The 134,602-nt window shown below is 38.7% G+C and overlaps 2 protein-coding genes, 1 long non-coding RNA gene and 1 other non-coding gene across 7 annotated transcripts; 1 reads left to right on the forward strand and 3 right to left on the reverse strand.

Moving 5' to 3' along the window:
- Positions 1-13,616: 13,616 nt before the first annotated feature.
- LPGAT1 (lysophosphatidylglycerol acyltransferase 1) lies at positions 13,617-101,639 on the reverse strand. 4 transcript variants are annotated; one of them, XM_032289162.1, is made up of 9 exons: positions 101,440-101,630; positions 101,052-101,199; positions 99,917-100,181; positions 64,331-64,449; positions 59,255-59,350; positions 54,586-54,859; positions 50,518-50,644; positions 21,101-21,207; positions 13,617-20,178 (listed from the first exon to the last, which is right to left on the reverse strand). In XM_032289162.1, exons 2-9 carry the CDS (start codon positions 101,121-101,123, stop codon positions 20,027-20,029), a joined length of 1,212 nt encoding a protein of 403 aa, XP_032145053.1. In that variant the 5' UTR covers positions 101,124-101,199; positions 101,440-101,630; the 3' UTR covers positions 13,617-20,026. The 4 variants fall into 4 exon arrangements, with proteins under 4 accessions (XP_032145053.1, XP_032145055.1, XP_032145056.1 ...); XM_032289164.1 differs by lacking the exon at positions 101,052-101,199 and having other exon boundaries at positions 101,440-101,639; XM_032289165.1 differs by lacking the exon at positions 101,440-101,630 and having other exon boundaries at positions 100,309-101,199.
- Positions 39,884-45,616, reverse strand: LOC116558901. Its single transcript, XR_004272228.1, has 2 exons — positions 44,768-45,616; positions 39,884-40,320 (listed from the first exon to the last, which is right to left on the reverse strand). It is a non-coding gene; the product is annotated as an uncharacterized LOC116558901 (long non-coding RNA).
- Positions 101,456-108,298, forward strand: LOC116558895 (cuticle collagen 8-like). The gene is made up of 2 exons (XM_032289167.1): positions 101,456-101,817; positions 107,664-108,298. Exons 1-2 carry the CDS (start codon positions 101,493-101,495, stop codon positions 107,699-107,701), a joined length of 363 nt encoding a protein of 120 aa, XP_032145058.1. The 5' UTR covers positions 101,456-101,492; the 3' UTR covers positions 107,702-108,298.
- Positions 108,299-111,760: 3,462 nt separating this feature from the next.
- LOC116559124 lies at positions 111,761-111,866 on the reverse strand. Its single transcript, XR_004272321.1, has one exon. It is a non-coding gene; the product is annotated as a U6 spliceosomal RNA (small nuclear RNA).
- Positions 111,867-134,602: the final 22,736 nt, after the last annotated feature.

Raw genomic sequence — 134,602 nt, forward strand, 5'->3', positions numbered from 1 at the left:
CCTCCCCTCATCCTGAAAAGGGAATTACACAGGATAAGAGTATTGAGATATGCGGGTCACTGGGAACCATTTTATAAGTCTGTCTACTACAAGATGAAGCCATTAAAAAATGAGACTATGGTCGAATGCAGTGGCTCACGCAGGTAATCCCAGCACTTTGGGAGGCCAAGGTGGGCAGATCACGGAGTCTGGAGTTCAAGACCAGCCTGGCCAACATGGTGAAACTCCATCTCTACTAAAAATACAAAAAATTAGCCAGCCATGATGATGAGCACCTGTGGTCCCAGATACTCAGGAGGCTGAGGCAGAAGAATCACTTGAACCTGAGAGGCGGAGGTTGCAGTGAGTAGAGATCAGGCCACTGCACTCCAGCCTGGGCAACAGAGCGAGACTCCGTCTAAAAAAAAAAAAGAGAGAGAGACTATTTAAACATGTAACCTTTGCTCTTTTATATTGAATAAACAATACTTTTTTGTTAACCCCCTGATTAAAACACACTAATTTACTTAAATATTTTATTCTCAAGTATTAAATTGAAAACCAAACATGATTTCCTTGTTTTTAATTTTTTTAGAGATAGGTCTCTTGCTCTGTCATCCAGGCTGGAGTGCAGTGGCGCAACCGTAGCTCACTGCAACCCTGACCTACTGGGTTCAAGCAATCTTCCTGCCTCAGCCTCTTGAGTAGCTGGGGTTACAGGTGTGTGCCACCATGCTCAGTTTGATTTCTAACATTGCCCAGCTTGATTTCTTTCTTTCTTTTTTTACTGACCTCTTTATTACCAATATGAGCTAACATTTATTTTTGCACTGAGATGATAATTCAGACTGCTATGGTTGTCAGTGACAGAAAACAAATGAGAACCTGTTTAGGCAAAAGGGGGAAAAAGGGAAATATGTTGGCTCAAGTAACCAAGGCATGGGAAAGGCCTTGGGGACAGCTGCAACTAACATCTCCAGGTCCACCAGGCTTCCCTCTGTACGCCCTGTGTCTGCTCTTCTCTCTGCGGGCCTTCTCTCTGTGTCCTCAGGGCCACGAGCAGCTTGATCTCCCAGCTTTGCCATTAGGACAAGACTGAGACTTACCCAGTCAGGCCCTGAGGTCTAAAACAGAGCTAATTGGCTCTGTTTTCCTCAGCTTGAATCACACACCCATCTCAGGATCAGTCGAATATAGTCAAGGGTGTCAAGTGTTGGGCCCCAGGGAGCTCCTGTGCCAGGAAGAAGGCCCTCCCAGAGCTTGGTTGCCTCCATGGAACCACGTGATTGGAAAAGGCCAAAGCTGATTTGCCAGAAGACGAGAGAGGAGAGCTGGACAGACATGACCAGCAGCTCTTTCCTGCCTCATTGTCTGCCTGTCTTCCTTGCACATAAAATACATACAAGGTGTATGTATGTGTGTAAAACTTGGGTGGGGACTGCGAACCATGGTTCACAACTATAGTCACAGCTACTTGGGAGGCTGAGGCGGGAGGATCACTTGAGCCCAGGAGGATCACTTGAGCCCAGGAGGATCACGTGAGCCCAGGAGGTCGAGGCTGCAGTAGGCTGTGATAGTGCCACTGTACTCCAGCCCAGGCGACAGAGAGAAACTTCATCTCACAAAAAATCAAAAAACAAACAAAAACTTGGGTGGGGAAACATTCCTGGAGGAGGAATTTAAATCTGGGATCTATTCCCACCAACTAACTATATAACCATAAGCCAGTTAACTTCTCATCTCTCGACCCTGGCTTTCCAGCTTATACATAGGCAGAAATAGTACTTGTCTTTCTTGCTCCAGTGGGCCACGGCAAACATAAAGTGGGTTGAATAGTGTCCCCCTAAAATTCATGCTTACACCTCAAAATGTGACCTTATTTGGATTATTCGCAGATATAATTAATTTCAGATCCTAAGAGGGAATCATCCTGGTTTTAGGGTGGGCCCAGAATCGAATGACTGGTGTTCTTAGAAGAAAAAGAGAGGGCACAGAAAGACTCAGAGAAAAGGGCGATGGGCAGATAAAGGCAGAGATTGAAGTGATGTGTCACCAGCTGGGGAAAGCCAAGGATTGTTGGCAGGCACCAGAAGCCAGGAGAGGCTGGATGCTTTCTCCTCAGCAGCCCTCAGAAGAGTCCAATCTTGCTGCTACCTTGATTTTGGACTTTGGGTCTCCTGACCTGTGGGGAAAAAAAAATATTATTGTTTGAAGCCACCAGGTTTGTGGTCATTCATAAACCCTGCACTCCTTATCATGGCAGACCTAGGAGAGAGCTTAGTACATAAGACAGAATGAAAAGTGTGAAAAATGCACAGTGTCATGGGATCAAGGATGTCATTATAGCAAGCATAGTGATTACACAGGCTCTATGAAACTCACGGTTGTTGTGCCTGATTCAGAACTCAGGTGTGTGCCTATCACATTGTTGCCACACCTTAATCCAGTCACCAGCCACCTTTCATTTGTGCAGGAGTGACCTGCAGCTTGGAAGTCATTGTTGAACTCAGAGACAGATGTGAAATGGACTCAGTACCAGCTCAAGATTATGTTTACTGAGTGTTTGCTATGTGCCATTGTTCTAGGCACTCCATGAGCACACTATGTGCTTGGCGCTCTTCTGCAGGCACAACAATTAGTAAATGGTTGAACTAAGAGTTGAATCTAAGTGGTCGGGTTCCAGAACTTGTGCACTGACCACCTTGCCATGCTGCCTCATGGCAGTGAATCATTCCTTCCCAATTCATTGGGCACAACACAGCTACTGCCAGAGCCCTGGGCTGCCAGCTAGTCCTTCCTCCTCCCTCTGTCTCTTTCCCCATTACCTAAGGGTAATTACTCCATTCCTCTCACTGGATGTCTAGCCCAGTAGCAAAAAACCTTTTACATAGGGAAATGAGCTGGTTAGAAATACGAGCCAGCTATAATCCAGCTCAGGTGCTTAGTGTCAGGTGAGACAGAATGAGGGCCTAGAGGAGCTGTGGATGGGCCCCAGGCTCGGTGGTAGATCCTGTTACTCACGGGAAGGCTGTGTTCCTGCCAGCCTCTGCAGAGCAGGGCCGCAGGGGGTGCCTCCTCAGTTTCTAAGCCCTGAGATTCCACATTTCTCAGATCCCGTTTTACCACCTCCACAGCCAGAAACATCAGCTGCCTCTCAGCCTGTACTCCCACCTCTGTGGACCCTGTCTGCACACCCAGCTCTCTTGCCACAACCCACTTCTGTCTGAGTCCTGCAGGGGCTCCCAACTGCCCACCAACCTTCAGTGACCTCACCCAGTTTCATTGCTTCTGAATTTCTCTCTCCAATTCTGACACACCCCTGAGCTTGATTCATGTATTCAATCACTCACATGTCCTTAGATATTTAGCAAGTGTCTGAAACTTAACATGTTCATAATTGTCCTGCCCTAGTCATCCCCATCTCAGCAAATGGCCACACAATCCATCGTTGTTTCAGCTTAAAACCCAGCAGTCATCTTCATTCCTCCTCTCTCTTCACTTTCTACATTTAATTCATCAGTAAATCAAGCTTAACTCTTCATCCAGAATAGACCTGAATCTGTCTCCAGTGCCACGACCTTGATGGAGGCTATGCCATCTCAAGCCTGGATGCTGCAGTCACCTCCCAATCGGACCCCCACTTCCAGCCTGGTCTCTTTGGCTTGTTCCCCACACAGCAGCTGGACATCTGTGAACACCACAGATCAGTTCCATTGTTCCACTGAAAACCTTCCAGTGGCTTTCGTGGGACTAAGAATCAAAGCTACAGTCCTTGTGGGGCCCTGAGGGGCCTTCTCTCTACCTCCTCTTTTATTTTTATTTATTTTTTATTCTTTTGAGATGGACTCTTACTCTGTTCCCCAGGCTGAAGTCCAGTGGTGCAATCTCAGCTTACTACAACCTCCACCTCCTGGGTTCAAGTGATTCTCCTGCCTCCCTCCCAAGTAGCTGGGATTATAGACATGCACCACCACGTCTGGCTAATTTTTTATTTTTATTTTTTAGTAGAGATGGGGGTTTCACCATGTTGACCAGGTTGGTCTCAAACTCCTGACCTCAGGTGATCCACCCACCTCGGCCTTCCAAAGTGCTAGGCTCTCTGCTTCCTCTTGTGTCATGCTTTCCTCTCCCGGTTGCTCCACTGTCCAGCCAGGCTTTCAGTCTGCCCTGGCAATGCCCACCACAGCTTTCCCACCCTAGGGCTGATGCCCCTGCTGTCCTCATCCCCTGGAATTTTCTGCAAAGGTCCTCATGTGGCTGCCTGCTTTTTGTCATCCCAGTCTTGGCTCAATTGTCACCTCCCTGAGAGCCTCCTGGATTACTAGCCCCCTTCCAATCATACTCTAATCTATCCCCATTTGGTCTTCTTTATGACACTTATAAATAAAATTACTGTCCTTCCTCATTATTTGGGGTCAATATGCTCTGTAAAGTCACCATGAACACTGAGCTAGTGAATACTGAACTACTGAGGAAATGCAGGGTTAGGTTTTTGCAAGCCTTTGGCTACATTTCCATCCATCCTTCAATATATAACCCTTTTTTATGTGTGTTTCTGCTTAAAGACACCTTAATTAATACAGTTGACCCATGAATAATGAGGGAGTTTTGGGTACTAACCCCCGCTGTTTAGTTCAAAATCCATATAGAATTTTTGACTCCCCAAAACTTAAATTACTAATAGCCCACTGTTAGTTGGAAGCCTTACTGATAACATAAACAGTTGATTAACACGTTTTTGTATGTGAATTATATATACTGTATTCTTATTACAATAAAATAAGTTAGAGGAAAGAAAATACTATATTAAGAATATCATAAAACACATTTACTATTTGTAAAGTAGAAGTGATCATCATAACAGCCTTCATCCTTGTCTTCACCTTGAGTAGGCTGAGGAGGAGGAGGAAGAGGAGGGATTGGTCTTGCTGCCTCAGTGGTGGTGGAGGTGGAAGAGGTGGAGGTGGTGGAAGGGGTGGCAGGCGAGGCAGGCACACTTGGTGTAACTTTTATTGAAAACAGTTTGCATATAAATGTGCCTATGCTGTTCAAGCTCATGTTGTTCAAGAGCCAACTGTGTATACCACTGATTCATTAGCAGTGAACTCACAGCCAACAGCACTAACTCACACCTGAACAAAGCTTATCTAATGTACGTATTTTCTCCATCAGGCCTGTCACTGCTTCCTTGCATTCAGAAACACGAGGCAACACTTCAGCACTATGCTTGGGGGCCTTTTTAAAGAGCACACTCACCAAATAAAAACACAACAATGCAAAAAAAAACCTGCAGCATTAAACAGATTGTGAAAAGTATGCTTGTTTATGAGAGCAGAAACAAGAAGAAGGTTTGAACTTATCTTATGAGATCAGGCGCATCAGGCGACTCAAAACTGCCGCTGCTCTGCACTTCTGCGAATGAATCTGAAGGTCTGTGACTATTGATTTTTGTGTCCCAGGTAAGTTTCATTGGGTAGGCATATTTGCAAATATGGAATCTGCGAAGAAGGGGGATCAACTGTATTTTATTCAGTTGTTTTCCATCTCTCCTGAGTAGACTACATGCTCTAGGAGACCTTGTCTGTTTTGCTCCCTGGCGTATGCCCAGCGCCTGGCACAGTGCCAGTATAAGCACTTAGTACATATTGACTGAGAGGAAGGAGGGAAGGAAGAACAAAAGAATGAAGTCCAGGCTTCCTTTGACTGCCGATTGTTGGCGATGCCTGTGCAGGAAGCTCCTGCTCCCAGAGAGACCACAGGGTCACTGCCCTCCTTGTCCCTTCACGCAGTTATATTCCCTTCCAAACCACCACCATGCTTCTTTAGCTCCTTCCAGGAAACCTATGTCTTCCCTCCTTCCTTTGTCTCTCTACTGCCCATCCACATGTGCCTGCATGTGCCAGGGGTCAGTGGCCCCATGCTTGGGAAAAACTGCCCACCTTAGCTTTCTGCTTTCTTAGCTTTCCCTCCTTCCCTCTAGGAGCTTCCTGGGTGGTACAGGTATATACATGCCATCTCCTTCATCTGGCCACCTCCCCACTCCCCTGCTGTCTGGTCCCCTGCTGTCTGGCTCCTCCCTTTGGGTTCCTGCCAGGTCTCCCAAGACTTCTTGTCATTTTCTTCTTCCTTTCCTGGGACTCAAATTCCACTCTATCCCCTTCCCTTTTCTTTGTTCTGACCCATAATACCTTAATACAACCACCACCACCATAATGGTAAGGACTAACATACCCCTGCCTAGGAAGAAGGTGAGTATTTGTTTTTGTGCACTGACTCTCAGATGTTTCTGAAAATGTTTTAGGATCTTGTCTCTGCCTCCCCGTCCACATTAGGCCTGATGGGAGGATGTATGCTGTGGCATCAAGGTAGAAAGCTTCTCCCCCCCCCAATTATCACCTCCTGCACCTCTGCAGCGCTTGACCATCTAGCATGCCCCTGTGAGGAAACATTCACATCTAGTGTGACCCTCATGGGAACCCGGGAGGCAGACAGGGCAGGCATAATAACCTCCTTTGTCAGATGAGTCACGAGATGAGTCATGAGAGGCGATAGAAAATCAAGGAGTTTGCCCAAGGCCACGGAACTCTGAAGAGCTGGATCTGCGCATTCCTGGCTCGGAACCAGGATCAAGTGCCCCTGCAGGCCTGAGACAACCCATGATCAGCCTGTTTGAGTGTCCAACTCCAAACTCCAAACCAATGGGAGTTTGCCAATCTAACAAGTTCCACATAACAAAGCCCACTGTGTGTGCTGTGGGAGAGAGCACAGGAAGAAGGCACAACAGCAGCAAACAGTAGTTATTAAAGGCCATGTTTACATAAAACTCCATTAGTTAGAAAACTCCATTCTCAGGTGCAATTTCATTAGATCTCATGGCAGCTGATTATTGTCTCAAGATGTAGAAACTGTGGAAATGTAACCTATCTGGCAAGAAAGGAGCGAAGCTGGGGTCATTCCCTAAGATTCCAGTTTCCTATGCCTGGATCCTTCCATCTTAAAGATTGACTAATAACAATGATCAACTTGCTTCTCTGCTTGAAGGTCAGGGCTTCTGGCTTGGGCAATTTACCAACCCATTTCTCAGAACAATGCGGGAGGCAACAAGGGCCTAGAAAGTGGTTTTGAGGAAATGTGGCCAAGAAAGAGGGCCTTGGGGAGGGAAGGACTTGGCAAAGAGATCCAAGCTGGCCTGCTGGACCCAGGGCAGTGTAAGGCATGCAGCCAGGGGGAGCCTGGAGGTGAGCTGCTGCCTGGGCGACTGAGGATGGAGGCAGCACGTGTCTCCAGTGTCCTCCTGCCAGCAGCGAAATGTGCTCTGAACCCTTTCCTGCGCTTTGCACCTCCCTCTCTAGGCAGGGCTTCAGCACCGCCACAGCTAATCTCTGTGATGCCATCTGCGCATGTCAACATGTGACTGTAATGGCGGCAGAGCTTGTATACTGTCCCCAGCCTCCTTTCCAGTCCACTCGTAGACACACTCCGTAAACACTAGCTGACTGATCCCACCCCGTTGTCCCACTCTCCTGTGCAACCTGGTGTTGGTTCTTGGTGTGACTGCACAGTGGGTAGGAAAAGAGGCAGCTCAAATAATGGAGAACTGCGATCAGTGAGGAGAGGAAGGGCACATCAATTCACAGAGCAACGTAAATGTTACTTTGTCCACAGACCTTGCAGACCCCACCCCATTCTGCACTGGGAAGCTGGTTCCTAGAGAAGTCTGGTGGCCCCTGTGCAGATGTCTTAGGTGCCCCTGGCCATGTTCCCTTGGCTCAGTGTTTAGCTGCCCTGTGGTGGGTGGCTCCTCCTCCATAGGACACATGCTCACCCTGGCAGCATCTTTCACATTAAGCCTTTCAACTTTGGCCTTGAGGCTTCTCCGGTGCCATGGAAGCCTTTTCCACCCACTGCAGAGGCAGCCCTTAACCACTGGGGGATGGTCGGTGGATGCCTGGTCTCCTGGCCTTCAGGGCACAGTTCTGGGAGGCCTTGGTGGGCTAAGCTTCCACAGCCTACAGTTTGCTACTCTCATCTCCTAAGAGCATCTTGTGCAGTGCCGTGGTAGGTGGGACAGTGAGGGAACATGGATGACCCCCAGAGGCCTGGCTCCTTCCCATTCCTCATTTCCTCCTTTGTGGTCCTCATGACAGGGCAGACTTCATGAGCTGCCTGTGTTTTACTGCTCTTCTGTTGCTGACTTGAAATTCATAATGTTTTTTGAACAGGGAGTCGAATTTTCATTTTGTACTGGGTCAGGTCACACAGATGATGTAGCTGGTCCTGCCTGGTGGTTTGCTGCTTGGGGAGAGGCCTCTGCAAGTGACAACGGCAAAATGAGTCCTGTCCTCTGGCCAAGCTGAGCTCATTGTTTCTTCCCTCCTCTGAGCACAACAGAAAACCCAGGCACAGTGGGAGCTTTTATCAGGGTCTCTATGACAAGGGCGCATGGAAGTTGGGGGCTGGGAAGAGAGAGACCTTAGGGGCCAGCTGGTCCACCCTCCACCCAGAGTGGGTTCTCCCACCCAGCACCCTGGCACAGGCTCACCCAGCCTCTTTGTGAATTCTTCTAGTGACAAGAAAGGGCCTTTTTCATCATGGACTCAAATGGTCATAGCCCCTCACTCTGGTGAAGTGTTCTAAGGTTCTCCAAACCCTTCCACAAGGATTATCTCACTGGATTCTCACCACCCTCTCCTTGCAAGGCAGGCATTTTCTAAAGAGTGGAAATTGCATTAATTTTCAGATTAGCAGCCCTTGCACCTCCCACTCAGCCTTCTCCCTTCCTTCAACCAGCAATGGAAATCTCTTCTCACCTAGGAAGCCTTTCAGCCTGTCAAAAGAGAAGAAATGCCTCCTAATTCCTTGTACTATTATTCCCCACCCCCTGGGCTATAGGTAATGTATTTTTTCAGATGTCCTTCACTTTGAAAAACAGTCAGAAAATGGCATGAGATTGGCAGCCTTTTCATAGGCTTGTTTTAAATGTATTAGAGCCCTGTAGAAAGATGGGAGAATAAAGGAGGGTCACAGAGCCTCCCTTCCCTACTGATGAGGGTAGAGCACACACCTTTTAAAGTGCTAGTCAAGGAAAGAAACAGAGGCTTCTCAAAGTCTGTGGCTTTTATGCCACCCTCACCTGGAGGAAATACACCCACCAGGAACATCCTGAGCACTCCACCAGTACCCCTCAGTTAGGAAAATGGCTCCCAGAAGGGATGAGCAGGGAAGATAACCAGAGTGGACGTCCTCACCAGTTTTGGCTCGTGTTTTCCCAGTGGTGTGCAGGGATGAGGGGAAAAGCTGGAACCCACTCCAGGAGTAGCCCAGATGGAGGAAGTCTCACCATGCGCCCCCACTGGGGTGCACTGGCAGACAGTCAGACACACTGAACCTCAAGATGTCTGGGGCTGAGGCTGTGGCAGGAGCCCCTGGAAGGAGACACGTGTGTTTTCTCCCCCAGGCCCAGTGCTCCTCCTGCTAAAGAACCTTACAGCAAACCCTCAGGTCTTTCACTTCCTTCTTGTCTGTGGTTTGCAGGTTCCTAGTACCTATGCTCTGCTCACCCGTGCCTGCCTCTCCTCTCCTCCCACTCTCCCGTAACAGTAAATACCTTTCAAATGAGAAACCCTTTGGGCACTCCTGCTTGCCGGCCCCCTCGGTGTTAGAATCTCCCCCTGCGGTCAGACAAGTACCTGGTGGGTGGGGGCGGGAGCTGGTGAGGTAACCCTGCTGTCCTTCCTCTCCTTCCTCTTCAAGTCCTAATAAAGAGGAAGACAGAGTCTGAGGCAATGCTCCCCGTGACACCAGGTTTCCACATCCCTCAGACATCACTCCAATGACTATTTCAATTATTATTCCTGATCTGACATGGCACAGATTCTGAAGGCTGGTTTTCAGCAGTCAACTATTCCATTTCTCTGCCTCCAGGAAAAAATGCTTTTTAAATTCGACATTCATTAACTCATTCATTCCCTTGCTTTTTTCAGCCATCCTTTGGGAAAAAAAGGATGAGTCTTCTTTATAATAAGCCAGCCAAGGACCACTCTGAATATCGTAGTGCCTCAGCAGCCATCTCCATATCCACGAGTTGTTGTTTATGCCAAGCTTCCCTGCAGCCTCTCTCTCCTGGAATTCCCACTTTATGATGTTGCTCTGAAGTTCTGTGAATGGTGGGGTGGAAAGCCCGTTGGATGTTTGGCTGGAGAGTCAAAGGTTCTTAGGGCCAGATGAGGCTTTGACTCCTGCTTCTCATCTCCTCACCCCCACCCGCAGCAAGGCAGGGCTTCAAACACACATCTGCTGACCCGGCTCTGCCTTGTTTCTTTGTGCTCTACCATGATCACCTCAATAGCCACAAGCAATACTTGATTCTAATCTCTACACTTCCTTCTGGTACCCACTAAGAACTGAGCACCCAGAACTTACCACTGGAAGGTAAAGTGACAGCTCTCAAGATAAAAACTTCTGAGACTTCTGCAACTAGAAAGGAAAAAGGTTTTCAAAATTACTTTCGATTTCCTGATGCATTAAGCTACTTTCAATGTAGTTTTATATTTAGAATCATATGAATTATACAGAGAACCATGGCTGGTGGACAGCTTCCAAATACTAGAAATTATAGTTCCCTCCCTTTTGATAATTAGTTCAAGGTCTTCACCACAAGTGACATCATGTCTCAGAAACAAAAATAGGTCCCTATTAAGCCTATGTAATGTCTTGTCTAGCAGATCTGATTTCCTCTTTATGCCCCAGTCTCCTCACCTTCCTATTTGGCTCTCCAACCTCAAAGCTTTTTCTCGCTGCTAACTGGAGCCTTAGATATATTAGTCTGACTGTGTGGGGTTAGGGATTTAGCTATGCTGATTGCATTTCTCTAACTTAGAAGCCCAAGGAACCTGGGGCATGATAACAGCTCTTGCAGCCTCAATTCCCCCAGGTTCAAGTGATGCTCCTACTTCACTCCTTGAGTAGCCGAGACCACAGGTATGTACCACCATGCCTGGCTAATTTTATTTTTTTAAGTAGAGGCGGGGTTTCACCACGTTGGCCAGGCTGATCTCCTGTCAGTCTGGTGTCAAACTCCTGGGCTCAACTGATCCTCTCACCTTGGCCTCCCAAAGTGCTGGGGTTATAGGCGTGAGCCACTGTATTGGGTCAGTAATACCACTTTTATGCATGGAACACATCAATCACTCAGAGTTTAGGTACATCTCAATACAAGAATAATGTACATCCTCTATTAGACCCAGTTGGGGTGGGATAAAAACAGCCTCCTTACTGCGCATTTGGTAATATGTGCCATTCAACATCTCATGTGCTTCCTGTATATAATCTCACTTAATACTGAAAAGAAGTCTTTCAGCATTTCTCTTTTAACATGTAATAGCATGAGGTTGAGAGGATAAGAAACTTGCCAAACGCCAAGGTCGAACTCAGGTCCCTGGTTCTGCTGCTCTTGGGCTCCTGACAAGTCCTTAAAACTTGATGGCGGCATGACAAAGGGATATTTGGGCACTAGTGGCAATCGTGGCCTAGAATTTATTACCCCTCTAGTTTCACACCTAGAATTCAGAAAAGAAAGGAACTATTGAGATTGAAATCTGTATTCCCTTCAGTCTAACATAAAAATGCTCTCTTTATCTTCTACTGTGTAGGGCAAATTTTTTAAATGTGGAAGTGCACTTCACTTCCACATCCAAAAAAATAAAAATCATGAATTTCAGGCCCTTTTTCTACTTAATTCTATCTCTGCAGCAGCTGAGAGGAACATTAATCAAAAAATTATCTTCTGGGGTTTTGGGATTATTAAAATCAAGGATAAGGATGTTATGGAAGCTTTAGCTTCTAGATCCATCACCCTTTAAATAAGTATACTTGTTCCTTTAGATTTAACTCTTATTTACTAAATACATAAATCTGAACCAAAGCAATCTGCTGTTTTGGGGAAACTATATAAATGCAAATAAAAGAAAGCTGGTTCTTGTCCCCACAATTCTACCAAGCAGCCATTTGATGCTACCAGCAATGCACCAAAATTGTACCAGAATGAAATCTGTCATCCCCAAACAAGGTGATTACTTGCTCTGAAATTCTAAGGGCCAATGCGTCATGCATCAATCGGCGCCAAAATTAATATGAAGATTATGTCCAAATAAAACCTCTATTCTTTTAGCTAGGTGTCCATTTGACTAATGTGACTTATATGAATGAGATGAGGGATGGATCAACAAATCTAATCCTCTTAAAGTATTTGGGAACTCGAAATATTTCTAACTAATGGAAATTATGGGCAAGTCTTCCAAAGTGCAAGAACTCTTTTAGACCCATTTTGTGTTCTTTATTCAAATAGCTTAGGAATTTTTTTTTAAACTGTGGTAGCGATCTTGAAAGACAGCTCTCAATGAAGCATGCCTCTCAGTATTCAACATTGTATCCATTTACAGACCTTTCCACATTGAATCTGGACCAGCTCTGTAATATGCTAATTAAAGGAATGCAGCAGCAAAAGTTACTCTGTGCCAGTCTTGAACCTATGCCATAAGAAGTCTTGATACCTTCTACTTTCATGAGCCCTGAGCTGCCATTGCTCAGTCCCCACACTAAATGTATCAGAATTCAATATAGCCAATACAGACCCAAATGCGCCATTTCTAATGCCATCCTTTCTCCTTACTGAAATGTGCATAAATCAGAGAAAGACAAAAAGCCTGATTGTGGGCTAAGAGGCTTGATTGAAAGAAGCTTGTGTCACCAATATTTTGAATTGTCCCTTTGTTTGTCACCCTGGAGGGGCATCCCTACTGGCTGAGGTATGCCTTTCCTCAGTAAAGTGGGCAGTTATATGAAATGGGAGTTGGGATCCTTTACAGGTGAGCCCCAGGGAAGGAACTCTTAGGTCAGAGTTCTCATGGAAGTTGATTTCCTTCCTTGGAAGTCTTCGTGTATCAGGGACGTGTGTACGTGTTTGTGGACAGCAGCCTCTGGTCTTCCTTTTGCCTTCCAACACTCGTGGCTTCCTCTTCCTAGCACTCCAAGGTCTTCTGATCTCTCCACTTCTAGGTACCTATTTGCTTTTCCCTCAATTGTCCATCAGCTTGTCCTGATGCAGTGTCCACTGGTAAGAAACTGAAGGTAAGATCCCTTTCAGGGAGTTTTTCCCATCAAAAATGAAACAAAGGAATAAAGATGCAACCAACGATATTTTATGGGAAGTATACCAGCGACAGGTTTTTTTTCAGTGACACCATACGGCAGCTGCTGCAATCAAAGAATGGCTGACTGTTCTCTCACCTCAGGTAAGTGAACAGTGAGAACTTTACCATATCCATCTCCAGTGCTCCCACACCCAAAAGGCACAAAGTATTCCAAATGGGGGGCACTAAAATCTTTCCAGAGGAAAACTCAGAAATGAGCTCTGTGATATGCTCCCTGCTCACTAGTAGAAAACATTGTTCCAGTTTCTTCCTTTGTACTTACTAGAGAGTGCTTTTCTTATTATGAAAGGGGCCCATCTCATTTCCAGTGGTTAGCCAACTCTCTTCCCACGTTCCATTTATGTGTCTGTTTCTATGTGATCTGAGCTGCTGAGACTTGGTTTATGTTTCTCAAGCCTCTAACAGTTAAGAACAAGGTTACCCGGATCCTGAGAGGTAAAAATTTATTGATTTCTAACATATCAGCATGTTATGATATGGTCACGCCTGCTCATACAGCTGACTTCTTAAGAGCCAAAAGAGGATTTTTTTTTTCCTTTTAAAAATACATTTGTTCAGCAGGAAAACACATTTTAAAAACAAGCATTTTCATATTAAGTGAAAATTTAAAACAATGGCTTTCCCCCCCACCAACTCATGAGGAATAGGGCTGGTCAGCAATAGATCTCTGAGTGCTTCCAATTTGTTTTCAGGCCTCTGTCCTCAGTCTGTTCCTTGTCTTCCACAGAAAGTACTTACAGGGGAAAAAGAAATTAGAATCTCACCAAAACAGCAGCCTAAATACAGATAGAAAAATAAGAGGTAGACACAACTGTAACAATTTAACTCATTTGGCTGACTGTGCAAAATATTTTAAATGTTTCAATGGGATCAACACGTTGGACAAATACCTAACTGATGTTTTAAATGCTAAGATGTTTTAAATGCTAACATCTTACAGACGCCTATACCACAGTTTACTTAGCTTTGAGAAATGAAAGTATAAAGCCAACTTTAGAAATATGCAAGCTTCCCATTTATTTCAATAAAAGTTTTCTTTCTGTCACATTCTTCAAAATCAAAAGCTCGCTGTGTAGGACTGACATTAATGTTTTTCCAACCCTTTAAAGCCCTTGCCACGCTCAATGATAGGAATTTCCTGAGTTCAGCGAGTAGATTAACTATGAGAAGTTTATTTAATACTAATAGTTAAGAAAAAAACGATGGGGCAGTGGTGTGCTGGATACAGCTCCTATTGGCTCCCAAGAGCCAATGGTTACATTTTAGAAGTTTGCCTGCAGTTGTTAAGCATTCATTATTAAAATTGAATCATATAAATTTACAATTAATGTTAAAGCTAAAAGTGATTTCAGCTTAACGAGTCTAATATGTACCATGGTAAGAAACAGTTTTAACAGTAAATCACATATCAGATTGAATGACAATAAATTTATTGGGAAATGATTTAGATTAGGATGATCTGCCGTTTTTTCAAATCATGATTGAAATACAATCATAGGCTGACTGTAAGAGCTCAGCAAAAAGCAATTAAGCATCCTTTTAAAAAAGCATTTTAGTTTTTTTCTGAGCAACTAGGTATCCTGTGAGAATCCACTAGCTATATGGGATTTATAATAAACTATTTATATCTTATTTGTTAATTGTGTTATATGTTCTTGCTATCAGCAAAATTTATAACAAACATGTATAGTTGAATACATGAATACATTATTTTATCCCAGGAGAATGGAATGCTAAACATTTACCAGCACACCACTGGATTGGGAGAATGGGGAGAAAGAGGGAAATATTTTTATACCAAAGAAGGAAGTCCGATGGTTTTTCATTTGGTTTTTCAGTTTGCTTTCAGCATCCAACTGCCACAGTGTGCTTTAAGTACATGCCTGCAGATGTTAATGCCCAAATAGCGCTGGTAAAACACACATGTCCCATCCCCACTACTAATAATTAAAAGCACTTTACTTGAAAAAAATCAACTTTATTTTTTCTATGTTAAAAAAAATAGAACCAGCTATTAATTTCTGTTGAGAAAATGCTTCTTTTGGTGTTCACATCTAAATTTCTGAAAAGGTGATCTGGTTACTAAAATCATCCCAAATGTATTCATAAACCAGATCCACATGTGACCAGCCCTTTACAAAAATTATAGTTGCCACAGCCTTTACATTCATTCTTATCACGTGTTACAACATGCAGATAACACAAAGGTCAAAAAGCTGAAGTAAACATTATAGCATCAGGAAAATGAAAACCCATCTGTATAAAATAAATATAATTTTGTAATAACTGTAAAGAAAATGAAAGCACTTAATAAAACTAATGGCAGTTGAATGTATAACTGTCTCAATACCCAATCATAAAATAAGTTACTGTAAAATGCATAGACTCCTTACATGTAAAGAATTTGTGCATCACAGTCAAGTGTTCAACAGTTTTACACAATAAAAATAAAGCCATTCAAGATATGTGTGCATACTTTGCAACTAGAATACATTTAAAAAAATTTTTGCTCTTTAAACTGTCTTAAAAATATATTAAACGTAAAAACCCTCAGATGGAAATTTTGCAGAAAAACCCATATTTTATCTTCCATATGGCTACAGTCACCCTCCCCCAACAGTTCAGCACCCTCAGCTTATTCCCAGGGTCCAGTTCCTAATTGTTGGGGATTGGTGCAAAATGATTACAATATAGCACCGACCAATGACTGCTCCAGAGAATACCCAGCCCCTCTGTGATCTGGAAATCTCTAACTTAGATGGTTTTGGTCCCAAGCGTATTAGTCTCTGCCCCTCCTGCTGCCCACTGCTGCTTTTGACTTTGTCCTTCATGTTAACAGAAAGCTCATAGCATTGCAGAGCAAAAAATATAACAAACCATTTTTTATCCATCCTCTGTGGACCAGAGCTGAACACAATTATAATGGTAACTCTGGAGTGAAGTCCTGTATAATGACTTCAAAAAAAGAACAAAGAAAACAATTAACTCTTCGTATTCAGTAGTGCAAATAAAACATTTTTCTTTTCAAATATAAAAATAATCCAAGAAGACTACCTATGATTAAAGACTACTCTCTATGATCATAACCAGGTCCAACTAGTTCAGAAGAGTCTTTAGGGAAGTGATTGTCAAAAAAACATTACTCAGACAAATCCACAAGAAGTGGGTAATATGAGCAAAAAATAAAGAGAAATTCTTAACATGAATCCAAAACAGTAACACTAGAATGTTTCCAGGTTTACATTTGGTGATTTCAGATTTCATTTTCATAAAAAGGCTTGAGAAAAATGCCAATACTGCCAACTCTTGATTATTCAGGGATGCTTTTTCTAACCCATAGATTATTCAGGCTTCTGTATTTCCTCTTCCTGATAGCTGTCTTTCCATATCACTTCACTACTCATTAACACAGTCATAAATATATAGGCAAAAAACCCCTAAGAAACAACTGAAATCATTTAATTAGTAAGCATCCCTAGAAGAAAAATAAGTCTGATGAGAATAAGAATTCAAACTCCTAAATAAAAGCAATTTTTGATTTACCCATCATTTATTACCAGATTAACTATCCAGAAATTAATTAATCTAGTAATACTTCCTTTACAGTGGAGAGTTAAGGATTGCTTGTAATATTAAAAACTAATATAACAGATATGAACTCACAGCTATCTTCTTTTTAAATATACTTTTGGAATTCTCAATGAATTTGTTTGCTTACCCAAAACATTATTTTCTGTTCTGTGATATTTCTTTACCTTCCATTGCTTATAGGTTTCTCTGCAATTTATGTATAGTTCAACACCAATAATTGCTACTGAAGTCAAGGGTGACCTGTTGGCTTGGTCACTTTTGTAGTGACTGGACCTGCCTGTGGCCAAGCAGATGCTCCATCACTGTAACTCATCAATACCAGGATTTCAGCAATGGATTCTCAACCTTGTCTGCTGTGGGAATCTAGGCAATCTAGCCAAGACCAAGAAGAGCTGAGCTTCTACAAGGTACTGGTATAAAACTGGCACAGTTTTATTTTCTTTCCTCTTGACAAAATATGCATAGTTTAAATGTTATTTCATCTCCGTTCACAAAGTACAAATTATAAATTTTCTTCAGTTTTGTACAGTGGCATATTGCTGCTTCCTCAGATTGCCGTATAAGAACACTGATTCTCTCTTTACCTTCTCTAGTGCAAGCAGGAGAACTCCAGTTACTGATAAAGAAACCACTACCAATGCTTTCAAATAAACAGATTTTGCAAACAGAAGAGAGAACATGTTAATACAGAATCAAAGAGGGATAGGGCAGATCAAATACACATCTATTTACAACTCACAGAAATATTTCAAAAATTAACTCACGTATCTATTGGTATTTGTCACCCTGGAGACTGTGAAAATGACACTGCACTTGAAAAGTAAAGCATCTTACAGGATAGTTTAATGTGTACAGAATATTTAACAATATCATGTTCCTTTGGAGCACAGTGATGGCAAAAGTGGCCCTCAGCCACATTTATGTATGCATGTATGCATTTATTTTTGGAGAGGAGAACTGGTCACTCTACCCTGTGGCTTGCTGTAGCAATGAAGAAAAGGTCTATCAGCTAGGACTGTGCATGCTGTATTTGACAGTGAGTAACTTCTCCCCCCGATGGCTGACTGATCTCTCAGGTGAGCAATTTTATTTCACCCAGTAATTTAGTGGTGCTTGCTGGGCCTCAAAGAGAAGCATCATTATGCTTCTATTTGGCTTTCTGTCATCATCCCTACCTCTAAACTGAGATTGGTTTCACTTATTCACTGTCACTGTAGAACACACAATGAAATGCTTAGATTTCAAAAACATTGCATGTTATAACAACCAGTCCCCAAACCAAACACATTAACACTGTCTTCTGCATTTTACCAGTAGTATAATAATATTCAATGAGGTATTTCAGTTAATGCATCTTTCTCCTTCACATATGCACTGAGTTATCCTAAAGATGAAGCTGCTGTGGGCTTTTATTTGGTGTTGCTTTACCTTTCCCACATACCTGGGGAAAATTCACATCTTTTCTGTTGTTTTTTTTTTTTTTTTGGTTTATTTAAAAATAGAAAACATTAACCTTTATTTTTGTTTTATAGCCTACTTCTCAAAATTGTCATTTGTGTGATTAGTGACAACAGGGGAATCTACAATGCTCATATCACAGTAAACTACCACTGACTTACTAGGAGCCTAATAGTCTTACAATCCCAAACAAAAAACCCACTCACCTCACTGATATAGTACCAGCACTTTTGGAGAAGGGTATGGTTCTCTTATGAGGTAAACTGCATAAACATAGCGACACATTTCTTTAAAAATATTTTCTAGAAATAGAAACTTGACTTTACCTTCTTCAAAAGCAACTGGAGGATGGGCGCAGTGGCCCACGCCTGTAATCCCTGCACTTTGGGAGGGAGAGGCAGGTGGATCACCTGAGGTCAGGAGTTCGAGGCCAGCCTGGCCAACATGGTGAAACCCCGTCTCTACTAGAAATACAAAAATTAGCAGGGGATGGTGGTGGGCACCTGTAGTCCCAGCTCCTTCGGAGGCTGAGGCAGGAGAATTGCTTGAACCCAGGAAGCAGAGACTGCAGTGAGCCGAGATCATGGCACTGCACTCCAGCCTGGGCAACAGAGTAAGGCTCTGTCTCAAAAAAAAAAAAAGCAACTGGAAAAGATTGGGGAGCCTTTTGTGCTGGTCTCTTTCCTAATTCCACTAACCCTGACAGGGGCAGCTGTGATGTGATGATTCAACACACTACAAGTCCTAGGGATGCCACATGAGAACTTGTTACCATTACAGGCCACTAGCTTTTATTTTTCTTATTTCCCCTTAAATTAATCATTTAAATGTCCTATATTAATTTGTTTCAACTATCCCCAAATGCATTTAGTGCCAATGCCAAAATGGAAAAAATAAAGCCTCTGAGCTACAATAGAGGCATCACATCAGGGTGGTGCCTAATGTAGGATGGCACTGGAGAGCCCTGGCAGGCAAATAAACACACACAGACAAGACAGCTCTTGAGAACCTCACACACTGCTATGCTCCCATTTGTTTTCAGGCTATATTATTAATCCTTTGCTATATTTGCATCTGATAAAAGTGCATTTTATAAAATTATCAATTTATGATATGCCTTCAATACAAAATGAGAAATGATATAAGGAAAAGCACGAGTGCATGTAAACACAGTGTTGGACTGAGCTAGCCTTTGTAAAGAACGCATCCAGTACCAGAAGGGGTCCAGTGGACACTGCTTTTCCCACACAGAGAATGCCAATAATGTACCTCAGTTAGCTGTTGAAGACTAGAGTTTGTTACTGCAAACGACAGGGAAAGAGTTCTTCACAAGGTGCCAACCAGCTCCCCTCAAGGTTACTGAGTTGGTGGAAATGTGGGCGTTCTAGAGTGCTGCCCTAATAGAGACTAAAGCTAAGAGGGATGAATATAACTTTCTGAGCTTGAACTAAATTGTCAAGTATAACTGGTGGCAACAGAATTTCTTTCAGATAGTCTTCTAGGATGATTTTATAATTTCACCTTCTCCAAATGTGATGTTTGCTTAAATATGTGATAGAGTGTATCTTCTTAAAACATGTTCTTAAAATATATTAGCAGGTCATTATATTACTAATCCTCATTTTAGTAGAGTTCTAAAATATCCCAAAGGGGGATAAATATTAATCCATCCATTGAATTTCTTTTGCTTTTTTTAAATATATTCTGATTTGTACATGTAAAATAATGCACACTTAGGAAAGAAAGTCTGAATTCCTATGGTGACCTTGACAAGTCCAAGTCAATTCCTAAAATAGGCAATGGTAAAAATACTGAATGATGTTGTACCACATATAGCCTGACAAAAATGCAAAAGACTGTATGAGAAATATCCACATGTTGCTGAGGGTCATCTCCCTGGAAACAGCTTCCTTATGGCCTTTGGAAGGTGGAAAAGCTCCTAAAAGACAAGATAGAAATATTAGTTTGCTTTACTGTAGTGGTAAGTGTCCAGGAATAAAAGTTGAATATTAGCTTAACCAGAGTTGTACCTGTGTATGTTAAAGGATCTTCGGTGACTTTCCAGTGCCCCAGGAGAGATTTCATTTGAAATACAATTTCCATACTACTTAACCCCTTCTTGCCTCTTTGCCTTTGCCTTTTCTCTGCCTGCAATGCTCTCCTCCTCTACTTAGTGAATAGCTGGCCCATGTGCATCCTTTCCATATCAGAAAAAATACTCCCCCTCCCATCTCTGTTTATTTCCTTCCTGGAACCTTTCCCAATTGGTCATAATCCTGATTCTCTTTCTTTCTGCATACTTGTTTGCCATGTCTCCCACTGGAATATAATCTGTCTGAGAGCAGGCACTCTAGCTACCTTGTCTCTGCTGAATCTTTATAGATTCCCACAGTAGTCAGGACCCAGGATGTGTAAGACTGACATGAAATAATTTCTGAAATAGCATACTTTATGCTAATTCCCTCGATTTACAAATTGTTTTTCATCAAATAAGTAGTTGTATAACACTGACATTATTTTCAAAAGGCAATATGCTTTATGAAATATATCTTAATAATAAAAATAAATACAAAGTCAACAGATGTCTTTAAATTCATTCATTTCTGGAAAGGAGTGCTAGATCACTTCAGAGAGCAATATTACCTAAGGTCATCTTGATAACACTCTTCAGCATTTCAAATAGTCTTTGTCCTTGCTGATAATCTCCTGGGTAAGCTGATTCATAAGGGGATTTGCTTCTCACAAGCAATTTACAGAGTGCATTTTCAAGTTTCAAGATCTCATATGCAAACAGTTTTATTTAAAAGAGGTTTCCACTATTGCTGCTATAATTTAGCAACTATTTAAAGGATACTGTGTACCTGTTTCATAAAAATGTGATAAGAGGTCCTCTTTTTCAATAAACCGTTGATAGAGCCAATTGTTAAGGTCATCAGTCTCCAGGGGTACATCTTTAATTGGAAAGATTCTATTAAGGGTTAGAAGAAAAGGACAAAAACTACTTTAATTCAGAAATCAAAATCATTCAGAACCACAACTTATGATGAAAAGCTGAATAAAATTGTGTTTTTACCTTCTGCTTTAACAAGGGTTGGTTTCTTCAGCTTTTCAGTTATCATGGTTATTAAAAATTATTAATTACACAACAGAGTTCATTTATGGATTCATTCAAACATTTACCAGCCTACCATGTTAGGTCCAGTGTTAGATGCTAAAAACATACTATTAAATTACCTTATATCTATGAATAACTACAGAGAATAACTGTATCTTCCCATGTTTGTGGGTTTAAGTAGAAATGGTATTTAGAACAGGTGAAGTTTTAAAATGCAGCTAAATCAGGATGTTTAATTAGTTAAATGTCAGGCAATGTTCTTTTGGTGGTAAAGTCTGAGAACCACAGAATATCTGCCCAAATTGGTAATATCAGTAGTATCAGAGATATTTCTTTCATGAATAAGGGTTAATTTTACTGGTTGGGAGTGGCTACTGGAACACTATTCTCAAGATCTGAGACCATGTCCTGACTCACCAGGAAATATGACTGTGATTAGTGATACCCGTGAATTGAGAGGAGACATGCGGCATGAGGACTATGTATTTGCTGACCTTGAAAAAGAGTTTTCTGTTTTGTTTTCCAATTTAGTGGGGGATTTTATTTTGTTCCCTTTATCAACGATATAAAGGCACATAATTTAAAAAGTCAGCAAAAATGTATTTGTATGAAAAGTGGGAGTCCTGTCCCTCTCCCCTTCATTTCTGCCCTCCCTAGAAGAATTGATTTTCACCCTTTTAATTGATTTTCTTGGTATTTATCATCATGTTTTTTCAGTTTTAGTTCTTCTCTACTGACTTCCCACAATGGAAGATGAGAACGAAATTCTTTCCTTGTCCTAGTCCCACAGCATACGCACATTCTTTCCACCTTCCCAATACAGTTGTATAGTAATTTTGGTTAGCTCAATATTAGATATTTATATTACTATAATCATGTAAATATATTCATTGCTAAGTCACGAAGTAAATCATGGCTACTTTTCCTTTCTTGCCCAATTTTTATTTTCCCGGGATTGAGTAATTAGTTACCATTTTTCATTTGCTTAAATTTCCATGTAGTACGTGTAATGAATTCAACCACAAGCTCTCAGTCAATTGTCTATAATCAATGCTCTAAATCAGGTCTGCAAGCTTTTTCTTAAAGGGCCAGACAGAAAATATTCTACACTTTGCAGGTGTGAAAATAAAATTTAAAAGCTATTGAAATCCCAAAAACACTTTAAATCTTGAGAGAGATGTGACTTTGATCTGAGTCACATAGCATGTAGTTGCAACTTCTGCTTCTTATAGATTAATTCTCCTTATTGCTCTTGTTCTGTAAATGACTAGGAGACACCAGAGACCAGACCTCCTCCCCTTCTAATCTCCAACCTTTGTTAGAGATTAACTGCCTCCTTTATTGTCCTGTACCTAACTGAGACCAGTTGGTGCAAAAGAACCCACAACTATTACATCTTCAGTGTGGAATGCTAAATATAACTTTCTGGAAAGAAAAAGACCACCTTGCCCGATCAGATCATTGTAACTATGCATTAAGCCTTATGTAGAAAGGTACTGAAATTTTGTTAACCTTCCCTAAACTGTGTCTATATAAATGACCCCAAGCTTCTATACTTTGGAATACTGACTTCTAATCTTTGAAATCTGTGCTTCCTGGGTGGCTGTCCTCCAGTTTTGTGCTTTAATAATCTCTACATTTGACATATTTCCCGAATCCTGTTATTTAAAGTTGACACAGGCTATACGATCTCTGTCACAACTACTTAATTCTGCCTTTGTAGTACAAAAGCAGCCAGAGACAATGTATGAATAATACACAATAGCTGTGTATCAGACATTCTTCCAATTTCACCTTCCTATTTTCACCCAGATGCTGCCCGTAGTCTCACATTAGCAGGTCCCTTCACCGTTATCCTGGTGATTCCCTCCCTGTACTCCTAAATCAAATAGAATGTTACCTCTATACTTCACATCTTTTTCCTTCACTGATTACTTTTGATGAGGACATCCTTTAGCAGTTTCTTGAGAAAGAGTACTTGAAATCTTGGATGTCCGCCAAAGTCTTTTTTCTGTCCTCAAACTTGGTTGATAGTTTGGCTAGATATAGGATTCAAAGTTAAAAACAATTTTCTTCCATCTCTTATCTTTCTGACCTCCTTTCTGGGAGATTTCTTACTTCTAAATATTTTATGGAGTTTTTATTTCCTTTATTGTATTTTTTTCTTTTTATAAATGAATAAATTGCTCATACTCAGGTATTTTTAATTTTGAAGAGCTGATTGTTCTGTTTCTTTTTTATGTTATGCTATTGTTTATTGCTACAGTATTTTATGTTTATAATAAGTTTTTAAAATTATAATGGAAGTTTTTAAACATTCACATGAGGAGAGAAAAAAGTTAATGAACTTCCATGTACTATTAGGAATCCTAGAAGCAATGCTTGCCTTGTATAGTCTGGTCCTCTATGTCACCTTCTTATGTTTGCTTTAGTCTTTACCTTTCAGAGTTCAGGTCCATTAGATTACTTAGTTATCTGACACTCTTTGTTGTTCCATCACATTTACAGATGTGGGACCGAATGGCTGATTGAAAGCTCTCGGCTTACGAGTGGAGTCTGTTGCCTGTTACCCTCACTGAGGATTATCTTGGCTCAGTCATTTAAATTGGTCTCTTCTCTTAAACTCACTGCCTTTCCCAGAGAAAGATACTCTGATTTCCTGCTTACAGAGTGAATGCCCAATTGCTAGCTTTCTGGTAGCCTGTGATGTAAGAGGGCTGGGAATCTTAGCACTCAGCAAACTGACATCACTTCACCATGCTGTTTTCATTACGGGACCTATGCCTCAGTTGTATCTGTTGTTCCTCAGCCCACAGATCCCCTATTTTCCTCTCCAGAGTAAGCCTCCAGTGTTTGCCAGGGTATGGAAAAAAACAATTACCCAGCTGTGGGATATAGGGTAATCTGTGTTGGGGGATCTGTGCTCTTCTTAAACAGATTTCAACCAGCCTTCCCAAGTTTGGTAATGCTTTCAACCTCATTTCCACAGGTACTGATGCTGCCAGACTTTTGGAAGTTCTGTCGTATACAGTTGGCTCCTGACTTCCCCATAGCTGGCTTGGGGTTCTGTTATTTACGCTCCTTCTTTTTTCCAACTTCCCAACTTTTATTGCCATTGTCTTTCAGGCTGTTCTCCTCATCCTTGTGGGTATACACCTTTTGAAAACCCATTTAGTGTTATTTTATGAGGGTTTTAGGAGAGCAGGAAGTAGACATTAGTCCAATCTACTATGTCTTTTGAAAAGTTCATCTGTTATTTATGAAAGGTCTAAGACGATTTGCTATCTTTGGCCACAGCCTATCACTTGTCATTCTTAAAGGGGCCGCTGTTGCTATTTTGGGTTTAAGCAAAGTGAGTGTTGGTTACTTACTAGGGATTTGAAAATTAGAATGATATGTATCATTATAAAAATATTTTAGGGCCGGGCGCGGTGGCTCACGCCTGTAATCCCAGCACTTTGGGAGGCCGAGGCGGGTGGATCACAAGGTCAGGACTTCAAGACCAGCCTGGCTAAGATAGTGAAACCCCATCTCTACTAAAAATACAAAAATTGGCCAGGCATGGTGGTGGGTCCCTGTAATCCCAGGGAGGCTGAGGCAGAGAACTGCTTGAACCCAGGAGGTGGAGGTTGTAGTGGGCCGAGATCGTGCCACTGCACTCCAGCCTGGGCGACAGAGCAAGATTCCTTCTCAAAAAAAGAAAAAAAATTTAAAAAATTCTTTAGTATAGTCAGTAGAACATAATATTTAGACCAGAAAATACTGAAAAAAAAAATCAGAAAAGAATGTTACTTATAAATTACATCGTAATACCTCTTCCTCTCGTTAATTTTAAACATTTAAATATCAAATTGGAGGATATTTTAAAACCCAAATTTAAGTGTGAGTAGAAAGAAAAATGAACAGAGGAAAGAAGAAAGGAATGTGGTACGAAAAATCTATTAAAAATTAATTTCAAAAACATACACAGGGCTGGGTGGTGGCTCATACCTGTAATCTCAAGTACTATGGGAGGCTAAGGTGCAAGACCCCATCTCAAGAAAGCCAAAAAAGAAAAAAAAGAACTCACAGTTTTGATTAAAATTTTCCTTTCAAAAATTGGAAAGGATGAAAGATAACCAAAATAGTTTTATTTACACAGAAAATAACTCTCCCATTCTTAATAATCTTCTGTCTCCCCAAATACAAGACTATCTTACTCTACAGCAGTAATATAAAAGCATTTTGGTTGATGAAATATCTTAATGGAGTAGGAGATCCTGAGGTCCAGAAACTTCAATTTTCAGCTTGCTGCTATAAAATCCCCTATCATCTGGCTCAAGCCTGTAATCCCAGCACTTTGGGAGGCCAAGGCAGGCAGATCATGGGGTCAGGAGTTCAAGACCAGCTTGGCCAATATGGTGAAACCCTATCTCTACTAAAAATACAAAAACTAGCCAGGTGGTGTGGTGTGCGCCTGTAGTCCCAGTTACTCAGGAGGCTGAGGCAGGAGAATCGCTTGAACCTGGGAGTCAGAGGTTGCAGTGAGCCGAGATAGCGCCACTGCACTCTAGGCCTGGGCAATAGAGGGCAACTCCCTCTCAAAACAAAAAAAATCCCCTATCATCCCTTATTATCACAACTTGAATTTCCCATTGAGCTGAATAAGCTAACAGAAAGATGAATTAAAGAGTGTTTTTCACTCAGGCTGGAGTATAGCGGCATGATCACAGCTCACTGCAGCCTTGACTTCCTAGGCTCAGGTGATTCTCCTATCTCAGCAATGAGTAGCTGGGACCACAGGTGTGCACCATCATGCCCAGCTAATTTTTCTGTGTTTTTTGTAGAGACAGGGTTTCCCCATATTGCCCAGACTGGTTTCAAACTCCTAGGCTTGAGATCACCCTCTTCAGCCTCCCAAAGTGAAATTACAGGCACAAGCCACTGTGCCGTCAATTTTTAAAAAGAGAAAAAAATATTAAAAATGTTTATAGTACATAAAATAATCCTACAGGTTAGTATTTATAGCCCTTTTAAGACCTTTACTCCTAACTGAAAGATCTCTTTCAAATGAAACATTTTTCCTCTGCATTGTCCAGCTCAGGTTCTTATATGCCTGAGTGAGTGAGTAGGACTCCCTTGCTGAAATTCCCTTCTACAAATAGTGTTTGCTTTGGTTTTTTTTTGTCTTTTTTTTTTACACATGGAGAGTCTTTGCTTTTTAGGCACAATTAAAATAATTCCAGAAGACAGTGTGGGCTAGTGATTGAGAATATAAACTATCAGGCCAGGCACCGTGGCTCACACCTGTAATCCCAATACTTTGGGAGGCCGAGGCAGGCAGATCCCGAGGTCAGGAGTTCGAGACCCGCCTGGCCAACATAGTGAAACCCGTCTCTACTAAAAATACAAAAGTTAGTCGAGTGTGGTGGTGGGCACCTGTAATCCCAACTATTCGGGAGGCTGAGGCAGGAGAATCGCTTGAAACTGTAAGGTGGAGGTTGCAGTGAGCCAGATTGTGCCACCGCACTCCAGTCTGAGCAACAAGAGCAAAACTCCATTTTCAGGAAAAAAAAAAGAATACAAGCTATTGGGCAGACTGCCTGGGGCTGAATCCTGACTCCATCATTTGCCACCTGTGTGGCTTTGGGAAAATTGTTTAACCTCTGTATGACTTAGTTCCTTTGTCATAAGATGGGGCTAATCATATTACTTACCTTACAAAGTTGGTATATATGTAAAGTGCTCACATAAATACATATACTTGGCATATGGTAAGCACTCATACAAATGCTAGTATTGGTTCTGATGATTAAGTGCCAGATCATTTAAGGCCAGCATTACTGTGCTTCCAGGTTCTTTGGGTTCAGCAACAGCTGTAGTGACTACATAGGTGTCATGGGTTTGCCATTCCATGACTATTTTCATATAGTCAGATAATAAAGTCAATATCAATAATTTAAAAGATGAATTCATGTCAGAGATTCTAAAGACACTTTTAATATCAATATTGATATAATCAGAGTAACAGCGACCAGAAGATAAAATTTCAAATGAAGAGTCTCTGCCTAATTAAGCAGGTTTATCTTTCCATCTCTTCAAAGGGTAACTTCCATCTTTTGAATTGTAAGAAATGCTCATGTTAGAAAAGATGTCCCAAGAACTTTATTGTCTCTTCTTTGTCCCCCCTACATTTGAACTAAAAATTCCTATGGGGGGGGAAGTTATATAGGATACACAAAATCTTAAGTTTGCTTTAATAGGCTACTTTGCTTGCAGTGTATATGAAATTCTACAGAGTTCAGTCACCAGGCAAACATGTTTCCATTGAAAAATGTTCTGTGTTCACCATGCTAGGTTCACATCTCCTCACCCTGCTATATCTTGGTTCCTTGGTTGCAAAAGGCCAAACTCCTGTCTCAAGCCATCATCTCCATTTGAAGTGGATTTGAAAAGATGATTAAAAATAGTCACTTTCATTAAGTGCCTTTCCTAACTTCTTCTCTAAGAAGTTTCTAGATATCTGGATATACTAAATAGCCATTTACATATAAGGGTTAGGCTCAATTTGAGTCAGTGAATGATTAAATGTTTGTACCTACCAAGGAACCTTACAATTTCAATTTGCAGGTAAAAGACAAATTAATGCAAATAATGACAATTTTGTTTTTACCTTTCCTATGCTTACACTTTTGTTTTCCTTGTCATATTGCTCTGGTTAGAGCCTCTAGCACAATGTGAAATAGAAGTAGTGATAATAAGCATCCTTCTCTTTCATTCTTAATCTTTCAGGGATAAATATTTAACACAATTAAGTATATTACTTGCTGTATTTTTTTTAAATAGATACTGTTAATCAGATTAACCTTAAAGAAATTCTATTTCCAATTTGCTAAGAATGTTTTCTTTTTTTTTTTTTTAAATCATGAATGAGAGGTGCATTTTACCAAAATTTTTTTCACCTATTGAAATGCTTATATAATTTTTCCCTATATTCTGTTAATGTCATGAACTACTTTGATTGATTTGAATTTTAAACCAAACTTTCAATCCTGGGATGTGTGCTCTCACTATATAACATTACCTATTTTAATATATATTGGTGGGTTTATCTTGCATCTATAACCATGTAAGAGGTTTGCCTGTAAATTTTCCTTTCTTATAATATCTTTAGTTCAGGTTTTGGTATCAATGTTATGCTAGCCCAATAAAATAAGCTTAGCTTAACCATTCTTCTTCTATGCTCTGAAAGAGTTGTGTTTTATGTCCTTTTACTGTTTTGTTTTGTTTTTTTTTTAAGAGATGGGGTCTTGCTATGTTGCCCAGGCCGGCTTCAAAGGATTCTTCTGCCACGGCCTACTGAATAGCTGGGAATACAGGTGCACACAAACCATACCCAGCTCCTCTTTTTAATAACTATAAGATTTGTAGCTATATCCCCCTTTTCATTATTGATATTGGTAATGTAGTTTATAGTGTTTTCAAAGAGACAATTTTTTGGCGTTGTTATTTCTACCGTGTTTCCTATTTCAATAAATTATCCTTTGTTTTTCCTGCTTTCTACTGTCATGGGATTTAATTTGCTTTTCTTTTTCTTACTTATTGTAATAAATATTTAGATTACTGATTTTTAGTTACTTTCTATAATAATATTAGCTTCTAAGGCTATAAATCCTTCCTATACATAGATTACTGTATCTCACAACTTTAGATAGATAATATTTTCATTGTCATTCTGTTAACACTATTTTTGAACTTCATTGTAATCTCTTAATATATAGTAAACATTAAATTCCTCTTATTCTCTACTGATAAGGAGTTTCTCATCTTTTGTTAGTAGAAACAATGTGGCAACAAACAGCATTATACAAATGTCCATTCATATGTAAATTTATAGGATATATTTCCGGAACTGAGATTGCTATGTCAAAAGTTAGATGCAGTAGTAATTTTGAAAGATATTGCTACATTATCTTAATGAACATTACACCAATTTATATTTCCATTATCAATTTCTGAGACTGACTCTTATGGAAAGATTTTTAAATTGGAGAACTACAAAGTCAGAAGGCTCTCACTTAGGTATAGAGGATAGCTAGTAGTGTTTCTCAACTGGGCTATGCCTGACTGGGGACATACTCTTGGAAATCCATCCATGAAGTCGCTTTAAGAATACAGATATCTTGTGTTTTAATTTCAACATTAATCTTCATTAATAAAAACATTCTGAATCATAAAGATAAGTATCTGTAATTAAGTACTACCATGGGATTTTGGTGCCCGTAGTTATAATAATTTTGGTATAAAGCAGTACTACTTTAAAAAGTAAGTTCCAGAAAAGTAAACAGGTACATACTTAAAAGCAAACTCTATTTTCTTGCCTCTTAAAATTGATGACCTCTGAACTATGTATGCATGGGGCAGACTCCGAGCAGAGTAAAGCTCCAGAGTTCTTAGCTAACACATTACGGTTCTAGAGACAAGGGTGCTCAGAGCTATGCAGGAAATGTTAACTATTCAGGAAATCTAATTGTTTCTTTCTCTTTCCTCCAATTTAAATGTCCTTAAATGTCTGGATGTTTAGGAAGGTCAGTTCACTTCACCTTGATATTAGAGACATGTCTTAAAATTTAAAAATCAGATTTTTTTAAAGTGAAAGATATTATAAATTACCGAGTTTTCACTTTTAGATAATATGGTCTTAACACATTTTGCAGCCTATGTTGTACTTTTTAACTACTCACCTCTACCATCCTGAGTAGCAGCCAAATATTTGCCTTACTTTTTGACTCCTAAAACTATTCTATTTCTGCCTTGACACTTATTGCTTAAAAGGCTTATGCATGCCACCACTTGCAGGAATCCTCACATCAAGGGAAAGGATTCTCTGGCTCTTCATTAAAAAACAAAATAAATTATCCAAAGCAAATGCCTGCCAATCTGTTATCACTCAGCCAATTCTGGTAGTCTTGGCACCCTTCTCATTAAGAACTCATGTCACACTTGTCATCATATATCATTCTCTTCATGACAAGTATTGGGGTTTAGGAATGGGCTCATAACCAATTAGGGCCAATGAGATGATAATGAAAGTTCTGTAGGGGCTTTAGGGAAAAGTTTAAGAGAGATTGCAAGAAAAATAAAATCTATTTTTTCTCTTGTCTTCATCTTCATGGAAGTGTGAGGTCTTACATTTCCTCACAGCTACTAGCTGAGGATGAAACCAACTCAGAGAGGAAAGCAGAACTGGGAGAAACAGCTTGAGTCACATTGAGATTAAGATTAAGTACATCATCCTGTCCTATTTTCGATGTCCAGTTATGTGAACTAATAAATTCTATTATTTTTAAAGTCTGTTTGAATTGGAGCTACGTAGAGATACAAATAGCTAGCTTGGCTTTTAAAGTATACCAAAATCTGAACTCAACTTTCCAATCGTATTTCCTACAACTTTGATTTATGCATGCATATTACAGACTACTTATTGTTTCCTACACATGTGCTATACTTCCATAGTTCTGTGTGTTTGTTCATAGTTACTACTGCACAAAATGCCCACCCATCTACCCTTCCCATCTCTACCTAACCTAGATTCTATCCACCATCTTCCAAAGCCTAATATAAATAAACCCTCCATAAAGTTTTCTCTGGTCTAAGAAGGCATAAGCTCAGTGGTTAGCACAGAATAGGTACTCTTTGTAAGACAGATAAAAACTTGTTGAATCACATCAGATAATACTTGCAGTATGTAATTACTTTATAAGATTAATTTAGCTTCTGTTAACATAAAATCAGATCTAAGCAACTTAAGGATAACTTAGCAAGGGCCACAGGGCTAAAAGAGATCTTGAAATAATACCTAAAATGTATTTATAAGGAGAAAATTGACATTAAAAAGAAGCTGAATTAAACAAAGGAACATTAAAAATAAGGCTGAATTAAATAGAGGAAGTTTGGGTTTACTAATTGAATTCATGAAGGAATGCTGGTGAAGTATCCATTGCTTCAACAGGGGTGAACATAGGAGCAGGGATATGTGCTGACAGAGAATCTACTCTACCATCTGCCCAGAATAGCTAGGATATTCTCTTCCCTTAGGAGACAGTCAAGAGGGCAGACCAAATGCTCCCTCAAGAGCAATCTACTATTACTCTGATTGGTCACCACAGGATTAAAATATTAAAACGACTAATCCCCTAATATGGCAAAGGATTAAATACATTGAATACCAGTCCTCTTGAAATCAAATAACAGGAGTGCTTGTGGGATTTAAATAAGTAAAAATGTACACAACAGAAATAAACCTTTATAATACAAATAGCTACCCAAATGAAAAACCAGGTCCTAATTTTCAAGAAATGAACATTCTTATTATCAACAATTCAGAATGTACTCTTAAATAGAGAATATACTACCAAAATCCACAGTCAGATTTAAAAGCACTAGATGAAATTACACTTTCAAAAAAAAAGTAAAATAATACTTAGCAGCTGGTACCCCTATATTAGAATTGAAGCGTTTGAATTTTTATGCCAAGACTCCAAAACGTGAGCTAACAAACAACATGGCTAAACCCTCAATTCAATTATGTCAAGATTGTATAAGGTACTAAGCACTGAAGATTCTGAAATAAATAGTTCCTGCTTTCAAACAGCTAATCATCTAGCAGGGGGGAAAGAAAAGTAACAACCAGAATATGATAAATGTTGTGTGAGGATTTTAGAGAACTACTGTGTGAGTTTAAATGAGGCGATGTGTGTATTTACTTATGGCACAGGACATATAAAAGAGGTATCACTCGATGTGGCCTAAAAGAGTACGAAGAATGCTATGGTTTGAATGTGTTTGTCTCTGAAACTCATGTTCGAACTTAGTCCCCAATGTCAGTATTAAAACATGGGGCCTTTAAGAGGTGATTTGGTCATGAGGGTTCTGCTTTCATGAACAGATCAATCCATTCATGGATTAATGGATTGTCACAGGAGTAGGTTAGTTCTCACAAGAGTGAGTCTATTCTAAAAGCCACTTTGAGGAGGCTGAGGCAGGAGAATTGCCTGAACCCAGGAGGCAGAGGTTGTGGTGAGCCGAGATCGCACCATTGCACTCCAGCCTGGGTAACAAGAGCAAAACTCCACCTCAAAAAAAAAAAAAAAAAAAAAAAAAGCCACTTTGGTGCTCAGTGCACTCCTCTCACTCTGTGATACCTTCTGCCATGTAATGAAGCAGCATAAGGGTCTCACCAGAAGCCAACCAGATGCAGTCATCTGATCTTGGACTTCCCAGCCTCCAGAACTATGAGAAAGAAACTTATATTCTTTATAAATTACACAGTCTCAGATACCTTATTACAGCAACAGAAAATGAACTTAAAGATTTTTTTTTTTACTTTGTTAAGTAACATATGCATATAATTTCTAAAAGTCAAAGCATATCACATGGTAGACAACAAAAAATAATGGCCCTATACTTTCCTTCCTCAGACGCCTATTTCTCAGATACAACCCCTTCTGTTTCTTTTGCTATTTACTTCCACATAGATTATAAATGTTTTAATAGCACCATTTCTAGATTATCCTATAAAATTTATTTGTTGGCTTCTTATTATAGCAGGTAAGGATTTGACTATCTTAAACCATTGTCCTCTTCTCCTTCAGCTTCCTCCTTCTCCTCTCCTAGATAATTAAAAATTCCTTCTCAGGCCAGGTGCCCTGGCTCACGCCTGTAATCCCAGCACTTTGGGAGGCCAAGGCAGGCTGATCACCTGAGGTCAGAAGTTTTGAGACCAGCCTGACCAACATGGTGAAACCCCATCTCTACTAAAAATACAAAAATTAGCTGGGTGAGGTGGCATGTGCCTGTAATTCCAGCTACTCTGCAGGCTAGGCAGGAGAATCGCTTGAACCCAGGAGGCAGAGGTTGCAGTGAGCCGAGATTGTGACACTGGACTGCAGCCTAGGCAACTAGAGATAGATTCTGTCGCCAAAAAAAAAAAAAAAAAAAAAATTCCTTCTCAGTGTCAATTCTGTCTTTGTAACTATGTCTATGATTATACCTATTAGTTTGTGTTTTATTTCTTATGTGCCTGTTTCATCTAACAGACTGTGCTATTTTCAGCTTTGCATACCCAGTGTATAAATCAATGCCTAAGCCCAGGTGCAGTGGCTCACGCCTGTAATCCCAGCACTTCAGGAGGCTGAGGTGGGTGGACCACGAGGTCAGGAGTTCGAGATCGGCCTGGCCAAATGGTGAAACCCCTCCTCTACTAAAAATATAAAACAATTGGCCTGGTGTGGTGGCGCGTGCCTGTAGTCCCAGCTACTTGGGAAGCTGAGGCAGAACTGCTTGAACCCTGGAGGCGGAGGTTGCAGTGAGCCAGGATCACACTACTGCACTCCAGCCTGGGTGACGGAGTGAGACGGTGTCTCAAAAACAATTAAAAAATAAAATAAAATAAATCAGTGCCTAGTCCTTAGTAGGAACTCAGGTTTGCTGAACAGAATTACATTACAGTAATTTGTGAGCACAAAACTTTATGTGGTATCATCTGTAGACAATCATAAATGTTCACTGACACTACCAGGGTTAGTGTGGCAAGAATAACTCAGAAATCCAGAAACTACTTATTACAAAAAACAGATTTATAGACAAGAACAGAAACTGTCAAATTTAACATATCAGAATATCTCCCAGCATTCAATTCCCAGAAGTTTTACTTTGAGCCATTATCCTGAACTAAGCTTCTTAGGCCTAACAACACACTAAAATGTAATATTTATAGCTTCCCCCTGGAACTATTAGAACAGTTTAAAAAAGAATCCACTCAGTTATCTGAAAATCAATTTCAGAAATTCAGATATAAACTTTTACCTACTTTAATACAGGAGATAAACCAAGGCAGATATTTCCAAAGACTCTACAGTATAGCTAACCTAGGGATATACCAGCAGATACTTTTGAGTGACTTCAAAGTTTGTTTAGATAGGAAGATGGCAAGTACCACCTAGGCCACTGCTTCCCCTTCTTAGTCAAGGATAACTGAGCCCTACTCTTGAGCCTTATTCCTTGCAACAATTAAAAGCATTCAAAATACCACTTGGAGATATAAACAATGAGATGGCATTTTTAGAAATGGAATTTATTATATCTTTATTCATTTTATATCCTTTGAGATACACAGTAAGATGCTTAACAAATGCTTGCTGAGTGAGCAGAAGTGAACTCTCCAGTAAGCAAAATATGACATTGGTTTATCTGCTTAAGAGAATCACTATTATACTTTCTATGTGTCTAATGACGTTTGTAAACTTATTATTGTGAAATAATTTCAGACTCAAAAGTTGTAAAAATAGTATAAAAATTCTCATATGCTTCACCCAGATTCCCCAAATGTAAATATTTCTCACATTTGCTTTATCATTCTCTCTATCCATATCTATTTTTTTCTGTCATTTTTTTTCCCTCAAATTTTGAGAATAAGTTAAATGAAAAGGCTAAACCAAAAGATCTAGGTAGTCCTTCCATTTCTCAGATTCAATGACTAAGTAAAAGATAAACAGCAATTATCAGTGAGAATTATGTTTAAACATTATTCAATTAAAATTAAATGCCTAGGAATTTTTGTGTTTGGGGGCATAATATTTCCAACAAAACTAAATTAGAAAGTAAGAGGTATTTTTGGAATAACAATGGCACTTTGCTAGGTCTTAAGGAGAACTGAAAGTGAAAAAGACATGGTCAACCCCCAAAGAGTCAAGGAGGTGGGGAGAGAATTCTTTATTTCCAATACTTATTTCCAGTTACTTACCAAATTATAACATTTTCAAAATCATATTATGTCCACATTCATCTATTGATAATATCCCAGTAAATTAGCTTTATCTGTTACTATTTTAGTTCTGTGTGTATAGGTTAATTTTTGACATCTGGGTTAAGTCTTGACTGGGCTAAGCGATGCTCACATAGCTGGTAAAATGTTATTTCTGAGTGTGTCTGTGTGGGTGTTTCTGCAAAAGATTAGCATTTGAACTGATGAACTGAATAAAGTGCATGCTGCCTACCCCCCATGTGGCAAGGCATCATTTAATCCATTGAGGGCCCAAAGAGAACAAAAAGGTGGAGGAAGGGCAAATTTACTCTTTCTACTTGAGCTGGGCCATCCATCTTCTCCTCGCCTTCAATATCAGCACTCCTGGTTGGTGGGCTTTCAGACTGAGACTGGGACTTACACAGTACCCCAATTCTCCTTTTGACTTGGACCAGGACTTACACCATCAGCTCCCCAGTTCTTGGGCTTTCAGACTCAGACTAGAACTGACAACATTGGCTCCCTTGGTTTTCAGACCTTCAAGGCTTGGACTAGAATGACATCACTGGCTTTTCCAGGCCTCCAGCTTACAGAGAGCAGACTGTGGGACTTCTCAGCATCCATAATCACATGACCCAATTTCTCATGATAAATCTCTTTCTATATATCTTTATACAGATGATCCTTGACTTACAATGGGGTTACAGTGTGATAAACCCATTATAAGTTGAAAATGCATTTAATACACCTAACCTACTGAACATCAAAGCTTAGCCTAGCATATCTTAAATGTGCTGAGACCATTTACATTAGCCTACAGTTGAGCAATTATCTAACACAAAGCCTATTCTATAATAAAGTGTTTAACACTGCACACAGATGGGCATTTTGTAGAGATGATGGGATGTGAAAACACATAACACAATATCCAAAAAGCACTGGTACACTGTGGAGTATTGGTTGTTTACCCTCACGAACATGTGGCTGACTGGGAGCTGCAGCTTACTGCTACTGCCCAGTGTCTCAAGAGAGCATTGTACCACATATCACTAGCCTGGGAAAAGATCAAAATTCAAGATTCAAATTGTGGTATCTACTGAATGTCTATTGCTTTCATACCATCATAAAATAAAAAAAATCATAAAGTTGAATGATTGTAAGTCAGGGACCATCTATATATTCTATTAATTTGATTTATCTGGAGAATCCTGACTTCTTATGGTAACATAAAAAATTCAAATTTCTTTCATGTATAGTTTTGATAAATATCTTAAATTAGCCATATCTTTTAATTAGAGAATGAAATTTTTACCTTATTTATAATGATGATTCACCTGATTCTTCAACATCATTACAGAGATACAGAATTTGATTCACAATATAGCCAAACCTCATTACGACCACTTATATTTTATGTCTCCATCCTGAATGGCATCCAACTTTTTTTTTTTTTGAGATAGAGTATCACTCTGTCACCCAGGTTGGAGTGCAGTGGCACGATCTTGGCTCACTGAAACTCTGCAACCTCTGCCTCATGGGTTCAAGCGATCCTCTTGCTGACCTCCCAAGCAGCTGGGATTAGAGGCACACACCACCATGTTTAGCTAATTTTTTTTTTTCAGTAGAGATGGGGTTTCACCATGTTGGCCAGACTGATCTCGAACCCCTGACCTAAAGTGATCCTCTCACCTTGGCCTCCCAAGGTGATGGGATTACAGGCATGAGTCACCATACCCAGCCTGAAAAGTTTTATTAATTTTTTTTTAAAGGAAAGGGAGGAAACCTGCTGGTATAGAAAATACAAACTTTTAGGTGGTGAACATTAATAACAACAGCAAAGCAGAACTAAAAAGTTGATTAAATTTAATATGTAATTTTCCATTTTTCCAACTGGAAGCTCTGAACAGTGACTGATGGCAAAAAACATAGACTTTTCTATGGAAAAGCAGGATATGGATGCAAAGCAATAGAAGACAAGCAATGGTAAGAAAAGCAGACAAGAAGAAAAAAATTATTAGTGAAGGATGAAATTATTAATAATTATAAGAAACGAGAAAGAAAAGTCCTAGCATAAGAAAAACTAAAGATAGGATTCTGTTTCCTTCTGCTAGAGGAAAAAATGCAACTATTAGCTCAAAAATCCCTAAAGGCAATATTATCATTAGATGAGTAATTTTGGGGCTGGGCTAAGGGTGACAAAGCCCTGAACGTATATCATTATTGTACCCAAGGATGTATACCTTAGAGTTACTCACAGTTATTACAAAAAGTTGACCTAAAACTTGGTTCCCAATATGCTGATTAACTGATTTTTACTATATTAATTTTATTTTACTTTGTTCTAACTTTTATGTCAAAAAAGAATTATGTAAATTAAAATGTCTTAAAGCTCAGTTTTAAATTATGGATAAAACACTAGAATATGAAAATCTAGACTATGTAATTTGAGTATTTCAAAATCCTTGATTTAAAAGGGAAAAATCTATTTAGTATCTTATTAAATAGTATGCATTTTAAATGTGAGCTTATCAAATTTTTATACCTACCAGATGAAAATGCTTTTGTTGCAATTATTCAAATAGTCATTAAACCAAAATCCTAAATTCTGTGGGCAATTTCTTTTTTCAATTAATTATTTTTAATTGAAGAATACATGTACATTGTAAAAAAAACACTCAAATGGTACAATGCAAAGTACGAGTCCCACCCTAGAGGCACCCACTGTCAACAGTTGAACTCTAACCACATGGCAGCCACTACGTTGCCTGGCTTTTTTTGTGGGGCAGGGAAAGGAACAGCATTCATTGTTTAGACTTGTTTGTTTGAAGTGCTGCCTGTCAAATGCCCACTTAAATTATAACCAATGCATTATTACACTGATTTTAAGATATCTCCCAATTTCAGAGATGTTAATATGCAACAAAATACACAGCTCTACTATGTGGTTTTCAGAGCTTAATTCTGGTATCTACAGTGTGACATTATCTCTGTGGAATGGGCTTTGAATACCATTTTTGTAACTCTCAACTACAAGAAATATCATTAGAAAATCATCCCAAATCCACTTATGCATATTAGACTGAGAGGAACAGGGTAGAAGGGAGACATCTGAGCAGGCCTGAAGGGAGAGTGAGGGTGATCTCACACAGATTTTCAAGGGAAGACTCTTCGTGGAAGAGGAAACATTCAGTAGGAACATGAGGTAGAAATACGTTTGGGATGTTCAGTAACAGCAGGAAAGCCAGTATAGACACAGGGGAATGACTAAGAAGTAGAAGGAAGAGGTCAAATAGGGCCTTACATACCATTGTAAGACTTCTGGGGCTTTTAGATGGGAAACCATGATGGAATTCTGAGCCTAGCACTGACACGACTTGACTTTTAAAAGGAGCACCCAGCTGGGCGTGGTGGCTCATGCCTGTAAACCTAGCACTGTGGGAGGCCGAGGTGGGTGGATCACAAAGTCAGGAGTTCAAGACCAGCCTGACCAACATGGTGAAACCCCATCTCTACTTAAAATACAAAAATTAGCTGGGGACAGAGGCGTGTGCCTGTAATCCCAGCTACTCTGGAGGCTGAGGCAGAAGAAGCACTTGAACTGGGACCCAGGAGGTGGAGGTTGCAGTGAGCCGAGATCATGCAACTACACTCCATTCTGGGCTACAGAGTCTATGTCTGAAGAAAAAAAAAAAAAAAAAAAAAGAAGCACTCTGGATACTATGTTGGAATTCTCCAAGGGACAAAGGTAAAAATAGATGACACATTAGGAGGTTATGTAGTAACCCAGGAGTAGGGTTGAGGTGATAGTGGCTAGGACCAGGGTAAAAAGAAGTAGTCAGGGGATATGTATTTAAATTTAGACACAAAAGATTTCCTGACTGAGTGGGTGCGGAATATGAGAGAAAAAGAAGAGCCACGGACGACCCCAAGGCTTCTGATCTGAGTGATGGGAAGGATGGAGGCTGCTATCAATAATGAGATGGTAAAGGCTATGAAGAAGTATTTATTTTTAGGAAAATCCACAGTTCAGTTTGAGAGTGTTACAGAAAAGGGGTCCCGATCCAGCCCCCAAGAGAGGGTTTTTGGATCTCGCACCAAGAAAGATTTCAGGGTAAGTCCATAGACTAAAGTGAAAGCAAACCTATTAAGAAAGTAGAGGAATAAGGCCGGGCTTGGTGGCTCATGCCTGTAATCCGAGCACTTTGGGAGGCTGAGGCGGGTGGATCACAAGGTCAGAGGTTTAAGACCAGCCTGACCAACACAGTGAAACCCCATCTCTGCTAAAAATACAAAAATTAGCTGGGCATGGTGGTGCGCGCCTGTAATCCCAGCTACTCAAGAGGCTTGAACCCGGGAGGCAGAGGTTGCAGTGAGCTGAGATCATGCCACTGCACTCCAGCCTGGGCGGCAGAGCAAAAAATAAAAAAATAAAGGAAAAGAAAATAGAGGAATAAGGCCAGGCGTGGTGGCTCACATCTGTAATCCCAGCACTTTGGGAGGCCAAGGTGGGTGGATCACGAGGTCAGGAGATCAAGACGATTCTGCCCAACGTGGTGAAACCCCATCTCTACTAAAAATACAAAAATTAGCTGGGTGTGGTGGTTCATGCCTGTAATCCCACCTACCCGGGAGGCTGAGGCAGGAGAATCGCTTGAACCAGGGAGTCGGAGGTTGCAGTGAGCTGAGATCATGTCACAGCATTCCAGCCTGGTGATAGAGTGAGACTCAGTCTCAAAAAAAATAAAAAAGAAAGTAGAGGAATAAAATAATGGCTACTCTATAGACAGAGCAGCCTTGACAGCTGCTGGTTGCCCATTTTTATGTTTATTTCTTGATTATATGCTAAACAAGGGGTCGATAATTCATGTCTCCCCTTTTAGACCATATAAGGTAACTTTCTGACGTTGCCATGAAATTTGTAAACTGTCATGGCACTGGTGAAAGTGTAGCAGTTGAGGACAAGAGGTCACTCTTGTTGCCATCTTGATTTCGGTGTGTTTTAGCCATCTTCTTTACTGCAACCTGTTTGTATCAGGAAGGTCTTTATAACTTGTATCTTGTGCCGACTTCGTATCTCAATCTGTGACTTAGAATGCTTTAATCATTTGGGAATGCAGCCCAGTAGGTCTCAGCCTTATTTTACACAGCCCCTACTCAAGATGGAGTTGCTCTGGTTCAAACACCTCTGACAAGAGGACTATTAGACATACTAGTGGCAGAGTCAAGCACTCAGAAATAAAAATCTGTTTAGTATATTCCTTTGAAGAATACATGATATTTTAATGCTCTCTGCTTTCACATTCACTCATCACTCAAAACTCAGCAACTTCCAACAAAAAATAATACATAATATTTTATTTAGCCATCCCTCTAATAATGGACATTTAGATTATTTAATTTGTTACTCTTACAAAATACCTTGCGGTAACACCCCTGTCCTTCTCTAGGATACACAGCCCCAAGTAAAATTGATTTTTCATAGATAATTTAAAATATTGCTAAACTGCTCTTCAGATTGACTGCATCGATTTGTGTGTGTTCATTTCCCTAAAAGCTCACCAATATTTGATATTGATGAGTAAAAATAGTATTTTCCCTTGTTTTGCATTTTCCTGATGTTTTCATATATGTTTATTTCTATAAATAATGAAACGTCTTTGTTTCTTTTGTACATTTTTCTTCTGGGTTTTAAATATTATTATTATTTGTAAAAATTGTTAAACTGTTTACATATACAGTCACGCACCACATGAAATTTCAGTCAATGATAGTCTGCATATATGACAATGGTTTCCATAGGTTATAATGGAGCTGAAAAATTCCTGTTGCCTAGTGATGTCATAGTCATTGTAATACCATAGCACAATTACTTTATTTTTACAATAAATTTAGTGTAGCCTATGTGTACAGTGTTTATAAAGTCTACAGTAGTATACAGTAATATCCTAGGCCTTCTCATTCACTCATCACTCACTGAGTAACTCAGAGCAACTTTCAGTCCTGCTAACTCCATATATGATAAGTGTATAATTTTTAAAATCCTTTATACTAGCCAGGCATGGTGGCTCACATCTGTAACTCTAGCACTTTGGGAAGCCAAGGTGGGTGGACCACTTGAGCCCAGGAGTTCAAGACCAGCCTGGACAACATGGTGAAGCCCCATCTCTACAAAAAAATACAAAAATTAGCTGGGCACGGTAATGCATGCCTATAATTCCAGCCACCTCAGGAGGCTGAGGTGGGAGAATTGCTTGAGCCTGGGAGGTGGAGGTTGCAGTGACCTGAGATCGTGCCACTGTACCCCCGCCTGGGTGACACAGACAGACACTGTCCCAAAAAAAAAAAAAAAACAAACAAACTTGTATACTCTATTTTTACTGTACCTTTTCTATGTTTAGATACACAAATACTTACTATTGTATTCCAATTGCCTACAGTCTTCACTACAGTAATATGCTGTACAGGTCTACAGCCTAGGAGCAATAGGCTTTATCATATAGCCTAGGTGTGTAATAGGTTACACCATCTAGGTTTGTCTAAGTACACTCTATGATGTTTGTACAATGATGAAATCACCTAATTTCGCATTTCTCAGAAAGCATCCCTGTTGCTAAGTGACACGACTGTATATGCAATACTTATTTTTGTTATGTGCATTTCAAACACTAACTTTATTGTGCCTCTTGAACACTCTAGTTTTTAGTTTTAATTGGACATTTTATTTTTATTTACTTATTTATTTTTATTATTATTATTTTGTGACAGAGTCTCACTCTGTCACCCAGGCTGGAGTGCAATGGCGCTATTTCAGCTCACTGCAACTTCCACTGCCTGGTTGCAAGTGATTCTCATGCTTCAGCCTCTCGAATAGCTGGGATTACAGGCGCCCACCACCACACCAGCTAATTGTTTGTATTTTCAGTACAGATGGGGTCACCACATTGGCCAGGCTGGTTTCAAACTCTTGACCTCAAGGGATCCACCTGCCTCAGACCTCCCAAAGTGCTGGGATTACAAGCATAAGCTACCGTGCCCAGCCTAGTTTTTCATTTTGATGTACTCATATTTGTTTTTTCCTTAATGATTTATGACTTCCGATTTTTGTGTCTTGTAAGGAAGGGCTACCTCACTTGAAGACATAAAGTCTCCTATTTTTTTTTCAAATACTTTTTAATTTTTTTTAGAGACACCCTATTTCACTATGTTGCCGAGGCTGGCCTCAAACACCTGGGCTCAAGCGATCCTTCTGAGTAGCTGGGAATACAGGCACAGGCCCTTGCACCCACCCAAATACTTTAGGGTCTCATTACTGTTGCTGAGATTAAAATCCGCCCGGAATTTATTTTGGTATATAGCATGGAGTAAAATTCTAACTTTTTCTCCCATATTGTGAATCAACAGTCCCAAAGCCATTTATTGGATAGTTTGTCCTTTCTCCATTGATAGGAGAGGGCTACTTAATCATACGTGAGTTCACAAATAAATCTAGACCCGAACTTTTTAATCTCTCTGTTGATCTAGACTTCCTCCTATAACTACACTGTTTTAATTACATTAGTTTAACTAAACTTGACATATGTTAGGAAGAATGCTTTTGTTTTGTTCATCTTCAAAACTATCTTAGCTATTCATTTATATTTACTCTCTCAAATGAATTTTAGAGCCAATATTTTGTCAAGTGTCTTGAAAAACCATCCTGAATTCTGTTTGGAATTATATTAAATTTATAGGTTACTTTGGAAGAAGTGTCATCTTTATAATATTGAGTATTGAGTCTTTCCCTCTATGAACACATGTATTCTCTTTCTATATACTCTGGTCTTTCATGTTTTTACATTTTAGAGATACATAATGAAATGAAATATTTACAAATGATATTATGTGATATCTGAGACTTGCTTCAAAATAATCCACTGGGATCTGAAAATAATGTAGAGGAAATAACATTGACCCTAAGTTGGTAATTGTTGAAGGAGTATGATGGGTACATGAGATTTCATTTACAGGTCTGAAAGTTTCCATAATAAAAATATTTTGAGGGAATAACTATTTCTGAAATTATGGCCCCTAAAACTTATGAAAACTCATGAAGTTTTTGTTTTGTTGTCTTAGGGAGTAAGGGTAAAACAGAAGGAAAGATCAAAATGATATGTAATCAAAAATACATAAAGGTTTAGGCGTAAAATTACTAAATGTTATTCTCTGTTTTTAAGTGTTGGTAATTTTTCTCACAAATAACCTTTCCCTTATCTCTTTGACAATAATTCTCACTGTGCGGATGTAATTAATAATACTTTCCAAACTAATGTAGGCTATGTATGTGCCCAGCCACAGAAATTGTTAGATCACAGAATATGTGTATTTTCATCTTAATAAGTATAGTCAAGTAGTTCTCAAAGTGGTCACAGTACATTATAATCTCATTAGCAGTATATAGGAGGTCACCTTTTCCCATATCAGTGTCAAAGTCACTACCTTTGATTTTTCCATATCTGACTGGCTTGAGTGGTGTATCATTTCTTTTATCAACTACAAATACCCTAAAGCAAATATGTCAAAATGTTAATGTTTGTCTACTCTTGCTAGAGAGCATATGTATCTTTAAAAACTATTAAATATTTTTTCTAAATTAATTCCCCCCTCCCCAAATTGAAAATAAGTTATTTCCCAAAGTTCATGGTTGAATACCTTCTCCCAAGTAACCAAAGTCCTAATCAATTTCGACATGAAAACAATACCTCTGCTTTTAGTAATCTATCTATGCCACTACACTTATGGTTATATCATTTCTCAAGATTTTGAACATGAAAAGATAAGCTACTTCTGCACAAGGATCATTTTCTCCAACTCATTGTCCTAATTGAAGTGAAACAGACATTTATATTAAAGGACAGATGTTACTTTTGCCTTTATCCCTATAAATACTCTCCCTGTAATTAAATCAAATCATGTTTAATTTTCCTATTAACCACTGAATGGCAGTGCACTGTGCCTACTACTTGCTTAGTAGGAACAAGTTGTCTTCCAGTTTGATAGAAATATAAAGAGGAGAGGAGGAGGAGAAAGTTCTTTACTTTCAGATATTTCCATTAGGTAAGTCTTAGTTCCTTTAAAACAAGCATTACTTTTGAAAAAGTTCAATAATGTAGCTGCATGCATACTAATAAAAAATATTTCTCTAAACCATCAATAATATTGGTAAGAAATGAATTTTTTAAAAAGCATCTTTTCTCTTAAAGATGATATTCTCCATATATTGGCTGAGATCCAATATATGGAGAATGGTGGTTTATAAATACCGGTTTTATCAATAATCTATCATTCTTTCTGTATCTTAATAATGGTGCTTTATATTTACAAGGTGTTTTGGGTTTTTTTTTAAGTCTTTTTTTTTTTTTTGAGTCAGAGTCTTGCTCTGTTGCTGAGGCTGGAGTGCAGTGGTGCGATCTCAGCTCACTGCAATCTCCATCTCCTAGGTTCAAGTGACTCTCCTGCCTCAGCCTCCTGAGTAGCTGGGACTACAGGCACATGCTACTATGCCTGGCTAATTTTTGTATTTTTGGTAGAGACGGGGTTTTACCATGTTGGCCAGGCTGATCTCGAACTCCTAGCCTCAAGTGATCTGCCCACCTCGGCCTCCCAAAGCGCTGGGATTACTAGTACGAGCCACCATGCACAGCCTAAAAGACTCTTTTACCTGTATATTATTTGCAATTCATAACAATGCATCTGCCGAAGACAGGGCAACTTCTGGCCATCAGAGTCCCAGCATTAGCAAAGTTGCCTGGGCACTTAATCATCATTTGCCAGAAGTTTTCTGAGAAATATGCTCTAAACACATGCCCTAAAAGCTCAACTTCTGAAACACAGCAATACTACCTATTTGTGAGATAGGCTTTAGTATATAACTCTGCCACAAATGTTCACTTTCTTATGTATGTGGTATTTTAAGTAGTTAAGTAGTATTTTATATAAAAATAACGTGTATTTTATGGTGTTTTATATATAACATGTCATCTCTTCTAGAAATCCCAAAAACCAACATAAGCCTGAGTAGTAAATTAATCTGGAAAACTGCTATTATTGGAAGAAATAAATAGTTTATTTCAGAGTATTTAAAATAAATTATTACATTCTTATGCTTTTTCCTAAGTGTCAGTACAGAAATTTCAAATCAAGAAAAACATTCTGCTGCACGTTCTGGCAATTTAGATATTCTTTTTCTATTTAAATAAAGAACTTTTCTTTTTAAAGAACTTATTAACACAGTACGAAGGGAGTTACTCTGTGGGAAAATGCCATTTTTGTTCAGTGATCTCTATACACTTGCTTGTCATATTATGTTTCAATGAGGTACAGAACAGGTAGTGGAATTTATTTGGCATACTGGACTATAATTTATAAGAAGTGAAAATAAATGTATTATGGAAATATGTAATCTAGCCAGGTGTGGTGGCAGGTGCCTGTAAACCCAGCTACTCGGGAGACTGAGGCAGGAGAATCGCTTGAACCCAGGAGGCAGAGGTTGCAGTGAGCTGAGATTGCACCACTGCATTCCAGTCTCGGTGTTGTAGCGAGATTGTCTCAAAATAAATAAATATATAAAATAGACAAACTACTGATTAATGTTAAATAAATTATGCTAACTATATTGTTTCCCAAGTGAATTCCGATGGTAAGGAATGCTATTGCATAACAATATAATAACCCAGCCACCCAGAGCCACATTTTGTGGCTCTCAGCAGTCACCAAGATGTACTGCATGTGAGAGCACAGTTATTGCCCTCTATGAAATCTACCTAAAATATGATAAAAGTATCTCAAATATATAGAAACTTATTATAGATTTAGTATTTATGAATTATTAAACTTTCTCTTAATCCGAACTTTCAACTTGGAGTTTGTCTTAGAATTGTGTTTCATTTAATTAGTACTACCTATGAATTTGTTTTGATTTGATCCATAATAACTGCCTTTTAAGTGGTACTAGTGTTCTAAGATTTATCTATGTTAGCTCTTTTTTTTAAATTACAGAACTCTCTAGGCTTCTGATGCTTGTTTGTCAGCTCTATTGATAACATTTTACCAACTAAACTATTTCTTTTAAAATGGAGAAATTAAAATACATGAAATAACTTAAGTGGGATCTAATAAATGCTGAGCAGGATGGGATAATTACTTTCTGACTGTCATATGTCATATTCCTCAAAATTACACTAAAAAACTAGCAACAGGCCAGGCTCGGTGGCTCAAGCACTTTGAAAGGCTGAGGCAGGCAGATCACTGGAGCTCAGGAGTTTGACACCAGCCTGGCCAACATGGTGAAACCCCATCTCTACTAATAATACAAAAATTAGCCAGGCACAGTGGCAGGCACCTGTAATCCCAGATACTTGGGAGGGTGAGGCAGGAGAACTGCTTGAACCCAGTAGGTAGAGGATGCAGTAAGCCGAGATTGTGCTACTACACTCTAGCCTGGGCAACAGAATGAAACTGTGTCTCAAAAAAAAAAAAAAAAAAAAAAAAAAAACCAACAATAAAAAACAAAAACAAAAACAAACAAAAAAACTAGCAATAGTACTGACTTGCCCAGCTATATACCATACTCACTAAGTGATCACTTCAATTAATTCTCAAGAAACAGGGCTGCTTTATTTATTTATCTTTTTAAGTCTGCTAAGACAAAAACAAATCCTTTCTACATCACGGGAAACAAAATTGGCTGGCACCATATGGATTAATAGTTCTAGAGTTCTGGAGAAATTATGCTTAACTGCAGGGAAAAAAAAAAAAAACCTTCATTAATAGTTTTTCAAATCTGCCTATAGGTGAAGATAAGCAAGCCAACACTAAACAAAACTACTGTTTTTTAGTGAGCTTTATAGTTTCCAGACAACCTTTTCTTATGTTTTGGGTACCCATTCCCCACTTTAAGCAGTTGATACTATCCAGTTTTTCTTGCCAATCTCCTCACATTAAAAAAGGAAGGGATCTAACCTCATTTATATTATTCACATTTTTATATATAATGTGATTTCTAATGCTGTATTTAAAAACTTTTATTCTAATTGGAAACATCTTTTCCTTGTTTAAAAATTTTAAAATATAACCCAATGAATGAAGAGTCTGAATTAAAACCACTCTTTCTTTCCCTATGCTCCATGGTGTCCTGATGGCCAAGAACAGTACATGAGAAGTCACTCTATGGTTGATAGAGACTATTCCTGGAAGCTGCTAAAGACATGGCCCACATCCTCTCTCACAAGCTTCTTGCAAAACCACAGTACTATCCTGACACCAAGACACCTCTGTTCTTTCTTGCCCTTTTCATTTGTTCTCCATTTCTGAACACAGGTCCTTCCTCTCCCCTAACATTGGTTAGACAAGAATATCAGTTCCTGGGAAGAAAAGTATTCTCCTCACCTGTCTCAAGACTCGTAGGGCTTGTATGTATGTGTATATTCATAAATAATCAGGCATAATTTGTACTTTACTATCATGGAGTATGATTATCGTATGATTTAATCTGTAGTAGTCTAACACATTGATTTTCTTTATTAGAAAGTATTTTTCTGTATCAAACTGACCATTCCTCATCTTCTATCTATTATGGGGTTTTCATCTCTAAGTCAGGGGTCCTTAATTTATGAGGTCATATATAATTTTGAGAATAGAGTGAAAGCTATGAACTTTCTCTGTAGAAAAGTATAAACATTCTCAAAATTTCACATATTCAGTTAAAAAATTATCTGAGGTCTATCCATGAGCCCCAGCATAAGAACCTCTGTTTCAAGTAAATTTTTTTTTTTTTTTTTTTGAGACAGAGTCTCACTCTGTCACCCACGATGGAGTACAATGGCACAGTCATGGCTCACAGCAACCTCCACCTCCCAGGTTCAAGCGATTCTCCTGTCTCAGCCTCCCAAGTAGCTGGGACTATGGGCGTGTGCCACCACACCCGGCTAATATTTGTATTTTTAGTAGAGACGGAGTTTCACTATGTTGGCCAGGCTGGTCTTGAACTCCTGACCTTGTGATCTGCCTGCCTCGGACTCCCAAAGTGCTGGGATTATATGCGTGAGCCACCGCGCCCAACCTCAAGTGAATTTAAGAGGCTGTTAAAGTAATCTTGCTATAAGTGGGCCATTTCTTCCATTTCCATGATCCTTTATGATTCATTTTTTCCTGATTATCTATAAACTAAAATTTCCTCTAGTTATTGACTAAAAGAGAAAAGCAGGGTTACCTATACTAGACTGCCTATACAACAGAATGTTTTCTTCCTCATCTGTTCTTTTTTGGGTATGATTTGCTAGGAAGATCTACATACATCCAATGCACGTGTATCAAGTGCACATACAGTCAGTCATACATCCAACAGCCAGATTCCTAGCTTGGGCATTAACATTGTCCTTTATTTAAAGATTATAATTTAAAAACTTACTGAAGGTTTGCTATGTTTCACACATGTGGAAATAAAACTGTTCCTAGAGCAATTTCTTCCAGAGCCTAGCACATTGCCTTATACATAATAAGTCCTCAATAACTTAAGTAAAAGGGACAACCTGTGGAAAGGAGTCAGAAAACAGACATGAAGAATTACACTCCTACCTTACTCAATGTAAGCCACACACCAGAATCAACTGTAATTTTATAGTCATCCCTCACACATCAAAAACCCCAACTATGACTATGTAATTTTAAATATCAGAATTTAAGTTTCATTCAAATTCTTCCAACTCTGTACTTATATTTGTATTAACAAAACTCTGATGGTTTACACATATAAAAATATGCTACCTATATACTATCAATGGGTATATAATTTGAGTTGTTTTCCTCTAGAATTGAGGGATTTTGTAGCAATTGTGATCTTGCTTAGGACCAATTCCTCATCTTTGTAAGGTAGTCGCCATGGGTTGAGGTCTTTCACATGGAAACACAGTAAGGCTAAAAGGCCTATAAAGTCATCAAAACCAAACAGGCCTTATCAGCCTGTGCTTCATATAAATACCTATCTTATTTATATAAATTCCTTAAAAAAATTACATTTGAAAAAAGCTAGCACAGATTTCAATAAATGTTTTTGCTACTGTTTATGCAAATGACAGACATATTAAAATATTAACAATTTAAAAGTGTAAGTCATAGCTAAATTACCAATTTAATCATTCAGAAAATCTTATGTGGATTAACGATTTAAAAACAAATTTAATTTCTGTCAGAGGTGTCTGAAACAGAGCAACTCTTTTTTTTTTTTTTTTTTTTTTTGAGACGGAGTCTCACTCATGTTACCCAGGCTGGAGTGCAATGGCGCGATCTCAGCTCACCGCAACCTCCGCCTCCTGGGTTCAGGCAATTCTCCTGCCTCAGCCTCCTGAGTAGCTGGGATTACAGGCACACACCACCATGCCCAGCTAATTTTTTGTATTTTTGGTAGAGATGGGGTTTCACCACGTTGACCAGGATGGTCTCGATCTCTTGACCTCGTGATCCACCCGCCTCGGCCTCCCAAAGTGCTGGGATTACAGGCTTGAGCCACCGCGCCCGGCTGCAACTCTTATCTTGAATAGGAGCTGGGTAAAATGAGGCTGAGACCTACTAGGCTGCATTCTCAGACAGTTAAGGCATTCTAAGTCACATCATGAGACAGGAGGCCAGCACAAAATACAGGTCATAAAGATCTTGCTAATAATACAGGTTGCAGTAAAGAAGCCACTAAAACCCACCAAAACCAAGATGGCCACCAAGAGTGACCTTTGGTCATCCTCACTGCTATGCTCCCACCAGCGCCATCACAGTTTACAAATGCCATGGCAATGTCAGGAAGTTACCCTATATGGTCTAAAAAGGAAGGCATGAATAATCCACCCCTTATTTAGCATATCATCAAGAAATAACCATAAAAATGGGCAACCCCTGAGGGCTGCTCTATCTATGGAGTGGCCATTCTTTTATTCCTTTACTTTCCTAATAAACTTGCTTCCACTTTATGGACTCACCCTGAATTATTTCTTGCGCAAGATCCAAGAACTTCTCGTGGGGTCTGGATCAGATGCCCTTTTCCGTAGCATCTCTATTAATACATACCTTCTTAACCAAGTGAGTATATATTTATTCTTGATGTTTGCCCTTTAAGTTAACTTTTACTGAAAAGTGTCAGGCAACCAAGTAATCACAGTGCCTTTAGAATACAATTTTTAGAGGTCTCTATCACCGAGTGAAATAGCTACTTCAAATGAGATTTTAATATTAAAAATGCGGCATAAAAATGAACTTGAGCCAACTATTTCTACTGGGTAAGATTAAAAACTAAATATTCCCACTGTCGTAAAATAGTATTGTTGAATATATTCTGAGTACTAATATAGAATTCTTACCTGTAATGTACATGTGTGACTGTTGGTTTCCTGTATCCAAGGATCCAGGTTTGAATATCTATAGGTTCAGCTTTGGGATAAGCTATCGTTGTATCTATTATCCACTGGAGGCCTTTTGATTTGCTGTCTGAGACCAAAGAAAAAAAGACTTAAAATTAAATCAACTTTAATATCATCTGCAGCAAATGACATAGTACTTGACCAATGTAAGGTATGTCAATATACCTTTTGCTTTAAGAAAAATTCTAAGGATGAACTTTGGTGCTGTTGTTCTATAATGCTCTTCAGAAGAAACTAAGCATTGCCTAATATGTTATAAAGTGGATGAACCTCAAAACAAAGAACACTATTATCTACTGAACATGAACCATTCAAGTATCTGATACAATTATGCACTATGAAGGTCTAATTTATATTTAACACTCCTATAAAAAAACTGACCTATGAAAAGGTCAGAAACTATACTCACATCATAAAAACAAAAACCAGACTTTAAAATAAAACAAAATCATTCACTTAATATAATATAATATAATATAATATAATATAATATAATACAAACACCAAGATTTGTGATACTAGGACAGACATTAATAAATATTGGAACATGGCCACAAAATTAAGCATTCTTTATGGATACAGTTTGTCTGTTGCTGCTCTTATTCAAAACAAAGCAGTCCGGGTGCAGTGGCTTATGCCTGTAATCCCAGCACTTTGGGAGGCCGAGGTTGGCGGATTACCTCAGGTCAGGAATTCAAGACTGGCCCGGCTAACATGGTGAAACCCCATCTCTACTAAAAATACAAAAAATCAGCCAGATACGGTAGCGCGTGCCTGTAGTCCCAGCTGTTTGGGAGGCTGAGGCAGGAAAATCGCTTGAACCCAGAAGGTGAAGGTTGCAGTGAGCCAAGATTGCACCACTGCACTGTCTGGGTGACAGAGAGAGGGTCTGTCTCAAAAAATAATAATAAATAAATGAATAAGTAAGTAAGTAAGTAAGTAAATAAAGTAAAATATCTCCCCCAATTTTAGCAAGAGTTATTTATATATAAAGCAATAAAGCTTCCTGTCCTTTGGAAGGTACAACTGATGACTACTGTTGTAAAGAGGGGATGGTAAGTTCTGCTAAGTTTGATCCTTTGCACACTGTTTTTATCCCAGCATGGGGTACAAAGGTGAGCGAGAACTGAAAAGGGAATCCTCACAGAGGATACTGATGGCCAGAGTTAGAGTATAATGGTCCATTATTTATTTGATGTATGTAAGAGATCCCTAAAAAAAGAAAGCTCATTTTCAAGTGTAAGTCCAAATGTGCATAAGGAATCAATGACATACTACTTTTGTATGTCAAATAATTTAAAACCTGGCCTTAAATTCTGTAAAGATTTTAGAACAACATTGTGCAGGAGAAAAATATACTTGTAAAACAAGTAAAAAAATTAATTTTTAAATAACATATTGCTACATGAACAGGGTTTATGTAAAACATCACATTTTAACAAGCTACCAATGATATACCTGCTGAAATGTTTAGGAGTAAAGTATACTGTTGAAGCTTATTTTGAGATGCATTAAAAAATGAAACAACCAAGATGGATTAATGGATGGACAGAAGGATGAAGATATTTTTAATATATTTGTTTGAAATATATATATATATAAATAAGTAAATATATATGTATTTCAGACAAATATATTAAAATGTTAAGTATAGAATCTAGTTAGCTCACAGATATCCACTGTAAAATTCTTTCAACTCTTATGTATGTTTGAAAATTTTTATCATGAAATGATAAGAAAGAAACACCAAAATTCAGTTTAGTATCTATTAAATTATGTGATAACAAAAATACTAATCCTTTTAAAGTTAATCAGACAGAACTTAATTTTGGTATGTATGTATGGATCACATATTAAAAACAAACACAAAGGCATAGTTTGTGTATACATGGAATAAAATGCTAGTGAATATGTACACAAAAGAAAATAAAATGCAAAATACCAAAATATAGAAAATATAAAATATAGGTAAAACTAGTTTTCAGATATACTTATGATTTTTTCCTAAACAGGAAGAATGAAAAATTTTAAGGTAGGATTAAAAAATAGATTACTTTGCTTTAGTTACAAACATAAACTAGTTCTCTCTAAAAGAACAAACCATTTTTTTTCATTATTATGCAATCAGTATAACAATTGCCCCTACCTTTGAGATCTAGAACACCACAGGGTATTGACTGGGGGAAACTATTTTAAAACAGAAGTCTTTATTAGTGCAACTAATCCTGTTTGGAAGGCATTTGCCTTCAAGCTTTGGCTTGGCTGCCATTGCCAGTGTCTCTACAGTAGTGAAGCTATTCTCAACTTTCCTTTTCTATTAAAAGACTCTTTCAATTTGTCTTTTTAATAGATGATGAAAGATTAAAAGAGCTGACTGCCAAGCAGCTGCTTGGGAAAAACAAAAGGAAAGCTCAGTTAAATCTCACAGGCATTATTTCTACGTCTGGTCCTTATTGCCATTTAAAAACACACTATTTCTGAAGGCCAATCATTTCAATTCTCATCTAAAGAATTTGAAAAGAAACAGCAAAACACTACAAAGGAAACAGGCCTAATGATTGCCTTTCAGCTTTTTAGTTTATAACCAAACTTTCACGGTAGTATCTTAAACTTGTTCTAAACAGTCTTCATGCTATGGACATAAATATCTTCTGCAAAACTTGTAATTTACCAGGCTATCTCCAAGGTAATTGCATCTTTGACTATGATTTGCTTTTTCCTGGTAAGAAGGTAATACATACACATTATTTTTAAAAACAGAAAATTCAGAAAAGCATTAATAAATAGAGCAAAATAATCCATAATGTTACAACTCAGAAAAGCAATCACTGCTAACATTTTGGTGTCTTTCCTTTCACGCATTTCCTACTGCCTTGTTGTTTCCGTATTTGAATTCAAATTGTTTTCACCAGAGTTGTATGTTTCCCCACCCTATTAACATTAGAACATAAACATTTTCCCAAGACAATATAAATATACTCCATAAACATCATTTGTAACAGCTGTGTTGTATTCCATTGTATGGATATTTGATAATCACTAATCCATTATTGCTTCTGGCTAATTCCAGTTTTTTGGCTATTATCTGTAATAAACTTCTTTGCCTGCATTTCAGATTATTTCCTTTTGATAAATATTATTTGCAGTGTAATAACAGAGTCATTTATTAACACTTAATGCTCTTACTACTGTCAAATTGCATTAAATTAGTTCTCTGTATTTAAAACAAACAAGGCTGGATATGGTGGCTTACACCTGTACTCCCAGCACTGTGGGAGGCCGAGGCAGGAGTATCACTTCAGGTTAGGGGTTTGACACTAGTCTGGTCAACATAGCGAGATCCTATCTCTACACAAAAACTAAAATATTAGCCAGGCATGGTGGCATGTGCCTATAACCCCAACTACTCAGGAGGTTGAGGTGGGAAGATCACTTGAGCCCAGGAATTCAAGGCTACAGGGAGCTATGATCATACCACTACACTCCAGCCTGGATAATATAGCAAGACTGCTTCCCAAGAAATCCCAGAAAAAAAGCAAACAAACAAACAAAAAAACAGAAAACCAAAAAGCTTTCTCAATTTAATAAATGAAAATACGTATTATTTAATAAATGAAAAGATTAGTTTTTCAAACATGTCATTTTTATAGCTATATCTTTTAACCTAGCAATTCCACTTCTAGGAATCTGTACTACAGAAATAGTTTCACCAATATGTAAAGATATTTATAAGAATGTTTACTGCAGCCATGGGAATGGCTCCATACAAGCAGGACAGGAGAAAGACATCTTTGACTTTATGCATTTCTGTATTATTTGAGAAGATTATTATAAGCATGGACTACTTTTGTAAATAGAAACTTTTAAATTACAGTTTCATCTTCTCCTTGAGTATTATTTTTATTTAACAAAAATTACAAATACAAAAAAACAATGACCATCTTCTCTAACTCCAGAAAATCCTTTAATTCCAACAAGGTAAAAAAAAAAAGCTAAAAACCATCATACCTAATTCTTTAGCATCTCCTCCTGCTGGACTTCCATTTTCCTGTTGTGCTACAAGTGCATTCAAAATAATTTTTGTTGCCCCAGACCTTGGCAGAGTAACGTGTGTAAGAAATGGCAAGTTATTTTTCTTGGCAAATGCCTGACTTGTTTCTCGCCTCTTCCTGAGGAAGCCCCCTTCTGGAAACAAAACAATCCATTTTCGATCTCTGCTCCTGTAATTATTTTCTAAGTGCTTCTTGAGAAGCAGCAGCTGTTGGTCACGGTAAGATCTTCCCTAGAAAGTACACACACATATAATAAGTACAGGTACATCCAAAATTAAAATGCCATAGAATTAAATAGAAATTACAGCTTCTAAATTAACATCCAATCATGTAATAGAATGGTGACTCTCACCCCCCTTACTTCCCTTTTTGACCACAGTGGTAAAAATAAGTTATTAGCACTTACGTAAATAAACCATTCTTTCTGAAGGAAAAGCAAATTGTTCTGATTGCTCTTGAAAGTTCAGTCATTCATCAATTCATTGACTGCTTACTGAGTGCCTGATATGTACCATGCACTGTCCTAGGCACTAGACATAGAGGAGGAAATAAGAGAACTTCATGGAGCTTACACTCTAGTTTGGGAAGCTGGTAAATGTGGGATGCAAATTCAACTAGTAATATGTGTTAGAAAAGAGTAAACGGATAGAAAAGGTCAAGAGGGTCAGAGAAAGCTCCTATGAGGTGACATTTGAGCAGAGTTGATAATGTGAGGGAATAAGTCATGTGAAGATGCAAGGCAGAATATTTCAGGTGACAAGAATGAAAAGGACAAAGGTCATTTGGTGGGAACGAGTTTGGCATGTTCAAAGAAGAGCACTAAGGCTAGAGTGGCTGAAGTGTGATAAACAAGAAAGTCAGTGGTAAGAGATGAAACTGTAGAGCGAGGTGGAGACAAAATGAGAAGAGCTTTATGCATGGTAAGTCATTTTGGAAGAGACATCTTTGGATAGTTTTGCACAAGAAAGTGTTATAATCTTATTCATGTTTAAAAAATCTGACCAGCCTGGGCAAATGGTGAAACCCCATCTATAGAAAAAATACAAAAATTAGCCAGGTACAGTGGTACATGTCGGTGGTTCCAGCTACTCAGGAGGCTGAGGTGGGAGGATCACCTTTGCCCACATGAGGCTGCAGTGAGCCCTGATGGCACCACTGCACTCCAGCCTGGGTGACAGAGTGAGACCCTGTCTCAAAAAAAAAGAAAAAAGAAAATCTGCTGGCTGGCTCCTGTGACCAAAAGACTACAGGAGCTAAGTCAGAAGACTTGCAGTATTCCACACAAGGGAATTTGATGAGATTCAATTATATCATATTGACGATAAGTAGTTACATTTGGGAAAAAATGTGAAAGTAAGGCTAAAAAGACATTCTAACGGACTGTATCTTAGTTGAGAGGAAAATAGAGAAAAGAAAATGATCTGAAGTCTAAAAAGAAGAATCCAGAAAAACTTGCAGGAAGGCCCAAAGATTACAACTAAATATTACAAAGATTCTTTCTTTCAGTGTGATCAGTTTGCCAACAATCTTCCAGCCAATAAAACTACAGAAGCTCCTCAAAATAATTAGTATGCTTTCAGTCTTTACATTCCAAATGTATCCCAAATGGAAAACAACTAAGACATTTTCTTAGTCAGTTTACTGAGATGAATTGATTATGATTAAAATAGTTATTAAGTTCTCAAGATGATATGTAAAATATTTTTGCTATTCTTGGAAAAGCTTGTCAAAATGGTCTAGTAGCAAAGTCTTAAGATAATTTTTCTTTTTTTTTTTTTTTTTTAAGACGGAGTTTTTCTCTTGTTTCCCCGGCTGGAGTGCAATGGCGCGATCTCGACTCACCGCAACCTCCGCCTCCTGGGTTCAGGCAATTCTCCTGCCTCAGCCTCCTGAGTAGCTGGGATTACAGGCACGCACCACCATGCCCAGCTAATTTTTTGTATTTTTGGTAGAGACGGGGTTTCACCATGTTGACCAGGATGGTCTCGATCTCTTGACCTCGTGATCCACCCGCCTCGGCCTCCCAAAGTGCTGGGATTACAGGCTTGAGCCACCGCGCCCCGCTGATAATTTTTCTTTTAAATATTAATACTTTTTCCCTTTCTTCCCCTCATGTTTTAGATTTTTATTACTAATCTATCAGGGGAAAAAAATGTTGCTCTTTAAACATAAATTTGCAAACTTTCCAGATATTTTGAAATGTAATCTTTATGTAAACAAAACTTCACATAGTAATCACAAGAAAATATTTTGGAGTACCTAATTTTCGACTTTTATCTAAAAGCCCACTGATAATTTAGTATAATTTAGCCTTTTTTTCTTTCTTTCTTTTTTTTTTTTTTTTTTTTTTTGAGATGGAATCTCACTGTGTCGCCCAGGCTGGAGTGCAGTGACGCAATCTTGGCTCACTGCAATCTCCACCTCCCAGGTTCAAGTGATACTCCTGTCTCAGCTTCCCAAGTAGGTGGGAATACAGGTGTGTGCCACCATGCCCTGCTAATTTTTTTTTTTTGAGACAGAGTTTCGCTCTTGTTACCCAGGCTGGAGTGCAATGGCGCAATCTCGGCTCACCGCAACCTCCGCCTCCTGGGTTCAGGCAATTCTCCTGCCTCAGCCTCCTGAGTAGCTGGGATTACAGGCATGCGCCACCATGCCCAGCTAATTTTTTGTAGTTTTAGTAGAGACGGGGTTTCACCGCGTTGACCAGGATGGTCTCGATCTTTTGACCTCGTGATCCACCCGCCTCGGCCTCCCAAAGTGCTGGGATTACAGGCTTGAGCCACCGCGCCCGGCCTAATTTTTGTATTTTTAGTAGAGATGGGGTTTCACCATGTTGGCCAGACTGGTCTTGAACTCCTGGCCTCAAGTGATCTGCCCATCTCGGCCTCCCAATGTGCTGAGATTACAGACATGAGCCACCATGCCCAGCCTCTTTTCTTGATGCCTGAGGATCATCATTAGAGTCAACTGTTACGCTATACTGTACATTCAACCATTTCCTAAGGGTGGAAATGAGGTAAGGTGCTGAACTAGCTTTTCCACTGGATCCCTGAGACTGCTAAGCTTTCTAATTGTTGGCTTTGCTGCCTTCTCTGAAATATTAGGCTAGGAGGATCTTTGTTAGGTTGTCCTGATCAGTTTATTTTGTCTTGACCTTGTGTCTCATCCCCATTGCCACTTCTTGTGGTTCCAGGCTATGCTTGTATTTGTTTCTCTGCTCAGAAGAATAAAGGGTGTTTCCAATAAGAAATGATATAATGTCCAGTACATAAAACTGTCTGGAGTCAAGTATATGTGTTCTGTGACACCTATTTTCATTGAACTTAGAAGTTTTTCTGCTCACTTCCAGTTTATTTCTGAATTTGTGGTTCTTGGAAAAGGCTTAATTAGATTCACCAGTTATTCAGAAGTAATCATTATGTGCAAAGCACCATACAATCCAGGTTGTTAAATATGTAAACACCAAATGAGTGTGGTATTATCATACACAAAAGCTCTTACATACCATGTTTCAGTTATCCATTTTGGTGAAAATAAAGCATGTAATACTAGTAACAAATCAAGAAAATAATGTAGTGCTGATAAAAGACTATGATTCTTCTTTCTACACTAGTTTTAATGCTTGGGACTTCCCAATTCACTTTCCTCCATCAAATTCGTACCTATTTGTTAAAACTTGTGCCAAATATCATCTTCTCTAAAGTTTTTCTGGATTCACATAAATCTGATATACTTACTTTTCCCACTATGAACTCCCAAAACATCTCCTATTATTATTATATTATTTGTTAATTTATTTAATAATATGCCTACCAGTAATTTAGATATCTTCTACATTATACAACAGTGCCTTGTAAATAAAAATAATAGTGATACAACAGCAGTAATCAATATAAAAATGATGATGAAGGTAGCCGACGCTATTTTGAGTACTTTATAGGTATTACTTCACTTAATCCCCACAACAACCATTGAGGGGGATACTACATATTATTCAAATTTGGAAAATGAAGAAACTTGAGTGTTTAAATAATTTGCCCAATTCACATAGCTAAGAAACTGAATAGTGGGGAATGCTTACTCAACTAAATTATACCTTCTAAATGGGAGAAGAGATTGGAATATTTGCATGTTAAGCATTTTAATACTTATGCATGCTTAAATTTAGATTTAAAAAAGTGGTTAGGGAACAAAGATTCAGAGAAAGAGCTCCCTGAGGTGGGCACAGTGGCTCACACTTGTAATCCGAGCACTTTGGGAGGCCATGGCAGGTGGATCACTTGAGGCCAGGAGTTCGAGACCAGCCTAGCCAACATGGTGAAACCTCATCTCTACTAAAAATACAAAAATTAGTTGGGCGCAGTGGCATACCTATAGTCCCAGTTACTCCAAAGGCTGTGGCATGAGAACCACTTGAACCCAGGAAGTGGAGGTTACAGTGAGTCAAGATGGTGCTACTGCACTCTAGCCTGGGCAACAGAGTGACACTCGGTCTCAAAAAGAGCTCCCTGAGATCAGTTAGAACTAGCCCTACCTATTATAATTGATTTTGTTATACCCCTTTTTATAATAAAGAATCAAACTGACCAGGCTATCACTGTGGGGAAAAAATGCTCATTGCTTACCTGTCTTATAAAGAAGTCTCCATGAACTAGAGAAACAATTCCAAAGTTTGTGTACTTAAAAATATGATCCATCAACCACATCATTTGAGCGACAACCTAAAATATTTAAAAGCAAGAAATAATATTGGATAGAAGAAACCTGACTTATAGTCTAGCCAAGTCTCCAAGCTTTAAGTATAATCATCCAAGCATACTTTTAATTAACCAAAATATCTTAAATCTAACTCTATTTCTACAAACAAAGCACAGTTACTAATAGAATCTACATGAAAAATTACAGGTCTTGATTCCAAGTCTTCAAATCCTAAGTCACAGGTACATAAATCACTGTATAAAAAATGAAACTGAATCAACTTCTTAAATTTGGACATAATGATTTCAAATGTGTTCTACTCTAAACAAAGTCTCTGGTAATTCTTACATAACTTATAAAATTATTTTGAAACAATACAAAAGTGGTTAACAAGACTATACATGTAATGAACATTCACTTGTGGCTTTTTAAAATCTGAGTGTAGCTTCATAGCTAAAATATAAAAACTTAAGTGTACAAAATAAAACATTTAAAAATTAATATATTAATTTTTAATTAATAAATCATTTAATTAATAAAAATTCTAAAATATAGAATGATTTACATATTCTATTATGAAGAATATTTGTTGGTTTATGCAAAGTCATGCTCTTTGCCAGGATTAAAATATCTGTAGTGCCTCAGTCCTTAAACCCAAAAATATTATCCACTACTGATAAGATTTAATACCTATATCGACAGCAGAAGACTTTCACGCAAATTTAAAAATTAAAAGTACAGGCCGGGCACAGTGGCTCACACCTGTAATCCCCACACTTTGGGAGGCCAAGGCAGGTGGATCATTTGAGGTCAGGAGTTTGAGACTAGCTTGGTCAACATGTGAAACCCCATCTCTACTAAAATGCAAAAATTAGCCAGGCATGGTGGTGCATGTCTGTAATCTCAGCTACTCAGTAGGCTGAGGCAGGAGAATTGTTCTTTCTTGTTGAGGAAATAGCATTTCTTGTTATAAGCCTTAACTAAAGTGAAAGCTATAAACTCAATCAAGTATGCAACGAGTTCTACTTTGGTTTCCCATGGGAACAATAGATGTAAACATCATCCCTAAGAACCAAATTATGTGAACTTGCACGTATGGAAAAAACTAAAACACTGATATCCATATGCTGCTTTTATAAAAGCATTGTAAAAGCCCACAGATGATATAATATTACAGCTTCTGCCTTAGTTTTCCAGCTACACAACTCCTACTCCATCAGCTTTACTATATTAAATCACTTTTTTAAAAAATGAAGGTATGTGCCTAGTAAAGAAAGAACTGATTCCTCAGGCAACTAATACAGAGTAAGATAATCACCAGCATCCCATCTTGTTTTGCTTTGCAATGATGATTACAGTACTTCGTTTAAATAAACTGAGATTTGGACTAAATAAAATTTGTTGAAAAGTGTCCCCAAACAAACAAAAGGCAGTGGATTCAACCTATAAAGCCTTTTAGCTTTAGATACATTATGTAGTTGTAATTTACCGACTTCTGGGTTTTAAATGCCAAATAAGTAGCTTTTATATTTAACCTTCCATTCATGGTGGATTTATCTCTTCAGTTAGAAGGGTCACTTAAAACACATAAATTCAGTAAAGATAGCCACGCTATCTTCTGGATTTGTATGAATAGCTCTGTTCCAACTTATTTTAGGGAAAATGTTATAAGTTAATAAATGTTTATAAAACATTTAATAAAGTTCTTTTGACAGAAATAAAAATGCTTAGCTTTGTCATGGGCCAAGACAATTCACAGACACTTATTAAAAAGGTACTAACACTTTCAGAAAATACAATTAATGCTTTGTTTCATATTTTTCAAAAAAAGGATCAGTAAACATAAGCTGCCTAAATCAACTCTGTCAATGTTTGATAGGTCTGTCACTCAGAGCTTTTCCATTATTTCTAAGAGACAAAATCAATCTATATCAATTATTCTTTATCTGGATGCACAGATTTTCTACATATCAAAACATCGTCTAGAGAGGTAAATAAATGACTGCACTCTCTTTGTCCTTTTGAAATTATAATATGGTCAATGCTTTTCCATTGGGTGAGTATGGAAACTGCAGGATAATTTTGGTTGTCACAATGACCAAGGAGTGCTACTAGAATTTAGTATGCAGCAGTTGGGTACACAAAATATCTGGCAATGCCCAGGGACAGTTCTGAACAACAGTGTTTGTTGTCCTAATAAAATGCCAACAGTACTCCCACTGAGAAACTGATGGGGGCTTCAAGAAGTCTCTCAAATTCAAAAGCTATGTTACAATTACATTACTATCAAAGTAGTATTTTTTAACTGGCCCACAACAGCCTTCCTTCTTTGAATGTATCCATAACATATAAAATAAATCAAGTAAACACTCCTACTAGTAAATACAAATTAATATTGCTCTGTAATTATTAGGCAGCAGGGAAAAATTATAATGCTTCCACTCCTATATTTCTCAGTTACTCCTTTATGAAAAAAATTAAAAATCCTTCTAGATTTCAAATTATTCAATATTATCAGAGCAATAATATTTATAAATATATTTATAAATATAAATAATATTCAATATTATTTAGAATGCTCAGTATTAACTAATCTGAAAATGGAAAATTACTTGGGACAGAAAAATGAACCTAGCAAACTAACTCAAATATTTTTATAAAAGTAAACAAACCAACCAAACTTTCTTTTGTCCACATGACTGGGGAGTTTCAAATTACCTAATACTCTGGTTAATACAGTTATCATCCATGCCAAACTGGTGTTAGAATACAGTTAGACCTATTTATATTGACCATTTTAATCATCCTTTTAGATTAAAAAAATGCTTAAGGACATTGTAGGCCCTAAGGATAATCACTATAAATGTAATGATCCCATCTGTAAGAATAATAATGTTAACTAATTGAAGCTTCTCTTTCATACAAAGCCAAATCAACTAGTTGTGCAAAATTTTAACATTATGAACTTAGATGAGAGGCAATAAATCTCATAAGTGCAAATATAACTATACAGTGATTTTTTTTAACAATTCAAGATCCATAATATAAGAAAAGACTTAATTTATTCCACATTTCAGCAAGATTATGCCACTGCTTTTCAGATAAATAAGAAAAACAGATACTACAATAATCAAACATATTTTTCTTAAATCTCCTCTCATTTTCTGACCCTACCCAGTCAATCAAAGTGACCCTACCTAGTCAATCAAAATCTCTGGAACCTAAACACACCAGAGTTTGTTATCACTTAAATGTTTTTGTCAAGATTGTTTCATTAACAAAGAAGTCCTTGCTTTACCACTCTACCTAACTAAATTCTACTTGTCCTTAAAGGACAAGTTTATGTTCTCTCTCCTTCATAAAGTTTTCTGTGTCCATCAGGTACACAGTAAACTTATCCTCCACTGAAGCCATCTCACTTTGCAATTAAGTATTGTTTATGGCTCATGCCTGTAATCCCAGCACTATGAGAGGCTGAGGTGGGCAGATCACCTGAGGTCAGGAGTTTGAGATAATCAGCCTGGCCAACATGGCAAAACCCCATCTCTACTAAAAATACAAAAATTATCCGGGCATGGTACCTATGCCCCTAGTCCGAGCTGCTTGGGAGGCTTAGGCATGAGAATTGCTTGAACCGGGGAGGCGGAGGTTGCAGCAAGCCAAGATTGCACCACTGCACTCTAGCCTGGGCAACAGCGCAAGACTGTGTCCAAAAAACAAACAAAAAAAAGCATTGTTTGTGATACCCTTTTCCACCTGCCACTAAGGTATTGGCACCTTGATGAGAAGAAGGGTACCTTATAGGATGGTGTTTATATGTTTTATAGTCACTGATCATAATAATTAAGCCCTTAATGAACTTTCATCGATTTAATTATTTACTATTAGGTCACACATTAACTCCATTAATTTCTATATTTTCCATTTATTTAGTTTTCTATGAACATAACCTCTTTAACTTCTAAGGTGAAAATTCTCTTAAGGCTAAAAGCTGAATTTATTTTTTAAATCCACTCGGTTTATAAATATTTATTCCATCATAAGCATTCTCCCCACCTTTTGTTTTAGAGATCAGGTCTTGCTGTGTTGCCCAGGCTGGAGTGCAGTGGATCACAGGCATGATCCCACTACTGATCAGCACAGGAGTTTTGGCCTGCTTCATTTCCAGCCTGAGCTGGTTCACCCTCCTTGGGCAAGCTAGTTGTTCCCTGTTCCCAGGAAGTCACCATATTTATCCTCAACTTAGTGCAGACACCCTATCACTATAGAGAACTACAGCCCAAACTCCTGGGCTCAAGCGATCCTCCCGCCTCAGCCTCCCAAGTAGCTGAGACGACCAGTGGCACCACTTTGTAGGCCAAAGCTGCTTTTTGTGTTTGTAGTTTTCAAATTGTTAATTCACTTCTTCCCCTCCAGATAGCCCTCAACTTGAACTATATTAACCTGCTTTCATCCCAGTTACTATTTTTAAAAAGTCTTATTGAAACATAATTCACATTGTCCCAGTTTTTTTTTAAAGTCTCTAAATCCCCCTTCTGGGTGACTTAGAATGATATATTTTTCCTTTTAATATTTTCTAAATTTTTAAAGTATACATATTAAAGTCTATGTCTATATTCCAAAGAATAGTAAGATATTTGAACAGATTCCTTTTTTTTTTTTTTTTTTTTTTTTTTGAGACAGAGTCTTGCTCTGTTGCCAGACTGGAATGCAGTGGCCCAATCTTGGCTCATTGCAACCTCCACCCCTCCAGGTTCAAGTGATTCTCCTGCCTCAGCCTCCCGAGTAGCTGCGACTACAGGTGCACGCCACCATGCCCAGCTAATTTTTGTATTTTTAGTAGAGACAGAGTTTCAACATGTTGGCCAGGAGGGTCTTTATCTCTTGACCTTGTGATTAGCCTCCCAAAGTGCTGGGATTACAGGTGTGAGCCACCACGGCTGAATGAATTACTTTTTACCTTCCTTTCTGGATTTCTACCTACTGCCTTCAGGGTAGCTTACCAGTCCTTTGTCCTGGAGGCACATCATCAGTGTGCACACATCTCCTGTTGCCTGATGATTCACCAACATCACTGCTTCATCTTTTGAAACTGCTTTAATATCTTCTCCCCATTCCATCACTGTAAGAATAAAAAGTTTCAAAGCTGTCATTTTAAAGATTTTTATATTATCAGAAACCTTATATTAGAAAAAACTGATGTACATTAATGATGATACATATTAATGATGATACATCACCTAGCTAAAATGTCTGAAAGTTTAGAACTAAGTGTATTTCCTATACACTTAAATCAGAATGTTAATACAATTTTTATAGAGTCCCCGAATAGATATTAAAATATAAAATAGTCATACTTTTTATTTTGAGACAGAGTCTAACTCTGTCACCCAGGCTGGAGTGTAGTGGTGCAATCTCAGCTCACTGTAACCTCCACCTCCCGGGTTCAAGCAATTCTCCTGCCTCAGCCTTCCAAGTAGCTGGGATTACAGGTGCACACCACCACACCCAGCTAATTTTTGTATTTTTGGTAGAGACGGGGTTTCACCGTGTTGGCCAGGCTGGTCTTGAACTCCTGACCTCAAGTGATCCAACTGCCTCAGCCTTCCAAAGTCCTAGGATTACAGGCATGAGCCACCATGCCCAGCCATGGTCCTACCTTTGATCTACAAGTTTTATTTCCTAGAATTTATCCTATAGGAACTTTTGTTCAAATAAGCAAAGATATACGTATAAAGAATGTTTATCACAACTTAAATGTTCACCAACAAGGGAATGGACTAGAAAATTATGATGTAATAGGAGAGTATAAATCCACTAAAAGAATACAGGAAATCTCTATTGACTAACTCAAAAAAGACATATTATGAACTAAACAAAGCAAATCACAGAACAGTAAATATAGCATGATCCCATCTTTTTAAAGCAGGAATACAATTTATGTGTTGTTCAATGCACTGAAAAAAGTCTAGAAAAATAAATTTCAAACTGTTAATATTAATCATTGATGAGAGGTGGTTCCCAACCCTCCAAATTCTACTTTAATAAGAAAATATTCAGACATAATAATATATACTTTCATTTCAAAATAAGAAAACTAATAAAAATGACAATTTATTTGAAGTTATCAGATGAAAAGTCACTGCACCAAAACCTATACTCTAAGGTAAACAGTGCTATTTCTATGTAGTTATGCCAAATTTCATTTATTTATTTTTAATTTTTTTTCAGACAGGATCTTGCTCTATTACCTTGGCTGGAGTGCAATGGTGCAATCATGGCTCACTGCAGCTTCAAGCTCCCTGGGCTCAGTGATCCTCCCACCTCAGCCTCCCAAGCAGCCAGGACTACAGGTATGTGTCACCATGCCCAGCTAATTTCTTTTTTTTTTTTTTTTGAGACAAAATTTTGCTCTGGTTGCCCAGCCTGGAGTGCAATGACACAATCTCAGCTCACCACAACCTCCCACCTCCCGGGTTCAAGTGATTTTCCTGCCTTGGCCTCCCCAGTAACTCGAATCACAGGGGTGCACCACCACACCCGACCAATTTTGTATTTTTAGTAGAGATGGGGTTTCACCGTGTTGCCCAGGCTAGTCTCAAACTCTTGATCTCAGGTGATCTGCCCTCTTTGGCTTCCCAAAGTGCTGGGATTACAGGTGTGCCCACAGCACCTGGCCATAATTTTTGTTTTTTGTTTTTTGTTTTGTAGAGACAGTGTTTTGCCATGTTGCCCAAGCTGGTCTCAAACTCCTGGGCTCAAGCAATCCACTAGCCTCAGCGTCTCAAGGTATTGAGATTATTGGCATGAGTCACTGCACTCGGCCACCTCATTTTATACTAAATTTACTTCAAGCATCACTTTTCAAACATCAGCATTCCACAAAGAAGCTTCTAGCATTTTTTGATATGAATTACCAAAGGCTGATTCTACGTCAGTATTCTCTTTTACCCTATCCTTATCTTACTCACTGCTACAAGGAAAGAAGTCAAGCCACCTCTATGAAAAAGCTCTGGATGAAATAGAGATGGGGAGACCTATTTGGAAGTCAATTTTGCATTATATTTCAAAATTAATAAATTTAATTTTGCACAAACTTTTTAACCTAGCAATTCTACTTCTAGAAATTTACCCTACAGATATACTCATTTATGTGCAAAATGACATGTACACAAGGCTACTTATCACAGCTTTGATTATAAAAGCAAAGGTGAAAACAACTAGAAAGGGAGACTAGCTCAAATTCATAGAAACAGTAGAATGGTGGTTGCTGGGGGAGGGGGAAATTATTGTTTAATGAGTACAGTGTTTCAGTTTTACAAGATGGAAAAGTTTTAGATATTGGTTTCACAACAATGTGCATATACTTAACAAAACTGAACTGTACACTTAAAAAATTAAGATGGTGAATTTTATGTTAGTGTATTTTACCACAATTAAAAATATTTTAAGGGGCACCAGCTAAATAAATTATGATATATGTATGCAATGAAATATTATGTAAACATAGCACTTAGGTACTAATATGGAATGATATACTTTAAGTAATAAAAGCAAAGTTTAGAATAGAAGAGAGATGCCACTAGTTGTGTTTTTAAAAAGGACAGAGAATATACTAACCAAATGAAAACTCCCCATATGCCCCTGTTGACAACCCTCCAATGGAGACACACAGACATACAAACACACAAACACACACATATACATATTTCATTAATTCATTCTTCATTCAATAAATCAGCATCAGGCACGGTTAGATGTTGTGGATATAAAATAAATAAGAACATTTCAAGTATTATTCTGAGGTGAACAGCAGTTAAAACTCAAGAAAAGTCTAGCTTGGTTCTATAAATAGTGGGCTATTAAGAGGTAATGTGGAAAGTTTTCTGGCTCTCCATCTGTACTAATAGATGTTTCACAACCAAATAGTCCTTTAATGCAATCTGTGCTACATGAATGGAAAAAACTAGATACCTAGGCCCATGCAGTGGGAAAGCAGATATGTCAATATAACTGCAAATAAAAATAAATTTTTTACATAAAATGTATCTTACCTGTTTGCTTTATATAAATCAGATAAATCTAGTAAGTATGACTGGTTTAAATATGAAAATATGAACTGAATTTGGATCCCTCTGTAACGTGTTGAACAGTATACTCCAAAAATTCATGTCCACCCAGAATCTGTGAATCAAGATGAGGTTATGCTGAATTAGGGCGGGCCCTAAACCTAAATTCAATATGATTGGAGTCCTTATAAGATGAGGAAAATATGGTCAGAGAGACACACAGAGAGATCATCATGTGATGACAGAGGCAGAGACTGAAGTGACAAGCCAAGGGACACCAAGGATGGTGGACAGCCACCAGAAGCTGAAGAGGCAAAGGAAGAGTCCCCCGAGAGTCTTTTGAGGGAGCAAGGCCCTGCTGACACCTTGATTTCAAGACTTCTAACATCTAGAACTGTGAAACAATAAATAGCTGCTGTAAACCACCCAGTTTGTGGTAACTTGTTATAGCAGCCCTAAGGAATTAATATAATCCCTCCCTCAATTTTCCCCATCCTCTCTCTCCCCTTTCCATTCTATTTCCCCCAAAATTATAGTCTTTCTTTTCTTATCAAGTATAGAAAAAGAATTGCATTACACTTTTAATATTCAGATTATACATAATCTAATATTATATATTATAAATGGTTTTTAATGTTCACTTCTAAATACTTTCAGAAATCATACTTTAAAGTATAATTATTAAGAGTTAATCCACTACATGTTTTATCTGTCAACCAGAACTTAGCCAAAATTTATTTTCAGACTAAATGTCAATTTACGAAGACTCACATATCATGTTAAATCAAAAAGTGAAGACGGTTGGGTATGGTGGCTCACACCTGTAATCTCAGAACTTTGGGAGGCCGAGGCAGGCAGATCACATGTTGACCAGCGTGGCCAACGTGGTGAAACCCCATCTCTACTAAAAATACAAAAATTAGCAGGTGTGGTGGCATACATCTGTAATCTCAGCTACATGAGAGGCTAAGGCACAAAAATCACTTGAACCTAGGAAGCAAAGGTTGCAGTGAGCCGAGATTGTGCTACTGCACTCCAGCCTGGGCAACAGAGCGAGACACTGTCTCAAAAAAAAAAAAAAAAAGAAAGAAAAGAAAAAAAGGGAAGCTACCTGGATCAACTTGTCTTTTCTTTTCTTTTTTTGAGTCAGGGTCTCACTATGTTGCCCAATCTGGTCTTGGACACCTGGGCTCAAGCGATCCTCCTGTCTCGGCCTCCTAAAGTGCTGGGATGATAGGCATGAGCCACCATACTCAGTTTGGATCAACTTTTTACCAAGAAATTATCCTGAGGTAGCAATAAGGTCATGTTGAATTTTATAATAATCCTAATTTTATTCAACAACAAATATTTCTAATATATATGGTATTCTTCTTTTAGAATATAATTTAAGGACCACTGTTAGAAAATTAAATGACTAACAAAAGCAAGATTAAAATGTTTGCAGCAAAAAGGCAATTTATTACACAGATGAAGTAGCTATGCTCCTCAGATTATGCCCTACAATCCTAGGACCTGTAAATACAGTAATAAAGCTAATATCCTAACCAAGGGATAGAAAAGAAGCTATGGACGCCTGCCAGTTCTTACACTGCACTTGATTAGAAGAACAAAAATATTCTAACACATTGCTCTATGAAGTGAATTCTCAAAAAAGAATTGGGTCAGGTCCACTATTTCCAAAGGAAGAAAGGACAACTGAATAAAAACTGGAAGAAAAATTTTCCAATTTTAATATGTTTTAAAATTCTTATTGAAAAACCAAAGCTAAAGGTTATCATCTACTACATACACATAACACACACACACACACACACACACACACACACACACACACTCTCTCTCTCTCTCTCTCTCTCTCTCTCTCTCTCTCTAACATGTATATCAATACACTTTCCCCAAAAGTTATAGATTAGAATTAATTTGGACAGTTCACATCTCAAAAAGAAAATAGAAACAACAACCCATCAAAAACTCCTTAAAGACAGTGACACTAAAGCCATTATACTGACCTACGAAACAGAATTAATGTAGAGAAGAAAGGTTGCTTATTACGCCTGCAAGCCGATGCAACAAATTATTTTATCATTCTGTGCCTTCATTTGCTCATTTATAAAACAATAATAAAATTAATGCCACTTAAACATGTTGCAAAAATGAAGGAGATATAATTGATAGTATCATAGAGATCCTGGGTAATGGGATTATATGATAGTAAAGTCACTTTGGGAATCACTAGTAACTAAAAGAGCCCTATGCCTTCTGTGTCATGAAAATCAGTCTAATAGTAAAAAGTAAAGAGCCAGCTAGGCACGGTGCCTCACACCTATAATCCCAGCACTCTGGGAGGCTGAGGCAGGGAGACCCCTTGAGGCCAGGAGCTCAAGACCAGTCTGGGCAACAAAGCTGAGAATCTGTCTCTATAAAACTTTTTAAAATTAGCAGGGTGTGGTGGCACATACCTGTAGTCCTAGCTACTCTAGAGACGGAGGCAGAGGATCTCTTGTGCTCAGAAGCTCAAGGCTGTTGTGAACTGTGATCATGCCACTATACTCCAGTCTGGGTGACACATATAGATACTCTCTCAAAAAAAAAATTAGGGAGCCAAAATAATCCATAAGTGAATTTCACATAGCTGAAGAACTATGGTTTTAAGCAGTCTAGGTTTGAGGCAGACAGGATTGGATTCATCTGAGGGAGGGTTTTATAAAGAGTTAAGGTGTTAAGCCATGTGAAAGTGGCTCAAGGTACTGATTAATGGAGGGGAGACTGGTGAGGAAAAGAAGCCTTGCAACAAATGGCAGACTACCTAGAAAAGAAAGGGACGGAGGGCAATCATACATAGAGATGCTGATGCCACTCCCATCTCCACAACATTCTAGTAAAACTTCCCAAGGGAAGACCCAGACTTTTGAAAACCCTCCTGATACTTACTTCTAAATAAGAACCACTGGAATTGAAGTGCTGATAAGTTTAATTTTATTTATTTTAAAGCGAGTACATTGTACACACTAGCAAATCATGGTTAGTGTCCCTTTGGCACTTAAATTTTAAGAGGCTAAAATTTGAGAGGGTAAGGCTCAAGAGGTAGCTTTCGGAGGGGTTACATAACTAAAATAATAGTAGCAGATATTATTAAATAAACATTTAAGTAATAATATTAATAGCTAACATTTATGGAATGTTTATTATATGCCATGTACTAGTAATTAGTAATAGAAAATAATTTACATTATTTTCTGATTTAATCTTCATAAAATTCCAACCATACAGATACTATCATCCCCAATATGCAAATGATAAAAATGAGACATAAAAGGTTAAGCACTGTTTTCAAACTTACATAGTTAGGAAGGAGGGGAACTTGGATTCAAAAGCACAATATCATATTGTCACTGCTGTCATGCTTCAGGTCAAAGAACCTTAAGGACAGGAACTTGGATAAACTGCCCTTGCAGTCCCTAAAGTTGCCCATGATTATGCCAGGGAATAGGGTGGACAAGCCAAGTCTCAAAGTCTTCAACAAATAAGGATGCTGGATGGCAGCAATAAGGAGGGGTAGAGAGGCATATAGTCAAATAATCAAGTATTTTTTTCAATGGCAGTTGAATAATAACCAAGTCTAAAGGGGCAATGGGTGTCCATGAAAAAAAGTCGACATACTCTTTGGGTCCAGATGGGACATCTTAAATATAATATGCTCAATACAGAATGGCTCTTTTCTCTAGTCTTCCCCATCTTAGCAAAGAACACTGCTGTTCACCCAGTCATCTGAAGACGAAACCTATTTATCACTACTCCCTTTCCTTAATCTTCCACATTCAATCCATCTCTAAGTCCAGTGGACTACCTTCAAAACATATTCAGCATCCTCTATTTTTCTTCTTCTCTACTACTAGCATTCTTTTTTCTTAATGAGATAAGAGTCTCACTCTGTTGTCCAGGCTGGAGTGCAGTGGTGCCATCTCAGCTCACTGCAACCTCCCCTCTCTGGTTTAAATGATTCTCCTGCCTCAGCCTCCTGAGTAGCTGGAACTATAGGCATGTTCCACCACACCTGGCTAATTTTTTTAGATTTTATTTTAGTAGAGATGAGGTTTCACCATGTTGGCCAGGCTGGTCTTGAACTCCTGAATTCAGGTGATCTGCCCACCTTTGCCTCCAAAGTTCCAGGATTACAGGCATAAGCCACCACACCCGGCCTTCTCTACTACTACCATTCTAATCCAAGCCACCAATAACTCTTGCCTGGACTTCTGCAATGACTTCCTAACTCCACCTACCTACGTAAAAAAAATCTTTAAAATTCCAATTTCAAATATCATTAAAATCAGAAACACCCCTGGCAAGCATGAATTAGGAAAGAGCAGGAAAGTCAAAGATAATAACTGGAAATTAATGTTAACTGGCATTAAGATTTGCTTTGAATTAAACTTGTATTGTTTTCAAAGGGGGACTAGTGGCATTTTGGGTGAAGCAATTCTTTCTCCTACAGCTCATTAGTATTGCAAAACTTTTAGCTTGCCTGCCCAACAGCCTGTAACAACCCAAAAGGTAATTCTAAACATCCTGACTCCACCCCAATCTCCTTTGAGAACCACTAAGTTAAAGCGTCAAAATGAATTTATGCCTGCGGCAAAATCAAGGTGAGATTAAATAATAAGTGAGAATCATCCTAACAATATTAGGACTAAATAAACACATATTGCAAACAAAGATCCATCTCTATGATTCCCTCCCCTTCAACCACTAAGCTCCCAGGATATGACAGCCAAGAGTTTGGAACCATCTCCTCTAGGAAATCTGACTACCTCAAGAGGAAAGACCTAAAAATATTGAGATATGGGGTTCCCCAGTGAAATATTCCAGTAAGATCAACCTACAATGAGGCTCAATGTTGATAAGACACAACCACTTGCTTGTAGAGGTTTTATTTTAATCCCTTACTCTTAAAACAAGAACAGACAGCTGAAGGGGATGAGAAAAGCAGATGTGTGAAGGGCTCTCTGTTGTCCCCACTTCTGGCTTGAAACGAGGCATAAACTCCCCATGAATAAGTTAATCCCAAGATATTAGGAAGAAAACATTCTTATCACCAGGAATGGGGAGTCAACACGGAGATGAGTCTGCACAACAAACCATACTAAAATAATCCTTTCCTTCCATTAATTTCTCCCATGTAGTTCCCAGTCGCTTTCCTACAATTTGCCACCCTTAAAAGCTCAAACCCCATTCCTTCATCTAGTCACTTCTCTTCAATTTATTATCCTTCATTAAAATGGTATGTAAAGCCAGGCTTGGTGACTCACACCTGTAATCCCAGCACTAATACTGAGATGGGAGGATTGCTTGAGCCTAGGAGTTCAAGATCAGCATAGGCAACAAAGCAAGACCTCATCTCTACAAAAAGATTAAAAATAAACAAATTAACTGGGCATGCTAATGCATGCCTTTAGTCCTAGCTACTTGGGAGGCTAAGATGGGAGGATCACTTATGCCCAGGAGTTTGAGGCTACAGTGAGCTATGATCACACAACTGCACTCCAGCCTGGCAGACAGAGTGAGACCTTGTCTCTTAAAAAGAAAAGAAAGGTCAGGCACAGTGGCCACACCTGTAATCCCAGGACTTTGGGAGGCAGAGGAGGGCAGATCACTTGAGGTCAGGAGTTCAAGATCAGTCTAACCAACATGGTAAAACCTCATCTCTACTAAAAAAAAAAAAAAAATACAAAAAAATTGGCCGGGCATGGTGGCACACAACTGTAGTTCCAGCTACTTGGGAGGCTAAGGCAGAAGGATTGCTTGAACCTGAGGTGGAGGCTGCTGCGGTGAGCTGAGATTGCACCACTGCACTCCAGCCTGAGTAGCAGAGTGAAACTCTGTCTCAAAAACAGAAAAGAAAAAGGTATATAAAATCCTGAATCTAAATGCTTCTTTGGTGTTTTCACTTCTTTTCTATGAAGCCCCCTATGCCACATAAAAAATGCTAACATCAAATAAGATGTATATGCTTTTCTCCTGCCAATTCACGGGCCATACCTACGAAACCTGAGGGCAGAGGAAAAGCTTTTCCTCCCCTACATAGTCACATATTGCCAGAGACCTAAAAAAGGCTCTTAATGTGGAAGACAGAGCAAAGCAAACAGAAAAATAAAGAATCTGAGAAAACAGAGGCATTACACAAAAGAGAAAACTTCAAAAGAGACCAGCATTAATATCTATAATGAGGTAAGAGAAGAGATGATAATAACCATGAGACTAGAACAAGAAAAAAAAGGACCTGTTGGAAATTAACATAATTGTAAAAATAAAAGTATCAATACAAAAACTGAGTGATAAAGTTGAGATAATCTTCCAAACAGGAGATTTAAAAACAAGATGAAAAACAAGAAAGAATAGACTTGAACATTAGAAGGCAATTCTACAAAATCCAGCCCTCGAGTTCCAGAAAAAAGAACAGAGAAAAAGAAATCAAAGATATAGTTAAAGAGCATTTGAGTATGTAGATTTCCAGACTGACATGGGACATCAAACAGCTAGCACAGTGGATAAAAACAGACCTATAGCAAGACATACATCCCCATGAAATTTCAAAACAATAAATCAGAGAAGATCCAACAAACTGTAAAGAAAGGAAAAAAAAAACACATGTAAGGATAAGGATTCAGATAACTTTGAATTTCTCAATAGCTACTGAAAGCAAAAAATATTGTGGAGATTATTATTAAAATAATGATGATCGTCAAAATCCTGAAGAAAGGCTGGTCCAAAGGTAGTGAGTTATTCCAACTGATTGTTCACAAAGACTAAACTTGTTTTAATGCTTCACTCCTTCTCACTATTGCACTTGACTTGGGAAAAAAAAAGATAAAAATAAATCCCAAAGGAAAACTACTTTCAACCTAGAATAATCAGGTGCAAGCACAGAAAAATATTTTCAAATGTATTAACCACTTGCTCTCATGAAGCTATTGGATGATGTGCTTCACCAAAATGAGAAATAAACCAAGAAAGAGAAAGACATGTGACAAAAGAAACTGGGAATGCAATAAGGATTTCCAGGATTATAGGGAAGGAAGATAATCAAGATGTCGGCTGTATACCAGGCTTAGTGGATAACCAGTCCAAATTGGTGCAAGTTAGGCATTTCCCAGACAGACTTTCCAAAAAAGATGAAATTGGCAGAGCAGCATCTGAATGACTTAAGATCAAAAACTGAAAAGGAGTTGGGGGTGAATTAGTGATCATTTCATAGCAAAGTAAGCAAAAGAAGAAACAAAAATTATTAAATCTAGGGAAAACTCTGTGCAGGAAAGTAAAAGTAAACAGTTTCATACATAGCTCAGCTCTAAGTAGATTTACATATTCATAATAAAGAAAAACTCCAAATACTGATATCACCAAAATTACAATAAAATTCAAATATAAACTAGAAAATGTGCTTATTTTTCAGTCTTTTTTTTTTTTTTCCTCAGACAGTCTTGCTGTGTCGCCCAGACTGGAATGCAGTGATGCAATCTTGACTCACTGTGACCTCCATCTCCCAGGTTCAAACAATTCTTCTACCCCAGTCTCAAGTAGCTGGGACTACTGGCATGCACCACCACATACAGCTAATTTTTGTACTTTTTATAGAGACAGGGTTTTACTATATTGGCCACGTTGGTCTCAAACTCCTGACCTCAGGTGATCTGCCCACCTCAGCCTCCCAAAAGGCTGGGATTACAGGCATGAACCACCGTACCCACCCTCAAAATTGGCCTATTTTTATTTTTATTTTTTGAGATAGGGTCTTCCTCTGCTACCCAAATTGGAGTATAGTGACGCAATTATAGCTCACTGCAGTCTCAACCTCCCAGGCTCAAGTGATCCTCCTGTCTCAGACTCCTGTGTAGCTGGAATTACCTTACAGGTGTATGTAACCATGCCCTGCTATTTTTTTTTTTACTTTTTGTAGAGACAAGGTCTTGCTTTTTTGCCCATGCTGGTCTCAGACTCCAGGGCTCAAGCAATTCTCCCACCTTGGGCTCCCAAAGTGTTGGGATTACATGGGTGAGCCACCATGTCCAACAAAAATTTATTTTAAAAACGTTATGTTAAATAGGTTTCAAAAAAGATATGGCCTTCTGAATATTAAAATAACATATATTTATTGTAGTAAATCAGAACACTAAAAAATGCAAGGCAGAAAATTACCCCAAATCTCACTATCCAGGTGTAAGAAAACACTGGTATTTATCCTGCAGCAAGACTCAGCAAACTTTTTAGCCACTAGGGAAATAAAAATTAAAACTATGACAAGCTACCTTTATACATTTACTAAAACGAGTAAAATTTTAAAATATTGGCAATACCAAGAGCTAGTGAGGGTGCAGAACAACTAGAACATTGCTGATGGAATACAAGATGATATAGCCATTCTAGAAAATAGTTTGGCAGTTTCTCATGAAATTAAACATACATTCACAAGCTGACTCAGCCCACTTCTGGGTATTTACCCTGGAGTAGGACTCAGAAAACTTTTTCTGTAATGGGCCAAATTGTAAATATCTTTTTCCTCCAGATCAAAGTAATGATGGGGGACATTACTAAATGGACTGCACTCTTTTTGTTTCTTAAGTGTTTCTTTTATTCCTTTTACTGTCTAACAACTTCTCCCCTAAAGTAGCCTGGTTCAAATAATTGTGTTAAGCCACCGAGAGTTGAGGTAGCTAAGATTTTACATCTTAAGTTTCTTTCTACAGTATGTCCTCAATAACAGTACTTCCACCTGTACAAAATCCCCAACATGCTCAAAGGTTTCTTGTCCCATCCTTTTAAATAGCTCCTTTCATTTATGTATAAGTTGAGCAACAGAACACTACACTGAATTCAGAGATTCAAATGTAAATCAAAGGTCCTTTAATTTTATAACATTGGGAAAACTTTAAAAGTAATGGAATTTAGTAGTATCTGCTTTAGACTCCTCATATGGTTTGGCTGTCACCCTGCCCAAATCTCATCTTGAATTGTAGCTCCCATAATTCCCATGTGTGGTGGGAGGGACTGGGTGGGAGGTAATCGAGTCATGAGGGGTGGGTCTTTCCCATGCTGCTCTCATGATAGTGAATAAGTCTCACAAGATCTGATGGTTTTATAAAGAAGAGTTCCCTTACACAAGCTCTCTCTTGCCTGCTGCCATGTAAGACATGACTTTGCTCCTCATTTGCTTTCTACCATGATTGTGAGGCCCCCCCCAGCCACATGGAACTGTGAGTCAATCAAACCTCTTTCCTTTATAGATTACCCAGTCTTGGGTATGTACTAATACAATTCCTAAAATGAGTAAATGGAAAAAAGGATATTCTAACCTTTCCTAAGGGTAAAGGATTACACCAAATTGCCAGGAATAAGTGTACAACATGGATACCTCTCTGCTTTGCTCACAGAGCTCTAAAAAGCTTTAGAATTGAACTATTATATAAAGGTTTTGATCTTAAAGAAATTTAGAGCCAGAAAGGAATTCTGAGATTTTAAATCAAGTAGAAGAAACATAACTCTATGGTTCCTCCCTGCCTGACTGAATTAGTTGCAAAGAAAAACACAGATGGTAAATATAATTAATTTATACCACCTCCTGTTCACTATCCCTCAAAGCACTTATTGATGTATTCATTAATTCAACTAGTTTTATTTTCTTCAGAGACACAGGTTTCCACCACTGCAGAAGATATAAAAGTATACTAGAATTCTATCAAGAAGCGATTAACTAATATAATTCAAGAGAAAGTAGACCATGAGGGAAGATAGAGGGAGGCAAAAAAAAAAGAAAAGATAAAAACAGATAAACATTTTAAATAGTATATGCAATTTGCCTGCATTTCTAGTCAACAGATGTAGATCCTGGAGTACACATGAGACTGGAATCTTGAATATGCTGTTCCCTGTCATTTTCAGCTCTCATGCCCATCATCAGGCCAGCATCTCACTTAGCTGTGTGCCTTTTGTTTTTTTAACATATGTTTTCTTCCATATAAAACTTAAGTCAACTTTTAAACTGAGGTAATACAATCCCTGTCTTAAAGAAGTTTGCTCACTTATTGGGAATAAAAAACAAACTGTGAAATAACACAATACACATGAAAATATGTACCACAGAATCTAGGAAAAAAAGTCATTGTCAGCTGAAATATGAAAGGAAGAGATACCAAAGACGGAGGGAACATACCCAGGTAGAAACCTTCTTGGGGAGATAGCTGGTACTGAGAATAAGAGGAAATAAGATTATATCTTTAAATACAAATTCAGATTATAGGATTACTTTTAAAAGTCAGATACTAGACTTTAGGCCAGGGAATACAAAATTCCTGTTTTATCACCACACAGGTGACTGAATCAGAGGGAAGTAGACTTCCTGTATGACAACAGGGAACAGTGGGACTGTGTTTAAATAAAGACAACATTCACCACCCAAATTGGGGAGCCACTATTTAGTTCTAGTCTCTTGCTAATATTTAGAAACATGGACCCAGGCTACCATATCCTCCAATTCTTTAAAAGTAATTGGAAATCAAGAGTTTTTATGAAAGTTAAAGAAAGAGGACATTAACAATGAAGGAAGGTGTCTGAGCAAGCAGGGAGAAATGAAATTCAAACAAAAGAACTGGGTCTTGATAGGAGGGACATTCTACACTGCAGCAGAAAGAATAAAGGGAGGGAGCACCCAAAAGATAAAGCAGGCTTGGGCCAGGTTATTACAGCATCAGAATCCTTAACATCATGTTATAAACAACAGAAAGCCAGTAGGTAAAAGGAACTGATAACATGTGGGTCAGAAGGAAGGAATGATGAGCTGTTGGGAATGAGAGAGGCCAGTTTGCTAAATGGGGATTTTTTTGAAAGATAGGAGGATCTTGGCTGGGCATGGTGGCTCATGCCTGTAATCCAATACTTTGGGAGGCCAAGGTGGGTGAATCATTTGAAGCCAGGAGTTTGAGACAAGCCTGGCCAACATGTTGAAACCCTGTAACTACAAAAAAATACAAAAATTAGCCAGGCATGGTGGTTGTGCACACCTGTAGTCCCAGCTGCTCAGGAGGCTGAGGCACGAGAATCACTTGAACCTGGGAGGCGGTGGTTGCAGTGAGCCGAGATCCCACCACTGTACTCCAGCCTGGGTGACAGAGTGAGACTTGCCTAAAGAACAAAAAAGATGAGAGTATCTTTATATCCTGGAAGATATGAGTAAAGATAAAAGGAGATAGTATTAGTGAGATGAAGCAAGCAAGGTGGGATATTAACCCTGCAGAAGAGTCTATCTATAGATAAATAAGGCGTGAATAAATTAGGGGAGGGAGACAAGAAAAAAGAGGAAGTGTCCAGAGCACAGTTCCAAGCTACCAGGTAAACCCATGGCAAAGAGGTAATGAGAGGAGTTAAAAACTGACCTAGGAAAGAGAACTGCTCAGAAGGTTACTGCAAATGTAGATATCCTAAGTGAAACTGGGCTACACAAAGTTGGGGATTCCCCTTAAAATAAAAGAGCAGAAAGTAGAATGTAAGCATTCACACCAGCCAAATATCAAAGTTTTAAGCAAAGAAATTCATAGTTGGGGTTAATATATCCTCTGGCTTGAGGCTTGGCCACATTTCCAAATCTTGAAATCTAGAAAAGGAAAAGAATAAAGTATTAAGAATATACTGAAAGAGAACCAATTAATTGCATTTATACTACATGTTAGCAAAATTTTCCTATTTGAAAGGGCTTTCAATCTATATTTTCACAATTTCTACAAAACCCTGAAAGATATACCAGCTAGGTATTAAACTTATTTAAAGCTAAGGATCAGAGAAGATACTTGTGCAAGGTAATACTGTAAGTAAGCACTGTAAATCTGACTAGAATCCAGTGAAACCAAAACATAGGTAGCCTCTGTCTAATGAGATTACTAATCATTTAACTAAAAGTGAAGTGTGCTGTGTTTTCAGGCTTTAGAGGAGATCTTCAAAGATCAGCTCAGCTCTTGCCAGCTCTATCACTCACATCGTGCACGTTACCACAGGCCTTCATTTGGTCACTGATACTACCTTCCCTCGACAGGATTGTTTTCAACATTAAATAAGAAGTCACGTGCAAGTACTTGTTAAAAGGCCTGGCACAGCAGATACTCAATCAAGGTGTTTCTTCCCACTAGAAGCAGTACTGGTTATCTGTGTTGGCACAGAAGTTAGTCTCCCTACTGCAGAATGAAGTAAAAAGGCTTGGGCGAGCTTTCTTTTTAACAAGAAGTCTTATCGAAGGATAAACAGTTCTTAAGAGAATCAGAGAAATTAACCCAAACAGCAAACTACACATGGAAAACTCTAAGGTTTCAAGAATGATATTAATAGGATGATGAATGTAAGAATATGACACAGAGACAGGAAAGAATAAAAAGATTAACTAGAACACATTACAGGTATAAGGTTCTCACTGAGCAAGGAGCCCAAACCTAAAGTCCATAGGATCCGTAAATGGACTTCAGAGTTGTGACTCCTTGAACTATAAAATTGTGACCACGTGCAAAGGTTCTATGGAAAGCTGAAAAATGCACCCCTGCCCCTCACAACCCCAAAGAATCTATGTCAAATCCCTGGAACCTGTGAATGTTACTTTATATGATAAAAAGTGTGATTAAGAATCTTTAGAGGAAGTGCTTATCCTGGATTATCCAGATGGACCTTAAATCCAATGACAAGAGTCCTTGTATAAGACATACATGGAGAAGAAGGGGCAGCAACGTGACCCTGGAGGCTGAGGGTGAGTGATGCAGCCACAAGCCCAGGAACACAGCTCAGATCTTCACCTGGAAGAGGTGAAGGATCTTCCCTAGAGCCTCTGGAACGATCTCGGCCCTGCTGACACCTTGATTTGAATGTCGGGCCTCCAGAACAGTGACAGAACAAACGTATGTTGCTTTAAGCACTTCTGTAGTAATTTGTTTTGGTAGCCACAGGAAACTAACACAGGTGCACCCTTCTAGAGGGAGGGGTTATTTACTTTCATCAGATACTGAAAGAGGTTCTAATAAACCTCCAAAGGTAAAAGAAGTACCACTGAAGAAAGTAAACAAAGCTGTCTATAAATAAAAGGACTAAAAAATTTTTAAACCAGCAAAACAAGTAGTTACTCGGATAAGGTCTCATAGCTACTAAATGCTAAAGTAAGAATTCATCCTCTGACATATAACTTAATATTCATTTCATTATCTCTTGGGGTTCAACTCTGTGAATGCATTAAAAGGAAGTGATTCTCAAAAAATTCAATAATTTGTTAAAAATATAAGTTCCCAGGCTCCACCCCTGATGTACTGATTCAGAATCTCCAGGTAGAGGAATACATATATTTATGCTTATAAATATATACACTTTCTTACGTAAAGCTTCTCAAATAATTCGCATATATAGACAAGGTTAGGAACTATGACTATAAAGCAGGGGTCCTCAAACTTTCTATAAAGGATCAGACAGCAAAATTTTCAGATACACAGGCCAAGAGGCAAATGAGGATATTATGCATGTGCTTATATAACAAATTTGTTTTCTAACAAATTTCTATGAGAATTTTATTGACAAAATTCAAAATAAAAAAGTAATAATAATGCAATTTATGTAATACAGGTCTACTAATGATAAGAATGGAATTATTTCTTGGGAGAGAACATTTTGCTTAATTGGAGTTCAAATTTAGTATTCTCTTAGCATCAGGTTGATTGCAAATGTTCATCTGTAAAAGCTTCTTAGCTGGAAGGGAGTTATGAAACAGGCAGTGAGCTGGATTTTGCCCAAGGGATGTAGCTTGCCAACCTCTACAGTAAGGTACAAGGAAGAACGAAGAACCACAACCCCTGCCCTTAAGCAATTTACAAATCTGTTAAAGAGACAGGAAAAGAAAAGATAATAGTCAAGAACATGAAGCAGAATTCTGAATGTTGTAGAGCAATGATTCCTAACCTTGTCAAGCATGAACATTCTTTTTTAAGGTCAAAAAATGTGGCCAGCCTTAATAGATCAGTTCTTTTAGAATTGAGTGAAAATACCCATGACAAAAGTAACAACAAAGTTAAATGCTTTTAAAGGTTTTATTAATCAAAATAGCAGTCACATATATTTGAAAAACATTAGCACATATTTACAAAACACATTATTTATTCATCCACAGATGGTACTTAATATGCCTATGGATTCCTGACCCCCTGAGATAACTCTGAAGCACTGCAGGAAATCTCAGCCCAATAGTTAGGAACCACAATTACAGAGCTGATGCCAAAGAGGTTCAGAAGGAGGAAAAGAGTGGAAACTGGACCACCGTGGAAGGGTGTCACGGGGTTAGATAGGCAGGTAGAAATTTTCAGAGAAACGAAAGAACAGATTTTTGGGAGAGGAAGAATGAAACTGAGAAAATGCAGAGGGGCTGCAGGAGAGCAGGCAGGAGAGCAGCCTTACTAAATAAAGAGCTTGGAACAGGACCAGATCCATGGGGGCTCTGGACCTCTCAGCCTGATTCTGCCAACAGAGCCAACATTTAAGTGTTTTCCATGTATGGAGTGCTGATATGCATTCTTTCATTCAATCCTCACCAAGAACAGTTTCCTAATACACTAGATGTGTAAGTAAATGAACCTGATTTCATGAGGTACAACCCTAAGTGGGTCAGGATCTACTTTTCCACATTAAAAAATAAAAAAATGTAAAAAGTCTTCCCTTGAACCTATATCACTCCCTCCAATGATCACCCTCTATTCCTTCACAGCCCAACTTCTGGAAAGTCATACGTTCTTATTTCCATTTTGTCCCCTCCCATTCATCATTCATCTCCAACCTACTCCAATCTAGTTCCACTTCTACCACCTCAACAAAGCTGGTCTTGCTATATACAATAAAAGATATGTCAGCTCTCATCTTGGAAAATGTAAATAAATGCTCAGCTGCATTCAGCAGGCACCTGCCTTGAAACACTGTCGACTTCTGTGACCCCACACTCTTAAGGCTGGCATTCCCTCTACTTCTCTAGTTGCTCCTCCTAAGTCTGCACTATCTTACTCTCTTAACCTCCAAATGGTGGCATTCCCTCCCAAGTGAATCCCTGGCCTCTCATCATTTCATACTCAGATATCACTAGGTGATTGCAGTTTTAAATACAATGGATAATTTCCCAATTTCTCTTTCTAGCTCAAGTTTCCCTTACCAGTTCTAGACTGCACATCCATGTCTATTTCATAGCTCCACTTGGATGTTTTTCATCTACCCTATGCTAAATTTTTAAATTTTTAAAATCTTTCCTCTCAATGTTGCCTCCTCTCTGAGCTTCCCCATCCACCCAGCAGCTCACACCATAAACCTTAGGGGCATCCCTGTCACCTCTCCCTCTACCTCATCCTCCAAGTCTAATCTCTCAGCAAGTCCTGACAATTTTCCCTGCTATAAAACTCTCCAATTAGTTCACTTTCCATCTCCATTGCCATCATCAGTTGACCAATCAACTATCACCCTCACCTGATAAGGTGAGACTATTTCACATGGTTGACCCGCCACACACACTTGCTTATCTTGAGTCCACTTCTACAAAGCATGCAGAATAGAATTACAAGTAAGAATCTGATTTCATCATTCCTTTAATTAAAACCTTCAATGGTTTCCTCTTAAAACAAATTTCAAAATCCTTAATATGCACTACAAGGCATTAAAAGATTTGGCCTTACCAGCTTCCCTCAGCCACCCAGCTCCTCTCCCCCTCACTCCCTCCCTGCTGTAGCCACTGGCCTTCCCTTTGTTCCTCAAACATGACAAACCCTTGTCTGCTTTTGTGCATGCTGTCCCTCCTCCTAGCTTCACCTGCCCAACTCCTACTGATTCCTCAGGTCTCAGTTTCAGTGTCCCTTTCTCAAGGGGGCCATCCCACCCTGACACCACTAGTCTCAAGATCAAGTCCTCTGTCTCATCCTTTCATAGCCCTTTTCAAAGATTTGATTCCATGGTTACGATGTGATTTCTGTTTTATGTCTCCCACACTAACATGTAAACTCCTTAAGAACAGGAAGTAGGCCAAGCACAGTGGTTCACACTTGTAATCCCAGAACTTTGGGAGGCCAAGGTGGGTGGATTACCTGAGGTCAGGAGTTAGAGACCAGCCTGACCAACATGGAGAAACCCGTCTCTACTAAAAATACAAAATTATCCGGGTGTGGTGGTGCATGCCTGTAATCCCAGCTACTCAGGAGGCTGAGGCAGGAGAATCACTTGAACCCAGGAGGCCGAGGTTGCAGTGGGCCGAGAACCTGCCATTGCACTTCAGCCTGGGCCACAAGAGCGAAATTCTGTCTCAAAAAAAAAAAAAGAACAACAGGAACTATGTTGTTTTGTTTGCCACTATACTCCCAGCCACCAACACAGTATCTGACACAGAGAAGGCACTCAAATTTTTGCATTAAAATAGGTGACTGAATTAATAAATTGCTTTGAAGCATTGCAAAATTTACAAACATAAAATCTAATTAGTTAATATTTTATTTGGACTATGACCTAAATTATTTTAATTGATTTATTAAAGCAAGAACTCTATTGAGCTACATTATTAGCTAAGCCTGAGTAGCCTCAGATATAGTTATAAAACTACCTCATAAGTTAGCTTTTATTCATTTACATATGTCTTTTCCCAAAAGGTTAACATAATTCTTTTCCTAGGCAATAATATAATAATGATCATAACAGTAATGATGAAATAATCATTTATAGAGTGCGAAATACCATGCTTCACTTTACCTTCAAGCTTCATAATTTCCATTTTTACTGATGATGAAACTGAAGCTCAGAGAAATTAAGCAGTTAGTTCAAACATATAACTAGCAAGTGGGAGAAACAGGATCCAACCTCATATTAACTCAAAAGTCAGTGTTTTTTCCCAATACATCACGCTATCTCTAACATCATACCCATTTTGCAGTATCTATTATTTGTTGAAAATACATCTATATACAGGTATCTGAGGCTTAATGCAGCTTAAAATGATTATTTATGCTTTAAATAATTGGCGGCCCAATTCAGTCTCTCATATACAAAAACAAATTCTATCCCAACCATATAAAACAGCCTGCATCAATTATTCTAAATGACACCGTTGTTCCTTATCTATGTTACCTATACTTTATTTCACAAAATAAATTTAGCCTCCAATTAATTTTATTCTCTTCAAGAACCTGTTAACTTTAACAAATGTGACACCATATTAGGGGGAAATGTAAATATTGATCTCTGCTTTTCAGAAAACTTGTCACAAATGCATTTTGAATATACAGTTCATAACAAACTCAATTATTCTTAAAATCATCCAACACTGGGCACAGTGGCTCCTGCCTGTAATCCTAGCACTTTGGGTGGCAGAAGTGGGCAGAGCAACTAAGGTCAGGAGTTTGAGACCAGCCTGATCAACATGGTGAAACCCCCTTTCTACTAAAAATACAAAATTAGCCAGGCATGATGGCACATGCTTGTAATCCCAGCTACTTGGGAAGCTGAGGCACGAGAATCACTTGAACCCAGGAGGCAGCAGTTGCAGTGAGCCAAGATCACACCATTGCACGCTAGCCTGGGCAAAAAGAGTGAAACTCCATCTAAAAAAAAAAAAAAAAAAAAAATCCATCAAAACCAACTAGAATAAAAACTATGCCCAAAGTTCTTTTGGTAGGAATACTCTAGCCCAGTATTTATAAATCAATAACTTGGCTAACTGGTAGTAGGCAGTCAATAAAAATTTGATTGATCAATCTCACAATAAACACAGTTCTACAATGGAAATCCAGCTTTTTTAAGAGAGTAAACAGGAACTATTGTTATTCCTAATAATGAAATACATATTTAGTAAACATTTTCCTCAACATGGAGATAAAGATCATTTAACCCAAATTACATACAGTATATTAATTCTTGAAAAACATTGTTCTAACTCAGTAAACACTTTTAAATCCAAAACGGTTTTAAATTAGTATTTCTGTGTTGTGAACTAGCCTCATTATTAAAGTCATAATACATAATAAAAAGGATCGGGTTTTTTTTTTTTTAGAGACAGGGTCTCATTCTCCTACCCAGGCTAGAGTGTGCACTGGTACAATCACAGTTCACTATGACCTCGAACTCCTGGGTTCAAGCAATCCTTCTACCTCAGCTTCCCAAGTAGCTAGGACTACTGGTGCAGGCTACCACACCTGGCCAATTTTTAAATTTTTGTAGAGACAAGGACTTACTATTTGCCTACACTGGTCTCAAACTCCTAGCCTCAGCTTCCCAAAGTGCTGGGATTACAGGTTTGAGCCACTGTGCCCAGCCAGAATCATGAATTTTTTAAAAAATTAAAATAGAACAAAATTATTTAACACTCAAAACTTACTACAAAGCTACACTAACTAATTAAGATAGTGTGGTACCGGTACAAGGATAGACATACAGAGCAATGGAACAGAATTGAGTCAAGAAGTGAAGCCATAACTCTATGGTAAATTGATCTGTAACAAGGGTACCAAGATTACTCCATGTGGAAAATCATTTTCAACAAATGATTCTAGGACAACTGGATATGCACATGTAAAAGAATGAAGTTTGAACCCTTAGCTCATACTACATGAAAATTTATCTCAAAATGGATCAAAGATTTAAATCTAAAAGCCAAACTCGACTGAGTGATGTGGCACATGCCTGTAATCCCAGAACTTTGGGAGGCCATGGTGGGTGGATTACTTGAGACCAGGAGTTCAAGATCAGCCTGGCCAACATAGTGAAACCTTGTCTCTACTAAAAATACAAAAATTAGCCAGGTGTGGTGCTGGTGGGCGCCTATAATCCCAGCTACTTGGGAGGCTGAGGCAAGAGAATCACTTCAGCCTGGGCAACAGAGCGAGACTCTGTCTCAAAAGAAAAAAACAAAAACAAAAAACAATAAAAAAAAAAAAAACCACTAAACTCTCAACAGAAAGCATAGATATAAATCTTTGTTACCTTGGATTAAGCAATGGTTTCTTAGAGAGGACACTAAAAGCATAAGTAACCAATGAAAATATAAATAGGGGCCAGCAGTGGCTCATACCTGTAATCCCAGCACTTAGGGAGGCCGAGGTAGGTCAATCACCTGAGGTCAGGAGTTCAAGGCCAACCTGGCCAACATGGCGAAACCCCATCTCTACTAAAAATAAAAAATCATCTGGATGTGGTAGCACATGCCCGTAATCCCGGCTACTCAGGAGGCTGAGGCAGGAGAATTGCTTGAACCCAGAAGGCGGCAGTTGCAGTGAGCCAAGATCGCGCCACTGCACTCCAGCCTGGGCAACAGAGTGAGACTCCGTCTCAAAAAATAAATAAATAAATAGGGTCTAGCATACAGAATACAGAAAGAATTCTTATAATTCAACAATTTAAAAAAATCCAATTTAAAAATGTGCAAAGGACTTGATAGACATTTTTCCAGTGAAGTTATACAAATAGCCAACAAACACATGAAACAATTATTATAGTCCGGCCAGGCTCCGTGGTTCACGCCTGTAATCCCAGCACTTTGAGAGGCTGAGGTGGGCGGATCAGGAGGTCGGGAGTTTGAGACCAGCCTGAACAACATGGTGAGACCCAGTCTCTGCTAAAAGTACAAAAATTAGCTGGACGTGGTGGCATGTGCCTGTAATCCCAGCTACTCAGGAGGTTGAGACAGGAGAATTGCTTGAACCTGGGACACAGAGACTGCAGTGAGCTGAGATCGTGCCACTGCACTCCAGCCTGGGTAACAGAGCAACACTCTGTCTCCAAAAAGACTATTACAGTCATTAAAGAAATGCAAATCTAAACCACAATGAACTACCACTTTACACCCACTTAGGATGGCTAGTATTAAAAAAATAATAATAATAAGTATTAGTGAGGATGTCAAGAAATCACAACTCTCCTACATTGCTGGTGGGAATGTACGATAGTGTAGCTGCTATGGAAAACAGTCTAGCAGTTCCTCAAAAGTTAAACACAGAATTTTCATGTGACCCAGCAATTTAACTCCTAGTCCAAGAAAACTAAAAACATATATTCACACAAAAACTTCTACATAATGCTCATAACCACATTATTCATAGTAACCAAAAAGTGGAAACAACCCAAATGTTCAACTGATGAATATATAAATAAAATGTGGGTCTATCCACACAATGGAATATTACTCAGCCACACAAAGGAATAAAGTGCTGATACATGATATAACATAGATGAATGTTAAAAACATAACGCTGGGCCGGCCACAGCAGCTCACATCTGTAATCCCAGCACTCTGGGAGTCCAAGGCAGGTGGATCACGAGGTCAGGAGATTAAGACCATCCAGGCTAACACGGTGAAACCCCGTCTCTACTAAAAATACAAAAAATTAGCCAGGCATAGTGGTGGGTGCCTATAGTCCCAGCTACTAGGGAGGCTGAAGCACGAGGATGGCTTGAACCCAGGAGGCGGAGGTTGTAGTGAGCCAAGATCGTGTCATTGCACTCCAGCCTGGGTGACAGAGCAAGACTCCATCTCAAACAAACAAACAAACAAAATAATAATAATAATAATCATGCTAAGTTTAAAAAGCCAGACACAAAAGACATATATTGTATATAATTCTCTTTATATGAAATGTCCAGAATAGGCAAAAGCATAGAGACAGAACATAGATTAGTGGTGGCCAAGAACTAAAGGCAGGATAGAATGTGGAGTGACAACTAATGCATTTGAGGTTTCTTTTGAGGGTGATGAAATGTCGTGGCATTAGATAGTGGTGATGGATGCATACTTGTATGGATATACACAAAGCCACTGAATTATATATTTCAAAATGATTAATTTAGGGTAGGTGAATTATATCACAATTAAAAAAACACATATATATATATATATATGCACTTAACACTAAAGCTATACTGAACATAGTTTTGTCTTGATGATTCAGAAACATCTTGATGTATTTAAATTTATAATTTTTTTCCTTTAGTGTCAAATAATACAAATTTCTAATTAAAAGCACATGCAAAATGTACATTAGATATATGATTCAAATGGCTTCTTTTCTATCTTGTTTTTTAGAGATATGACATCACTCTGTCCTCCAGGCTGGAGTGCAGTGGCGTGACCACAGCTCGCTGCAACCTTAAACTCCTGGGCTCAGGCAATCCTTCTGCCTTAGCCTCCCAAGTAGCTAAGACTATAGGGATGTACCACTATGCCCACCTAATTTTTAAATTTTTTGTAGAGATGGGATCTTGCTATTTTGCTCAGGCTGGTCTGGAACTCCTGGCCGCAAGCCATCCTTCTGATTTGGCCTCGCAAAGTATTGGGATTATAGGTGTGAGCCACTGTACCCAGCCTCATATGTTTTCTTAATGTTTAATGAAGAAAATAAGTTTGGGGAAAGTTTCTTCCTAGTAAAATTTGATCAAATCTTTTTTTTTTTTTTCCCTGAGACAGAGTCTCACTCTGTCGTCAAGGCTGGAGTGCAGTGGCGTGATCTCAGCTCACTGCAACCTCCACCTCCTGGGTTCAAGGGATTCTCCTGCCTCAGCTTCCTGAGTAGCCAGGATTACAGGCGTATGCCACCACACCAGGCTAATTTTTGAACTCCTCACCTGAGGTCAGGAGTTCGAGACCAGCCTGGCCAACATGGCGAAACCCCGTCTCTACTACAAATACAAAAATTAGCTGGGTGTGGTGGTGGGCACCTGTAGTCCCAGCTACTTGGGAGGCTGAGACAGGAGAACCGCTTGAACCCAGGAGGGCGAGGTTGCAGTGATCTGAGATCATGCTACTACACTCCAGCCTGGAAGACAGAGTGAGGCTCCATCTCAAAAAACAGAAAAAAATTTTTTTTAGTAATCTAGATTTTAGATAACTATATTCTTACGAAGAAATAAGACATTCTACTAACAAGTATATAAACAGCGGGCAACATTTTACCATGTCAGTAATAGGATACATGAAAACCTTGTGATCACAGCTTTTGGTAATGGCACTTCATTTTCCTATTACATCCCTCTGCTTCATGAACTCAGTAGTTGAGGTTACTACCAAACTTTCAGTTTTTTGTGTGTTTGTTTGTTTTGAGACAGGCTGGAGTGCAGTGGCGCAATCTCAGCTCACTGCAACTTCTGCCTCCCAGGTTCAAGCAATTCTCCTGCCTCAGCCTCCCAAGCAGCTGGGACTACAGGTGTACGCCACCACGTCAGGCTAATTTTTATATTTTTAGTAGAGATGGGGTTTCACCATGTTGGCTAGGCTGTTCTCAAACTCCTGACCACAAGTGATCCACCAGCCTCAGCCTCCCAAAGTGCTGGGATTGCAGGCATGAGCCACTGTACCTGGCCAACTTTCAGTTTTTAATGGTAGAGTTCACTAATCTTAGGCACTACTAGGGCATATAAATGCAAAACTATGCTTAACAGAAATAGCCTAGTAATTATAATTTAAATGTTTTAATATGAACATCACTCAAGTCTCTGGGATCCAAGCAAGTATTCTTAATTAGTGAAGTAGGCCCAAAATAAGACAAGAAGAAACAGCTTCTTGGATAAACTGGACAGTAAAGGGGTGGTCATCATGCAGCTCCAGCAAATCATTACTAGGCAGGAATGAGGGATCGGCATGACCAGATCTCTAGTTTCTCAAGAGTAGCTGGAAATGTGGAATTTGTTTTCATGTTTTGTGAAATCTCCCTAATTTGAAATGTTGACAACTAATTTCAAGTTTAAATAGTGCTAAAGACAAATAAAATACATCAGCTTCTGAATATAGCCACTAATTTACAAACTCTGAAAATTAACTCCTAAAACAAAGCCTATAAAGTAAAGCCTAATTTTAGATTAGGAATGGTAAACTCTTTGGTAACAATATTTGCCAAACTTTGGGTGGCACTAGTGATCTTTAAAGTTCTCAAGGCAGACCAGACCCTAGAGCTTTATTGTATTAATGTCACACTTATTTCATATTCCTTACTAAAGTACCAAAGGTAACTCACTCTTTCCATTCATTCTGATGAGTTTCTTACTGTAGCCAAATGGAAAATAGAGTAGATGTCTTAACTATATACCACTGGTAAGCAATCTAAGAATCAAAACATTTTGGAAACCACTGGGATACAAAAGAAATACATTTTGGAGGCTACTTTAAGCTTTTGAACAGACCTCAAAGAAAATTAATTAGATGGTAAAATTGCTCTCCATTTTATAATAATCAACCAATGTACAATAGGATGGTGACCGTGCTATTTGAACTATAATTACATTGTTAAACAAAAATCTTGTGTTGTACCTTTTGGTATGGACATAATAATGTTATAGGCATGAATCTTCTGGGAAAATACAAATAGCAACAAGGAGAAAAAACTGCACAAAACTCCTTTTTCAGAAAACCAAGGAGGAAAACAAAAATATTTTTAAAAATCCCAGGCCAGGTGCGATGACTCATGCTTGTAATCACAGCACTTTGGGAGGCCAGGTGGATGGACTGCCTGAGGCCAGGAGTTTGAGACCAACCTGGGCAACTTAGCAAGATCCCATCTCTAAAAAAAATAAATAAATAAAAATAATTACCCAGGCATAGTGGCACATGCCTGTAGTTCTAGCTGCTAGTCAAACTTTGGGTGGCACTAGTGATCTTTAAAATTCTCAAGGCAGATCAGCTACTTGTACTGAGATAAGAAGGATCACTTGAGCCCAGAAGTTTCCAGCTACAGTGAGTTGGAATGCACCATGGTATTCTGGCCTGGGTGACAGAAAAAGACCCCAAGACCCTGTCTCCAAAAAAAAAAAAAAAAAAAAAAATCTAAAAAATAAAACCACCAAAGTGAGAGCAGGGCAATCTATGCTGGGGTGGAGAGCAGCTATAGGGACAGACAGAATGGCATGTGATAAGGACGGCCTGACAGTGGCAGATCTCAGACAGCAACAGCAACAATACACTTCTTTAAAAAAAAAAAGGGTTACCAGGCACGGTGGCTCATACCTATAATCCCAGCACTTTGGGAGGCGGAGGCAGGCAGATCGCCTAAGGTCAGGAGTTCATGGAGACCAGCCTGGCCAATATGGTGAAACCCCGACTCTTCTAAAAATACAAAAATCAGCCAGGCATGGTGGCAGATGCCTGTATTCTCAGCTACCTGGGAGGCTGATGCAGGAGAATCGCTTGAACCCGGGAGGCAGAGGTTGCAGTCAGCCAAGATCATGCCACCGCATTCCAGCCTGGGCAAAAGAGCGAGCCCCACTCAAAAAAAAAAAAAAAAAAAAAAAAAAAAAGTTGGCGGGGGTGGTTTACATTGGCATGCTGGAGCCATGTCCCTCCAATCACAGCTACAAAGGAAGGAATGGGAAGTCCAGAATTAATGGAAAAAGGTCTTCTAGACTTGTTCTGGTTTGAGAGGCAGAAGAGAAACACACCCAGGTGTCATATGTGAAAATGACTACCTCTGAGGCAGAAATCTGGAAAACTACCCTGGCCCCATCCAAACCTCCTACAAATAACAGAGTAAATCACAAGGAAAAAAGGTAACTGGCATGGTACTGACTGTGAGATACTATAAGAAAAATGACAGATAATGTACCAACTGTCAAAGTACAATCACCCAGAAAACTATTACAGTGGAGAAGACAAAAACTATAGGGAAGCCATCATTACTATGAGCAAGACCACAAATAAGGAATACAAGAACTCAAAGGAGAAATGTCTAGATAACAGGAATAGAGAAGCATGAATTGGCAGAATTAAACAAAAAAAATGGAAGAATAAAAAAAGCCATCACAGAAATGAAGAAGAAATTGATAGAACAAAGAGATACTGCAGAAAACACAGTTAAGAGACAGGAAAGAAACAAATGTTTAAGTGAAAAAGTATTAAAAAGGATTAAAGGTAAAATAACAGATATAAAAGACATACAAAGGGAGATTCAGCATATATATAACTAAGGTCTCCAAAAACAAAAACCAAAACAAGACAAAGTAAATATTTAAAGATATGATTAAAGAAAACTTTCCTGAAATTAAAATACATTTGAATCTAAATATTAAAAAGTCACATACGTACCAGTAAAAATTGAGCTAAACAGTCAATACCACTATACACTATATCCTAATAAAGTTACTAGATATGAGAGATAAAGGAAGAATCCCTTTGGGCAGACAGGCAAAAAGACCAAGTCAGTAATAACGGGAAAAAATTAAATCTGGCTTCATATAATATTTAATGCCAGAAGATATTTGTATAATACCTGCAAGATACTCAAAAAAAGAAAGTGTGAGCGAAGGATTTTGTAACCTGCTAAGTTATCCTTCAGGATAAAGCAACAGGCCAGGCACAGTGGCTCATGTCTATAATCCTAGCACTTTGGGAGGCTGGGGCAGGAGGATCACCTGAGGCCAGGGGTTCAAGACAAGCCTGGCCAACATAGCAAAACCCCATCTTACCAAAAATACAAAAATTAGCCGGGCATGGTGGTCCATACCTGTGATCTTAGCTACTCGGGAGGCTGGGGCAGGAGAACTGCTTGAACCAAGGAGGCCAAGGCTGCAGTGAGCTGAGAACGCACCACTGCACTCCAGCCTGGGCAACAGAGTGAGACTCCGCCTCAAAAAAAAAAAAAAGTATAAAGCAACAAAAAGCAAATTCTGAAAATGCTGTAAGAATAATATCCCCATCTTGTTCCCATGAGCCTTATTGAGACACTGCTAGATGATAAACTTCAGTCAACCAAAGAATGACGCTGCAAAAGTACCTGGGTCAACATTATATACATTTAACTGAAGAATTAAGACAAAAACAAATGGAAATGAGGTAAATAGAATATAAATATTATAGGCTATAACACTGTATAAATTCAAATAACATAAATTGAAAGAAGGGAGAAAGCAGGGAGAAGTATAATAAGCTTACTGATTACCTTGATGTAACAGCTGAGAGTCAGTGCATAGTCTCAAAGCTCAAGTAGTAGAAGTATAAGCATACATAATAGCAAAAATGTATATGCTATTTTAAATAAATATTACTAAGATTGGGTGAAGGAGAAGAGAAAAGGGAAGAGAGAAGGATTAAAAAGAGTTTGACCTTTGGTCATAGAAGAGAATGAATGGTTACTATCAATAGAGAACTAAGAATATTAAAGTAATAAGACTGAAATACAAATCTTCCTAAAAATCAGAACAACTGAAAAGCAAAGAAAAGATACTACACAGTGAAAGACTTAACATTTATGTATATAAAAACAGAAAACATAAAATACAATGGCAGAACCACAACAAATTTTTGACATATGAATATAAATATGAATTCAACTCATATTAACAGAAGAGATTTTCAAATTCACTCATAAAGCAAAACCTAACTCCATGCTATGTACCAGAGACACATCTAAATCAAAGTAAATTATAAAAGTTTGAGCTTTAAAACAAAAGGATTGGCAAAGATATGCAGGGCAAATATAAACAAAAATAAACCAAAAATTATTTTACCCAGCTCTTTCTGACTCCAGAACCTGAAGTTTTACTACAAACACTACAAATACTGTCCCCTGAGCTTCTGTAATATGCAGGGGCGTGTGCATGCATGATTACATATATTTTAAAATAAGTATCTAAAATAAATTATTCAATTAGAAACTATCTTTGAAATAAGACCAGATATCAAATCTGTAGTACCACCAGATTGCTGAGTTTAAAGCATTTACTAATATTTACCTTTAATTACTGCCACAGGGATGGAGAAGAAAAAAAAAATTTTCCTTTCATGATATATTTTCCATATAAAAATCAAAACACTGCACTGAAAACTCTTCTCCTGGATTTATGTCAAGATCAGTTGTCAGCTGGGCGCAGTGGCTCATGCCTATAATCCCAGCACTTTGGGAGGCCAAGGTGGGTGGATCACTTATCAGGAGTTTGAGACCAGGTTGGCCAACATGGTGAAACCCCGTCTCTACTGAAAACACAAAAAATTAGCCGGGTGTGGTGGTGCACGCCTGTAATCCCAGCTACTTGGGAGGATTCTACAAGAGAATCGCTTGAACCCAGGAGGCAGAGATCACAGTGAGCCGAGATCGTGCCATTGCACTCCAGCCTAGGCGACAGAGTGAGACTTTGTCTCTCAAAAAAAAAAAAAAAAAAATCAGTTGCCAACCTAACATCATGCAGTAACTCCTCACTCCGATGACAATCTGCTTTCAAGCACCCAAAACCAAAAATTCCAGTGGAGTTCTTACTCTCCATTATGAGTAGAGAGCCTTAAGGAAGTTGGATTTTATGAAATTTCCATTATACTATATTTCCACCGAAGCACCAAGTTTTTAACCTCTTGAAGAAATCTATAGCTATGATATTGCTTTCAGATGTTAAAGAGTTGTATCTTCAGAAAGAGATTTTATGCCTCAAAAGCAAACGGACATATGGGTAGTAAAGTGCCCTTTTAATATCCATATATCTAGGAACATTATCTAAAGGTCAATATTAGCTCTTTAAATACAAAAATAAACTTGTGGCAACATCAATCCCATTAATGCTTCTGGGAAAGTAACTGTGAAACCTCTTTCAACATCAAAAACAAAAGGAGAAGGGATAACAGTACTACCCTGGTAAAATTATTGTGAGCATAAAGTGACTGAAGCACTTTGGTCACCGCCTGGTTTATTTTTCAATAAATCTTAGCTAATATCATCACCACGAAGATACAAATTGCATTTTTTTTTTCTTCTTTTGAGACAGAGTCTCACTCTGTCATCAGGCTGGAGTGCAGTGGCACAATCTTGGCTCACTGCAACCTCAGCCCCCCAGGCTCAAGCAATTCTTCTGCCTCAGCCTCCTGAGTGGCTGGGATTACAGGTGTGAGCCACCTTGCCTGGCCACAAACTGCATCTTTTAAATGTATTATAATTACTGAAGAATTCAAAGTCCTTTGAAGGAGCACTCCAGGCTGGGCGATAGAGTGAGACTATCTCAAGAAAATAAAAATAAAAAAGGATCATTAAAGAACTAGACACTTATTGAATACTCTGTGAGCATCAGATAACAAATTAGGCCCTAGGGTTATAAAGATCCATCCAGCGGGCACAGAGTAGGAAAGGATCTCACCCTACCAGTGAGAACAGATTTAAAGTTAAAGCTAGACCACTGACTCCCAGAAATTTCCAAAATCCCAGTGCTCTTTCCACTAGAACAATGCCTTTCAAATGTTGGCTGCACTCATGGTAAAAAATAAACTGTGCAGCACCATTCAGTATAAACCCATGCATTTCTGACATATTCTATTTAATTTTATTTTATTTCACATTCTTAAAATGTTCATCTTCACATACTAAATTGGTTTTGTCACTCAAAGGTTAAAAGATATTGCTCTTGAAATACATTTTTGAAACTTTCTGTAGAAATTCAAAGTCAGAAGTAATTCCTAAAAATTAATTTCTTTCACACAATGAATTTGTATCCTTCCCCAAAAGCAGAATGCTATCAAATAATCAAATAACCCAGAAAGACATGGCAGCTGTCAGTTGGAGAGTAGGAGGTAACTACACCTCATCTCCATCAGCTCTCCCTAAAGCCTCCCCAAATCATGCCCAATTTAAGGAAAATAGTATTTGCTATACAAAAACAGCTTGGCAGCAAGTCCCCTGGCATCCAGCTCCCTTCCAGTCAGACTTTGACCTGTGACTCTCATCCTATATAAAAATAAAATTTCTGGAGTTTCTATTAACAATAAATATTTTTAAAGTATTCATGCACAGTCTTTTTTTTTTAACAGACAGGGTCTCTGTCACCCAGACTGGAGTACAGTGGCATGATCACAGCTCACTGTAACCTCGAACTCCTGAGCTTATGTGATTCTCCCACCTCAGCTTCCCAAGAGATTACAAGCATAAGCCACTGTGCCTGGCCGAGACTTTAATTAAATGTGTTTGGATAACAATTACTTTATTAAAATAAGTAAATTAAAATAATCTGTTTTAAATAAATAGAATACATTTTGTTTGATATGAAACCTCTCTCTAAAATTTGCCAATCGTCACTTAAACTGTGGAGGTGGGGGATACTGATTTACCCTAGATCCAAATAAAGCATGCAGAAGTGGATGATTAGTTAAGCTGGTATCTCTTTTCTCTTTTGGTTTCCCCTTGAAATGTGAAGACAAAGGCAATATAAAATGGTTCCTCAACATATCTGTACAGCACTTCCCATTAAAGAAAATGTAAAAACAGACTCGGTGCAGTGGTTCATGCCTGTAATCCCAACCCTTTGAAAGGCCGAGGTGGGTGGACCACAAGGTCAGGAGTTCGAGACCAGCCTGGCCAACATAGTGAAACCCCCATCTCTACTAAAAATACAAAAATTAGCTGGGTGTGGTGGCATGAGCCTGTAGTCACAGCTACTTGAGAGGCTGAGGCAGGAGAATCACTTGAATCCCAGAGGCGTAGGTTGCAGTGAGCAGAGACTGCGCCACTGCACTCCAGCCTGGACAACGGACTGAGACTCCATCTCAAAAAAAAAAAAAAAAGAAAGAAATAAGAAAATGTGAAAGCAACAATCATTACTACTTTAGTAGCAAGCTGTGGGTGTACAAACCCCAATGTCTTCAGAGTACTTTTTAAAATGTGTAACTTAAAGTCAGAAATAGACCAGAAAATCCCTTTTTCATCTTCTATGTCTACAGCCAGTTCCCCAGCTCTGAGAATGCAAACTAAAGTACAAGAATGTTCATTTAAGTTATTGGATTACCGGCCTCACCATTCCCCATCCAAGAAGCATGTGTGAATTTAAAGGGCTCATTTTTGTGATGTTTGTCTCAAGTTAAGAGACAGTTTAATAAAACTTTAATAAATCTTCCTGTCTTTCACAAAAGAAATCTGTTTAGAACTAAAGAAAGATTTTTTTTAATAAAGATAAAATTTAGTTTTCCTAAGAAAAGAAAACCATGCTTACTACATCAGCTTTGTCCAATAGCACTTGCTGTGATGACAGAAGTGTTCTGTATCTGCATTGTCCATACAGTAGCCACTAGCCACCTAGTACTGAGCACTTGAAATGTGGTTGGTGTGACTGAGGAGCTAAATTTTATTTCATTTTAATTAAATAGTGACACGTGCCTAGTGGCTACTACATGGGGCCATGTAGGATAATCAACATAAGTCCCCATCAGCAGAGCTGAATAATTCACTCATATTACAATGAATGTCATAATTTTGAATATATATACATATTATACCAATATACCCATATTCGATTTTTAGCTTCCTAATTAGTATTTAAGATTCCCTCGTAAGTGGTTTTTCAACAAATTTTGGCAATTTTTATTCTAAAACATGAACATACTTAATCTGCTGAGCAAAATTCCTTTGGCAATATTCAATTTTCCATCTGTGAAACTTGGGCATAGGGAAAAAAAAAATTCTTCACAAGCCCACCCTCCTATTGATGTAAAGGGAAGAAGTGAAATATAATCTAAAGAAAAGCTAATATAACTACTGAGATTATTTTATGGGTATACCTGTTCATCAACCTCTGCTTAGATGTACTTCTTTAAACTCAGCTGAGGCTTTCAACCAAATTCACTCCTATATTTGTTTGACTTCTTGACTATTTTCTGTTATGACCAGACTATGACCAAGCCCTCTGAAATCAAGTATTCTACATCTAGGAAAACCTTTTAAAATATATACATTAAAATACTCTATATTTAAATGAGACAAACTGATCAAATTGTCAAAATGCAGTAGCCTAAAGAAAAGCAGATGCTTCAGAGAGACTAAAATATGCAGATCATGCCAAGACCACATTCCAAGCAGGTGGCAAAAGAAATTACAGTTTTATAGTCAGCAAGGAAGAGACACCCCAAGAAAATATGCTTAAAAATACACTGCAGTTATGCTATGGCCCCAGGATAACTAATGTTGACATCAAGCAACACCACTGCACTCCTTCTAATCTCAAGGTCAATACCAAATTAATTTTACCTTCCCAGCATGCTAATGCTTAAATATACCATACACAAGCACAAACATTTCAGTAATTTCATTGTTAAGCAGAATGAACTTCTAGAACGGGTTTCTGAAAATACTATAAGCTAATTTAAAACAAGCAAACTTAAGTATACTGTACAAGAATAAAGCCACTAGTACCATATAGCATATATTTGAGAATACTCAAACTATACCAAGCCAAGCAATTCTAAGACAGCAGTGCAATTCAGGTAAGAATTCAGCACCATAGGCTGGAACTTCATTTTTTTCTCTACCAGTGCTTTGGCTATCACCTAGTCCTAAAAAAGGGCCAGAAGCTCACCTACTATATCCAAAGAGCATTGGAATCTCAACAAGACAGACGACAATTAAATGGCACTGCCTGAAAGGAGAAAAGGCTTCATCTGGCGCAACTGAGAGCACTCAGACATAGCAAGAGTCTGTCAGACTCCATAAAAGCTGTATACTGTCAGTCCTTCTTTTGTGTGTGTGGATAAAATCTGCAGACGCAGCCTGGGCGGGAAAGAGGGAGACAGAATTTCAAATGGAGAACTGCCATACTGCGTGACCCTGACAGTACCCCTCCTCATTCTGCGAAGCTATGAACTACACCTCTACTGACCACAGCATCTGCATTATCTCTAAGGAGTCTGCCTATCAGGTAGAAATTTCTGTGCCAAAAGCCTCCACATCTGACAAGTGCTAAAAACCTCCATGATTTTTTTAATTATCTTAATTCTTAGGGGGGAAAATCAAATAAATACAATAAGTGATTCATAATTTTCACAGCAAGGGCCTAAGTTCTCAAAGCATATAAGGTCTAGCTCAGAAAATAAACACCACTTGTCATTTAGTTCTATAAAAGTCCACTACAGAATAGTGTTACTCTTGCTTCCCAAAATGCAATTTAAAGGTGGAAATCACAATCTATTTAAAGACACTCAGAAGATCAATTAGCTTAACAAAGTTAACTTAATTTTTTGTATTTAATACTCTCAGATTTATGAGATAAAATATAGATTCTAGCAAACAAAAGAAACATACATAAAATAAAGCCATTTTTGCTTTCTTTTCAAATTGCTAACAGTGCAATAGCACATCAAATGAAGAAACTTATTAAACTATCTTAGCACAAATATGGCTGCATCATTTTTCTAAATTTCCAGTGTTTACGGGCATCTTCCATGAAATAGATGAAATATCTTACATTTTCACTTTATAAGCTCTCGAGTCCTATACAACGCTCTCCTTTTCCTCTACCAGAGCTTTTGCAGACCAGTTTTAATAAATGTATCTCAATCCACAATAAAAACATTATCTAAGAAATTTATCAATATATATTATACTTCTGTAAACATCAGTCTTTCTGAGATTCTGAAGAGAAACCCAATAAAACTGTTTTCTTTTAATTTTTTTTAATAGTGAAGACATGAAAGCATCCTCAACCCAAAGTGTAATGTATATTTAATCACGGCTCCTGACAAATTTTGTCTTATGCATTAAACAAAAGTGTTCTCACTCTTACCTGTATATCCAGCATACCATCCCCAGGAAGCCACCATTCCTAAAAGCCATTTATACATGATTCCTTCGATATACCAGAACCGCTTACTGTCCAGCACGCGAAGGGGCTGAAGTATAATTACATAGCAGATATAGGATGGAATAGCAACCAGGTTGTTGGCGACCATGAAGGCAAACCTCATCAGTGCTTTCACCAAGAGCCAGCCCAGCCATGGAGCTTCTTCCAAAGTCATAGCCATTCTCACATTGGAGTCCGTCTTGTCTTTCTGGGGTAAAAGAAAAATTAACTTAAAAAGGAAAATGGATTAAACACATCTAAACAGTCACCAACATGGAAATCGCCCCTAGCACAAAATACAAAGCGAGGGTCGAAGCTTCTGGGTGTTGTAGTACCTCGGTGATCTCTCGGGGGAAATTCCAGAGGGGGGACAGAGAGCGAGGGAGGAGGAGCCGCACAAGGTCAAGGGAGCTGTTAACCAAGGCACTGGGTATGTCACAATATATTTAGCAAATGATAACACAATTCCCATTCAGTAACCGGCAGCCGTCCCCGCACCGCGTCTCACTGCAGTCGTCTATGTGGACTCAGAAAAATAGATCCACGCGCTTCATACACCCTCAGGATCTCCAAACTGAAGACACGAGTGACACAACCGAAACAGGGTCCTCTCGATCAGATTTCCCAGATACTGAGGACCTCGGTCCCCTCACCACCACCATTCCTGCAAACTGATGCATTCCTTTAAAAGGTCTCTGGTGCCAGCGAAGAGTTACCCTCAAAATTTTCATTTGCAGCAATAGGGTTTTTGTTTTCCCTTTTTTTTAAGAAAAAAAAAAAAAAAGGGGGCCCAGAAAAAAAAAGCTTAAAAGGTGAGAGGAAGAAAGTAGGAGTTATAAAGCGAAAAAGAGGAAGGATAGGAGAAGGGGGAGGGGAGCAAAAGGCAAAAAGAGGTAAAAGCCAAGGAACCGGGGATGAAGAGAATGAGATCTCCGACCAGAGGGCAGGGAAGCGGGGGATGATGAAAGCAGCAGAGAAGAGGAGGCTACCGTAGCGCGGGGGACCGGTAGAGCCGGCAGCGGTTTCCGCGGATGTGGTGGGGTCGTGGCGGCGGGCACGGCCCGCGCGCCGGGCTCACCTCGGCGGGCGCGGACGGCGGGCTGCTGCGGAGCGCCGGGGCGGGTGTCCCCCGCCGAGGGGTCGCGGTCATGGACGCGGAGGCGGCCCAGGCGGCCCGAGGCGCGGCGTGAGCGGGCGCGCGGGCGCCCTACTCCCCTCGCGGCTCCCTGCGGACAGAGGGACGGGGAGACTCAAAGGCCGGACCTGTCACCGGGGCGGGTCCCGGGTAGGCGGGCGGATGCCCCGCGCCCCCACCTCCTCCCCGGGGCCTACCGCGCCCTCGTCCCTCAGACCGCCGCCGCCTCCTCGGGCCACGCGACGACGACACCCCGTCCCCACCCCCAGCGCCTCCCCAGGCCCGGTTCCGCTGCCGCTCGCGGGCCTGCGACCGCTGAGCTGGGGGTTACCTCGGGCTGGCCGGGCCCCGGCCTGGGCTTTGGAAGCCTGAGGAGCCGGAAGAATGCATGGCCGGCGGCGAGGCCGCGGAATAAGGTGGCGGCGGGGCCCTAGCCCGGCTCCGGCTGTGGCACGGCTCGCGCCTGGTCCCCAGCGGCGCCGACACTCGGTCCCCAAGGGCCCGGCCGCGTTCGCCCAGGCTGGCGGGGAGGGGCGGCGGGAGGAAGCGGCGGGAGTCGGGACTACGGCGGAGCCGCCCCCACAGCGCCCTCTAAGGAAAGCGCGGTCGCTGCCGCCTGGCCCGCGCGCCCCGCCTGGCCCTGGCCTCAGACCCCTTCGCCTGCGAGTCGGGACCCTCGGCGCTAACTGGACGCTGGGCCAGGACCTCGGTGAGTACAGAACATACCGAGGGAAAGGGCGGCGCGGAAAGGCCTAGAATTGAACCCACCCTCACACCCCAGGAGTGCTTTGGTGCAGTTGAGAGCCCCTTTTCAGCCAACACGGCCGCCTCTCATTGTTAGGGCTCTCTGCCCAAACTAGGAACCTGTCTCCTGGAAGACTAAATGTCCTCTTTTCATTCTTAATGAAACACAGTTGCACTAATGGCTTTTCTTCTTAACCTCTGGAGAGTATTATTGTCTAGTGTTTTAAATTCATTCTTTTTAGTGTCAAAAGACTTGTTTCAGGAAAGCAGTTGGAACATTAATGGCAATTCCACTTTCCCGTTTATCGCCCCTCCCCCCACCACCCGTCCAAGAAATTCAGTGGGAATGAATGGTCTACACAGAGAAACTGAAATCTGGTTAGTCAAGAAGGAAAAAATAGCCAAGTGCCTGGCATTAAGTAAATATTCACTCCCCCCCCCAAAAAAAATGAAAACAAAACAAAAACGGTGGCCATGAGAACTCCTAGACAGGTACCTGTCACTGCATTCTGACTCAAAGGCTGGACCACCTGAAGGAAAATAGGGAAATAGTCCATTGACCTACCGACTTGAACGTTCTTAAATGATCTACCTAAATTTTAGTTTTTAAAAACCCTGTATATAAAACCTTATGTCACTTAATCTCATTTGTAAATGGAGGGGATAGGGGTACGGCAGATTTTACACTCCCTAGGGAACTGGCATATTTGAATCAGAATGCCACCTATTCTGCCTACTTTGAAAATATTCATCACAGAGTTTGCTCTGAACTCTCAGCTTTCTCTAATTTCAGTTCCTCTTAGGTCCACAGGTGAAGGAAAGATATGCCCCATTCTATTCCTTGCATTCTCTCTTAGTTGACAAGGGTAGTAAGATCTTTAAATAAATCTCATGAGAGTGATAATATATGTACTTTAGAATATTGTTCAAAATATGTAATTATTTTCTTAAATAAGATAGGTGAGGCACATACTTATTTCCAGAATCAAGAATAAACTCTAAGGATTCCATTTGGTCCATCCCATTCAGCTTTCTCACCTGCTCAGTAAACGTTGGCTGACACCTGGAGAGAGATAACCTACAATTGGATTTACACATGATTCCTCGATCAGAGACGATCTGCCAGAGGACTAGACACAGCAGCACCTGGTGAAATGAAATTTAGTACCAGGCCCAGAATTCATTTTCAGGCTCAGAAAAGAGCCAGAGGTTAGGCAGGACCTCTGGCTCTTTAGTATACAAAAACAGCACTTGCAGGGTCTACCAAAGAAACAGATTCTTAGGCATCATACATTTTAATACTCTAGGTCCAGTGGACCTGGGAACCTGCTTTTTAAAAAGTATCATAGGTGGTTCTGATGCAGGTAGTATGCAGACCTTGCTTTAAGAAAACTTGACCTGGAGGTATTCTGAGATGATCACATTCTTTTCTAGTCCCTTCATAATTTTAAATTATTTGATCATATCTGTTCTCATGTGTGTTAGCCAGGGCTGCCATAACAAAGTACTTGTAAACTGGGTGGCTTAAACAACAGAAACTTATTTTCTCAAAGTTCTGAAGGCCAAAGTCAGAGAGCAAATTGTGGGCAGGTCTGGTTTCTTCTGAGGCCTATCTCGTTGGCTTGCTGATCACCACCTCCCATTTGGTGTTCACTGCAAAGTTCTGCCATTTCAGTATCTCCTCAAGGAAGGAGTAAGGGAGAACCTAATCTCAGTCTTTCAGATGTCTTCCTATTAATTGCCTACAACCTCATTAGACTTTTCTTGAAGCTCAACAAACAGTACAACACATTATGTTCCAGGTATAGATACCCCTGGTTTTGTGCCAAGGGTGTAGGAGAGTGGTAATCTTCTTAACCTTCTGACCAAAATATCACATTCAGTTTCAAGATAATTCAGCTCCTATAATAGATGAGAAACTGTTTTGGCTGACTTCTTCAGGGAACAATTTCAGATGACACATTTATTTCTTGCATTTCAAAGTTCATTTTAGTTAGTTGTACCTTCCTCTTGTCTATACTACAAATTTTTTGCCCTGCTTCCTTTTAACCACTTAGGAAGCCTCCTCAGATTTTTCCATAGCTTAATTTACTGCACCACGGACAGAGAGATGTATGAATTCTCTGAATGACTTTAGCAGGAAGGTTGGAACAGCCAGTTATCCAGGGTAGACCGGTCTGTAGAAAACAAGGAACTTCTTCAATGACTAGTTAGTTTCTAGTCCCCTATCCTGCTACCTTAGAGCCATCTTTATCAAAACACAAACATGAAGCCAACAATTTCAACACCCCTACAGAGAAAAGAGGGAAACAAACAGAGTCCACCCATACATTATTGTTTCTGTTTTAAAAACCCACCTTTGAACCACAAGAGAATGGTCCTTTGAAAGAGAAAGAGGATTTCTTACATTGCTTGGAATCTCCACTCATTTGAAAACAATCTAACCATATAACCTTGAAAGGATTAATTCCACCCATCTGGTCCACATACACAGAACAAATTAGGTTATAACCAGGGAGAGGTTCCCTTGAGCAGAAGAATACTCCCTGGGCCCTCTCTTTTTCCTAGCAGCAATTATAAAAACATTTTGCCTACCTGTGTTGGTTTCTGAACTAAAGCTCCAATGAACTATTTCCTCTCTAGGGAGAAACCCTACCAGCAATAGCCTTCAATGACTTGGCACAGCACCCCCTGCCCCCGCCACACACACATTAGTAGGAAACAGTTGCAAGCTTGAAATCAACAGCCCGAGAGAGTCATGCATTCTGACTGCTGTCAGCTTTAACTTCAAACAAAAAATGGAACTATATATGGGTGTTCTCTTCTATATTCATGTCAGTAATTATTTTATGTAAAATGTTCTAGGGCTTATAACCTTAAAATTTTTTAGACAGGGTGAGCCAAATCATCCAGACTTGGCAGGCGTGGTGACTCACGCCTGTAATCCCAGCACTTTGGGGGACTGAGACAGGCAGATCACTTGAGGTCTGGAGTTCAAGACCAACCTGGCCAACATGGTGAAACCCCGTCTCTACTAAAAATACAAAAATTAGATGGGTGTGGTGGCACCCACCTGTAGTCTCAGCCACTTGAGAGGTTGAGGCAGGAGAATCACTTGATCCTGGGAGGTGGAGGTTGCAGTGAGCCTAGATCGTGCCACTGCATTTCAGCCTGGGTGACAGAGTGTGACTCTGTTTCAAAGAAAACAAAGAAACAAATCATCCAGACTTGACTGCAACTCTCTTTATTAACACAATTGGCCCTAAACAATACTGTGAAGTAAACAACTGTGTCTCCTCCAGGCTTCTCTCCTGTTCAGCTAGCTTCTCTTTTCCCTTCTTAAGACTAAAATCATCCCTAGTTTCCAAAGGGTCCTGAAGACCTCCCTCTGCTCCCCAAACAGATAATACTCTAAGCTAGAACCTTCTTTCTCACCTGTCCAATGTTGTGTTTTCTTGGCTCAGTCCTTATCTCCCATGCCTGGTGTGGTCAACTAATCCATGACAAGGTGCTTATGGGTAAAAAATGGAAGAGAGAATTCTCTTCCTAAAGCATTAGTGTTTTATAAAGAAACTCCTAAAATCCCCAAAGCCTTAAATATTTCTGCTGGCAGATTCTCAGGTATTGTAATGGATGAATATATTTGTAAGATGTTTTGGAGAAGGATATTTTGGCAAGTTCCTTTATTCACAGAACCTACAAAATCACATAGTACACCTATGAATAAGACAAGTTCAGATTTAAACTTGTATTTTTGTAACATAAGATTCAAAATAATGACATGTTATTGCTGATTATGTTAAAATAATAATAATCACTGGCAATTATTGATCACTTTCAACAATCCAGGCCATGTTCTTGGTGCTTTACATACATTAATTCATTTAATCTTCACAATGACTTTTTTTTTTTTTTTGAGACAGGGTCTCACTCTGTCTCCCATACTGGAGTGTCCTGGCCTGGTCTCTGCCTCACTGCAACCTCCACCTCCCATACTCAAGCATTCCTTCCACCTCAGCCTCCCAAGTAGCTGGGACTACAGACGCATGTCACCACAGCCAGCTAATTTTTTTTATTATTTTTTGTAGAAACAGGTTGGTTTTGCCATGTTGCCCAGACTGGTCTTGAACACCTAACTCAGGCGATCCACCTGCCTTTTTCTCCCAAAGTTCTGGGATTACAGGCATGAGCCACTGCGCCTAGCCCACAACAACCTTTAAAGGACCGTATTGTTACCCACATTGTATAAATGGGGAGGTTAAGTGATTTGCCCTGATTTCTACCCTTTTTCCTCTGTCCTCACCTCCATCTCCAGGAGGCCACTGAATCTCACATCTCAAGCTTTCTTTCATGTTATAACTTTAAGACCTATCATTGACAGCAAGCTCCTAACCTCTTCTGGAACCTTTTATCTCCTAAATACCTAAGTTTCTGGGTTCCCCCAACAAATTTAAAAAAAAATAATTGGAACATCTTTGTTCTAGTGTTGAGATGGTGTAATTTAGTGATATTTGACAAGAGAAAGGAATTTTTCTGTAGAAAAGGAAGACAGGGATGGGATGTGGTGGCTCATGCCTATAATCCCAGCACTTTGAAAGGCTGAGGTGGGCAGATCACTTGAGACCAGGAGTTCAAGACCAGCTTGGGCAACATGGTGAACCCTGTCTCTACTAAAAATTAAAAAATTAGCCAGATGTGGTCGCACATGCCTGTAATCCCAGCTACTCAGAAGGCTGAGGCATGAGAATTGCTTGAACCTGGGAGGCGACGGTTCCAGTGAGCCAAGATTGTGCCATTGTGCTCCAGCCTGGGTGATAAAGCAAGACTCTGTCAAAAATGAAAGATGGACTGACGGATGGATGGATGGATGGAAGGAAGGAAGTAAAAAAGGAATGAAGGAAAGAGAAAGAGAGAAAGGAAGGAAGGAAGGAACACAGAATAATTCCACTTATGAATGAGGAAAATAAAGTGTGGAAAAATTATGCAACTTGTTCATCATAGAGTAGATCAGAAATCTAGTTGGTGTGGTATCAAGGTGACCAGATCAGACTGGCTTACCCAGGACTACTTCTATAATTTCGTATTGAAAGTCCTGTGTCCTAGGAAATTCCTCGGTCCTGGCAAATGGTTGGTAGCTCTATATGTGGTCTCCTGATTCCTGGGTCCCCATACAGTCCCTTAGGTTACGGAGATCCAGCCTCCCTGCTCCCCTCCCTCCCCACTTTTCGATCTGCTATACTTACTCCCTAATGATCTGATACATCAGAAGTTAACAAGACATTCAGGGTTGATAGTGGTGTTTAATGTTTCCTCTAAAACATATTAGTTGCCCTTACCTGGGTTAAATTTCCCTCTCTTGCCCAAGTCTTCTGTAGTGTAGCTTGGCTCTTTCCATGCTTTGCATCACATCGGCTTAAATCATAAGGGATGTGAGAAGAACTTTTCACTGTGTTCCTACTCCAACTGTATGTTTAAGATTAATTTATCATTTTGGAGCTGAGCCTATTGACTAATACTCTGTTGTAATGAAAGTCATGCCACCTTGCATTTCTCCAACGCTTTTCAGTTGACAGAGTTCTTTGACACACGCGTTTGCATGCATGCGCGCGCGCGCGCGCGCACACACACACACACACACACACACACACACACACACACACAATCTTGTTAGATGCTTTCAATAACCCCCTTAAGTAGGCGGGTACTTACTGGTTGAAAGAAATAAGAATAAAGTTAAGGAAAGATTTTCGCTTGAAATGTCTTCAAGAAATATTTTATGAAACACAATTTAAAATATTTTGTTTATCTTAGATTTTATCTTCAAATCATATACTGAAGTAGAGATCTGAATTATTTGAAATCAGCTGCTGGCAAGCCTACAGCCATGAGAAATCCCAAAGTGGGGCTGGGGGATGTTCTTCTGTTCTGAGTGCTATGAATCAAACAAAGCCATGGGCAGAAGAGTGATACTAAAATGCTGCGGCTTTATACGTGGGATTTTTAAAATTTAGAACCATTTAAGTTATATTAATATATTGTTTAATTTCTAAAGTTTTGGTAGCTTCAGTTACTCCGTGTTATGCTGAACTGAATGACATTATTTCAAAAAGCTGCTTACTCATAAACAGGCCTAGTCATAAGAATCACTTAGGGTTCTTTTTAAACTCGGATATTAGTATATATGCAGATCTGCTAGAGAGCTTGTTAAAATGCAGATTCTGGGGTCCTATCCCAGAGATTCTGATCCCATAGGCCTGGAGTGGGACCCAGGAATCTTTGGCTTTAAAAAGCATTTTCATGTGATCTGAGGCAGATGATCTGAGGATCTCTACAGCCTTGCTATTTACATCTGCCAACATTGGCATCACCTTGGATATTTTATTTATTTTTGACTTATTTATGTTTATTTATTTATTGAGACAGGGTTTCACTCTGTTGCCCAGGCTGAAGTACAGCTGTTTGATCTCAGCTGCCTCCTGGGCTCAGGTGATCCTCCTACTTCAGCCTCCCAAGTATCTGGGACAACAGACAGACACACATACCACTATGCCTGGCTTTTTGTATTTTTGTAGAGGCAGGGTTTTGCTATGTTGCCCAAGCTGATCTCGAACTCCTGGCCTCAAGCCATCTTCCTGCCTTGGCCTCCCAAAGTGCTGGGATTGGATATTTTAGAAATACAGAATCTCAGGCCCCACCCTGGATCTCCTGAATCAGAATCTGCATTTTAATAAGATTCCTAGGTAATCTGTATGCATATAAAGTGTAAGAAGCAGTGCCCTACAATACAGTGAATACCACCACACCAATCCAGAAATTGAAACCAAGTGAGAGCTCTGAATGGATAAAGTGCAGCAATGGGCACTTTCAACATGTACTTAATGGCCAGTGTGGTGGCTCACATATGTAATCCTAGCACTTTGGGAAGTCAAGACAGGAAGATTGCTTAAGGCCAGGAGTTTGAGAACAGCCTGAGTAATATAGCGAAGTCCTGTCTCTACAAAAATATTAGCTGGGCATGGTGACATACACCTGTAGGCCCAGGTACTGGGGAGGATAAAGCAGGAGGATTGTTTGAGCCTAAGAGTTCGAGATTGCAGTGAGCCATGCTTGCACCACTACACTCCAGCCTGGGAGTGGAGACAGAGAGAGACCCTGTCTCCAAAAAAAATAAAATAAAACCAAACATGTACTTAATAAATATTCATTAGGTGGATTTATTTTCACAAGAGATGGTGAGAGGGACTATAGAAGTCCCCTGGTGTAAACTAACACCGAAAAATCCTGAATAAAGCAGAAGTCCACATAAGAGTTAAAGGAGTTAAGTAAGGTTATTTTATTTGGTGTTTGCTATGTACCTAGAACTTTGCTTCTTCCATTCTATTTGGGGGAGAGAAAGCTAATATAGAGGAAACTTTTAGAGGATAATGAAATATCCCTGTGCTATGTGGGTACTAGGTGTTTGCAATTGGAGCTTGAGTGAAGGGGTAATGAATGTCTAGAATAGTCAGAGGAACACCCATGGTGAAGGAGGAAGATGAGCTAATCAGTAAAGTGTGGGTAGAATTTATGTAGGTTGACAGGAAGCCCTCCTAAGTAGGAGAAAAAGCAAGGAGAGTAAAATTGAAAATGAGTTTCATATGTCTGGGAAACCGAGAGGTGAGTGGCCCATTGTGGCAATGGTTTAAAGTGAGAGGTGGAAAACTAGAACATTATGTAGGATGAAACTAAATTGTAGATAATTTTGAAAGTCATAAGTAGAACTTGCTCTATTGTGTGTTTTGCAGATGCTGTTATTTCCCCCAATATCCATTCATTCTTTCTTCCTTATTAGGGGAGGATTTCTTTTTTTTTTTTTTTAAGTTCAGCCTATGGACAACAAAAGCATGGACTACATTTCCTAGCACCCTTTGCAGTAAGGTCTATAATCTGGCCAATGAAATATAAACAGAAGTATCAGCTGTGACTTCTCTAAGGTATCCTTAAAGGATAAAAGACACATCTTCCTTTTTCCTGTTAACTAAATAGGGATGAGGAAACTGGAGCTCAGGTAGCCATTTTGTACCTGAAGGTGGAAGCCACAAGCTAGGGAGAGCAAACAACACGTGGATCCCTGATAATTAGGTCATCCTAACCCTGGACTGCTTTCCTCTGGCCTCTTTAACAGGAGAGACCAGAGGAGAACCATGAGAGAGACGTAAATTTCTATCTTGTTTAAGCCACTATTGTTGTGCTTTGGATTTTCTTGTCATGTACAGCCAAGCCTAATTGTAACTAATAAAACATGCAATTGAAAGACAGAAATGCAAGGGTTTATGCATCAGGTACCATTCTGGTTGCATCTCTTACAAACTCTATGCAGTAATAGATTAGTAACCTAATCTCGCTAAGCCTTTGTCTCCTCACATGTAAAATAGGAAGAACATTCCTCAAGGGTGATTGTGAGGAGCAAATTATATTAAATATATAAAGTATTTAGCACAGTGCTGGTGCATAGTATACTCTTAATAAGTGTACCTTTTCTAATTATATACATGGGCAGATCAGCAAACCAATACAGGACACAGTAATGTCTGTGGAAATTTACAGGATATCCACATCTGGAAGATTAGCATGACACTAGTTGGCATTATGATTTGGAAGATGAATAGATTAAAAGCAGGGAAAGGCTTCAGAGATCTCAAGTCTGGCCTGTAGTATTAGCAGTGGAACTGAAGTGGATATTTATTGAACCCCTTTTTATATGTCCTAGGCGTATTCTAGGAGTCAAATCCACAGTGGTAAAAACCATGTGTGTTTTTACACTTAAAGAGTTTACAGGCTAGTATGGGAGTCAGACATAAAACTACTAATGGATAATTATATAATGACAAACTGAGGTACGTGACCTGAGGGAAAGGAACAGAATGTTCCAATAGCTTGTATTAGAGGAACTGAATGTAGTAAAGCGCAATTAAGCTGGGATATGAAGAACGAACCTGGGTTAACTAAGAGAGGCAGAAAGTACATCCTCTGAAGGGAAATGAAGGGGAAAGGCCATGTGGTGAAAAAGGTCACAATGAGTTCTCTAAATAAAGATAAAACTAGTGCACCCACAGTGGTGAGTCCAAGGGGAGCCTAGTCTAAGATGAGCTGGACAGATAGGCAAGAGATACACCCTATGGGGTCTTGCAGACCATCATAAAGCATTTTATTACAAGGATGATTGGAAAGTGCTGGCAGGTTTTGAGCAGAATCCAAGGGTGCCCAACCATCCCAATTTGCCTAGGATTGAGGGATGTGAGACTTTCAGTGCTAAAATTGGAGCAGTTGGCGGGGTGCAGTGGTTCATGCCTGTAATCTCAGCACTTTGGGAGGCCGAGGTGGGTGAATCACGAGGCCAGGAATTTGAGACCCGCCTAGCCAACATGCCAAACCACCATCTCTACTAAAAATACAAAAATTAGCTAGGCATGGTAGTGGGCACCTGTAATCCCAGCTACTTGGGAGGCTGAGGCAGGAGAATCACTTGAACTCAGGAGGCGGAGGTTGCAGTGAGCCAAGATCGTGCCATTGCACTCCAGCCTGGGTGACAAGAACAAGACTACATCTCAAAAAAAAAAAAAAAAAAAAAATTGGAACAGCCCCAGACAAACCAAAAGGTTGGTCACCGTCATAGTTATGTGGTCTGATTTTTTCCTAAAGTTTACATTTTGGCTGTTTTATAGAAAACTAACTGTAGGAAGGAAGAAGTGCAATTGACAAGACAGTTAAGAGGTTGTTATTGCAGTATTCAGACAAGAGAGGATGGTAGCTTGGGCTAGGGTGATGACAGTAGAGTTGAGGAAAAGAGGATGAGTGAGAGAAATTTAGGGGTAAAATTGGCAGGACATGGTGAGAGATGGAAATGCTACTTCTTTTTTTTTTTTTTTTTAAATATGGAACGCTTCACAAATTTGCATGTCATCCTGCGCAGGGGCCATGCTAATCTTCTCTGTATCATTCCAATTTTAGTATATGTGCTGCCGAAGCGAGCATGGAAATGCCACTTCTAAGACTGCATAGAGTAACTCAAGTATAAGAGTGAAATCTGGATTCAAATCCTATATAGGACTACTCTAATTATATACTCTTGAGCACTAAAACAGTAGGGTCTATACAAAAGGATTTTGCCTTATCCAAAGTACACACATACCTCTGAGATACTGCAATTTTGGTTCCAAACCACTGCAATAAAGCAAATGATAAAATTTTTTTGTTTCCAATGCATATAAATGTTATGTTTACATTATGCTACAGTCTATTAAGTGTGAAGTAGCATTATGTCTAAAAAAAAGTATAAACCTTAATTTTAAAATACTTTATTATTGAAAAATGCTAACAATTATGAGTCTTCAGCAAACTAATTTTTTGCTGGTGAAGGGTCTTGCCTCTGTGGATGGCTGCTGGTTAATCACAGTGATAGTTGCTGGAGGTTGAGGTGCTGTGGCAATTTCTTAAAATAAGTCAACTATGAATTTTGCAGCATTGGTTGACTCTTCCTTTCATGAAAGATTTCCCTGTAGTATGCTATGCTGTTAGATAGCATTTTATTCACAGTGGAACTTCTTTAAAACCTCTCAAACCCTGACACTGCTTTATCAACTGAGTTTATGTAACATTCTAAATCCTTTGTTGTCATCTTGACAATGTTTACAGCATCTTCACCAGGAGGAGAAGATTTCATCTCAAGCAATTACTTTCTTTGCTCATCCTTAGAAGCAACTCCTCATCCATTCAAATTTGATCATGAGATTGTAGCAATTTATTCACATCTTCCAGCTCCACTTTTCATTCTGGTTCTCTTGCTATTTCTACCATATCTGCAGTGACTTCCTTCACTGAAGACTTAAATCCCTCAAAGTCATCCGTGAGGGTTGGAATCAACTTCTTCCAAAGTCCTGCTATTGTGAATATTTTGACCTCCTCCCATGAATCACATTCTTAATGGCATGTAGAATCCTTCCTAGATTTTCAATTTACTTTGCCCTAATCCATCAGAGGAATCACTATCCATGGTAAATATAGCCTTATGAAATATATTTCTCTTCAATAATGGGATCTGAAAGTCAAAATTACTCCTTGATCCATGGGCTGCAGAATGGATACTTTGTTAGCAGGCAAGAAAACAACATTAATCTTCTTGGACCTCCCTCCATCGGAGTTCTCAGATGACAAGGTACATTGTCAATGAACAACAATATTTTGAAATTAATTTTTGTTCTGAGCAGTAAGTCTCAACAGTGGGCTTAAAATATTTAGTAAGCCATGTTATAAATAAATACACTGTCATCCACGCTTTGTTGTCCCATTGATAGATCACAGAAAATGTCAATTTAGCATAATTATTAAGGGCTAGAATTTTCAGAATGGTAAATAAGCATTGGCTTCCATTCAGTCACTAACAAGAGCCTTAGCCATCCTTTGAAGCTTTAAAGTCAGGCATTCACTTCCTACTACCTATGAAAGTCCTAGATGCATCTCCTCCCAATATAAAGCTCTTCTGTCTACATTGAAAATCTAGGGTGTAGGATAGCCCCTTTCATCAATCATCTTAGCTAGATCTTTTGGATAACTTGCTGCAGTTTCTACACTAGCACTTGCTGCTTTGCTTTGCACTTTATTTTTATGGAAATGGCTTCTTTCCTTAAACCTCATGAACCAACCTCTGCTAGCTTCCAACTTTTCTTTTGCAGCTTCCTCACCTGTCTCAGCCTTCATCGAATTAGAGTTAGGCCCTTGCTCTGGATTAGACTTTAGCTTAAGTAAATGTTGTGGCTGATTTGATCTGTCTAGACCACTACAACTTGCTCCCTATCTGCAGTAAGGCTGTTTTGCTTTCTTATTCATGTATTCACTACAGTAGCACTTTTAATTTCTTTCAATAATGTTTTCTTCGCAGTCACAACCTGGGTAACTAGTGCGCAAAAGACCTAGTTTTTGGCCTGTCTTGGCTTTCAAAATGCCTTCTTCATTTCTAAGCTTCATCATTTCTAGCTTTTGATTTAAAGTGAAAAATGCAACTCTTCCTTTCACTTGAACACTTAGAGGCCATTGTAGGGTTGTTAATTTGCCGAATTCCAATATTGTTGTGCCTCAGGGAATAGGGAGGTTCAAAGGGAGGGAGAAAGATGGGAATGGCCAGTTGGTGGAATAAACAGAACACACACATTTATCAATTAAGCTCACCGTCTTCTATGGGCAAGGCTCTTGGAACCCCAAAACAATTAAAGTAGTAACATCAAAGATCACTGATTACAGATTACCATTACAGATATAATAATAATAATAATAAAAGTTGAAAATATTGCGACACAGAGACAAGAAGTGAGAACATGCTATTGGAAAAATGGCACTGTTAGACTTGCTCAATACGGCGTTGCCACAAACCTTCAATTTGTAAAAAGCACAATATCTGCAAAGCACAATAAAGTGAAGTGCAATAAAACGAGGTATGCTCAAATAAACTATCTGGTCTGAGCCTTAGTTTCAGAAATCAAAGGCCATAAAGAAAAGTTATGGCTCTTAACTTGCTGCCTTTAGGCATTTCAACCACCTCAGATCAACATGTTCCTCAAGGAAAATGATCTTTATAGCCTAACAACCACACCTAACCCCACACAGATTGGCTATAAATGAAGCCAAAAGAACTTACACCTGGATATGCTCTAAAATGTTTTTTCCTCCTGCTAGTAAGTGTTTCAGTCATTTCCATGAGCTACTTATCTTGGTTTTATTGGCATAAGAACTGTGCTTCTGGCCATACTTGCAAATATTAATTTGCTTCTTTCAGATTTCTAAACTCATGCACTAAACATAGTGAGGGAAATTATGGTTGTCATTGTGGCTTTGTAATAACTTTAACATTCTTTGAAGATGTTTCACCTTTTTAATAGGTATAACAAACTGTGTATGAGAGGACTGCAAAAAGTTCCTAGAAAAATGGAATTAAAAGATAAAAATAAAAATTATAAACTTTATTTCTCAACATAAACTCCATCACATTCAAGACACTTTTATCAGTGATGATACCAGCTTCAGTCTCTAAGGAACTTAGGGTCCTGGGAACTTAACCAAGTCAATGGGGTCTTTTTACATTATTAACTGAAGAAAATGGGTGCCCTAAGATTTTTAAATATTAGGAAACAAAAACAAGTCAGAAGGAGCCAAATCAGGACTATAAGATGGATGCCTAAAGATTTCCCATCAAAACTTTCGCAAAATTGCCCATGTCTTTGATGAGAGGAATGAGTGGAAGCACTGTTGTGTAGAAGTACTCTCTGGTGAAGCTTTCCCGGGCATTTTTCTACGAAAGCTTTAGTTAGCTCTAAACATTCTCATAATAAATAAATGTTGTTATTCTTTTGCTCCCTCCATCCCCCGCTGGAAGTCAACAAGCAAAATCCCTTGAGCAGGAAACTGCTACCATGACCTTTACTGTTGACCAGTCTGCTCTTGCCTTGACTAGACCACTTCGACCTCTTAGCAGCCATTGCTTTGATTGTGCTTTGTCTTCAAGGTCATACTAGTAAAGCCGTGTTTCATCTCCAGTCACAATTCTTCAAAGAAATCCTTCAGGATATTGATCCCACTTGTTTAAAATTTCCATCGAAAGCGCTGCTCTTGCTTGCAGCTGATCTGAGCACAACAGTTTTGGCACTCATCAAGTGGAAAGTTTGCTCAACTTTAATTTTTCAGTCAGAATTATGTAAGCCAAACCAATTGTGGTGTCTGTGGTGCTGGCTATTGTTTGTGCTGTTAATCATCGGTCCTTTTCAATTACAGCATGAACAACATTTATTTTTTCCTTGAAAATTGATATAGATGGGTGGAAGAATGTTGAAATCATTGATGCCTTATCAAAAGTTTATGGTGACAATGCCCCAAAGAAATCAGCAGTTTACAAATGGATAATTCATGTTAATAAGAAGGATTGAGACGATGTTAAAGATAAAGCCCACAGTGGCAGACCATCTGTATCAATTTTCACAGCCGCCACCTCCTGGGTTCATGAGATTCTCCTGCTTCAGCCTCCTGAGTAGCTGGGACTACAGGCGTGCACCACCATGCCTGGCTAAGTTTTGTATTTTTAATAGAGATGGGGTTTCACTATTTTGGCCAGGCTGGTCTCAAACTCCTGACCTTATGACCCACCCACCTCAGCCTCCCAAAGTTCTGAGATTACAGGCGTGAGCCACTGTGCCTGGCCGTTACTATTTAAAATCCATCAAACTTCTGAGCAGTAAAGAACCTATTGAGCAACTTGAGGGTTCTTTAAATATTTAAAGATATATATTTATACCACTATATGTTTATTCATTTGTATATCATCATAAATATATAAATATAGACATATATATCTATGTATATAGATATATAAATGAATACATATATGGTGATACACATAAACATATGGACAAATATTAAAATATATATGGTCATATATGTGAAGAACCATATATAGATATATCAGATATATTGAGATATAATTCACATTTCCTACACAATTCACCCATTTAAAGTATGCAACGTAATGGTTTTTAGTGTATTCACAGAGTTGTGCAACTATCACCAAAATCATTTTTAGAACATTTTCAAAAACCTCATATCTCACTAGCAGTCATTTCTTTTCCCCCAAATTTCTCAGTACCAATAGCCCTGGGAAACGGCATTCTGTCTTTCGTTTCTGTGGATTTACCTGTTGCAGACATTTCTTATCAATGAAATAACACAATATGTAGCATTTTGTGTTTGGCTTCTTTCACTTAGCATGACGTTTTCAAGATTCATCCAAGTTATAGAAGATATTGGGACTTCACTTTTTTTCACTGCCAAATCATATTCCGTTATCTGAATATAACACATTTTATTTATTAGTTCATCAGTTGATGGACATTTGGATTGTTTCCACTTTTTGGCTATTATGAATAATGCTGCTGTAAACATTCAGGTGCAAGTTCTTGTGTGGACATAGGTTTTCAGTTCTCTTGGATGTGTACCCAGAATTGGAATTGCTGGGTCATATTAACTCTACATTTAACCTTTCAAGGAACTGCTTGACTTTTCCAAAACAGTGATACATTTTACATTCCCACCAGCAATGTAGGAGGGTTCCAATTTTCCCACATTCTTGACAACACTTATTTTCCCTCTTTTTGATTATAGCCATTCTAGTGGATGTGAAGTGGTAGTTCATTGTGGCTTTGATTTGATGACTAATGATGTAAAGTATCTTTTCGTGTGCCTATTGGTTATTGTGTATGTATATATATGTATTTGTTTTTGTTTTTAGACAGAGTCTTGCTCTGTCACCCAGGCTGCAGTGCAATGGTGCAATCTGGACTCACTGCAACCTCCACCTCCTGGGCTCAACCAATTCCCCTGCCTCAGCTTCACAAGCAGCTGGGATAGCAGGTGCTCACCACCATGCCCAGCTAATTTTTATATTTTTGGTAGAGACAGGGTTTCGCCATATTGGCCAGGCTGATCTTGATCTCCTGACCTCTGGTGATCTGCCCATCTTGGCCTCCTAAACTGCTGGGATTACAGGCATGAGCCACTGCACCCTGCCTTGTATATATTTGGAGAAAGCTCTATTGAGATGCTTTGTTTTAATTGGATTGTCTTTTTATTGTTAAGTTGTAATGTATATTCTAAATGCAACTTCTTTATCAGGTATATATGGCAAATATTTTCTTCCATTCTGCAGATTTTCTTTTCAATTATTCTTTTCTTTCTTTCATTATTTCTTTCTTTTTCTTTTTTTGAAACAGGGTCTTCCTCTGTCACCCAGGCTGGCGTGCAGTGGCACAATCATGGCTCCTGCAATCTCAACCTCCTGGGTTCAAGCTATCCTCCCACCTTAGATTCCTGAGTAGCTAGGACCACAAGTGCACACCACCACACCTGGCTACTTTTTCTTTTTCTTTCTTTCTTTTTTTTTTGAGAGATGAAGTCTTACTATGTTACTCAGGCTGGTTTTGAACTTCTGGACTCAAGTGATCCTCTCACTTTGGCCTCCCAAAGTGCTGGGATTACAGGCATGAGCCACCACTCCTGGCTTCTTTTTACTTTTTTAAGGGTAAAGCACAAAACTTCTCATTTTAATAATGTCCAATTTATATTTTGTTGTTGTTTGTGCTTTTGATGTCATAGCTAGGAAACCATTGCTTAAGATCACAAAATTTTACACCTACGTTTTCTAAGACTTAAGACTTAAGTTTTAGTCCTACATTTTGAATAGATTTGTATATGTAGTACAAGGTAAGGTGGGATCCAACTTTATTATTTGCATATGGCTACTTAGTTTTCCCAGTACCACTTGTTAAAAAGACCATCCTTTCTCCATTGGAGGGTTTTAAAACCCTTGTCAGAATTCATTGACCATAAATGTGAGGGTTTATTTCTGGTCTCTCAATTCTGTCAATCTGTATGACTGTCTCTCCTTATGCCAGTACCATACTGTTTTGATTACTGTAGCTTTGTAGTAAGTTTTTAAATCAGGATGTGTGAGTCCTCCAACTTTGTTCTTCTTCAAGATTGTTTGGCTATTCTGGGTCTCTTGAATTACCATATGAATTTTAGGATCAACTTGTTGATTTCTGTAAAGAAGCCAGATGGAATTATGATAAGGATTGTGTTGTATCTATAATGCCCTGGGGAGTATTGCCATCTTAACAATATTAAGTCTATTCATTTTTTTTTTAGTCTTCTTTAATGTCTTTTTAACAATATTTTGTAGTTTTCAGAGTAGAGATTTTATACATCTTTTATTAAATTTATTCCTAAGTATTTTATTCTTCTTGGTGCTGTTGTATATAAAATTGGTTTCCTAATTTAATTTTCACAGTTTTCATAGCAAGCATATAGAAATATAATTGACTTCTGTATATTAATCTTGTATCCTTCAACTTTGCTGAACTCATATATTAGTTCTTATGGTTTTTAAGTGGATTTCTTAGGATTTTTTGGATAAGATTATGTCATCTGCAACCTGAAGGTTCTTATGGAGGATTACAACTGCACTGTGGTCAGGCTGAGCTGAGGGTGCTTCATCAATCTTTTCAGAATAGTGATGTTTTTTGCTGAAAGCTTTTTCTCATTAGAAAAGATGAATCTGTCAATAAAAATTATTACTAACTCTTTACATATTACATTTCAGCTGGCCACAGCTGAAAAAACACATTTTTACTTTTTAACACAAGGGTTGCACTTATCAATCTGCACAAACACATGAGGCCATGATTCCAACAAACTTTCAGTATTGATCTCTTTTATTCAGGAGGCAGTGTGGTTTATGGAAGAGCTTGGCCTCTGGAATTGGAAGGCTGGTTTTCAGTCCAGCTCTATCCATACTATCAGTGAGACTAATGGGCACCTAACTCAGTTCACAGGCTTATTGTTGAGAGTCCAGGAAGCTACCTCTGAGGCTCTTCTCTGTGGAATGACTGTTTCTGCAAAGAACTGGGCCTCAGAAGAATGGAGATACCAGAAGAGGCTGAGCTGTACCCTGGGGTAGTGCTTACTTTTTGTTTTAATCAAGTCACTTCCTGGGTTTCATCAGGAACAATTCCTTTCCTAGTTTAAAACTGTGATGACATTCCACCTCATTGAAGAAATCCACCAATGCTAAGGGTGGATTTCTGAAGAAGGTATACCCAGATCTCACCCAGCCTGGTACCTGAAGGCTGAAGAGCATCTAAGGATCTGTGATGGGAAAAATCACAGTAGTGCTCAGAAAGAAACAACAAGCTGTAGCCTTATTTTAGGCACAGAGCCAAGGCTTTGTCACCAGGATGGAAGATTAGCGGGGAAATTCCATGCCTTATCATAATGTTCATTGTATTAGCTGCACCACTGCTTCCTTCCTTAATATACAATTAAAGGCTGACTTTATAAGAGATAAATAACATGTCAATTTTATGACAGCCAAAGCCAATAACTTTACCATGTGGTTTCCTAGCAAGGCTCAAAAGCAGAGTGGCAAAAGTATGGCCCTAGAGTCAGATTATCCTTGGTTCCAATCCTGGCTTTATCCCTTAGTAGCTATAGATCTTGGCAATTTGTGTAACCTCTCTATGCCCCCATTTCCTTATCTACAAGGAGTATAATTATAGCAATTCATAGAAATTATTGTGAGAATTGAATAAAATATGTATCGTGCTTACCTCATGATAAACACATGAACCATTTTAGCTAGCAGTAGTATTATTTAAGGCATTTAGTTAAGCTAAAAAATGCACTGGCTTGAAGGAGCGTAGCTGGACAATTAGAAAATTTAATTTTTTTCTTTTTAAGGTAAAAAAATTAAAAAGTAAGAAATGTAAGAAAGTCAAAAAGGTTTCGAGTTTTAAAGTTTTTTTTAAAAAAAAGAAAATAAAATACATTGGCCAATGAAAGCATTATAATTACGATATTTTTTGTTTGTTTTTGAGACAGGGTCTCTTTTTGTTGCCCAGGCTGGTCTTGAACTACTGGGCTCAAGGGATCCTCCTGCCTTGCCTTCCCAAAGTGCTGGTTTTACAGGCGTGAACCACTGTACCCAGCCACATTATAACTGATTTTTTTTTGAGACAGGATCTCACCCTGTCACCCAAGCTGAAGTGCAGTGGTGCTATCTCAGCTCACTGAAGCCTCTGCCTCCCGGGTTCAAGCAATTCTCCTGTCTTAGCTTCCCGAGTAGCTGGCAGTATAGGTGTGCATCACCACACCCAGCTAATTTCTGTATTTTTAGTAGAAATGGGGTTTCACCATGTTGGCTAGGCTGGTCTTGAACTCCTGACCTCAGGTGATCTGCCCGCCTCAGCCTCCCAAAGTGCTGAGATTACAGGTGTGAGCCAGTGTACCTGGCCATAACTGATTTTTAGTTGAAGTACACCCCCAATGGTTTCAAACTTTAGTGTAAATAACAGTCACCAAGAATGTTTTGTAAATGAAAATTGCCAGGCTGTAACCTCTCCTGTCCACACTGCCTGAATTTCTAATTCAGTAGTCAGTGGCAGGTCTCATGAATCTGCATCTGTAGTAAATACTCCAGTATTCTGATTCAGGTGATTCATGGATACTTGTTAAAATTAACTTTTAATTTTGATATAATCTTAAATTTACAGAATAGTTGGAAAAACAACCTCAAATTTTTCACATGCTTTACCAAGATTCATCAATTTTAAATATTTTGCAAACTTACTTTATCAGTCTTTTTTGTCTGTCTCTATAAAATTTTTCCTAAATTATTTGAGAGTAGGTTGCATATCATGTCTCTATAGCCTTAAAAACTTAAGTGTATATTTTCTAAGACTAAGGATATTCTCTTTACATAACCACTGTTCAGTTATTAAATTCAGTGAATTTAACATTGATAAAATACTTTTATCTAATATGTAACACATATTCCAATTTTATCGATTGTCTCAATAATACCTTTCCCCCCTACAGGATTCAATCCAGGATCACATCTTATATTAGAATAACATTCCTTTTTTCTCCTTCAGTCTGGAACAGGGCCTCAGCCTATCTTTTTTCTTTGTGACATTGACATATTTTAAAGAATAAAAGCCAGTTCTTTTATACACCATCCCTTATTGTGGGTTTGGCTGATGTTGTCTGTTGGATTAGATTCAGGTTATGCATTTTTGACTGGAATTGAATGTAAATGATATATTCTTTTCAGAGTGTTGTCTCTGTAGACACATGATATCCACTTGCTGCTTCTTGGAGAGATCAACCACACTTAAATATTTGACTACTTTGAAAGATATTTGACTAGCCACTTTTTGTTTAAGGAGGCCTCAGAATCTAAAGTAATCAAAAAAACACAAGACTTCTATTCTGAATGTTCTGACTGATTGTGATTTGTTAAAGGGTTTATTAACTATTGTCTAATTGCTTTAGAATATGATCACATATTAACCACAGCTGCTATTACATTCAAAACGACAACACACCTTCATATTTATTAATCACTTATGCAGTTTACCCACTACCCATTTCATTCTTAGTAACTCTGGATCATAACATTTATTTTGTAGTTAATACAGGTAATCTCTGTGATGTGTCATATAACATAACTAAATCAGTTAATGCTGTTGATGGTATTTTGAAGCTAGTAGAAATCACTTAATTCCTTACATCACACATTTTACAATGTATAAGCTTCCTCTTCAATGGTGTGTTTGAAAATATTCACTTATTTTTTGTTTAATCCCTAAAATATACTTATCCATGAGCTGTAATTTATGTTTAATTGTATCACTTATATTTCCCTGTAAAATTTTTAGCCATCTGCCTCAACGTACCTACTACATTGCAGACTAGATATTTCTCTTGGAGTTCATTCATTTTTCTGCAGACTAAAAGACTGAAGAAAAGAAACTCAAAGACTGAAGAACAATGTGATTTAAGTCTTAAAAAAGCTAGCATTTACTGAGTACTAGCTTTATGCCAGCTGCTGTTGAAATGGGAAAGGTTCCCTTATCCCCCTTGCAGGGTGTGCGATGGGAGTGTGTTTTGCTTCTTCAGTGCCCGGCTGCTGCTCAAACCTCTAGAGGAGCATACACAGGGGCAGGCTGTGGGGCTCCAACCCCACAGCATTGTCTAGGGGTGAATGTTTACAGCTGAAGCCCCAGTGAGCATGCGTTATAGGGTGCTCTTTTAGTTTTGCCGCCTCTAGACGGCTGTGTTAACCAGCTCAATTAGACCCTCTGACTTGTCTCAAGGACAGAGTGCTTTCTGTATCCTGGGTTCTTGCCTTGGTGTACTGGAAGAATCAGATCATATCTGGGCTTGGAGAATGAGTGCAAGGTTTTATTGAATGGAGGTAGCTCTCAGCTGATGGGGCAGCCAGAAGGGAGATGGTTTTCCCCTGGTCCCCTTGCTCTTCCCTTCCCAGCACTTCCATATCTCTGTTACATATTACCTCACCCCAACCAGAGAGGAATGTTTTTGCTACCACCATTTTGCAGACAAAGGAACAGAATTAAATAATTTGCTTAACACCAAACTACTAACAAGTGATACAACTAGGATTTAACCCTAGGTCTGATGAGCTCTGATTAAACTCTTTCTGGCTACCTCCTATAAAATCACAATGGTAAGGTTAGAGTGAAAAAATTAAATTCGCAAATTTTGGAATTCCAGAATTAGGGCATGCAATTTAAAGTCAGATGAAATAGAAACAAAACCTAAAGTCAGATGAAAATATTACCTTACTAAATGGTCTGGAAGTGGTAAGGAACTTCTACCCATTAGGGCCCTTTGAGAAAATCAGAAGAAATTTCATAGCAGATTCTTTTAGAAACCTTGAAAATAAGGTTGAAATCCTTATGTTTTCTCTTGCATCTCACCTACTCTCCCTCTTCCTTCCCCATAAGTTCCTGTTGTGTTTTTATACTTTGCATAAATAATGATATTAAAAATACCAATAAATGCAAAAATAATATGGTATACATAATACTGGACAGCTTGGTATTGTCACTAACCCTTATGTTTTCAAGATCTAGCATTTCAATACACTTATCTAATACACAGTGTCTAAATATACATTTCTAATATATTTATTTTCATTTTCCTGACTATTTAGTAAGAATATACCAAGTAGTATAAATTCCGTCACTTTATTTATCTTTTCCCAGAATGAAAAATATTTAGATTTATAATGTGTTCTTAGAAAAGCTAGAATTGATTGGAAAACACTTTCAACTTTTGTAATTAGCATTATTAATAAACTCCCAGTAGCCAAACGGGGTAAAGGAGGCTTGGAGTTTGCATTTCATGGTCAGAAGACTGTTACCAAAACACCAGGGGTTCTGTCTATGTCCTGCTGTGCACCACACAGAAAGCCAGTCACCGAGACAATAATTATTGTCAAACAATTATTGCCAACGAATAAGGCTTTAATCGGTGCTGCAGCTGAGCAGATGGGAAATCAGTCTCAAATCTATCTCCCCAACCAACTAAAATTAGGGGTTTATATAGCAGGGAAGAAATGTAACTATGTGTAGGAAAACGGGAGGGTAAGGAAGCATTCAAGATATATGAGGGACCTGGCATCTCATTGTCTGGATGAGATGATCTGGTGAGTTTCAGTTCTTCAATACATTTTGAGAGGCCTGGAGGGTCTGTTCCTGAGGAAGGAACTCAGATAAAAGAATGCAAAGTTTCAGCTTTAAGACCAGAAGGGTCAATTTCCATGTTTATATTTTTTAGAAAACTGTCTATGAGACTATTGGGTCAGTTTCAAGACCCTTTGGTTTGAGCCTTAAGATCTCAAAAGGGGCCTCAAAATTAGATTCTACTTCTCTATTTTTTAATGTTCTAATATTTCAACACTAACTTTATATTAGGAAGAAGAGACAATTTCAAAACAGATGGTATATTAAAGACTAATTCATGTTATATGTATTCTCTCTCTCTCTCTCTCTTTTTTTAACAAGATAGGATTGAAGAATTTGAGGGAAATAAAGGGTGGAGACCTTGCCAAACAGCAGCGACGGGGCAAGGCTAGGTAGAAATGATGGCAGGGCTTGCGAAAGTGAGGGTTAGGGCCAAGGGAAGAAGAAAGGAGGCTTTTGTTGAGGGGTGAAGGGGAGACTAAAGAGAATGGAGGGGGTGAGAAACAGGTGGGTAGGAGCAAGAGGGGAGAAGCAAGGGGGCAAGTGGAAGGGGAGGTAGCAAAAGAGAGGATGGAGGTGGGGGAGAAGCAGGTGGTAGGGACCAGGAGGATGAAGGGAGGGAGCAGGTGGGAGGAGAAATAGAAAAACAGGAGAAAGGATGGGAAGGCAGTGAGAAGTGAGGAATGGGACCAGGGGAAGAGAGGCAAGGCCAGGAGAGAAAAGTGAGGAAGCAAATGGGGAGAAAGAATGAAAAAACGTTATATGTACTCTCATATGTACATAACACCCTTATTTATTTAATAAATTTTAGTTTTTAGAGCAGTTTTAGGGCACATCAAATTGAGCAGGAGGTACAGAGAGTTCGCATATATCCCCTGTCTCCAAATATTCACAAATTCCCCCACTATAAACATCTCACACCAAAGCGGTACATTTGTTACAATGAATCTGCATAGACACATTATCATCACTCAAAATCTATAGTTTACATGAAGGTTCATTCTTCGTATGTATTCTATGGCTTTGAACAAATGTATAGTGACATGTATCCACCATTATAGTATAATATAGAGTAATTTCACTGCCTTCAAAATCCTCCACGCTCCACCTGTTGATCCCTCCCTTTCCCTTATCACTTGGTAACCACTCATCTTTTCACTGTCTCCATGGTTTTGGCTTTTCAGGAATGTCATATACAGTCATGGGCTGCATTAATGACATTCTAGTCACACATACTTCCCATTGTGTTACAATTGTCTGTAGTATTCAGTACAGTAACATGATGTACAGGTTGGTAGCCTAGAACAATTGGCTATGCCGATACTTATACCAGTACATAGGTTTGTATAAGTACAACCTATGATGTTTGCACAATAATGAAATCTCCTAATAAAGCATTTCTCAGAATGTGGCCCTGTCATTAATGCATGATAGTAGTTGGTACAGTATGTAAACTTTTCACACTGGCTTTTTAAATGTACTAATATGCATTTATGTTTCCTCGCTGTCTTTTCTGGATTTGATAGCTCATGTCTTTTTAGTACTGAGTATGTACCATAGCTTATCCATTCACCTACCAAAAGACATCTTGGTTGCTTTTGAGCTTTGGAAATTATAAATAAACCTGCTATTAACATCTGTATGCAAGTTTTTGCATAGGCATAAGTTTTCAGTTCATTTGGATAAATACTAAGGAGGATGATCAATTGAATATATGGTAAGAGTATGTTTCATTTTGTAAGAAATTGACAAACTGTCTTTTGAAGTGACTGTACCACTTTTCATTCCTACCAGCAATGAATGAGAGTTCCTGTTCCTCATTCTTACCAGCATTTGGTATTGTAAGTGTTTGGGATTTTGGCCATTTTAATGATGTGTTGTTTTAATTTGCAGTTCCCTAATGACATATGATGTTGAACACCTTTTCATATGATTACTTACCATCTGTATATCTTCTTTAATAAGGTGTCAGTTCAGGTCTTTCACCCATTTTTTAAATGAGGTTGTTTTCTTATTGTTAAATTTTAAGAGTTCTTTGTATATTTTAAGTAAATAGTAAATGTTTGTGTTTGTTTTTGTTTTTTTTTTCTTTTTTGAGATGAAATCTTGGTCTGTCACCCAGGCTGGAGTGCAGTGGTGCAATCTCAGGTCACTGCAACCTCCACCTCCCAGGTTCAAGCAATTCTCCTGTTTCAGCCTCCCAAGTAGCTGGTACTACAGGTGCACACCACCACACCTGGCTAATTTTTGTATTTTTAGTAGAAATTAGGTTTTACCATGTTAGCCAGGCTGGTCTCGAACTCCTGACCTCAAGAGATCCACCCGCCTTGGCCTCCCAAAGTGCTGGGATTACAGGCATGAGCCACTGTACCCTGCCTATTTTAAGTAAATATTTAAGTAAGTATTTAAAATTATTTAAAAATTTAAGTAAGATAAAAATATTTGAGTAAGATAAAAAATATTTAAGTATTTACTTAAAATATACAAAGAATACTTTTATCAGATGTGTCTCTTGCAAATTCTCCCAGTCTGTCGCTTGTTTTCTTGTTCCTTTGGATATATCTTTAGCAAAACAGAATCTTTTAGTTTTAATGAGGCCCAGCTTATCAATTATTCCTTTTAAGTATTGTACCTTTGGTATTGTATCTAAAAAGTCATTGCCAAACCCAAGGTCACCTAGATTTTCTCCTATATTATCTTCTAGGAGTTTTATAGTTTTGCATGTAGATTTCTGGTCAATTTTGAGTTAATTTTTGTGAAAGATGTAAGTCTATGTCTAGGTTTTTTCTTTTTCTTTTTTGGCATGTGGTTGTCTAGTTTTTCCAGAAGCATTTGTAGAAAATACGGTCTTTGCTCCATTATGTTGACTTTGCAGCTTTGTCTTTGACTGTTGTTAAGTGGGTATATTTCTAGGCTCTGTATTCTGTTCTATTGATTTATTTATCTATTCCTTTGCCAATACCACACTGTCTTGATTACTATAGCTTTACAGTAAGTCCTGAAGTTGGGTAGTGTCAGTCCTCCAACTTTGTTCTTCTCCTTCAATATTGTGTTGACTATTCTGAGTCTTTTGTCTCTTTCTATAAGAGATACCCACAAGATAACTTCTGGGATTTTGCTTGGGATTGTTCTGAATCTATAGATGAAATTGGGAAGAACTGACATTTTAACAATATTGGGTCTTTCCAACCAGGAATATGGAATATGTCGCCATTTATTTAGTTCTTTTTTGACCTCTTTAGTAAGAGTTTTGTAGTTTTCCTCATATGGATTTTGTACATATTTTGCTGGATTTATACCTAACTATTTCATTTTCGGGGGTGCTAATATAATTATATGTTTTTAATTTCAAATTCCACTGTTTATTGATGGCATATAGAAAACTGAGGCTGAGCGCACTAGCTCCAGCCTGTAATCCCAGCACTTTGGGAGGCCAAGGCAGGTGGATTAGCTGAGGTCAGGAGCTCAAGACCAGCCTGGCCAACATGGCGAAACCCCATCTCTACTAAAAATATAAAAATTAGCCAGGCATGGTGGCATGCACCTGTAATCCCAGCTACTTGGGAGGCTGAGGCAGGAGAATTGCTTGAACCCAGAAGGCGGAGATTGCAGTGAGCCAAGATCATGCCATTGCAATCCAGCCTGGGCAACATAGCAAGACTCCATCTCAAAAAAACAAAAAACAAAACAACAAATAAAACAAAAAACGGATTCACTTTTGTGTATTTGCCTTGTATCCTGCAACCTTGCTATAATTATTTATTAGATCCAAGAGGGTTTTTTTTTTTTGGTCAATTATTTTGATTTTCTACATAGATGATCATGTCATTTGCAAACAAAGGCAGTTTTACTTCTTTCTTCTCTATCCATATGCCTTTTATTTCCTTTTCTTATTACATTAGCTAGGACTTCCAGTATGGTGTTGAAAATCAGTTGTGCTGGGTGCAGTGGCTCACACCTATAATCCCAACACTTTGGGAGGCCGAGGCAGGTGGATCACTTGAGGTCAGGAGTTCGAGTAGCCCCAGCTATTTGGGAGGCTGAAGCAGGAGAATCACTTGAACATGGGAGGCAGAGGTTGCAAATAGCCAAGATCAAGCCATTGCACTCCAGACTGGGCAACAGGGTGAGACTGCATCACAAAAAAAAAAAAAAAAAAAAAAAGAAGAAAAGAAGAAAAAAGAATAGAAGAGAAGAGGAAAAAAGGAAAAGAAAAGCAGTTGTGAGAGGGGACATTCTTATCCTTACCTTATTCCTGATCTTAGCAGGAAAGCTTTGAGTTTCTTGCCATTAAGCATGATGTAAGCTGTATATTTTTGTAGATGTTCTTTATCAAATTGAGGAAGTTTTCTTCTATCCTTAGTTTTATGAGTTTTTAGCATGAGTGGGTGTTGGATTTTATTAAATGCTTTTTCTGCATCTATTGATATGGTCATGTGATTTTCTTTTTCTTTCTTTCTTTCTTTTTTTTTTTTTTTGAGACAGAGTCTTGCTCCATAACCTAGGCTGGAGTGCAGTTTCATGATCTCAGCTCATTGCAACCTCTGCCTCTTGGGTTCAAGTGATTCTCTCATCTCAGCCTCCCAAGTAGCTGGGATTACAGGTGTGCACTATCAAACCCAACTAATTTTTTTGTATTCTTAGTAGAGACGGGATTTTATCATGTTGGCCAGTCTGGTCTTGAACTCCTGAACTCAGGTGATCTGCCCACCTTTACCTCCCAAAGTATTGGGATTATAGGCATGAGCCACCATACACAGCCATGTGATTTTCTTTAAATGCTTTCCAAAAGTTGAATTAAGTTTGCACACTTGTGATACTTCCCATTTGGTCTTGGTTTATGGTTCATTTTACACATTGTTCAATTTGATTTGCTAATATTTTGTTGAGGATTTTTACATATATATTAATGACAGATATTGGTCTGTAGTTTTCTTTTCTTGCATTGTCTTTGTTTGATTTTGGTGTTAATGTAATGCTGACCTCATAGTGTATGTTAGGAAGTATTCCCACTTTTATTTTTTTGAAAGAGATTGTAAACAATTTATATAATTTTTTTTCCTTAAATGTTTGGTAGAATTCGCTAATGAACTCATCTGGGCCTGGTACTTTGTGTTGAAAAGTTATTAATTTTTGGTTTAATTTATGTAATAGACACAGGCAATTCAGATTGTCTATTTTTTCTTGTGTGAGTTTTAGCAGATTATAACTTTCAAGGAACTGGTCCATTTCATTTAGGTTATCAAATTTATGGGGCAGAGTCATTCACAGTATTCCTTTATTAACCTTTGAATGTCCATGGGATCTTTAGTAATGTCCTTCATTTCACTTCTGACGTAAGTAATTTGTGTCTTCTCCCTTTTTCTCTTGGCTAGAGGCTTATTGATTTTATTGATCTTTCCAAACAAACAGCCCCTGGTTTTGTTGATTTTTCTCTATTAATTTTGTTTTCAATTTCATTGATTTCTGTTTTAATTTTTATTATTTCTTTTCTTTTTCTTTTTTAAAGATGGGACCTTGCTATGTCACCCAGGCTGGTTTCAAACTCCTGGCCTCAAGCAATTCTCCCACCTCAGCCTTTCAAGTAGCTGGGATTACAGGCATGAGCAGCTGTGCCCAGGCAATTTTTATTATTTCTTTGCTGTTTATTTGGAAATAATTTGCTCTTCTTTTTCTAGTTTACTTCTGGAAATAATCTTTTAGCTTAGATTATTGATTTTTAATCTTTTTTCCTAATATATGTATTCAGCGCTATAAGCACTGCTTTACCTGTATGTCACAAATGTTGATAAGTTGTATTTTTATTTTCAATTGATTTAAATATTTTTTACATTTTTTGATATTTCTTCCTTGAACCATGTGTTATTTGGAAGTCTGTTGTTTAATCTCCAATTATTTTTGGATTTTTCCCTGATTTTTCTGTTACTGATGCCTGGTTTAATTCCATTGTAGTTTGAGATCTAACATTGTATGATTTCTATTCTTGTAAATTTGTTAAAATGCATTTGTGGCCCAGAATGTGGTCTGTCGTAGTAAACGTTCTATGTTAGCTTAAGAAGAATGTGTAATTGCTGTTTTTGGAAGAAGTAGTTCAGAGATGTCAGTTATATGCAGTTGACTGATGATGCTGTTGAGTCCAACTTTGTCCTTACTGACTTCTGCTTTCTAGATCTATCTACTTCTAATAGAGATGTTAAAGTTTTCACCTATAATAGTAGATTTGTCTATTTTTCAAAGCAGTTCTATTAGTTTTTGCCTCACATATTTTGACACTCAGTTGTTAGGTGCATCCTCATTAAGGATTATTATGTCATCTTGGAGTATTGACCCCTTCTTATTTTGTAATACTGCATTTTATTTTATTTCTGCTCTGACATCTACTCTGCCTGAAATTAGTATAGCTACTCCTACTTTCTATTAGTTGGTGTTAACATTGTATATCATTCTCTGACTCTGGATTGTAGTGGCATAATTATGGCTCACTGCAAACTGTAGTCTTGACCTACTGAGCCCCATGATCTTCCCACCTCAGCTTTCTGAGTAGCTAGGACCACAGGTGCACATCACCAAACCTGGCCTAGGTTTTTAGTGTTTTTGTAGAGATGGGAGTCTCACTATGTTGCCCAGGCTGGTCTCAAACTCCTGGCCTCAAGTAATCCTCCCACCTTGGTCTCCCAAAGTGCTGGAATTGCAGGCACGAACCACCATACCTCGCCCAAGTTCACTTTCAAATAACAATATACCACTTTGTGGGTAGTATAAGTAATAACAAAATAATCCTAATTCCTCCTGTCCACCTTTGCATCATTGCTGTCATTCATTTCACTTATATGTAAGGATGTGTCTATATATTCAAATACCAAAAACCCCCCAAAATTGTTGCTATTATTATTTTGAATAATCTTATCTGTCAGATCAGTTAAAAATAAAAAAAATAAAGATTTTTAATTTACTTTTTATTTATTCTCTGACATTCTTCCTTTCTTTATGTAAATCTGTTTCTGACCTGTATCATTTTCCTTCTGTCTGAAGAACTTCTTGTAACATTTCTTGCAAGGCAGGTCTACTAGCAACAAATTCACTCAATTTTTTTTGTGTCTGAGAAGGTCTTTATTTTTTTCTTTATTTTTGGATTTCTGAAGTTTGACTATGATATGCCTAGATATAGTGGGGTTTTTTTTTTTAACATTTATTCTGCTTGGTGTTCTCTGAATTTCCTAAATCTTTGGTTTGTTATGTGACATTAATTTGGGGAAAATTCTGTTATTAATGCCTCAAATATTGCTTCTGTTCCTTTCTGTCTTTTCTTACTCCTTCTGACATTCCCATTACATGTATGTCATACCCTGTGTACCTGTACCATGGTTTTTAGATAGTCTGTCTTTTTGGGTTTTTTAGTCCTTTTTTCTCTTTGCTTTTCAGTTTTAGAAGTTTCTATTGTAATACATTTAAGCTCAGTGATTCTTTCCTTGGCTGTGTCCAATCTACTAATCAGCCCATCAAAGACATTCTTCATTTATGTTGCAGTGTTTTTTATCTCTATAATTTGTTATTTTTTCTTAGACTTTCTTTTTTTTCCTTAGACTTTCAATCTCTCTGCTTACATTATCCATCTTTCTTTATCATTTTGTCTATTTTTTTTCTTTTTTTTTGAGATGGAATATTGCACTGTCACCCAGGCTAGAGTGCAGTGGTTTGATCTCAGCTCATTGCAACCTCCACCTCCCAGGTTCAAGTGATTCTCCTGCCTCAGCCTCCCAAGTAGTTGGCGCCCACCACCATGCCCAGCTAATTTTTGTATTTTCAGTAGAGATGGGGTTTCACCATCTTGGCCAGGCTGGTGTCAAACTCCTGACCTTGTGATCTACCTGCCTCAGCCTCCCAAAGTGCTGGGATTACAGGCATGAGCCCTTAGCATATTAAACAACAGTTGTAAAATAAATCCTAGTCTGGTAATTCCAACATTCTGCCACATCTGACTGATACTTGTTCAGTCTCTTCAAACTGTGTTTTTTGCTGTTTAGTATGCTTGTGTTTTTTTGTTGTTGTTGAAGGGTACTGAGTAAAAGGAACTGTGATATATAGGCCTTTAGTAAGGTAATAGTAAGGTGTGGGAGGAGGGAAAGTGTCCTGCATTCCTATGATTAGGTCTCAGTCTTTGGTGATCTGTGCCCCGGGCTCCTCAGTTTTGTTTTGCTCTTTCCCTCCTTAGATGGGACTGGATTGCTAGAGGGGATGGGAGTTGGGTATTTCTCTTCCACCATTGGGAAGGCTAGAGAGAGCTGGAAGTGGCTATTTCCTTTCCTCCAGATTGGTTCAGCACTGGTAAAACTCCAGCAGGTTAGACTCTGGTAAAATAGTTTCTCCTGAGGGCAGACTTTGTTAAGAGAAACAGAATCTTCTGGCATATTTTATAGTGGTTCCTTCTCCCCTCTCCCCGCCAGAAGCCCAAGGAAATTTTTCTGAGATATTCACTGTGAGAATTTATTAGAACTGCAGGAGGTAAATCTCACAATATTGTTTCTACCCCCAACTCCCAACCTCTGCATTATTGGGTCCCCTTGGGATTTTTATCTCTCAGGCTTATCTATACTGAGTTTCCAGCAATTTATCAATTATAGTTCAGATTTTCCTACCCAACCACTGGTTCCCATAACATTTTCAGCTCATGAGTCTCTGGCCAGTTGTGACTTTTTGTATCTGCCTGTCTTTCTCTCCACTCTTTGGGGCAGTGGTTTGCCCTCTAAGCTCACTTCTCTGATGGATCTAAGAAGAGTAGCTGATTTTTCAGTTTTTTAAGCTTTTGACTAGTTGTTAGGACAAGGTAGCGACTTTTTAGCTCCTTACATACCAGACTGAAAATCAGAAGTTACCATATGATCTTTTTTGAAGCTCCAATCATGCTGTCTTTAGCCACTGAGAGAGAACCTCTTCAAGTCAGCTCACAGGTCCTTTTGACATGACTCTAATAATATTTCATAGCTTCTGGCTATCTAGGCTCACTTCGTAACTCTCCTGCCTTACACCTAGAATCAGTCATTTCCCTCAAAAAGCCGTGTTTCTTTTAGTGAAATTGTATTTTAAGACTGTATTCTGGGTGCTAGAAGTGCTCATTATTACTGGGTTGGTAATTGTTTCTAGGGTTCTAGGCCTTATGATACTTTCATTCAAATTCAGGGATATGGGGTTGTTGTTGTTTAGTTTGTTTCTCTTTTTTTTTAATATAACATTTTTTACATTACATCTTTATTACATTTATATTTTCTTTATTCCATACCAAGAATCTTAGTTCCTAAGGGCACAAGGGATGATAGGATTAGAAAACTTTGGCTGGGCACGGTGGCTCACACCTGTAATCCCAGCACTTTGGGAGGCCAAGATGGGCAGAGCATTTGAGGTCAGGAGTTCGAGACCATCCCAGCCAACAGGAAGGGGAGCATCACACACTGGGGTCTGTGGGGGGTACTAGGGGAGGGACAGCAGGGGGTAGGGAGTTGGGGAGGGATAACATGGGGAGAAATACCAGATATAGGTGATGGGGATGGAGGCAGCAAACCACATTGCCATGTATGTACCTATGCAACAATCCTGCATGTTCTTCACATGTACCCCAGAACCTAAAGTGCAATAAAATATATTTTTTTTAAGACCCTGTCTCTACTAAAAATACAAAAATTAGCTGGGCTTGATGGAGGTGGAGGTTGCAGTGAGCTGAGATCATGCCACTGCACCCAAGCCTGGGTGACAGAGCAAGACTCTGTCTAAAAGAAAAAAAAAAAAAGAAAATTGTAAAACTTCATAATTATTTATTTACTTTATTCTACATTGAATACACAGTATCAGAATACTAATACTAATGCTAATGCTGCAATTACGATTAGTGAGAACAAGTTTTTAAATATTTTTTTTTTACAAAAGTGCTACTAAAATAGTTTTTTTTGTTGTTTTTTGGTCTTTTTTTTTTTTTGCTCACTATTCCTGCCTGATCCAAGTTTTGAAATTCTCTCATATTTTAGCAGATAGATATTACATATTATAGTCTCTTTTAATTCTCATTTGGTCTTAGTTATACAAGATAAAGGTTTGAAATGAGGGGTTGTCTAGGCCCATGAAATAAAGAATTGGATTCTACAGTCACCTTACCACAATTTGGGTTGGGCAGACCTTCATTTTATCAGAACTGGAGATGAGGACTTCTTGACTATGAATTTTGCTCCTCAAGTTTAGATGGTGCACCAAAGATCACGTAGGCGCTTTCTGCTAATTACCATCTTTAGCATGCTTAATAGACAGTGTCTATATTGTCAACATTATTGCTGCTGTTGTTTCAGTAACCAACATTCCTGACAAGTACTATGCCTTCCTTATAACAATAAAGATCAGAAGGAAGGAAGATTGAAAATCTTCCAATCAGATTTCAGAATTTGAAATTTTCAGAATTTCAAAAGGATAGATATGTCAATTGGAAAAAAAAAGGCAGGTGGAGTCATTTACAAGGAAGTAGTATGTGTGATAACATCAAGGACAAACCAGAAAAAACAAAATGAAAAGTACCTCATAATAACATTAATATAACTAATGTTTATTTATAATTTACTGTGTGATAGGTACAATGTTAATTGCCTT

Source organism: Sapajus apella, unplaced genomic scaffold, assembly GCF_009761245.1.
Source record: "Sapajus apella isolate SASKATOON/1434 unplaced genomic scaffold, GSC_monkey_1.0 scaffold22, whole genome shotgun sequence".
Lineage (NCBI taxonomy): Eukaryota > Metazoa > Chordata > Mammalia > Primates > Cebidae > Sapajus > Sapajus apella.

What these genes read in the sequence shown, in the direction of transcription:
- LPGAT1 (XM_032289162.1), bottom strand. Translation starts at nt 101,123, where the DNA reads ATGACCGCGACCCCTCGGCGGGGGACACCCGCCCCGGCGCTCCGCAGC. An exon ending in CGCCGTCCGCGCCCGCCGAG is followed by an intron (nt 100,182 to 101,051) that starts GTGAGCCCGGCG and finishes CTTTTACCCCAG; the next exon opens with AAAGACAAGACGGACTCCAA. An exon ending in GCCTCCAGGACAAAGGACTG is followed by an intron (nt 59,351 to 64,330) that starts GTAAGCTACCCT and finishes TAAATATTTTAG; the next exon opens with GTTGTCGCTCAAATGATGTG.
- LOC116558895 (XM_032289167.1), top strand. Translation starts at nt 101,493, where the DNA reads ATGCATGGCCGGCGGCGAGGCCGCGGAATAAGGTGGCGGCGGGGCCCT. An exon ending in GACGCTGGGCCAGGACCTCG is followed by an intron (nt 101,818 to 107,663) that starts GTGAGTACAGAA and finishes TGTTTATCTTAG; the next exon opens with ATTTTATCTTCAAATCATAT.